The sequence below is a fragment of the Anastrepha obliqua genome, chromosome 2 (genome assembly GCF_027943255.1).
Source record: "Anastrepha obliqua isolate idAnaObli1 chromosome 2, idAnaObli1_1.0, whole genome shotgun sequence".
In the NCBI taxonomy this organism is placed as follows: Eukaryota; Metazoa; Arthropoda; class Insecta; order Diptera; family Tephritidae; genus Anastrepha; species Anastrepha obliqua.
Window position 1 is genome coordinate 118,720,903 of NC_072893.1, and position 144,179 is coordinate 118,865,081.

General features: G+C 37.5%; 1 protein-coding gene across 1 annotated transcript; it reads left to right on the plus strand.

The window, feature by feature from the left end:
• The first annotated feature begins 11,234 nt into the window (after positions 1 to 11,234).
• On the plus strand, positions 11,235 to 75,022 carry LOC129238387 (visual system homeobox 1-like). Its single transcript, XM_054873412.1, has 2 exons — positions 11,235 to 11,331; positions 74,769 to 75,022. Exons 1-2 carry the CDS (start codon positions 11,235 to 11,237, stop codon positions 75,020 to 75,022), a joined length of 351 nt encoding a protein of 116 aa, XP_054729387.1.
• Positions 75,023 to 144,179: the final 69,157 nt, after the last annotated feature.

The following is a 144,179-nucleotide window of genomic DNA, read 5'->3' on the forward strand; positions in this document are numbered from 1 at the left end:
CCTCCCTTAATCCTTTCACAGGTAGTGGTCCCCATTATGGTATCAAAACGGCACGTAAGTGCTACTAGTAGTGTACCTGGGGTACTCTTGCCATCTTACCTACCTAGCTACCTAAACAAATGTCGTCCTCATTGTCTAGATCTTCATAGATTACTTTATTTTTCAGCTTAGCTCCATCCGTGTAAAAATTGATTTCCCCTCTTCTTCATGTCTTTTGAGTTTGCCACTCTCTGCTTGACGGAATGTTAGTATCGAAGAGCCCGTCGAAGGTGGGTAGTCGATTTCTTGATTATAACTGCTCATACCATAGTTTGTAGTGTTGAAGCGTGGCCAAACAGCCGGGTCTTCAATAGCACCATGCTATAAATCTGAGCGCTGAAGCTGCGGCCACGTGTTTACCAACCAGATTTCGAGTAGGCAAGTTTACTGGCATCTCGAGCGTTTTATTTCGGTAGTCCTGAAAGCGCCGGTGATGCAAAAAATGCAGTTTTTTGGTTCTTGGTCAACCGTTTTCTAGAGCTTGGCTTTTGAGTTGATGGCCAACACAAGAGTATGCCATATAGTAAAATAGGTCCAACTACGCAAGTGTCGGGCTTACCGAAGTGTAATACGAAGTGTAATGCAATGTTGGCGTTTTGAACCCTCTGCTCAATAGTAGGTTTCCACGTACATAAGTTTCCTAAGTCTTAAGTACTTAACATTCCCCTTCAAAGGATTCTCCACACCCTTGAAAATGAGCAGACAGACTGTAGGCAGCCTATGTTTCCTTGTAAGGAGTTATTTAGATCTAATTTTGTAAAAATTTTAATTTTAGTTGCCTAATATTGAATTTATATTGATTGTAAATATTTTAGTTGCCAAATTTGGCTTATTTTTCTTTACATTTTTGTCTATTCTGTAAGGTAATTTGTGCTGTAGTTTATCAAAATAAAATAAATAAACAAACTTTCACGCTCAAAATATGTAATTCGCTGTGCAATAATAGAATTTGTGCGCTCCACTTCGCTCATTATTAACTACCCGTGCGTTGGTGTATCAGTTTTACTCTAAATAAGGTAATGATTCAATGATTTCACACATTAAAAATCAGTTGTGGTTAAATACTTACGTGCAAAAATAAGCAAAAAAACAGTAGTGAACAAAAAATTATAAAATTATTTGAAAAGTGCGTTTCGAAAATTTCATATAAATAAAACTGAATATAAATAAAAACCTCAGCAAATAAAAAATAAAAATAAAATAAAAAATTAAAAAATTAAAATATTAAAATATTAAAAAATGCCGCAGCGCTCACCATTCGCCATACAAGAGCTGCTCGGCTTGAGTAATTCAGCTGCGGCAGCAGCAGCAGTAGCCGCCGCCGCCGCCGCTGCTAACGTCGCCAAAACGCAGGACTCAAAGGGCAGCGCAAACGATCTCGACGAAAAGAACGCGTCAGCTGTAAAAACAAAAACGAATTCACCGACTGCAGCTGCAATGTTGAGCAGTAGTAGTGGAGGCACAACAACAACAACACCGCCACCGCCAGCCGCACCGGCAGTAACCGCGCGCACTCCTTCACCCAGCCAAGCAACAGCTAACAGTGGCGGTAGCAGCTCGATCGCGCCATTAAATGCCACAGCGCAGTCCACAATTATAAGCACAAGTGCGTCTGCAGCATCGGCGCCTGTGGTCAATTCGGTTGTAAACGCCAGTATTACAACGCCTTTTACCGTCGCCGCTGATCAACAACGGCTGGTTGATCATCAGCAACAGCAACAGCAGCAACAACAGCAACACCATCATCAGCATCACCACCATCAGATGACAATGGCTGCTGCTGCCGCCTCACGCATGGCCTACTTCAATGCGCACGCAGCCGTCGCGGCTGCATTTTTGCCACATAATTTGAGTAGTGGCAGCGCCACTGCTGCTAGTGTGCAACATCCTGCTAACTTGCATGCGCTACAACAACAACATCAGCATCATCACCTGCCACTGCAGCATCATTCGCATGGGCATCCGCATCATTTGTTGCATGCGCAGGGTAAGACTCCTATTTAGCGATGGAGATATAAATGCACACACACACTTTTATATATTCATATGCAAATGCACAAATATGTTGGTATGTAGATCAGTCTTAAAATCTCCAAAAATAGGCCAACGAGTAGACGCAATCTTTTCTTATTTTCTTGACGGCTAATTTTTGAAAATTTTTAAAAAATTGGGGGTAGCTGAATTTGCAGAATTAAAGCGACTTACCGGCCAACGCTCCTCTTTAGACTTTTTGCCGGCTAATTGATGTCCGTCTTATTTCCTAAATGACTTGAGTGCCCGCAAATTTAGAGCGAATTTAAAGCTGTGGAGCAGTGCTCAACTTTTAATAATAATAATAATAATGAACCCAACGGTTGGCCTCCTTGCGCCCAATAGACACAGAGTACAACATTTGACTGTTACCTGAGGTAGTCGAATAGGTCAGACGATAAGTCGACTAAGGCTACTCTTGTTTTCTTTACTTGAGGAAGACAATTGTATGGTTTCATTCGCGTATCCCTAAAGGAGTCATAATTCGAATTTTTTCGGAAAGCTATCATCTCATGAAAGCCAAAAAGTGGTAATTTTGAATCCTATGAAACTCGACTTTTACAAAGCTATGCATCGTCTGAATAGTGGTGAAGGATGAATGGAGAAATGGTCTTTTAAGGGTACCCGGTGGTCTAGAGCACGAAAATTTCACCTATTTTCACGATTTTTTTTTGCCATTAAAAATTTAAAAAACGATGTTTCAACTTTTCGGGTTTATTATTACATTTATTGAGCATACAAAAAATTTTTTTTTTTTTACTTTTGAAACAATATTTATTATTATAAAAATGCCACTGAAGATGACCCTCTCGAAAAATCGAACCCGGACGGCGTAGATGATTTCGAGACTTCTACTTATCTGTAACACAAAATTCAAGAAGATTCTTAATCAGAAAGAGTGCAGTTATGGTCGGAACTTTTGAAAAAAAGTTCGTAAAATCGGGTTTTTTTCACTAGTTTTTTAGTTTAAAAAATAGGAAATTATTTAAATAAAATTATGATTCTAGTTCCGACGATAGCGATACATGTTGTAAACAACATATCCAAATTTCAAGTGATTCGGGTGAATAGTTTTTTTGTTTTCATCCCCGCTGTGCCGAAAAAAGTCGTTTCGAGATAAATGAGTTTAAAGTTGGAGGTACAGGATCGCGCGGACCACTCTCTACCTAGTTAATGGGCTGTAAAAGCATGAAAATCTCACAGTATATTTTTAAGATACTATGCTTTCGAAATGTCGAAAAAATAAAAAATCGTTTTTTTGAAATTTCTGGACCACCGGGTCCCCTAAGGACTGAAGCATTTATAGATTATTATTTTTATTATGCGCAATTTAATGAGATGCAAATTACACTGTGCTAGAAAATCAATTTTTTTACAAAATAACTTAGTGCCGACAATGGATTCTTGGAAAGGGTGGACCAAACCAAGTATTCATGTATCATGGAGGCTCTCTTCCATTACGCCCTCTTTTAAGAGTGGCAATAAAAATGACGTTGGAAATTATAAGCCTATTTCAAAGCTATGGACTACATATTTCCAAAATGTTTGTGCATGCTGTCAATGCAAAACTGAGCTTTGTAGTTAAATCTTTAATTGGCCCAAATCAGCATGGCAATGTTGCCTACATATCTGGAATATCTAATCTGGCTGGTTTTAGTGTATAGTATATGGCATTGATTCTTTCCAGGTCGTCTGTATTTACACGGACTTTTCGGAAGCCTTCGACAAAGTTACGCGTAGAATTTTAATTAAAAACTTAGCTTGTTTTGGCTTTCATGCAGCTTTTCTGTAATGTAAAGGGGTTTCCAATAAGAGTGTTATTTTGATATTCAAAGAAAAATGCAATTTTTAAATATAAACGATCGGATGTTTAATTCATTATAAAGAGGAAGTTATGCCATTAATAGTGGAAAATAACATCAGGCAAATGACCACCACGACCACGCTTACAGCAGAATATCCTTTTCATGAAATTTTCCATAACCGCATTGCAAAGTGGCTGCCCTATGTCCTCGATAGCCTCACGAATTCCATCTTTGAGGTTTTGAATCAACCCTGGACTGTTGACGTAGACCTTTTTTTTCCCGTGGCCCCAAAGCACAAAGTCACAAGGTGTTAAATCACGAAATCTCGGTGGCCAATTGTGATCACCTCTTCGAGAGATAACACGGTCCGGAAACTTTTCCCGTAATAGATCAATGGTTTCGTTGATTGTGGGGCACGTAGCACCGTCTTGTTGAAAATAAACATTGTCCAGGTCAATATCATCCAATTCCGGCCATAAAAAACCAGTAATCATCTCTCGTTAGCCTTTTATATATTTAAATAACACCTGTTATTGGAAAACCCTTTACTTTGAGATCGCTCTTATTTGTGTTAATTATTAATGACATCAAAAGTTGTTCCTCATTTGCTAAATGTTTGCTTTATGCTGATCACCTTAAGGTTTTCTCAAGAGGATGCCAATGATATTCAAGCCGATATGGATACACTTTATTTTATTGTTTCTTTTTTTCATTTAGTTTTATTTTCCAGTAATTGAACTTTATGGTATATAAAATATATTATTTATTATTTATTGTATCATTAACCCATCCTCTTCTTATAATTTTTCCTTCGAGTTGTAAGTCGCTTTAACGGTTTTCAAATATTTCTATTTGTTCGACGTTCTGTATTAAAATTAGTTTTTGTTGAATATTTGTATTTCATAAATTGACTTTTTAAAAGTTTTTCAGCGGTATTTATTATTACATTATTTTTCTTAAAGCTATTTTCTTTCAAGTTTTAAGTCGTTGTTTAAAATAAAAACAAATTTTCTAATATAATTTCGGGTTTCTAATTAGAGTAATACGAGGGTATCAAAATATTCTCCATGAAGATCTATACACTTTTGCATGCGTTTGAACCAATTGTCGAAGCACTTTTGCCACTCTGAATGAGGTACCTCCAAAACATGCATTCTGAATGCCGCAACCGCTTCTTCAGGTGTCGAAAAACGTTGACCTCTCAGTGTGTTTTTTACGTACGGGAATAAAAAGAAGTCAAAAATGCAGTTGTTTGAGCCGATGTGTGAGAGCTCGCATTGTCCTGGTGAAGAATGATCCGTCTTTGGCGATTGGTTTTCCTAATTTCTTGGAAGACAACTGGCAAACAAATGGTTGTATACCACTCAGAATTTACTGTTCTGCGTTGTTCTAGTGGTACGGTTGCGACATGTCCAGTTTTTCCGAAAAAGCAGGCGACCATTTGCTTGGAAGTGCTTCGTGCGCGAACAACTTTTGTTGGATTTGCTCATCTTGAAACACCCATACAGTCGACTGCTGTTTACTTTCGGGCTCCTACGCATAAATCCATGATTCATCACCTGTCACGATGTCATAGACGTATTTCGAAGCCCCACGATCGTATTTTTTGAGCATTTCCTTCGACCAATCGACACGAGCCTTTTTTTGAGCGATTGACAAATTGTGTGGGATCCAACGCGAACAAATTTTTTGACAGTCAAATGTTTATGCAATATTGAATGTATGCTGGTCCCACTAATGCCGAAGATTATCTCAATCTCACGATAGGTCACATGACGATCTTGCAATATCAGTTCGCGCACAGCATCAATGGTTTTCGGAACAACTGATTTTGGACGACCTTCACGAAATTCGTCTTGGAGTGAACTACGATAACGATTGAATTCACCATACCATCGATAAACACTGGTCCTTGATGGAGCTTCATCGCCAAAAAAAGAATTAAGTTCATCCATGCAATGTTGCTGAGTTAATCCACGTCGAAAGTTGTAAAAAATAATCGCACGAAAATGTTCACGATTTAATTCGATTTTTGGACCGAGATGAATCTTTTAAGTTACTGTAAACAACACAAATAGCGCTGGTATTTCAAAACGTTCTGAGTACGTAAAAGCCAAAAAATGTCAAACTTTGCGATACAGCTGTCAGTTGCCAGATTGCAACACCAGGGTTGCCAAATCCCGACATATAAAGGGCACCCCTCGTATTTAATTGTTTTTAATTTTTTGCGGATTTTAGCTATATTTTTCGATACTCTTTCTTAAAATATTTTTTTTGGAGCATTTTCTGTTAGAATTGAAGTTTTTAGACGATTTTAATCCTGAAAACAAAATAAATTTGACTTTTTCCTTATTTTTTTATTTTTCGGATTATATTTTAGTTTATCAAAGTAAAGATATCGTTTTTTGAAATATTCGGAATGGTTTATTCAATTCTTTAAACTAAACCAAAAATACATTTTATTATATATTATAATTTTTTTTGTTTTTAAACATAGCCATTTTTCCGAAATACTGTAATTTTTGCTTCTTGGGATGCGGTTTTTCATTTATTATTTTTAAAACTTTTTTCAACTTGTAAATACTTGTTTCACGTATATTAAAAATAAATTTTTTTGAATAGTTTTGGCTTTCTTTTTCAAATACTCGTAATATTTCATTTTTCCTACTTTTTAGCAATTTTTATATATACATTTCGATGCCTTTATATGTACATATGTATATACAGTGGCTTATTTCATGCAGACGAACTACTACAACTTCAAATGCTGTATTTTGAAAGCTAAAACTTTTTTGAAAAAATTTAAATATCAAATAATTTATACGCAATTGCAGTATAAAACAGGTACTTCATATATTTTTTTAAGCTTTAAATAAAAAATATAAAAAACAAAACCACAGAACAGCATGCAATATTAATTTTTTCTTAAATTTTTTCTTAAAATTAAGTTAAATTTAAAAATGATTCAGTTGTTTGTGTGGTATCCTTTGGCTTTATAAACAGCTTTTAACCTTTCTGGCATTGACTCCACCAGCTTTTTCGTTACTTCCGGTCCGTTTTTTTTCCACTCCTCCAAAATTACGGTTTTTAACTGATCTATAGGTATACTGAATCTTGAGGTATTCCAAGTTTCGCAGCACCTTGGAGTAGATTATCTTTTATAATATTGAAGTACATTGTTTTGACCATAATACCCTCGACGAACACTAAATTTCCTACTCCGGCTGCTGACATACATGCCCATACCATTACACTGCCACCACCATGTTTCACAGTCGGTTTTATGTTGCTTTTGTGAAGCTCTGTATTAGGTTTCCGCCAGACGTGAGACATTTCATCTGAGCCGAATAGGTTGAATTTAGACTCTTCAGAAAATTTTACCGGTTTCCAGAAATCAAAATTTTTAATTTCAAGCTCTCTGGCGAAGGCATCTCGGCTCAATTAATTTTTATTATTTATGAATGACTTTTTTCGTGCTACTCGACCATTAAAGTCATTTTCACGTAGTACCCGTCGCACTGTTTCGACGCAACATGATTTGCCCACTCCCTGCTGAATTCCGTTTAGCAGTTTTGGTGCCGATAGCATTGGGTTTTCTTTTATTTTTCGAATAATTAAACGCTCATCACGTTCGTCATAAACTTTATTTGAAGCACATCGGCCTTTATTTTGCACCCGATTTTCATGAACGAAGCGTTCAATGGTACTTTGTACTATAGCACTACTCAAACAAACTATTTCCGCAATTTTTCGCTGCGACTTTCCACTTTGCAAATGCTTGGTGACCAGGTCTCGCTGTTCAATCGTAGTACATCGGCCCATTTTTTATATCTTTTTATATTGTCCACTTGGCGATCACAAACATACTAAAAATTGCATAGAACAATAATTGTGCGCTAGTTAGAGAAACTAGAAATTCAAAATACCGTTAACCAAGCGACTAGCCGCCGCCACAACATAAGCAAGAGCTTGCCTGAAATAAGCTGTGAGCCACTGTATATAATTGGCGCGTACAGCTCTTTTGGGTGTTTGGCCGAGCTTCTCATCGTGTTTGTGGCATGCGTCTTAATGTTGTTCTACAAATGGAGGGACCTACAGTCTCAAAACCGACTTCGATGCCTTTTCTTGAGATTATTTTCTTTAGAGCTGTAAATCAATGTTTGCTGTTAAAATTTGTACTTTTCAGTTTTTTAACGGTATACAGTATTGGCCAAAACTAAAGCACCCCCCTAATGGCATTTCAAATAGTGTCAAATAACTCAATAAAACAAGATGGAATATTACTTACTTTTACACCTTGTTTCTTCTTATTATCTTGGTGATTAATAAACATAACAAAAAATTTTCAACATTTCTTATATTAAAACTTAAATTAAAAAATATTAATATTATTCAAAACTTGTCTGGACAAAACTAAAGCACCCCCCATTAAAAGCGAAAATAATTGTTTTTATTATTCAGTATTTTGTACTAAACCCATTATTTTTGATAACTTCAGAACATTTTTTTGGCATAGAAGATATTAGGTTACTAATAATTTCCGGAGAAATGTTGTACCAGGCTTCTTTAACCGCTTCAAGCAGGGCTTCCTTTGTGCTGCAATTTTCCCTATTAATTTTCGAATTTACAATCTCCCACAAATTCTCAATGGGATTGAGATCGGGAGATTAAGCTGGCCAGTCTAATACCTCTATAGCATTTTGCTGTAACCACGTTTTACAGTGCCAGAGGTATGCTTCGGATCATTATCCTGCTGGAACCTCCATCTGAGTGGCATTTCCTCCTCAGCGTGTGGTAGCATTACATCTTTAAGTTTGTGTACATGAAACGGTCCATAATTCCCTCTATTCGATGAATAGGCCCGATACCCTGGCCAGAGAAACAACCCCAGACCAATTTTTATTTGTATCACTCTGAATTTTTCTTTTAATGGTGGAGTCGTCTTGTCGTGTAGTTTTTCGTGGCCTTCCTCCACTATGGATTGCAGAAATAGAACCCGTTTGTTCAATTTTTTTTATAAGTCGCGATATTATACTTCTATTTATTGAATATTTCTCACGAATTTTGTGTCGCGATAAACCACTTTGCCAATCATTTATTATTTTATTTTTAAATTCATTTGAATACGCATTTCTGGCCATATTTGCTGATTTCCCGTATGAAATGTTTTGTCCTACTAAATCCGCACGTGTTTTGCACAAATTATTCTAACGAACTTTGAATCAGCTTTAAATACCGTTAGGAAGAGAAATTAACTTAAAAACAACAAAACAAAGCCGTAGTTAAGAAAAAAAATGTGGGGTGCTTTAGTTTTGACCATTCAGTTTTTAAATAATATGAACATTTCAATTTTTTTTTCAGTATAACCAAAACGCTGTATATTTGGTATTATATTTTGTAAATACTTAAAGTAACAAGGAAACACATGACATATGTATATGCCATATTTCAAGATGTTTGATTGAGAGATTTAGCATTATTTGAAATGCCATTAGGGGGGTGCTTTAGCTGTGGCCAACACTGTATTTATTTTTCTTTTACTTTTTTTTCACTCCGCGTAAAGCATTGTTTTATAATAAAAAACATTTTTCCTAAATTTGTGAAATAAGTTTTCAAATTGAATATTTCAAATTAAATTTTTTTTAATATTTTTTAGTGATTATTAGATTCTTTTAAAATGTCTTTTATTCATTAGTTTTTTAGAATTTCATATAATATTTTGCACAATAATACAGCAATTTTTACTTTTTGGAATGCGTATTTTCATTTAGTGTTCATATTTAAGCGGCTTTATATATTTTCAGATTATTTTTCTTAAGAATTTTTTAAATTTAAGTAATACTCTTCTTCTTCTTAATTGGCGCGTTAACCGCTTACGCGATTTTGGCCAAGTTTAACAAAGTGTGGCAGTCGTTTCTTTCTGGTGCTAACCGTCGCCAGTTGGGCCCACCAAGTGAAGCCAAGTCCTGCTCCAGCTGACAGATTACAAGCAGCAAATTAAGTATCATTCGCGCATATAGAGCTATTCAAGTCCAAATTCCTGTCAAGAAATTGAAAACTAAGTACGTTTCACGCTCTCTTACGCCCCATCAAGACATACGGTTGGCAAGTATGGACGATGAAGATGAATGATGATGAATGGACGATGAAAATATGACGGCAATACTCGAAAGGAAAATACTACGAAAAATATATGGCCCAAACAAGCTGGAAGATGGCACATGTCCTATTAGATAAATATCTGATTTTGAACACCTCATTCAACAAGGGCAATACACCATAAAATATTTATACATATATAGAAGTCCAACGAATACGCTGACTTGCACACATCGAAAGAATGCCAGAACAAAGGGCACCAAAATGAGCCTTCAACAAACAACTGCATGGGAAGCGAACTGAAGGCAGACAAAGGAAAGGTGGGTAGATGCAGTTATCGACTATCTCAAAGAGATGAACATCAAAAACTGGTGGCGCTTAGTAACGGATCGAGAAATGCAGGGGAAGATATTTGCGGACCGTCATGGTAAGGGGGAAGAAGATAAGTGAAAAAATTACGGAAATGACAGATGAGGGATGTTTATCTGTAATATTAAACTCTTGAAAGTCTTAGTATACCGCATAAATGCTGCAAGATGTCTAGAAGGTAAATCTTTAAAAAAAATTTTACAATGTAAAGGTAAGCCTGGACCGGTTTTTAAGAGGTAGGCTATGAAGAGATCTCTAAAGATCTTAAGGAGATTACTTAGAGGTGGTTTTGTAAAATTAAACCAGCAGCATTCAGGACAACTTAGCTTAGCGTTTGCCTCGTGAGATAGATAGCACGAAATAACGATATTTTTTTACTACCGCGTCTTTATTAGGATTGCATGTGAGGCTTTGGAAAAGGACTCGCTTAGACAGTGACTTTGGAGCTCTCTAGCATCTAATACGTTAAGATAAAGACACAAATCAGGTGGAGCTGAAACAGAACAAGAGAAAATAAATTTACTTAAACTTAATTCAGCTTTCTACTCGTATTACTGTACAGCTTCGGTAAAGAAAAAAACAATAGAAATTTCTAAGTTTTCTTGAAAAACTGAATCCAAATTCAAATGAAAACTTAACGAAACAACTGAAGTTCTCAGAGTGATTGTCTTGTGCGAGAATATATGAGTGGCTCAGTGCCACCCTTGCCTAACCCTCGAAATTTCATATTTGGAGTTATTATGCGACACTACTTAGAAATACTCCAAACTATCCGTGCTAAAGTTGCACATCCCTAATTTTTGAACGAGACAAGGCTGACATCTATGGGCAGTTTTGGCAATCTCAATATGTCAAAAGTTATTTGGGCCATTTCTGCCTAGCCATCAAAACATGGCGGCCGGGAGCGACATGCTGTTTTCGTTATCCGACTTTTCAGGTGACGATAGTGATAAAGACAAAGACTACTTACCTTCAGATGAGGTCTCAGGTATTATAGTTTCATTTATTCTTATTATCCACGGGAGAGAATGACGAGCAGCTCGTGGAGGATAATAAAGGGCGAAAGAGAGTCAGGCAGCCTCACAAACATACACAATATATTAGAAAACTAAAGCGTGCACGTGGTGAAGAATATCTATCTACAAAAGGACGACTCATTCCACAAAAACGGTGTGACTTATCAGAATGTGGATGTGTACTTCACTGTTCTCAACAGATTTCTGAAGACCGAAGAAGAGATATTTTTAAAGGATTTTACAGTATGGATGGGCCCATGAAACACTCTTTCCTTGCAGGTCAAATTGAGGTTACAGATATTAAAAGAAAATATACCAAAAATGAAAACAGTCGTAGGGTTAAAACAAGAATCTACAGGCTTTGAGATGAACAAGGGGAAGACAAAATTGTTTGCAAAAAATTCTTTAAAGGGACACTGGCTGTATGCGACGGAACCATTACAAATGCATTAAAGAGAAAGCAGCAATCTGGTAGGCCGAGAGGTGACTTAAGAGGAAACATAATCCACATAATAAAACTAGCTTGGCAGATGAACAAAGGGTTCGCGATTTTATACAACAATTTCCATCGTACGATAGTCATTATTGCAGGCGAGATAGTAACAGAAAATATTTAAATCCAGACCTAAACATGAAAATGATGTATGATATGTATAAAAATTGGTCCATTGACAATAAGCACCATACAGTTTCCTTACTTATTTTCCCACACATTTTTAATACAAAATTTAACCTGCATTTTCACCAACCGCAGAAAGACACTTGTCAAACATGCGACGAATTCAAGCTAAAAATAAATACTTTGCAGACAGAAGCTGAAAAGCAGACTTCCAAAGTGCAACATGACATTCATTTACGACAAGTAGATGTCATCCGGGATATGAAAAAACGAGATGCCGTTGCAGCCAGATCTATCAATAATACAAAGCAAGTAATCGTGTTCGACCTACAAAAGACATTACCTACTCCAGTTTTGACTACCGGAGTTGTATACTACAAACGTCAACTCTGGGTGTATAACCTATGCATACATGATGAAGTAAATAATGTTGGACGCATGCACGTTTGGAATGAACATATTGCATCAAGAGGCGCACAAGAAATCGCATCTTGTCTTTTGTACCACATAAAAAACTGCTTGCCGTCAACTACAGAAGAAATCACTCTTTATAGTGACAGTTGCGGGAGCCAAAACCGAAATATTAAAGTGGTTTTGGTTCTTTCTTATGTTCTACAACATTCGAAAATTGAAAAAAGTGACATGAAATTTTTTATATCGGGGCACAGTTTTTCAACATGCGACGAAAATTTTGGAATACTAGAAGAAAAAGCACCATCCCCATATTTTCCATCCCGATGATTTGTTAAATGTAATTAATTCCACTAAGAAAAAAAGTCCTAAATTCAATGTTCATCAGATGACGAAAGATTTGTTTTTTAGTACAAACACTTTGGAAGAATCTATTACACATAGGAAGGTTTCAACTAAAAAAGGGAAGGTCGAATGGCTTAAAATTAAATGGATTCAGTTGCGAAAAGGAGAGCCAAAGAAAATGTTTTATAAGTACAATTATGTTGAAAATGATCTACTTTTCAGTACACTAGACCTGACAAACAAATCTGGTAGGGGTCGCCTTTCGCTTTATTTTCCATCTCAATTAGCGGCCCTGTTTCCAAATGGATGCGCTATAACTAAAGAGAAGAAAAAGAATTTGATACATCTTTTGAAATTTGTGCCTCCAGTGCACCACGACGTTTACCAATCACTTAATATAGGGGTTGTTGAGCAAAATGAAGAATCAGAAATTGAAGAAAATGACGAATAGCAATTTTTCTCATCACTTCAAGGATGCCTAAGCATCACGTCCTATTTGCTTAGTAAGCGCCAAAAGTGCCTATACGTTTGTACCAAAGTCATGATGAGACAATAAAATATTTATTTTCTTAAGTTAACTTGTAGTATTCAAGGAATGTATTTTCAGTTTAATTAAATGTTTCAAACCTTCCTAAAAAGGCTGTTTAATTTTTAATTACCTATTAACTTTGTCACTAATTATTAGGAAATGACTAAATTGAGGCTTAGGCAAGGATGGCACTGAGCCACTCATATACGTGCAGAGTATTTGAAATCCTTGACCAAGCCGATAGAAAACCCTGGATTAGATTGGAAGGGCGATTGTGGGAAAATCTGAGGTCAATATGGAAGTCCCAGTTGAACGTAATTGTCTATTGTAAATGCTCACTGTGGCTTTGTAAGATTAAACCAGCAGCGCTCAGGGCAGCTTAGCTCAGCTTGTTCGTTGTGAGGTCGGCACCATGATTCGGCATGAACTTTTAATCGGGTTCCGTGCTTTATAAATCAAGGTTTACTCCTGTTACTATCTATAATACTTCTATCTCCCTATCTCTTGGTGCTCCTTGTCTCGACCAATTCAAAATTCTATCTCCCTATCTCTTTATTAATCAAGATACCATCCATGTGAACTCCCATACTTCTATCGCCCTATCTCTCTTATCTCTGCCGGATACTAAAAAACGTGACTCCAAATATTTGAACGTAACGATTTGACTGTAGTTCCGCACGTCAATAGCGGAAATGGTGAATCGATTTCAGCTCGTCAAAGAAGATAGTCCAGAAAGATAGTCACAGAATCTTTTGACGTGATAACGTCTTATAATTCGATTTAACAGGCTGCACGCACGAAAAAATGTGTCGTTACCTTGCTCATTACTGTTCATATGTAGTTACCTTGCTCATTGCCGTTACCTTGCTCATATTAGTGTTACCTTGCTCATTACTGTTCATATGTAGTTACCTTGCTCATATTAGTGTTACCTTGCTCATTGCCGTTACCTTGCTCATATTAGTGTTACCTTGCTCATTAGTGTTACCTTGCTCATATTAGTGTTACCTTGCTCATTGCCGTTACCTTGCTCATTGCATTGAATGAACTGCAAGCGAAAGGGCGGAACGAACGACAAAGCAAACAAAGCAAACGAACGGCAACGTTCGATATCTTGCTCTCTCCTACTTAAGTGAGCGTATATATGTATGTATGTATATGCGCAAATGTACATATATAAATTCACGTATTTGTATTTGCATATGCCTTCTTATTGATTATTATTAATTTGATTCACTTGAAGAATTTAAAGTAAAACCAAGTTTGTTAATAATACCTGTTGTTTTAATGTTATAATTATTAATTTTTTTATTATATATGAAGGAAAAAATGTATGGTATTTAATATTTACCATATACCTTATAAGATATGTTGTCTATACTAATTAATATTATAAAGAGGAAAACTTTGTTTGTTTGTAATGAATAGGCTCAAAACTACTGGACCGATTTTAAAAATTCTTCCACCATTCGAAAGCTACATCATCCACGAGTAACATGGATTATATTTTATTTTGGAAATAGGGCTCGAGATATAGGTCAAAACGTGGACCCGGGTAACCTTCGGATGTGTATGTACGATATGGGTATCAAATGGAAGCTGTTGGTGAATGCTTTAGTCCAGAGTATGTTTCATGCTGCTCCGTGACTAGGGTCTCGAGATAGAGACCAAAACGTGGACCCTAGAATGTGTTTGTACAATATGGATATCAAATTGAAGCTGTTGGTGAATGCTTTAGTACAGAGTATTTTTCATGCCGCTTCGTGACTGGGGTCTCGAGATATAGGTCAAAACGTGGACCCGGGTAACCTTTGGTTGTGTATGTACAATATGGGTATCAAATGAAAGCTGTTGATAAGTGCTTTAATACGGGGTAGTTTTCATACCTATTGATGACCAGGGTCTCGAAATATATGCCAAAACGTGGACCCGCCGTGTCTTTGAACCGAATTAAACCAAACTTACATACATTGTTAAGTAGGTATTGAAGATGATTTCCGTATAGTTTGAATACCTATTGGTAGATAGGGTCTCAAGATATAGGTGAAAACGTGGACCCGAGTAACCTTCGGACGTGTATGTACAATATGGGTATCAAATGAAAGCTGTTGGTGAATGCTTTAGTACAGAGTATTTTTCATGCCGCTCCGTGACTGGGGTCTCGAGATATAGGTCAAAACGTGGACCCGGGTAACCTTTGGTTGTGTATGTACAATATGGGTATCAAATGAAAGCTGTTGATAAGTGCTTTAATACGGGGTAATTTGTTATGTTATGTAATGTTATGTTATGTTATGTTATGTTATGTTATGTTATGTTATGTTATGTTATGTTATGTTATGTTATGTTATGTTATGTTATGTTATGTTATGTTATGTTATGTTATGTTATGTTATGTTATGTTATGTTATGTTATGTTATGTTATGTTATGTTATGTTATGTTATGTTATGTTATGTTATGTTATGTTATGTTATGTTATGTTATGTTATGTTATGTTATGTTATGTTATGTTATGTTATGTTATGTTATGTTATGTTATGTTATGTTATGTTATGTTATGTTATGTTATGTTATGTTATGTTATGTTATGTTATGTTATGTTATGTTATGTTATGTTATGTTATGTTATGTTATGTTATGTTATGTTATGTTATGTTATGTTATGTTATGTTATGTTATGTTATGTTATGTTATGTTATGTTATGTTATGTTATGTTATGTTATGTTATGTTATGTTATGTTATGTTATGTTATGTTATGTTATGTTATGTTATGTTATGTTATGTTATGTTATGTTATGTTATGTTATGTTATGTTATGTTATGTTATGTTATGTTATGTTATGTTATGTTATGTTATGTTATGTTATGTTATGTTATGTTATGTTATGTTATGTTATGTTATGTTATGTTATGTTATGTTATGTTATGTTATGTTATGTTATGTTATGTTATGTTATGTTATGTTATGTTATGTTATGTTATGTTATGTTATGTTATGTTATGTTATGTTATGTTATGTTATGTTATGTTATGTTATGTTATGTTATGTTATGTTATGTTATGTTATGTTATGTTATGTTATGTTATGTTATGTTATGTTATGTTATGTTATGTTATGTTATGTTATGTTATGTTATGTTATGTTATGTTATGTTATGTTATGTTATGTTATGTTATGTTATGTTATGTTATGTTATGTTATGTTATGTTATGTTATGTTATGTTATGTTATGTTATGTTATGTTATGTTATGTTATGTTATGTTATGTTATGTTATGTTATGTTATGTTATGTTATGTTATGCTATGTTATGTTATGTTATGTTATGTTATGTTAAAGTATATTATGTTATGTTAATGTTAACTCATTCTCTATATCCATACAAAATATCTATCAAACAAATAAAATTAAAATTTTCTTTTGAAAATGCAACCATTCAATCAGTATTTTCTTATGACGTTATCACGTTAAGCTATCGTCAGTAAACCGACTTTACAGACAACCTCTTTTTTTTTTGACCTGGCCTTCAGTTTTGTAGAACAAAAAATTCGATTAAAAAACACTTGAAATCTCAAATTTAATTCTGTATCTCTGGCCTTCTCATAAATCTGAATATTTTCCTTTATTTTCGCTTCATCTCCACTTTGATAATTGCTATTCTTACTACCTTCTCACACTTCAATTTATCTGAATTAGTATTCATATTTCCATAACTGCTTATTTGGCTTAATTATGCAGCCGTAGCAAGAAAAATAAACAAAAATGGAACGAAAAAATGTCAAGCCAGAGTTTTGCTAGCTTAATTGAAAATTAAGTTTGTTTTTCACTTTTTTTCACCCAATGAAATAAGAAGTAGTGTAACTCAGGTAGTAATTTTTTTAGACACAAAAAAAAAAGTGTATATATTTCAAGAGCGCAAAAGAGTAAGGGCAGCTCAAAAACCACAAAGTCAGTAAAATAAACACGCCGCAAAAGCTTCTTATTTTGCATAGCTGAGCGTTTAAGCAGCTCAAGACGACAGGACAACCCTACACCTAGACCCACAAACGAAAATTCAACGGCAAGCTAGTAGGCGATCAGGCGCTAACTAATGGACGAGCGAGTGAGCTGGTAGGGAAGAGTAGTGAGTTGGAAGAGTTGCAGAGCTGCAGAGTTACAAAATCTCAATGAGTATTCCACCAGTCGCCTGCTTGCCTCATTCCAACCGCAATTCTCATTAAACGCACAACAACATTTACTTACGTAAAATCAGCCGACAATGACAATGGCAATGAGCCAGTCAGTTTGTCAGCCAAGCGACTGATTCATAGAGAGGTAAAACAGTGGGTAACAGATGAAGGAAGGCATCGCGCATAAAATGTTTACTCATGTTGCTCTTCGACAAAACAACAATAACAGCAATCGTACAGTGCAACATCAAGGCAAGGCAAGGCAAGGCAAGGCAAGGCGCGTCAACAGTACTCGCTCGCGCACCACTCAACACCATCCAATTCAGACAGACAGACAGCAGCGTAATCACCATCATAAGCGGTCATCGTCAACAACCTGCTTGTTATTGTAAACGCTTTGTTGTTGTTGTTATTGTTGTGGTGTTGCTGCTTTGTTATTTAACAGCCGGTTAACTGGCCTAGCCGAACATTCAACTGTTGTTGCAAGTAATTAGCGTACGAATGGATTAATCTGATTTCAATTTCAGACGTCAGTTGCTCCCAGTTGACTTTATTCGGCGCTTCTTCGTCGTTCTTCCAAAACTGGATGCTTGTAATTGTTGTTGTTGTTTTCTTTCGTTGTTGTTGTTATTTTGCTTTTGTCATTCGAGTGTTTCTTCTACGTTCGTTAATTTGCCGTTTGGGTTATTTGCTTTTTGATTTTTTTCATTTTTAATGCGCCAAGTGTTTTGAAAATTTCTTTGTCACCTCATTCCATAAGATAAATGTGCTGAAGTGTTGTACCCCCTTCTACCCCTTCTACCATGTCACTTCGATGCATGGCTCAGCTTCGTATACTCGCTGCTGTTTTCAATCCGAGCAGCAACAAATCAGCTGTTTTATGATTTCTTCTTATTTCCTTCTCTTTATTGCATTTCATTTATCCATCTCATCTTTTTCTCTTTACTCATTTTTACCAGTTTTCTGTTGTTTTTTGTTGGTTTTTGACTTCCGTTTAATTTGTAGATTTTTCAATTTTTTGTGCGCTCTCATATTTTTCAACGCTCCGCTTTTATAATTCACGTAATGATCATTTGATTTGCTCATATTCGTTTTCATTGTTTATCTTTCGTTATTAATTTATTTAATCAGTGTGTGAATAAATTGCGCACCACGCCTTTCCGCGCCGCTGCTTCGCTGATTCAACGGTGATTTCCTGTGACCGATTTATGGAAATTATTGCTTGCAATCATTTTTGGTGATTGTCCAAAACGCTCTTTCATTTTCATTTATTTTTTGGTAAAGTTTTAAAGTGTCGCTATGATAAAGACTCGTATCGCCATATCGCCAAATTAAAATAAAGTTGGCTAACTGAATCATGTAGGCACATACAGAGTGATACATATAGTGGTTCATTTATATTGTAAAGGGTTTTTCAATAAGGGCGGGTAGATGTTGAAATGGAATAAAACAAGCTGTGTGTGAGTTATTCACAAAATAATTTTTTTATTTGAAAGGCGCATATATGCCATTAAGTGTGGAATATGACATCATTCAAATGCCCGCCTCGGCTTCTTACGGTGGAACGGATCCGAGTGGTCCAATTTTCAATGACTCTTCCGCATAGATCCGCCTGAATTTGAGCGATGGCCTGTGTTATGTTTACCTTTAGAGCATCGGTCGATTGTGGTTTATTCGCATAGACCTGAGACTTCAAGAAACCCCACAGGAAAAAGTCTAGCGGGGTCAAATCGCATGACCTTGGTGGTCAATTCACATCACCCCTGGGAGAGATAACCTTACCCTCAAATCGTTCATGCAGAATGTCAATCGTGGCGTTTGCTGTGTGGCAAGCAGCGCCGTCCTGCTGGAACCACATGCCGTCTAAGTCCATATGGTTCAATATGGGCCATAAGAAATTGGTTATCATCGTTGTGTAGCGCTCGCTGTTGACGGTGACCGCCTCACCAACGTCGTTTTCAAAAAAGTACGGACCAATGACGCCGGCCCAAAACCCACACCAAACGGTAACTTTTTGAGGATGCATTATCACCTGGTGAACCTCGTGTGGATTGGTGTCGTCGCATATACGGCAATTTTGTTTGTTAACACAGCCATTCATCCAAAAATGCGCCTCGTCACTAAAGATGATTTTTTGCCCAAAACTGGGGTTCTCTCCCAAACGATTCGAAGCCCAGTCAGCGAACAAACGGCATTGTCTATGGTCATCAACTTTGAGCTCCTGGGTCAGTTGGATCTTGTACGGGTGTAGGCCCAAGTCCCGACGCAAAATTCGCCAAGTTGAAGTCTGCGAAAGGCCAAGTTCTTGTGCACGGCGAGGAATAGACAGCCTCGGGTTCTGCTGTACACTTTCACGGACCGCGGCAATGTTCTCGGCTGATCTTGCGTTCCTTGAACGTACGGGTGTTGGCTGATTGTTTACTGACCCGCCACCAAACGTTGAAGAGTCGACTTTGAAGGGCCGGCCACCACGTCTACCGAAAAATGGTTGCGTTAATGAACACTCATTTTGATAATAAAGTTTTATCATTTGAACGTGGTGTTCAATCGTGTAACTTGCCATGATGATTTGGCATAAACAACTGAATGATAAGAAAAAGATTTGACAGATGTCACCAAAACAAAAAATGGCTGTCACAGGGCGCCAAAATCGACCTGCGCCAATTTGAAAAACTCTTTATATAGGTGCAGCTAAGCTCTCGCTGTTTTTTTTTATGAAAATACAACTTTGTTCTGAAAAAATGGTTACAAGTGAATCATTGAAAGTATTGCCCATCACTGGCTACTACTTTTTCCCATCTTTCTGGTAGATCTCGTATACCGTCGCAGTAAAACTGTTCATCTTTTGAAGCTATCCACGAATCAAGCCATTTTTTGATGTCTTCATATGAATGGAACTGCTGGTCACTTAGACCAAGTGCCATCGATCGGAACAGGTGATAATCGGGTGGGGTAGGATTTCCCATTTAAGTGTTTCCAGGTAGGTTTTAACGGGTTTGGCAATGTGAGGCCGAGCGTTGTCATGCTGTAGAATCACTTTTTCATGTCTCTCCGCGTATTGCGGCCGCTTTTCGCGCAGTGCTCGGCTCAATCGCATCAACTTAAGTCTATACCGATCCTTAGTGATGGTTTCGCTTGGTTTTAACAGTTCATTATAAATACCGCCAACTTGGTCCCACCAAATACATAGCATAACCTTCGCGTCGTGAATATTCGGCCGAGGCGACGACGTAGAAGCATGACCGGGCAGTCCCCATGACTTTCTTTTCTTTGGATTGTTGTAATGAATCCATTTTTCATCACTCGTCATGATGCGATGAAGAAAATTATTCCTTTTTGCCGCTGGAGCAGTTGATCACAGACGAGAAAACGACGTTCAACATCCCTTGGTTTTAACTCATAAGGAACCCAAGCCCCCTGTTACTGAATCATTCCCAAAGCATGCAACCGTTTGGAAATGGATTGGCGGGTAACTCCTAATACTGAAGCAAACTCTTCTTGCGCTTGACACGGATCCTCATTGAGCAATGCCCCCAATTCAGCGTCTTCGAAGGTTGTTGGCCTTCCTTCACGCGGATGGTGGTCAACTTTAAAATCACCGTCTTTGAAGCGACGGAACCAATCTCGGCACGTTGTTTCACTTAAAGCAGCATCTCCATAACTTTTTGTAGCTCTCGATGCGCTTCAGCCGCCGTTTTCTTCGAATGAAAGTGGAAAATCAACACTTCCCGCAAATGACGATTATTCGGCACAAAATCAGACATTTTCATAAAACCAAAAGTATATGATACCAAAACAAAATCACTAATGTATCGAAACAGTTTGTTTACCATGTGTCTAAGCTTGGTAGAACGTAGAATATCTCTTGCCAACAAGTACTACTTTGGACTAAATAGGCAATTGAGTAGTAAAATCCTTTCTCGACGAACAAAACTAACACTCTATAAGGCTCTCACTATGCCTATCCTAACGTATGGCGCAGAAGCGTGGACGATGACAACATCCGATGAAGCGACGCTTGGAGTGTTTGAGAGAAAGATTCTGCGAAAGATTTTTGGACCTTTACACGTTGACAACGGCGAATATCACAGGCGATGGAACGATGAGCTGTATGAGCTTTACGACGACATAGACATAGCGCAACGATCCAGCGGCTACGTTGGCTGGGTCATGTCGCCCGAATGGATACAAACGCTCCGGCTCTGAAAATATTCGATGCGGTATCAGCTGGTGGTAGCAGAGGAAGAGGAAGGCCTCCTCTACGTTGGAAAGATCAGGTGGAGAAGGACTTGGCTTCACTTGGTGTGTCCAATTCGGCCAAAATCGTGTAAGCGATTAAGAAGAAGAAGAAGCTTGGTTTATGACGTTTAGGCTACATATTATATATTGGAATTGACTAGCACACACTGCTAGCGGCATCTATTGACAAACAGCTGGAACTTAGTTGCGCACCTATAATATTTTATTTTAACAGTGACAGTGACAGCTCTTTCCCGCGGAAGTCGTGGCAGAAAGTCAGTATCATATCCTCGCGGAACGAGGGCTACAAAGCTCCTGCCACAATCGATCTTTTGCACCGCAAGTTCGGTAATAGTGCTATCAGTCGTCTCGACGATGTCAATTGGTCACCTCGGAGCTGCGGTTTGACGCCTTTAAACTTTTTTTTGTGGAGTGCCTTAAAGGACCGATGCTATGCGAATAATCTATTAACGAATCAGGTCCGCAAGATGAATATGATGCCAAGCCATTTATGAGATAGAACCGGAAACGTTCACGAAGGTCTTGAAAAACTGAGTGAACAGAATGTGTTACTGCGAGGCCAGTCGAGGCAACCATATGAATGAAAAATTTACTTTGGTTAATTTTTTTGAATTTTTCAACGAAATCTCTTTATGGAGCACCCTGTAGATGCAACTGCAAGCAACCAACTGTCTTGTACCACCACATCTCGATGTTCCATTCAAAAGTTCATAATCGACTAAAATGGAAACAGATTGGTTTTTTTGGGGATTTTTTCCCCCCGAAATAAAGGAACTCAGCTATTTTCTGATTTTACACTTTAGATGCAGCTGGAAGCTTGCGTCTACACATATCGATATGCTCAACATTCAGCAGTTCAAAATCTTTTAAAATGGGATCAAATTGGTTTTCTTGACGATTTTTATATACTTTGATTTTTTTTTTTCAGAAATAAAAGAACTCAGCTAATTGCTGATTTTTACAGCTCAAACAACTCATACCATCCGAATAGTAAATCTTAGAGGTGTTTGTGGGAATAGGTACTCCGTTCCATAATCTTTGATGATGAGACGAAAATGTGCGCCAGCGAAGTGGATGCCGAAATTGCTACGCTCCATGCGTTTAATTTTTTGTTAAAGTATTTTTGTTTTATTATTTTATTGAATTTCACTCATTTTTAACTCTCGCTTTCCGAGAGTCGCTAAGTGACTTAAGCATCAAGTCTGCATTTATTAGCCTGCCGGCACAAACAAAAGGGGTTCGTCACTACAGTTCGCCTAACTGTGCATCTGTGCATCGGTGCAGTCAGTAGCAGCCACTCAATGGACTTCACCGAAGTAACGACAATAGCTGTGGTGTGACTCGTGCACAAAAAACGTCACCTTGAATGCTTTGTATGGCACAATGGACGCGGTATGACATTTATGTTTTATGTAGTGCTTAAAGCTACTTATAAATATGTTGCATGCAACACCAACCAATAATGCATACACACACCCGTCTAAAGCCAAGTAATCGTACAAAGTTGAAACCCATCAGTCAGTGACATATCAAAGCGAAATTAAATTTGACAGACAAGCGCGCTAATTTCGTGGTTACAATGCTTCAATGCGTGTATATGTGTGTAAGTGCAATACATACACGCCATTCTGTGGTGGTGCGATGCGACGAGCAATGCAATGAAAGGCTGCACCGGGTTGTGCTGATCCTGAGTGTACGCCTTTGTTTTGAAGCTTTTAAATGTTTTGTTTGAAGAAAAAAATAAACGAAATAAAAAGAAAAATGTAAAAGAAACAAATGCAAGCCATAAAATGCTGATGCAGCGCTAATGAAAGGGGTGAAAAAATTTAAATACTTTTCTTGCTGTTATTCGGTTCAGTTGACTCTACGAACGAGTTGCAATGAGCCGTGGAATTTTGCAAAAATTTCCAACGGACAATTTGTGGGATTCTATTTTTTCGCCGAGCTAATAAAAGTCGAATCAATTATTTATTAATTAGAAGCAAAGTTAATCGTGCCCGCGCTTCAAATTTGAACGAAAACTATCGTTTGCCTAACGTATGGTTCAGAGCTCTTTTCGTTCGGTCAGTGCTGCCCATTTTAACGAAATTCGTTAATTCATTTCCTCTATAGTCTTAAAGTTAAGACCACTTCTGGTAGTCCTTCATTCGTTCCTTCAATCCCATATACGGCATGCGCCAAAGCAGCAAAGCTCACGGAAATGCTAAGCACATGAATGGCAAACATCGGTGGGTCAACACAGAGCAAAATAAGGCTAATCATGGTGCTCACGAACCCAATTCTGCTGTCAGGCTGCGAAGTATGGATAGATGCGCTAAACTGCAAAGCCAAGCGGAAAGCACTGAAAGCTGTGCAACGAACAGCGGCACTCAGTGTCGCCTCAGCCTACCGCATTATCCCTTTCGCTGCAATCAATGTGATCACTTTGCAGATACCCGTCGACCTCATGGCCCGGGAACGAATGGATGCGTGGGGCTCCAAGAAGAAGCACGTCATCACTAGCATCGCGGAACGGAGATGCCAAACCATACTGCGGCGGCAAAGCCGTTGTGACAGTGAACCGAGTGGCAGATGGACGCTGAAACTCATTCAATCAATAGGCAAATGGCTCCAAAGGAACTTCAACGAAGAGAATTACTTCTTAACTCAGTTTCTCTCGAACCACGTATACTTAGATACTTATACAGATACCTATACCGAAAGGACGAGGTTAGCGATCCCAAGTGCATTCACTGCGAAGCGCCGAGCGATGACTCGTAGCATACGTTTTTTAGTTGTGACAGATGGCTCGTAGAAAGAGATGCTCTGAGGAAGCAGATTGGCGAAATCGCGTCGAGAATCATAATCCGCAAAATGTTCTAACGCGAGGACAGTTGGAACGCGGGAACGAGATACATCGAGAACGTACTACGGAAAAAATAGACCTCGACGCAGTGCAACAAAGCGAAGCCGCGATGACTTAAGAGACACAAGATCTCGAGCCTACAGCATGAAAGCTGGCTACAAATACAGTGGACCCAGACGTGGGTGAATAAAATTGATGCCGTTCTGGGTCCGCCCGAAGTAATGCAGAAAGTAGTTGCATGAAGGGTGTCTTCCCAGAATAGGAGGAGGGACTGTTTTAGTGGCCACACCACTTGACACAGTAGACGACAGTCGATTTAAGTCGAAGGCATTTTAAACCCTACCTTAAACCCAAACAAAAAAACGACCTTACATTCGCCCATTCTGATGTTTCATTCGCCTCCCTCGAATGAAGGTTTCCACGGCTTCATGTATTCTGCCACTGTATGCGTTATTCTCGGTCCTTTCTACGGTACAGTGACCATGAGCTCCTTTCTCTTTTACTTTGTATGGCCCACATAATTTTGGCTTACGTTTAAACTCGTGCGCTTAGATGGGTAGAAGTGGCAATCGGTCTTTAAGCCAACTCCCTAAGACTGTTGCCGATCCATTGTGATACCAAAGTAGTAGTTTACCTGTTACTCCTCGTTGAACCAGTTTGTTTTAAGTGCAAGCCCATTGATCTGGCTGACCCTTACATAAGTCACTAAGTTTCCAAGGGGTTCATTCAAGAAGCACGCGGGAAAGTAACAGAGAAGATGTCTGACAGACTCTACCTCTTCCTCATTCTTTCAGTTTCTGTAATAGTCAAAATGAGGTACCTCCAATCTTTGAGCATGTTGACTTAAGAGACAATGGCTTGTGTTCAAAGCAATTGACATGGAGATGTTTTTCCTCGACCCATTAAGTAGCGCCTTTAAGTGCCTGACGTCAAAATTTGGGAATTTTTTAAGTGGTAAATGCCAGGTTATCAATCCATCTCATGTTGGCTGAAGTGACAATTGGAATACACAGTTTGTAAGTTGAAAGTGCGCTTAACCGTAGCGGTTTTCTCACTCGATCAGACAGAAAAAAACGCAGGAAGCATTTTCAGGCGAATTCGATGGCTGTTGGATGGTATGCGATTTGTACATGGGCAAAAGTTCATGGATAATGATGGCAATGTGTGACGGTGCGTTATCAGGATGCAAAATCCACGAGCTGTTTTCTCACGAAAACTTTATTTTTTTGGCGGATTTCTTCACGTAAAGGTCTGAAAAACACCTACATTTTTAATCTTTATTAACTGTTGTTCGGGCGAAAATTCGTGGTGTACAATACCGTTGTAATACATAAAAATCGTGAGCGTCGCTATCTTTTTTGAGTGAAAACGAAGTGGTTTTTTTTTGGTTTTGGTTCATTCGGAGCTCTTCACTCACTCGCCTGATTTCTGGATTGCATTTCGTACTAATAAACCACAGTCTCATCTCCAGTAATGATACATTTGATGAATGTTGGATCGAATTCAGCTTTGGAAATCATGTGTTTGGCGATATCAAAGCGGTTCCTGATTTGCATGAAATTCAGGTCCTTTGGGACCAACAATCAACTTTGTAGCAACACAGCGCAAGACCAAATCATTAACTGCAATGTCCTGAACGGATCCACAAGCAATGCTCGAGTCCTCTGCCAGCTCTCTGGTGTTTAATTAGCGATTATTGATCAACTTTTCTAATACAAATTACGACTGCAAAAGTCAAGCAATGGCAATAAAATAGCGATTGGTAGGCATCTTAAACATAAATATGGCAACATAAAAAAAAAAAAACAAAAAACAACAGCACTGAAATCAGTTGACTTAGAGAGCTTTTGAACTTTTTCGACAAGCTAATTTAGATTCGAGCTCATTGGGTGCGACTTATTGCGTTGAGTAATCTGCCCTCTTCTTAAATTTGCTGAACCGTGAAGGTATGATTGCATTGGGTGGTTTTATTGGGCTTTTCGTAAAGATGAGTAAGAGCAGACGACTTCATAAATACCCTAAACCGTTTCGGTATGATCTCGTTGGGTAAGTTGACTTCGTCAAGCAAAACATAGGAAGTGCAATTTGGAAATATTTTCTCTGCATTACGACTGATTCTTGTTGTCCTCGAGTGACCTTCCCGTAAGGCGTCTCTTAAACCGCACTCTGATTACACTGCAATACTACTTCGTTTGGCCAGTTTGCTTGATCGTAAGCGTTTAGAAATTTTATGGTTTTCATTCCGAAATTTATCGGTTACCTCCTTTTCCCTACCTCCTTTTCACTCCACGCATCCCAACATTGCTCTTGTTCTATATTTAAAGAATTATTTAGGTCGTTGCCGTTTACTTCAATTATTTGCGAAATTCGATACTCTATTATATTTTTATGTGCTTCTTTATGTTTTCTGTTTTTTGTTTTATATTTTTTTTATTTATTTTTTTACACATTCCAACTTGACGTGCATAACGCGTTATTTGCTAATTGCTGACTACGGGCACAACATCAAAAAGTGGAGTAAGTGACGAGTTAATTAAAAACTGATTAATGCTAAACAATGCTTGATGAGGGTACCTACTCGCAGCAGAGAAAGAAGAATAACAAAGCTGCCTATGCAAAAAAGAGTGGCAGAAAGCAAAAAAACGATCGTCCAACGAGCGTCACATAAGCGGTGTGAAGTGCTTGAAAAGGATTAAATATTACGTAAAGAAGTAAAAGGAAAAAGTCCTCTGAAAAAGCATTCCAACAATAGAATGCAGCGGAGCTTTGAGCTGCTCACAATCACGTTAAAAGCTTGGAAAAAAGCTGCTCACATAAATAAATTTACCATTACTTTCGCCATCTGTTGAGAAAATTTCGCAAGGCGAGGATCAGCTGTGAGTGCAGGCACAAAAATGCTCATAAAGAACCATTAATTGTAGATGTATGTATGTATATAGGTTTCAGTGTGAATATAAAGTCATCAAAGACGCAAGAAAATACCTCGAAAAATGCTTAACACTTGCGGGTGTCTATAATTGTCGACAGCTTTGTTCCGGTAGACCACCCAAAAGCAAGCGTTGCAGTGGCACCAGAGAGCAAATGGGCCTACAATGCTGACGCGAGTGTCATCCATTTGTTGTTGTGGCTGTTGACGCTTGAAGCTGCCAATTGACGTCAACCTTTCGGGTCGCCACTTTACACACACAAACGTGTGAATGGGTTGTGTGTGCGTGCAAGTGAGTGATTGACGGACTGACTGACGATTGGACTGTGTAAATGTGGCTGATTGTCAGTCGGCTGTTAAGGAAAGCAATATAAGTGCAATTGGTGCAATACATGACAGGTGAAGTACACTCATACATACATACATACTTACATACATACATATATACATATGCATGTAGAAATAAATACATGGAAGCTAACAAAAAAAAAATCCAGAAAAAAACATTTGTACTTGATGTTACAAAGTAGATTTTTGGAGTATTGAAATTCAGACAAAAGAAATTTAGAAATTTTGGAAACTTAAAAAAATGAGTAAAAATTAAGAAATGAGTAAAACTATTTGACTTACTCGGCGCATGCGATAGAACCTTTCATCCAAGCTGTCGAAGCTTTCGGCGCGTCATTCAAGGCGCGTGTCTTGGCCTTGTCTTCATTGGGCACAACACACTGCCTACCCGCCAATTTATTCCGAAAGAGAATAAAAAGAGTTTTGGAGCATTCAATAGCCTTGAACACTCTCTCCCCAGGAAGTCGAGTCAGTTCGCGCTTTCGCAGCAAAACTCGTAATGCGTCTCCGTCATATCAATTGGGAGCGCAAGGCACGGCAGCAATCAATAGTAGCAGCACCGGGCGCAGCATCACCCATTAGCAACAATGCAGTATAGGCTGACCGAAATTGATGGACCGACGATATCAACCACAGACACTTGAGTCATACACTCGCAATGATGTACTATTTGACGTAGAGACACAAGAAAACGAGCCTATGGCATGAAGCTGGCTGGTGGACCCAGATGTGGGTGAATACAATTGGTCCTTTTTATGGATGCCGTTCTGGACTTTCCCGAAATAATGTAAAAGTAGTCCCGGATAGGGAGACTCCCCAGAAGGAGAGGGGGGATTGTTTTAGTGGCCACACCACTCGACGCAGTAGACGACCGTCGCTGTAAGTGCGAAGGCAATTTGATCGATTGCCTGCTTCAATCTGATCAGCTGTTTGCAGTAGAGATCCAAATTGAGTGTTTGACCCGATGCGTAGTAGATGATTTTCTTCCAATGCTATCAAAACACAGCAAAACATTCTTGGCCGTGAAGTCGGGTTTGACATGCGTTTCTGGCTATTCACCGCAAATGGAGTACAATTTTTTTCGGTTGTCGCTCTCGTACGTAACCCGTTTTGCAACATAAGTAACCCGTTTTGCAACAACCAATCATTGCAAAAGCGGGCCGACTTTGTTACGTTTCAGTAAAAATCGCAAGTGTTAAATCGGTTCGAAATATTAATTTGCGTCGTGTGGCAATCAAACACTGAGCTTCTCTTTGAGACCAGCCTGTTGAAAATGGTTCCACGCGGTTTTATGGCTCATTTCCATTGTATGCATAATGGATTAAGTGCTCACATATAGGACCGACTCCACCTTTTCTTGGTTTTATAGACATTTACAACGATTGTCCTATACCCTTGCCTTTAAATCGCTCTGTAGTATGATCTTATACAACTAGAGATATGTTTGTCTAAATACATCTACCGGCCACTTTCGGTCTGAACTTTTTACTTCACCTCATATGAGCGGTTACTCGTAATCCATTAAACACTATCTAAGACCCAGAAGAGAGGCTTTTAAGTGAACTAAATCTATGGAATGAGAAACTATGATATCAAAGATATTACCGCTTACAGCCTTTGTGGGGGTTTGGCCGAGCTCCTTCTCATATTTGTGTTATGCGTCTTGATGTTTTCCCGGAAATGAAAGGACCTAAAACTTTACGCTACCTCCGAACGACGACCTGCATGACGAGCTTTTTTTTATTTTTTGTATTTGAAAATAACTTCGTTAATAGTTTGCTCATGTTCAAAATATATTTTCATGAAATACACTCGTAGGCTTGTCATTGCCTGCCGAGAAGCAACCGCCATTAGAAACAACTTTTTCTATCAACCGGTGTTTCGTGCCCGGGGTATCAAACCTGTGCACTTCCGAGTGGTAGTCACGCATGAACCCATTCGGCTACGGTGGCCGAATTTTGATATGTAGAATAAATTACGAAGCTTTCAGAGCATTTGAGCTCTAAAATATGTAAAATGGGTAAGGTGGCTGCGCATACCGCTTTACTGCTACTCGGGGCTCAGTGAGTCTGAAATCAAATTTTTTTTGTTTACAAACTAATTTTTTCTTTCAATTCCCCTTTCTGTTATTTTCTCCGTTGACTTCAACCAAACCTAACTTTTATTTTTTGTTTACAAAAAAACGGGCAATTTTCACTCTCAGGTTAATTGTACAGTCTTGTGTGCTCTTATATTTGATGGAGAGGGAGAGGTTGAGGAGAGTTGCCGAGTGCGAGCTCACGAGCCTAACGTAAGAGCCCCTGCTTGCGCGCAAAAATGAGATTTTTAAGTTTCGTAGAAGATAAAGCGGAGGTACACAGGTTGAACGCACAGAATCTCTGCTCTCTCAGTCTTAGCATGCTGATTACAGTTATAGACAGGCACGTGCCCAGGATGAGTGTGCAAACATAAGATTTCTGCGGAATGTCTGTCTCGATGAGGAAGAGGCGGAGACGATCTCGTACCTCCTGTGCTATTGTCCTACTCTATCTGGTCGTAGGTTAACTATTTTAGGTAGACAATTTTTTAATGAATTGAAAGATCTCAGTTCTTCTAAAATTTTTTAAAAGTACACACTGGTTTTAGGAGAGATACCGAACTTACGAAGGTTTTTGGTTTCGACATATGTAAGTCAAGACCCAGTTGCCATCAATGCCTATCAATGAAGTTTTTGAGTTTCTTATACTTTTTGGTATACTCATTCGACTATACTGCCTTCTTGTTGAAACTTCTAAAATGCGCGCTGGGTTTAAAAAATACATTCTGTCAAAAATATATCGGGAATTGTTCATTTAAAAAGCGCGCGTTACAGATATGTCTGATTTTTTTTTGCTGGAATGTTGGTACAAGCAAAGAATATGTCTTAAATTTTGTGTTTTGAACGAGATTTCGTGTACCGAAACATTGAAAATGTTGCAGAAGGCCTATGGCGAGTGTGTTTTAAAAAAACACGGGTCTACGATGGGTATGAGGCTTTTGCAAAGGGCCGAGAAGTCGTGGAAGGTTTGCCCCGATCTGGCCGCCCATCAACGGATGAAAACGTCGGCAATGTCAAGGAAATGGTGCTGGAAAACCATCATTTAAGTTTGAGGGAGATAGCTCGTGACCTTAGCGTGTCTCACGAATCAATTCGCAATATTTTAAACCATCCATTGGGCATGAGACGCGTGGGTGGTCGACTCGTTCCTAGAGAGTTGAAGTTCTTTGAAAAAATTCATCGGAAGAATGTGGCTGAAGACATGCTTGAGCAAATGAATGCGGGCCAACGTTTATCCAGCGCATCATAATAGGTGATGAGACGTGGGCATATTAGTTTGACATGCAAACTAGCCAACAGGCGGCTGAATAGCGCTATCCACATGAGCCGAAACCCAAAAAACCACGTCAAAATCGGTCAAAAGTGAAAGTCATGCTACTCGTTTTCCTTGATTATCATGGTGTTGTGCACTCGGAATTCGTACCAAATAGTTCTACAGTAAATAAAAAAATTATTTGGAAGTTATGTGACGTTTGAAGGAGAATGTGCGTAGAAAACGGCCCAATTTGTGGAAAGAAAACTCATGGATCTTGCACCGTCTCACAAGGCTCATATTGTGAACACTTTTCTTTGACCAAAAACTCGACAAATATCATCGAACAACCACCGTATTCACCGGTCTTAGCCCCCTGTGACCCTTTCCTTTTCTCAAAACTTAAATTGCCTGTCCGCGGACCCCGCTTTGAGTCGATAGAGCCCATTAAGGAGAATTCGCTGAAGGAGCTGAAGAAGATCTTTTCAAATGCGTTTAAAAGGTGCCTTGATGTCTGGACTAATCATTGGCATATATGTATTGCTTCAAATGGAGCCCAATCTGATAAAAATAAATTTGGCTGATTAAACAATAATTTTGCGTTTTATTGAACAATTGCTGGTACTTTTTAGACAGAATGTATACCTGTTTTTTTTTTATTTATTGATTTCTTTCAATGTCTTTCCAAGATCTACCCACACCTGAGACGCGTTCGCGACAAGTGCCCACTCTACAGTAGTTTGGTCGACTTTCGTGCTTAAAATCTCAGCAATTGCTGCCGCTGCTTACTTTTCTCGTCTTCTCGAAAGCGCTGACTTATTTATTATGCGTAAAATGCTTCAATTTCTATAGCGCTAATCGAAATTATGCTACATAAAAACAAAAATTATTGAGCGGTAGAAATATTTTAGCCCAAAATTGTTTCAAGTGTTAATTCGTGTTTGAGAAGTGTTTTACTTGAACTGGTTTTGGTAATTGCCTGTAATTTTGGAGTTAAAATTGTTGTTTTTTTTTTGTTTTAGAAAATTAGCATTACATCAAGCAAAAAACGTCTTTGGCGGCGTTAGTAGTGCAGAGTATGTTACTCGTAATAAATACTACTTGTCTACTTACTGATTGATTAACGCAAGACTTGCAAATTGGGTAGAAGAAAACAACGTGCTCACAGAATTCCAAGCCGGATTTAAAAGAAACTATTCAACTGTAGATAACATTTATAATCTTGCGTCTATTGTGCATCTAAAGTTTCATGAAAAGAAGATTTCAAGGCGGCGTTTGAAGGGTGGTGAGGAGACCGTTGATTTATAAACTTCAACAGATGGGAATATCTAGCAAAATAACGAACCTGATAGAAAATATCTACGAGAATACTAGATCTGCGGGTTGGACGGGAAAGAAGTATCCGACTATTTTGAAACCTGCACTGGTGTGAAACAAGGATGTCTGTTGTCGCCATTATTGTTCACTTTATACCTAAATTATTTGCACGACTATTTGGAAGGTGGACTATTGGTTGAGGGCATGAATATAAGTCTTCTCCTTTACGCCGATGATATTGTTCTCCTAGCGGATAACCCTAAAGTCATGCAATCCATGACTAATAACCTGGAGAAATACTGTGCTGAATGGAATATGGAAGTAAACCCAAATAAATCGAAGGTGATGGTCTTTAGAAGAGGTGGACGACTTTCCGAGGCAGAAAAAGGGTGGTGCGAAGATGAAAAAATTAAATCAATGGCAGAATATAAATATCTTGGTATCAATCTCATAGCCCAAATGACATTCGGCAAGCACTTTTCAACCAAGCATCCTTTTTAGGTGTTTGGCCGAGCTCCTCCTCCTATTTGTGGTGTGCGTCTTGATGTTGTTCCACAAATGGAGGGATCTACAGTTTCAAGCCGACTCCGAATGCACTCGGAGGTTTGCCATTGACTGCCGAGGGGCGACCGCTATTTTAGAAAAAAACTTTTTCTTCATTTTGGTCTTTCACCGAGATTCGAATCTACGTTCTCTCTGAATTCCGAATGGTATTCACGCACCAATCCATTTGGCTACGGCGGCAAGCACTTAAAAGCCAGAAATACTTCAGTAAAAGCTATTATTAATTGCACATGGAACATTTTTTTAGCGAAGCCATTCATTTCATTAAAATCAAAATGGAAGCTGTTCCAAGCGGTGTGCAGATCGATACAAACCCACGCAGCGCAATTTTGATGGTATGCCTTATTCGAAGAAGGAAATAAACTTCAACATTACTTCATTAAAAGAATAATCAAACTACCCGAGCTCACTCCGAATTATGCAATAACACTAGAAACTAATTTAGAAGATAGCCACATTTATTCTTTAGAGCTACACTTGAAGTATATCTGGAAAACCTTTCATAAATGCAATTGCAAAAGACTCCCACACAAATTCACACAAGGCATCTTAAGTAAAAATGAGTTCGAGTTCAGACTGGCTAGATCGCTGGGTGTAACTTCTTACCAAAATGAAAAAACAAGATCTGAACATGTCAGGGCAAAAAGCACAGTCAAGCGCAACGCGAATTTATAAACATTTAGACTACTCAAAAGGGGAATCATATATTAAAGAAGCTATGCGACTACCTGGTTGGTTGGTTGGTTATAGTGGTGATTCATCCAGAATCCAACTAGCGCTTTGGCACCATTTTGTTGTCACAACCTCGTTACCAACTTGTTTAACAGTTATTTACAGCAAGACTATATCCAGTCTGTGCGGTTTAGGAACCTTATTAGGTTGTTGACGTCTAAGCCAGACAGTTTTTCGAGACTCTCGAGCACCGGGCTGCCCAAGGTTAACATTCTGTCCTTTCATAGGGCAGTGCATTCACAGAGGAAGTGGAAGATTGTTTCCTTTTTCTCCGGTTGTTTGCAACTGTGACAGTATATATTGTGAGGGATGCCCATTTTGGCGGCTTGTTCTCCGATAGACCAGAAGCCAGTTATAACTGCCGTTAGTCTCCAGGCATCCCGTCGTTTCATGTTTAACAATAATGACGATTGTTTGAGGTTGTAGGTGGGCGATAACGTTCTGCTGATTTTGTATTTCGTCTGGTCTCTCCATCTACAATCTGCGTTCGAAGGTATTTTAGGGAAATTGCATTCTTGACTGCACCTAATGGTGTGAATACTGGTACTGCAAGAACGTTATTCATGGCAGATCCCCCTCTTGCCAGTTCATCGGCTTTTTCGTTACCTTCTATGTTCCGGTGTCTCGGAACCCAAATTAAGGTTACTTTATGGTTTTCACTCAAAGTGGTAAGTCTATTCCTACTTTGCTCCACCTCTTTAGAGTTTGTTGTAGCCGAGTCCAGTGCCTGGATTGCAGCTTGGCTATCCGAAAGAATAGTGATACTGCCCTTAAAAGAGAAATCCGTGTTTAGTAACCTACAAGCTTCCCCAATTGCCAGTACTTTCGCCTGGAAGACACTGCTGGTATTAGGGAGACGCAGAGATTTTTCAATTCCAAGTCTATGAGAGTATGTATATACCAGCTCCAACACCACAATCCATTTTACTGCGATGTGTATAGACTATAATGTCGAAGTTCTTTAGAAAGAGTCCATTATTCCATTCTTCCTTAGATGGAAAGAGAGTGGCAAAATTCCTATTGAAAGTTACCGTCGGGACGATGTAGTCCGCAATAATAGACTTGCATGACCATAAGTTTTTTCTTTTCAGCGACCCGCTTTATTCAACCTAAATGCACTCATGGTTGCCGTCTTCTTTATACAGCTATGGTCAGACATTTAGCGCACTTTATATTATACTGACAAATAATGCAGTTACTTCTAAGAGAGTGTAAATTTTTCTAATTTTGTTTTCAGCATGATAAGAGTTATTTATGGGTCTCTTCAAATGCTCAAAAAATAACCGTTATAATTCTTTCGTATTTGTTATTGCTTATTTTTTCTTGAGTTCTGTCTCAGTTACGTTGGGCAACTATTTAGCGCACTTACACGTGTTTTTCTCTTACATGCGATCGGTTCGGCAAATAACTATTTTTTGTGGTGAATATTTAATTAATAACGTCTATTATTTAAATTTTTGCTAAAATGGCTAGAGGAAAGTGTTGTTCAGTTGAACAAAGAGGAATAATATGGAACCTTTACCAAATGGGGACCAATCAAGTGAAGATTTCCAGAATAATGCATTGTTCAAGAAAAATGGTATACAATGCCATCAGAGATGTCAAGTCGGATGCTAATTTATTAAAACAAAAAAAAAAATTAAAGTAAAGCTCCGCCACGTAAAACTTTCCCCCGTGAGGATCTAATAATTGTAAGGAAAAGTCGATCGGATCCTTTTATGTCTCCACGAACGATAGCGGCTGAAGTAAGGGCAGAATTAGCCTTAGTTGTGTCCAGTAAGCTCGTGCGAAGGCGTCTGAATGAAAATAAAATTTGGTCGCATAAGCAGAAAAAAACCGCTCCTATCAAAAAATAGTATACAATAATATTAAAGCTTATCATTCGCGTGTAGGCACCTCTTCGAAAAGACAGATTTTTGGAAACGAGTACTTTTTACGGATGAAACTAAAATAAACCGCATCGGTCCTGATGGAAAAACGTATGTACATCGTGAAAAAAATCAGGAAACCAATCCACGGTACACAAAAAAGACGGTGAAGCGTGGTGGTGGGAATTTAAAAGTTTGGGGGTCTTTTTCGTGGCGCGGGGTTTGGCCGCTAGTCAAGATAGAAGGAAATATGGATAAGCATATGTATCTGAATATACTTAGAAATAATATGGAGTCATATTCTTTCGAGTTTATGCCAGTAAATTGGATATTTATGCACGACAACGATCCCAAACATACTGCGGGAGTGGTCAAAAACTGGCTTTCGCAGGAAAATATTACCCAGCTCGATTGGCCAGCACAAAGTCCGGATTTAAATCCAATCGAAAACTTGTGGAATGATGTGAAGGCGATGGTTGGACAAAAAAAATTTTAAAATATCGATGAACTTTGGGAAGGTGTACAGGAAGCATGGAACTCTATTCCTTTGAACAGGTGCCAAAAGTTAATAGAGAGTTTACCTCGCAGGTGTGAAGCAGTTATACAGAATAACGGCTATTCTACCAAATATTGATATGGTAAATAATAATAGTCAACAATCTTTTCTCAATCCTTACAAATATTTCATATTTTTTACAGAAATCAAAACTGCGCTAAGTCTTTGTCCAAATCCCACTATGATCAAATAAGAATTACTTCTATTTTATCATATTTTTACTAGGGAAAACTGTCTACTTTAAGTTATTTTGTCTTATAATAAAGTGTTAAATATATTTAGTTAAAAAAACTGGATTTAATTTGGTTTCATATCATTTAATCGAGCATTATATTGAACTCTTTTTAAGTGCGCTAAACATTTGACCATAGCTGTATGTAGGTCTATTGGAATAACGTGTGTCAGTGCATTGAGACCCTCTCTAGGCGACTACCTGACATTACAACAATTTTCAGAGCAAGATGTAGTTTACTAAAGCTAAATGCAACCTCGTATGGAAATACCCAGAAAATTTGCATTCTCTCCAATTTAAACGAGGAAGAAGATATGCAGCACTTCTTAGGAAGATGTCCGGTTCTGCAGGAGATCAGAACAAGATACTTAAACGCAGCGAAGCTAAATGAAACAGAAGTAATAATATAGATATACTTAATGGCCAAAATTGAAAAAAAGCAACTTGCTTTATATACTCAGCCTTACGCTATAGAGAATTTTTTAATGCAGAGTTTAATTTTTAATTAATTTCTGAGCTGTGACAGACAACATTGTTGTTGCCACAAATTTATTATTTCTTTCTTTATGTATTTATATATTTATATGAATTATTGTATTTATAAATTATGGAGATGCAAGATGCAATACAGTAGATTCTGGTTTTTATGTGGTTTTGAAATAGTGCGGTTTTTTTTTAAATTAAAAACTGCATGTTGACCTATAGGGAATTGTACATATAAACAAGATTCAAAACCAGCTAAGCAAAAACTCTTCACAGAATTCATCAAAAACGTTAACCCTACAAGTATGGAACCGCCTGCATCACCATCCAGATCAGACGTGTACATTTCCTCAAGTGACGGAAGTGATTTTACGCCAAATCCTAAACGAATGCGCAACATGCGGGGATTGTCTGATTCTATTTCTGACGATGAAAATTTATTTTTCGACTCTGACGTTTCTTAAATAAAGGTATAATTTTCAAAAAACCATTTTTTGTTTATGCGATTTTATTACATTATTTCAGATTTATGCGGTTCTTAGCACTTTTGAAACGTATCTATAGTTTTACTATAGAACTGGTAGCTTTTTTTATGCTGTTTTTTTTATGCTGTTTCTTGCGGAATGTATCTACCGCATAAAAACAGAATCTACTGTATTTATAAATAGAGAAAGAACTGCTACTTACTGTACTTACTTATGTACTGTGGTTGACAAAAAAAAATCGTATAGATATACAATCGGCTCAACTAAGCTATTTTATATGAGTTTTTTATCATAATTTTCAAAACCAATGTTATGAGCATTTATGAACACCCTTCCAAATTTTTAATAGTTCCATTTAGCATCTGATAGCTAAATAGTACGCCTTATTTACATATTTGCCTCTGGATAGAAATTTGTCGATATGTAGTACAAAAAAAGAGGTTGTCTGTAAAGTCGGTTTACTGACGATAGTTTAATGTGAGAACGTCATAAGAAAATACTGATTGAATGGTTGCAAGAAAATTTTAATTTTATTTGTTTGATAGATATTTTGTATGGATATAGAGAATGAGTTAACATTAACATAACATAACATAACATAACATAACATAACATAACATAACATAACATAACATAACATAACATAACATAACATAACATAACATAACATAACATAACATAACATAACATAACATAACATAACATAACATAACATAACATAACATAACATAACATAACATAACATAACATAACATAACATAACATAACATAACATAACATAACATAACATAACATAACATAACATAACATAACATAACATAACATAACATAACATAACATAACATAACATAACATAACATAACATAACATAACATAACATAACATAACATAACATAACATCACATAACATAACATAACATAACTTAACATAACATAACATAACATGCTGTTCAAGCAAGGTAACGTCGCATGAGCAAGATAACGACGCATTTTTTGGTGCGTGCAGCCGGCTACATAGAATTATAAGACGTTATCACGTCAAAAAATAATAATACCATTAAAACAACAGGTATTATTAACAAACTTGGTTTTATTTTAAATTCTTCAAGTAAATCAAATTAATAATAATCAATAAGAAGGCATATGCAAATACAAATACGTGAATTTATATATGTACATATGCGCATATACATACATATATACGCTCACTTAAGTAGGAGAGAGCAAGATGTCGAACGTTGCCGTTCGTTTGCTTTGTTTGCTTTGTCGTTCGTTCCGCGCTTTCGCTTGCAGATCATTCAAGGTAACGGCAATGAGCAAGGTAACGACAAATTAGCAAGTTAACGGCAATGAGCAAGGTAACACTAATGAGCAAGGTAACGGCAATGAGCAGGTAACACTAATGAACAAGGTAACGACACATTTTTTCGTGCGTGCAGCCTGTTAAATCGAATTATAAGACGTTATCACGTCAAAAAGTGGTTGAAAATAAAGGCAATAAAGATCCGAATTTTGAATTAATATAAGTTGGTTTGCTTGGAATTCAACTTGCTTTTGAAAGGTTGTTTGAAACATTGCCTAATTACACCATCAACTGAGTTACGTTTAAAGGAAATGCGGTCCGTGGAAGCACACTTTCCTCAGCGACTTCTTTTTGTCAAAAATTGCACAGTGACAATTGTGAAAATATCTTCCGCTTAACTTTTACGAGTATATGGAGACAGTTTTTCTGTACCCCGTTTCGTTGCTGGGTATGTTCTTCCGTATTTTAGATCCCGTTTTCTAATTTTATATTAAACATAAAAATGATATGCAGTTTGCTCTTGAATAGTGTTCACCATTCTGTAGGCAATAACGAAGTTCCCAGTGGCATAAGTGCATATGTATGTATATTTACACCTACAATAAAACAATTGTTGTACAAAAACAAAAAAAACTACCCCTTCTTTTCGTAAGAATTTCTCATTAATTAATCTTGAAGTGCATCACTTCAGCTAAAAATCAAGTACATCATCCATAACAAAACAGAATTTTGCACTTTCAAAAGTTCAAAAGTGCACTTCAAATTTGGTGAGCCTAATTTAAATAAAAAAAAAGCAAAAACAAAACAAAAAACATATTGATATGCACACATTCTGACATTTCACACCTCACACAATGGCAACAATTTGGCCAAGAAGCACTCGTTCGCGTGTGTTGCGTCATTTTACCCTTATTCCGTGTTTGTTGTTGCAAAATCGCCAAGATTAGGTTGATGATGGTTGGCGACTACCAAGCAAACACACGCAAGACAAAAGCTAAATTATTGTCATGGCGATTCAACGAGCGAACTGAGAAATATAGAAGCGTTTTTTGAACCCGCTCTAGCCCTTTGATATGACATTCGTGATCTAAAGCTAAAAGAAGCGTCGAGTTCTGTCAACACAATACGAAAACACATAAAACACATCTTTGAGGGTCCGACAGAAACTGGGAGAGCTTGGCTGGGAAGTTTCTATATGTTCGCTATATTTGGTAGTCCTGGTCTTACACCCTTAGACTGATATTTGTTGCAGTCTCTGGAGTTCCTCCTTCTTCTTCTTCTCCCTTAATGTATTAAGTTTGTTTTATTATATTTTATTTTGTTTGATTTAATTTTTCAGTTTATCTTAATTTACTTCTATGTATTTGGTTGGTTGGTTGGTTTAAGGGTGAGCCCGCATGGGAGTGCCACATAGACCGCAAGTTGGGTCCGTTGTGTTGCCCTAGAGCTCATTATATTATATGATTTCCCCACCTAACCGAGAATTTTTACTATAGATTTTGGTTCAAGATATTAATTCGTTTTGAGAATTTAATGAGAGATTCGATTTCCAGATTGTCAATTGTTGGAGAGCCTAAAAGAGCGAGTCGACTTCTGGCTAGACCGGGACAACTGCACAGCAAATGCCTGCTCGATACTTCCTCATCTTCGTCCTCGCAGTATATGCACAGGTCGTTTTGAGGAACCCCGAGCCGACGTGCGTGAGTGCCCAAAAGGCAGTGGCCGGTGATAAGAGATATTATATGCCTTAGTTCGTGTTTCGAAAGATTTATAAGGGTTTGTTTCTGTTTCAGATTGTAGGATGGACAGATTTGCAAGTAGTTTCCACTCGCCACCTCCGATTGTTTTATTTTACATTTCACAAATTTTAACCTATTTATTTTATTTTAGTTTGTATTCCTTACCTTTTTTATTTGTAGATACTTTTTTTTTGAGTTTTTTGTTTTATTAAGTTTATTTTATTCTTCTTTATTTTGTTTGATTTTATTTAGTTTATTCTGCTTTTATTCTATTTAGTTGTATATTATTTCTGTTCATACATTCTTATAATTTTTTTCATTTATTCTATTGGTTTATTTTATTTTATTTGTTTTTACGTTTTTGATTAAATTTGGAATAATTTTTTTAAGCCTAGTTTCATTTCATTTTAATTTATTTTTTTACCTATTTTCATTTTTATTTTGTGCTGTTTATTTTCTTTTACTTGTTTATCCATTTTTTATGGTTTTTTTATTTCATTTCATTTAATTTTTTTTGTTTTATTTTTTTTTTCTTAATTTTGTTTGATTTTATTTTTTAATACTTATTTTCATTGTATTTTTGTTGATGCATTTTTAAAATTTTATAGTTTTTAGTTTTATTTTAACGGTTTCTAAATTTTATTTTATTTTCATTTATTTTGTTTATTTATAAAAAAATTGGATTTTGTTTAATTTTATTTTTTACCCTATTTCGATTTTGTTCATTTATTTTCTTTTATATTTTATATTTTCTCTAAATTTTTATTTAAGTTTATTTTATCATTTTTTTTAATTTTTTTTGTTTGATTTTATTTTAGTTTACTTTATTTAGTTTATTTTATTGTTTTTTTTTTTAGTTTGTTGTATTGTTTTTTATAACTTTTTATTCTATTTTAGTTCATTCTATCAGGTTCCATTTATTTTATAATTTTTTTTATAATACGAAATATTTTTGGTTCTGTTTTTCATAAGTTTTAACCTATTTTAATTTAATTTTAATTTTATTTCATATTTTTTGTTTGACTTTAGTTTACTTTATTTTTTAATTTGTTTTACTTTATGATTTTTATACTATAATTAGTATTATATTTTTCTATTTTTTAATTATTTTAATTATGTTTCATTTAATTTTTCATTAATTTATTACTTTTATTTATTTCTATTTTGTCTTTCCACAAAAATTATTTCACAGAATTTGTTTAAAATAATTTTATTTCATTATATTATATTATATTTTATTTTATATTATTTTATTTTATTTTATTTTATTTTATTTTATTTTATTTTATTTTATTTTATTTTATTTTATTTTATTTTATTTTATTTTATTTTATTTTATTTTATTTTATTTTATTTTATTTTATTTTATTTTATTTTATTTTATTTTATTTTATTTTATTTTATTTTATTTTATTTTATTTTATTTTATTTTATTTTATTTTATTTTATTTTATTTTATTTTATTTTATTTTATTTTATTTTATTTTATTTTATTTTATTTTATTTTATTTTATTTTATTTTATTTTATTTTATTTTATTTTATTTTATTTGAGATTAATCCATCTTGGCTATTGCCGGAGATTACACATCCCGGATAAAATTTTCAAGGGATTGTGCTCTGCTGGAGCGTATTCCAAGTTCTACGCCCATGCGATTACTATTGTTTAAATATTTCTACGAACTATTGCACATGTGTCCAGTATGGTCGACTTCTGCATGTCTTCTAAGAGTTGTTGGCAGTCATACTTCTTCATGTTTTTTATTAAATGCTTAGGTACTAATCCAGTGGACGATATAATTATTGGAATTATATTCACTTCCCTCGCTTTGTACATCTGTTTCAGTTCTATGGCCAAAGCAGCATACTTCGATACTTTGGTGGAGTATGTGCTTTGGATGTTGCGATTAAGGGGCACCGCTATATCGATTACTTCGATCGTTTTATTTATCTTGTTGAACAAGATAATGTCAGGTTTGTTGGCAGCTGCTGTTTGATCTGTGGAAATAAATCTGTCCCAGTACAGTTTAAAATTTGCGTTTTCCAATATTGCCTTTGGTTCATATTTAAAATACAAGACTTCTGCTTGAAAGAAACTGTGTTTTATCGCAAGTTGTTGGTGGAGGATCTTTGCTATATTGTTATGTCTCATGACATATTCACGGGGGCAGGTAGGCTACATCCAGCAATTACATTGTCGATTGTTTCACCGTAAATGCCGCACCTTCGGCACCTATCTTCTATTGCCTCACCATGTATCGACCTTCGGAAACTCCGTGTTGGAATAACTCGGTCTTGGATAGCGATTGCGAAACCTTCTGTTTCAGAAAATAGCTTTCCTCTTTTCAACCATAAATTGGATGATTGTGCGTCTATCTATTCCATTTCGAGATCATGGGGATGGGCACCGTGTATCGTTTTTGCCTTCCATGCTGCAATCATTTCTGCTGGGGATTTAACCCCCTCAGGTACTGGGAAATCCTGCTCCATCAGACTTAGCGGGGTAAAGCCGTTATCTGCCATAGCTATAGCTTTAAATAGATGAGACTCGCTGCTTAGAAAATATGTACGTAATTTCAAAGTTTGCGAGAAGTGTAGACGCGCTATATTAATGATTCCTCTCCCACCAACGTTTCGAGGAAGCGATATTCTTTCCACAGCGCTTTGAGGGTAATGGCTTTGGAACTTTGTGAAAGTGGTGCGTATCAGCGTTTCAATCCGAAGGATGTCTGTCTGAGACCATTTTATTACTCCAAACGAGTATGTCAAAAGAGGTATGGCCCAGGTATTAATTGATTTGCATTTATTTCCACTGTTTAGACTAGTTTTTAATAGAGCTTTCAGTCGTGCCTCAAATTTGTTAATGAGGTTTTGCTTTACTAGCGTGTGGTTGATTTCTTTAAGTTGCAGAAATCCTAAATATTTATAAGATTCATTGCTATACAAAAGTTGTTATTTTATTTTATTTTATTTTACTTTATTTTATTTTATTTTATTTTATTTTATTTTATTTTATTTTATTTTATTTTATTTTATTTTATTTTATTTTATTTTATTTTATTTTATTTTATTTTATTTTATTTTAATTTAATTTAATTTTATTTTGTTCTATTTACTATTTTGCATTTTACATTTAGCTCGTTGCCAAATTTTCAATTAACCAGAATTGAGAAACACAAATTGAGTGATGCGACCATGGCTATTAGGATAGCTACTCAAATATCAAAGGAATAAATTGCCGAAGTAAACATCTAAGCATTAGATATTTTAATTTTTAACTCTCGCACTAAGTCATTTTAAAAGTTGTTCAAAGTTAATTTGATATCCTGTTAATTTGTTGAAAAATGCACATCTTAAAAAGCGGAATATACACAAAGCCATTCATTTCCGCACATAACAACGCAAATGCGTGTAGACGAGCATAGCTGCAAACATGCCCTTTAGGAAAAACCTGAAATTAGGTAGGTTTGTAAGTGAAATGGTTGAAGTGGCAGTCTGGCACTCCTCAAGTAGCAATGAAGCGTCGTTTTGATACCATTATGAGACCTCCAACAGGCAGATATCTACAGCCAGCCAGAGCTGTTGATATAATGGAGGAGATTGATTAGGATTAGGTTGTCACACTGCCCCAGGCTGTCGAACCTGAACCTGAATAAGTGAAATTTTTGGTTGAAAACACAATTTCACTAAACCCATCGTGGGTAGTGGTGTCTGTTCAGAGCGTTTAACAGTTTACGAGACAAAAACTACAGGTGAAATTTCGTTGTTGGCGCACTATACGACCGAAGCATGACTTCGTCTTTAGAAAGTAGAAGGTCGATTATTGCGCTCTCGTTTGCTATCAATGTATTAAGTTGGACTTTGACTGCCCATTTCTGCTTCAAAGTATTCATTTAAATTAGTTGAATACAAATTATGCGCTATTCGTGATTTTATTGAGATCTCCATTTCTTACTTTCTAGATTTCTCAGTTTCAAAGAAGGCATTTTCTGTACTATTGAACTCCAGCTTTTAGTTTAGTTAGATGTAAATTTTGTAATATTTAAATGTAAATTTAAATATGAATATATTTTTATTACTCTTTAGTTTTAGTAGTCAGCTTGAAATCCTGTTTTATTGACTTCTTGAAATAAATAAACAATTAAAAACCAGCAGTTAAAGTTAGAAAGTCATTAGTAGCGCACCAGACTTGTATAAATTGACTTCCCTGCAGGGTAAGTTTTTAAAAGAGAAAGTGTACGCTTAATGGCCTGTTAACAAATTGGCAATTTACACAAATGTGCCGCTCTTTTTCTTGTGTTTTCTTTGAAATATAAACATATCTGTATTTGACTGACAAATTGTCAATAAACTTATTAAACATTTTGCCATTTATTTAGGCATAACTGAACAGAAGAGATGCGCGTACACAAATAAGTTGCTCAAAAGCGCCTAAGTAATTTCGTTATTGGATAAGTAACCGAAAAGTTGTTCTTTGGACAAATAGAAAAATATTTTTAAAACATAATAACAACCATACACACATCCATATATATAGGTATATGTGTATACATGCATTTATGTATTTATTGCAAAGGCAAATTTACGCTTGCTTTTCTCTTTACAGGTTTTTCGCAAATGAAGACATTTGGTATACCGGGTGGCTGTTTAACAGGTAACGCTCATATTATATGTCGAAATATAATTTATGAAAAGCTTGATTTAATGACCAAAAAGTGTATGAAGGTATTTTAGTGTCCTTTAGTGATATGTGCGCTATACATTTTGAATATATGGATTTTACAAAAATAACATTTAGCCAGATTTTAATCCATGCATTAATAAATGCAATTTGTATGACAGTATCATTTTTTCCAATAGTTACGGGTACATAAATTTAATTATTATTTAAAGTATTAGACATTTCACACTTACTGCGAAGCGTTTTATAGCTTTAAAGCTTCGCCTAAATGAATTCAAATTTAATGAAATCAAATCAAATTTATTTATCATAATTTCTGGCCTAAATAATTTCAACTCGAAAGTATTTTTTCTTTCTTAGTTAGTTTTCAAGCTTCATCCCAAGTTTAACCGCATATGCCAATGTAGTGCATGAATTATTGAGTTCTTTTCTTCTTACTGATTTGAGTTCATTGGCCCTGAATGACTTGTTAAAAGCCTTCACTTTTTCCTCCATCCAATACCGAGAAAGTATTAAAAGTTATAAAATACCCGAAATATACTGACTCGCAATTGCATTTCCCCATTGCTCATAAGTTATTTATGTTTGAATAAATTTGGGTCAAGATTTAATATTTTCCAAAAATTTTTTCATATATGTAGCTTGGTCCATACACTTTTAAAAAATTTTCTCATTCCCATTATTAATATCTGTTTCGATCAAGAGACGAAGATTTTCTAAAGCTCGTCTGTGCCGAATTTTTTTGTTCAATACAGGTTTGAAAAATTGTCTCGTTGCCAACTAAATCAAATGTATGTATTTTTTATCTATACAAACTTTTGAAGATTTTCTTTGGCTTTTCTTGCTTGAATGCATTTTTGTCTTCAGAACTTCTGAAGAGTTTTTTTGGCTTTTCTGTTTCGAAGGTATTTTCGTTTATTTGTTTGGCCGCTTCGTTATTCCGTTGGAGATGTTTTTTTTTGGACCCTCCAAGGTAGGCAGTTCTTAAGCCTTTGAATTCTTGCTAGTTTTGTGCCAGCAAATTTTAGTAATTAGATTTTTTGATAAAATTTTATGAATACAATTCTTGAATATATTTGTAAATTCAACTAGTCTTGATAACTTTATTGTTTTCATAGATTTTTGATTGTTGATTTATAAGTAATATCTGGTTTCGGAGCTATCGCCTCGTGGATTACGGGTAATATAAGTTCTTTGCACGATAAGGATTTACGAAAAAAATCGATATTTCTAAATATTATGCTGTAACTCCTGCCTTTTCGATTATTCCTTCTAAGACTCCAGTTTGGATGTATGCTTGGGAGTGTCGCTTTTTGCAGGCATTGAAGGTGGATTTATAGATGCTTGTTTACGAATGCAAACTTAAAATTTTTTTTGGCGATGTTAACTGGAATATTTTCTTGATTGATTCATTGATTTGTTTGAACATTTTATTTTGCTATCATTTCTTTAGTGCTGTACAAATCTTTTTGCAGGCATTTCCTCAAATGTTCGCGTAAAATATTCGTATCGTTTATTCCGTTTGAAGAACTTCGCTTCGAAATCCACCTGAATCCTCTCGTAAATTCTTGTGAAATTTATGACTCATATTTATTTTGCCTTCAGAAATACTGTAAACTTTATTTATTATTATTAAATTTTTGTTTTAAGTGAAATGGCTTTACTATTTTTCTATTTTGTTTAGTTTCATATTTTTTTATTTTAAGTTTATATTTCATTACTTTATTTTACTTTACTTTACTTTACTTCGTTTCATTTTATTTTATTTAATACAATTTTTTTTAATTTTTTGTTTTTTATTCTATTCAATTTAATCTAAATTTTTCTTTTGTTTTTTAATTTTTTTTTTATTATAATTTATTTCTTTTCATTTATTTATTTTTATTATTTATTTTCTTATCCTTTACTTTATTCTATCGAATTTTACTTTGTTTTATTTCATTTGATTTTATTTTATTTAAAGAAAAGCTTTAATTTTAGTTTTTATTGCTTTTTATTATTTTATTTTGCTTTATTTTATTTTATTCTATTAAATTAAATTTTTGATTTTATTATTTCATTTTTTTTTATTTTATTTGATTTAACATTATTTTATTTATTAAAAAAGTGTTATTTTAATTTTTTATTTTTTTATTATTTTTTTTTTATTTTACTTTAATCTATCTAATTTTATTTGATTTCATTTTATTTATAAAAAACTTTTATTTTAATTTTTTATTTTTTTTTAATTTAGTTTTATTTTATTTCATTTAATTTTCCTCTAGTTTAATTTAAATTTTTTATTTTTTGTTTTATTATTTTATTGTACTTTACTTTATTCTATTTAATTTAATTTTATTTCATATCGTTTAAAAAAAAAAAAATTAATAAATAATTTGTACGTACACTTCTGTTACATATTTGCGGAGTCCGTCTTCATCCACAAATGGAGAGTCGTACAGTTCTAAGCAGAATCCAAACGGGAGATATTTTGTATGAGGAACTTTTTCATGGCAGAGATAAACTCAAATACAATCAAATTTCACCTTTTGTTAAATTCTACTCTTTAAGAGGTAGTTTCCGTATTTACAGCCCAACCACTCTTGATTTCGCTAAGAAAAAATGCATTCCTAAGACTTTTAAGCGCATTTTCGGGAACTATCCTCATCATTTCTACCACTTCACTTCATTCTATTTTATTTGCATTTCATTTCATATCTTAAAAGCAAAAGCGTCAAAGTTGGTGTGAAACTCATGGACATTGTCAGCTTCTGCTTTTGTCTATTCTATAAACCAAAGTCGACTCCTATGCGTCTCCTAGTGCATACGCTTTATGCCGAACTTACCTTTATTGTATGAACATACGTTGATAAAATCTTTCGCCTGTGGCAGTTTGATACACCTTTACCTTTTAACCACAGCCAACTCTCAGTTCTCATTGTAAAGGGTGTTTTTTTTAGAGGTTAGGTTTTCAAGTTGGCACTACTTTTTTCGTAGATGGTCTTTTTGACAGCTGTCACTTGATTTATGCTCAGTTTGGTTTGCCATTTCATAATGAATAGACTTACACCTGAACAACGTTTGCAAATCGTGCAAATTTATTACGAAAATAATGGTTCGGTTCGCGCGACGCATCACAAGAAAATTTTGTTCAGCGATGAAGCTCACTTTTGGTTGAATGGGTATGTCAATAAGCAAAATTGTCGCATTTGGAGTGAACATAATCCACAAGCCATTGCTGAGACGCCGTTACATCCTCAAAAAGTCACTGTTTGGTGTGCTCTATGGGCAAACGGAATCATTGGTCCATATTTCTTTAAAAATGAAGCCGGCCATAATGTTACAGTCAATGGAGAGCGCTATAGAGCCATGATTAATGACTTTTTCGTGCCTGAATTGGACGATGTTGATGTGGACGACTTTTGGTTCCAACAAGACGGCGCTACATGCCATACAGCCAACGCAACAATCGATTTATTGAAGGAAACTTTTGGTGAGCGCATTATCTCGCGCCGTGGACCTGTGGCGTGGTCTCCAAGGTCGTGCGATATAACACCGCTGGACTATTTCTTGTGGGGCTATGTGAAGTCGCTTGTCTACGCAGATAAGCCCGAGACGATTGACGTCTTGGAAGAGAATATTCGGCGCTGACATACGGCCCCAATTGCTGCAAAAAGTGGTCGAAAATTGGGCCTCTCGGCTGGAATTTATTCGAGCCAGCCGCGGCGGCCACTTGCCCGAAATCATTTTTAAAACATAATGGCAAACCCTTATCTTTATAATAAAGCTAAATTCTTGGCCATAACATTAAATTATATACGTTTTATTTCATCTTGAAAACCTAACCTCTAAAAAAAACACCCTTTATGTCGCACGTTGCGCTTTAATTTGCGCACTCAATGGAAAATTGTTAATTAGATTCTTCTTAGCGGTGCTCGGCAAGTTGGTTATCTGGGTAGCCACTTCGGTAACTCTCACTTGGATCGCTGCTCATTTTCTTGGTGGGGAGTGCTCAAAAGGATTCGTACTTCATACTTAGTCGGTTGTGTCTGGCTACCTGAGTAGGAGGGTTAAGTCAAATTTCTCGATCAACTGAAAAAATGATGACGATTGTTATAGTTTCAGTACGACACATTTTCTGAAAAAATTCCCGCAAATATTCCAATCTAATATGTGCACAGTCGATATGCGAACGCCCAACCTCGCCAAAATTATACTAAGGACTTAGAATACGAAAATTACAAGCTTTATTTTATCACACTCTAGAAAAGACTGCAAAATATTGGTTGGAGTACTGACGGGGTAGTGTCTCACTCCACATCACGCAGCCAAAATTTGATTAGTCCAGGGCCATGCGGGTAATACAAGCAACGAAGCGAATGCTAGTGGTACCTTCGAGCTCTTACTTTCCCACGGCCCTGCTCTTTGTAGGATTCGACAACATAAGTTCAAAATATTTTTCACTCTTGAAGGATATTGCTGACAGAAGGCTGAAGGGTTTGTTAAAATAACGGGAAGACGAGCATGAAGAATTACATAAAAGCAATTGTAACACAATGAACCCTAGAGATATATTTTTACAGATCATTCAGCACTACCTAACCTAGCCAATCTAATAATTTGATTTTTAATCAATTTTTGTTTTGATCGAAGTCGCGATAATGTGAAAAAACTACGCTTTGGTGGAAGTTTAATTTTGCTCTAAGATTCTCGTGATAAACATTAGATAAGAAAATCGGAGAAGCCTCAAAACAAAAATACGCTTTTTCTCATCACTTTCAGTTAAGGTGAAAGGAAATCTATCCGTTGGTTGATCCGGGCAAAATTATGAGCATAGGAGGTCGACCGGAGTTCGGCAGACGGCTGAGCTGCTCAAGGCCGACCGCGAGCGCATGTCCACATAAATGCGTGAGCCATCCAAAATACGCGCAATCCTTAAATTTACGCCAGGTACTGCAGAAACAGCCTTCTTAATATCATCTGTTAGTTTCCATTGATCATAGAATATGAAACCATTGTCGAATTTACAGCAGCTTGTAAGCAAGATAGTTAGAAAGATTTAGAAAGAAATAAACTCTTGAAAAGGACACATTTCATGCTTTGTGTTCCGTCCTTTTGTATGTCGTAGAAGTCTAGGCGATGGTAGCACAGGCCGATAAAATTTGATGGACCTTCAGAGCCAAGAACAAGACTACACTTTTCCCAAAGTTCTTAAGAGTGAAGCTAACACTCATATAATGAAAGAGATAGGAAAGAATAGAGACAGCGATAAAGGTAGTTAGTCCTGTGAGAATTTTCCAAATTCTTTGGCCAATCTGTAAATATCCCCCAGTTTTAGAGAACGAATATTACTCATATTTACGACATCGGAACCCAAAACTCCGAGCTCTAGCAAAGACAGGACCCTCACAGAGAAAGTGCTCAGTGCTATCCACCTCCACCAAGCAATACAGGCACATCGAGTCCTCAATGATTCCAATGGTGGTCATATGTTGACCCCATGGATTATGTCCTGACCGACCATCAACCGAACGTCTTTCCTTCCAAGTTTTAGTAGAATGCTTGACAGTTTTCTGTTCGGGGTTGTCACAAAACACTTCGCAGTTCTGTAGCGTTCTAGACCGGACCATCGCTCTTTATGTAACTTGCATACATAATCGCTGACCTAGTTCATGATTCCTGCGGAACTGATTCCGATTATTGGCTATGGTCCTTGTGGGGGAACCGCTGATCCACTGTTGACTAATTCATCGGCAATTTCGTTTCCTTGAACACCGGAGTGTGCTGGAACACATATAAGTGCAAGCCTGTTTTGTATTGCGACAGAATTAAGCTTCTTCCTACATTCTTAAAGTGCAGCCTGATCGGCACTGAAAACTCCAATCTACTTCCCGCTCTTTCTCCTTTTGATTATCCATTCGGCTACTTTCCGGATGGCAAAAATTTCCGTTTGGAAAACAGTTGTCATTTTCCCCATAGCATAGTGATACTTACTACTATCGTTTAAGTACCATCCGGCTCCAGACCCTGTTTCATTCTTGGACCCATCGGTAAAGCAAATATCCGTGAAAGCATCCTGAATGCATTCTGGATGGGTCTATTGCTCACGCAAGTTTCCTTCCAAATGCAACTATGGGTATCAGGTCATCTTTAGGTGAGTTCTTAGCATAGAACACATTCTAAAGGACTGTCCCATCTCGAGTTCCAGCAGCAATCCAACAACTCTAAACAACTCTAGAACCAAGGAAGGTACGATGAAGTTACTAAGAGACGCCTTCAAAAAGCACAACCTGCTGCATGAAATATGAACACGCTTGCGAAGCAAAATGTTCCAGTAACCGAGCCTCCAAAATATATTAATAATAATAATAATAATTTCACTTTAAAAAACTCACTACCAAAATTTTCAACATCGAATAAATTTGAAAAATATATTTTTTTTTTTCAAAATTTTTTCAGTTTACTTCATTCCACTCAAGATTACCAATTTTCAGGGAATTTCACGATAATCTCCAAAATACTTCGATCACTTGACATAGAATTGCTCTAATAGTAAGCTGATACCGACCTCTCTAGCGGAAGTATCTAGATTTATATCCAGCCAAAAAAATTTTACTTCAGCAACATTCCCCAAAAAATTATTGGGAGTGCCTTAGAATGTTACAGCAACAGCAACGTGCGCGGTTTCAGTTTCGATACCCACTGTAGTTATGAAGCAACAAATAATAGCAGGCCCAGATTATGTCAAAACTAAGTGCTTCTTGCCATACAGATCGTGAAACAATGGATTTTAGGCGTCATCGTTTCGGTGAGCAAATTATCTCTCGTCTCGAACCAGTGGATTGGCCACCAAGAACATGTGATATCACACCTTTAAACTTCTATTTGTGGCGGTATGTAAAGTCTAAATGCTTTGTGGATTAACCAGCTTCGATTCGGATGGCTGAATTACCGCAACATTTGAAAGGGATTATTTGTACAAAATAAATGTGATGCATGGCTCAACACAAATATAATAAAGGTTGTCTAATCAATTTGAATTTTCCTTGTTTTGTTTGAACTTACATTCCGATACTTTTAAATTGATCACCTTTTGCAATTAAATTTATGAGGCTTGACCACATTTCTATTTCAATACTCCTGAATTCCAAGTGTTACTTTTCTGTATTCCTTTACTTCTCGCTGTTGTTGTAGTATTCTCTTCAAACTCTAACGACATCCTTCATATACATATTTAGTGGAACTGACTTTTGAAATCCTCTACACTTCCTTCCTACTTCCTTAAGAGTATCCTGCGCATGGTCATGTCGCTATGCCACTTTGCCTTTCTTTTTCGCTCTTTCACCTAGGTTATTTTAAGCAAAGTTAGTGCACAGCGGAAGATATTCTTTCGAAATCCATTTCACCAGCTGACTGCATCCTTCATTTGGCGTCGAGTGCATTAAAGCCAAAAGCATAGAACTGACTGGCAAGTGGGGTAATTAGATTTGCCACGAAAGCCATGGAAATGAATGTGGCTAAGTATGTATGCGCATACATTGAGAAGGAAGAAGGAGAGCAGATGAAGTGAAAGTAAAGTGTTCTCAAAGGCTATTGCACATTTTTTAATTGGCTTTTTGTTCTTTACAAAGTCTTGAATGGCTAAGGAAAATCTGAAGCTTCTCGCCCACTGAAGTTTACATTATTGTGAGCTTTTGTAAGGCTGTGTAAAAGAAGTAGCACTTGTGGAAAAGTGGGCTTGCAATAACTTCACCAGGTGCATCGCCACCTCTTTTGTTGCTTTTTAACTTTATGTATTTTCTTTCGTACTTTCATTGCATATCCTTATTTATTTGCTTAGCGTAACTGATGACATTATTAAGTTTGCCAAATGTTTGAGCGACAAAATAATTGAATTTCACACATAATAGGAATTTTATATTTACACATGACGCTTGCCAATGTTTGCGCGGTGGAACTGGTATGTCCTCTCAAGCGTTTGACACGCCCATTACATGCTTTAATATATACATATGTGGCGTGTTATAATTACGTACACATACAGACATGCATACATGTGTGTGCTCTTTAATGTTCTTGCTATTTTACGCCTTTGTGAGGCAATCAATGTGGGCATTGCTCAGAAGAAAAGCTGCAAGAAAAAAGGGTTGATTTTAAGGATGTGTTCGACATAGGAATGTGCAAATGTTATCGAGGTGAAATAATGAAAATGTAATTAATAATGTTTTTTGGGGCTATTTTATATTGATTTTCCTGCACGATTCATTTATTTTCATTTTGGTTTTTATATCAACTTTTTATATTAATTACTTTTTCTTTAATAATTGTCTTGCTTTTTATTTATTTTTCTTTTGCAACTGGAAGGTATCTCATTATACTATTTTCGTTTTTTCCTAAATTACCATTATCCAAAAAAATTACCAAAAAGCTTCTCATAAAAATATCTGCCGTTCGGAGTCGGCTTGAAACTGTACGTCCCTCAGTTTGTGGAACAACATCAAGACGCACACCACAAATAGGAGGAGGAGTTCGGCCAAACCCTAACAGAAGTGTACGCGCCAATTATTTATTTATTTTATTTATTATCCTGTGCCATATCCGCACCTTAATCTATGTATATAACTATCGTCAACAAAATGCTAATCCACATCACTGCGTTTATCTTTATTCTTATCCTTATTCATAATTAAGCCCAACTCGAGTATCGCTTTTTGATTTTTAATTTTTTATCCCTCATTAACGTTGCCCTGTTCTTTCTTTACCCACTCTTACCCTTACTTGCGTCCTTATCCATGTGTGTATTTTTATTATTATCCCTATTCATAAAACTGTCCAGCTAGAGCTTGTCTGTTTGATTATTAATTCTTTATCCATAATTGTCGTTATCCTTTTGTATCCATATAATTATCCTCATTTGAATTCCTATACCAACTTGCATCATTATCCATGTGTGTATCTTTATCCTTATCCGTATTCACAACCGTGTTTGATTTTTTATTTCTTATCCATCGCTTCCCATCATATAATTACCCTTATTTCCATTATTTTTTCTACTTGTATCCTTATCCATGTGCGTATCTTTGTCCTTATCCGTATTCATAACTACGCCCAACTCGAACCTCTCTGCTTGATCGTTAATTTTGTATCCACAATTACCGTTATCCATTCCTATCTTAATCGAAATAATTATCCTCATTTGATTTCTTATTCTTACTTGCATCCATATACATATGTGTATATGTATCCTTATCCGCATTCCCTCTGTTAATTTACTTTAATATTTAATTAATTAAATTAAATTAATTTTTTATCCATCATTACCGTTATCCTTTTCTATTTTTACCCACTCTTATCCCTACTTACATCCTTATCCGTGTACATAACTATGCCCAGCTGGAGTCCTTCTTTTTGAATTTTAATTTTTATCCATCATTGCCGTTATTCTTTTCTATCCACATAATCATCCTCATTTGAATGTTTATTCTTTCTTGCGCCTTTATCCATGTGTGCATCTTTTTCATATTCATATTCATAGCTATGTTTGATTTTATCCATCTTTACCGTTATCCTTTCTTATCTTCATCCGTATTCGAATTCTTATTCCTACTTACATCCTTATCCATGTGCGCATCTTTATCCTTATACGTATCCTCATCCTTATTCGCACCTCTGTTGTAAGCAAACTGCCGTCATATCTCTTTTTACGCCAGCAAATCAGCTGATTCCTTCAAATTTGCTGAGAGCCGATTAACGGTTTGTTATTGGCCACAATTCTATTCAGTGCATCGCGACTAGCAGCTGTAAGCTTACTTTTATGCATCCTTATTTTGGTCGTTGGCCTAACCTATGCCCACTTTTGTTTATGTCCTCCTCGCTCTTTTCTTTTTCGTATACATATTTTTTTAATTTTGTTTAATCAAATTTGTTAATTAATTTTTATTTTCTTAATATTGTTTCTCGTCTTTTATTTTATTACTTTTATTTATTTTTATCTAATTTTATACTTCAAGTTTTTAATTTTTTTAATTTAATTTTTTTTTATCTTAATCTTTTTTTAATTTTTTATTTTACTTTTATCTAATTTTACTTTTTTATATTTTTATATTTTTTTATTTTTATCTGCTTTAATTTTTTACTTTCATTTTTTGATGTTTTATTTTATTTATATTTGGTTTGTTTTGTTTTCTTTTATCTAATATAATTTTTTATATTTCAATTTTTATTTTACAACTTTTATTTTAATTTATCTAATATTATTTTTTCGTTTTTTAATTATATTTGTTTTATTTAATTTTATCTTGTTCATACTTTTTTCATTTTTATTTATTTAATTTAATTTTATCTAATTTTATTTTTTACCTAATTTTATTATATTATTTGTATTTAGTTTATTTTCTTTTATTTTATCTAAGTTTTTTTGTTATTTTATTTTTTGAAGTTTTTATTGTACTTGTTATATCTTAATTTTTTTTTTCATTTTTAGTTCATAGTTTTTTGTTTTTTTTTTTTGTCGGGACAACTAGCAAGTGCTGCACTCAGACATTAACTGAGTCCATTGTACTACACTTGGATTCCCTTTTAATTTTCTTTAAATCTACCCGATCTCCGAAGAAATCTGAGTAGATCTTGTGGTGCCAAGGAGCCAAGATGGTCGCTTCTTAACACATCAGTGCCAAAGACCTCAAACCTGATTCGAGCGAAGGCGGGGCAGACACACAGGAAGTGGTCCGCCGTCTCATCCTCCTCTTCACAAGCTGAGCAGAGTGCACTGTCTGAGATGCCCAACCTTTCCATGTGCTTTGCCCACAGAAAGTGGCCCGTCATCGGTCCAACCAGCCGTCTACACTCCCCTCTGCCTAATGACAGAAGCGTTTGCGACAGTCGATCGGACATGACAGGTAACATCAGTTTTGTCCATCTGCAGCCTCTCTCAGCCTGCCAAGCTCGCTTGTGGGTGGTAGTTACCCATTTGCTAACCGTGGCCGTGATGGCCGCAGAGGGGAGTGGCAAAGCGGGCTCTGGGCCAAAGAAGTTGGCCTCAGAGCCCATCTTAGCTAAGGAGTCAGAAGTCTCGTTACCCGCGATACCCACGTGTCCCGGGATCCATGTTAGCATCAGGCTACTATGTCTACCGACATAGTTCAGCCTGGATTTACAGGACTTCACTACCCCTGATGTGGTTGGAGGGCTGTATAAGGCCATAAGCGCAGTTTGGCTGTCGCTGCAGACACATATAGATCTGCCTCTCCATCGTTTTTCCACAACAAAGTTCATTGCTTCTTGAACTGCATACACCTCCGCTTGAAACACAGATGCATGCATTCCAAGAGTTCATAGTTTATTTAGTTTATATTTTATTTCTTTTATTTTTTCTATGCTCTAGTTTTTTCATTTTTTAATTTACTTACATTTTATTTGCTTTATTTTATCAATAATTAAATTTTATTTTTTTATTTCATAATTATATATACTTTGTATTATAATTTAATTGGTAAAGTTTTTTATTTTAATTATATTTTATTTGTTTTATTTCTTTTATTTTATCTAATTTCATTTTTTTTCATACCTTAATTTTTTACATTTTTGATATATTAAACTTTGCTCATTTTTTATTTTATTTAAATAAATTTTATTAGATTTTTATACTTAAATTTTTTAGTTTTTTATTTTATTTATATTTTGTTTGTTTAATTTTAATTTTAATTTCATTTTCTTTTTTATTTTTAATTACTTTTTTATTTTTTCAATTTATATTCACATCTACATATCAACCCCATGCATTTTATCGCTTTATTTTGAAGAATATCGATTTCAATGATTTTGACATCTCTCAATTCTCAATTACCTTTAACACACCGCATATGTGAACGCAGCAACACAATAAACACATGTGTAAATATGTACATGCATATGTATGTTTCTTTATGTGTGCGTTCTACCAGAGGGTGGTTACTGATCTCGGTGTAACCAAAGGGTTAAATTGCCTGTGCATTCCCTTACCATTTAAAGGACAATTCGCCTTCCATACATAGTCACATATGTGTGTATGCACGTAACATTCATATACATTTTAAAAGCTTTCTCCATATTTTTGTTGTTTTTTTTTCACCTTTTTATTGTTTTTGGTTTGGTATGCGACTGATATATGCGCGTGTTAATTGCATCACAGACACTCTGCTCCTTTACCATTTGTAAATGTGTTTATCGCAGCATTCATGTGTGTGTATGTATGTACGTGCCGCAAATATTTATTACCGTTACAAATTGTAACTAAATGAAAATTTTCATTACGTATTTGTTTTTAGTTTATTTGTTGTGTGAGTGCGTGCTGGAGAGTTTTTTCTTTATAAGTTGTTGGTATTTTCAAGCGAAGCACCTAAAAGTAGGCCAAGCCAACATTTTAAAGTTGCTCGCTCTTTAAAAGCTGGTTTACAAGTGGAAAAGTCGTAGTTATATTAAAAATGAATGGCACTCAAAGGTCGCATAACGATAATGCAGATAGATCTGTGGCTGATTTCAAGCTCGCCAGGTAGTAAATGAGGGCAAGCGTTGGTGTGGGGAATCGAGTAAACAACCAATAACACGAAGTATGAACGGCTATGATTTGGCTTATCCAACCAAACCGTCTGCGTTTGACAATTAGCTCGATGGGAAGTTCAATGGTCGATTCCAATAGGTCCGATTTGGAAAGGAGGAGCGGCTACCAGATCCTTAAGAAATCGAATCTAATTAACAAGAAATGTTAAACGACAATATTTGAATCCTCAGCTTATGAAACTCGTACAGGTTTCATGACGTCAAATGAAGTGGAGGAACTGGGAAGATTAGAGAGGAAAATTTTAAGAAAAATATGTGGACTTTTTGTCGCTTTCAAAGCTGCGTTCGACAGCATGAAAAGGAGTGCCTATATGTCGCGATGTCTGAGTTGGTATCCCCGCAAAACGAGTACGGCTATGCAAGATAGCGCTGCTCAATACCAGCAGCACCATCAGAATTGGGAAGGACATCTCCGAGCCGTTTGATACCAAGTGAGGTTTCAGGCAAGTTGACTCGCTGTCGTGTGACTTCCTTAACCTGATGTTGGAGAGGATCGCACGAACCGCAGAAACTTGTGTCTGAGCACAATATTTTATAAGAGCGTACAATTGTTGGCGTATGCCGATGATATTGACAACATCGGCCTTAACAACCGCGCTGTTAGTTCTGCCTTCTCCAAACTGGATAAAGAGGCGAAGCGAATGGGTTTGGTGGTGAACGAGGGCAAAACGAAGTACCTCCTGTCTTCAAACAAACAGTCGGCGCACTCGCGTACCGGCACCCACGTCACTGTAGACAGTTATAATTTCGAGGTTGTAAAGGACTTCGTATATTTAGGAACCAGCATTAACACCGATAACAATGTCAGCCTTGAAATTCAACGTAGAATCTCTCTTGCCAACAAGTGCTACTTTGGACCAAGTAGGCAACTGACGTTGAAAATATCCGATGAGGCGTCCATTGGAGTGTTTAAGAGAATTGCGGAAGATTTTTGGACGTTTGTACGTTGGTAACGGCGAGTATCGCCGGCGATGGAACACTGAGATGTATGACTTCGTTGGCTGGAAACCGGTTGACTCCGAAGGAAAACAAACGGCTCTGAAAGTATTCGATTCTGTACCATCTGGTGGTAGCAGAGAAAGAGGAAGGCCTCTTTAGCGTTGAAAAGATCAGTTGGAGAAGGACTTGGCTTCACTTTGCGTTTCCAACTGGCGGCGGTTAGCAAGAGAAAGAAGCACCTGGCGGGCTTTGTTAAACTGCCAATCAAAAAGAAGGAGAAGATTTTATATAAATAAATAAATTTCTAATATTCCTCAAAAATATATATTCCGAATTATAAAGAACGCCCCTAACGCATATATAGTCATTTTACACAATTTTCACAAGAGGTAATTTTGCGCCAGTGAATGTCAGCTTCAAAGTAGAAAGCATCGTTGCATTCACCCATTTGACATGTGCCAAAATGGCGTACGAACATTTTTCATGCACTTTTGAGCAAATTAGATTTCCTAATTAAATTTTCAACCAAAAAAGAAGCAACAAAAATGTGCACGTCCGTTGGCGAGAAAAGTGCAAGAAAAATAATGGAAAAAGCTGAAGCTGAATTTGTTGGGATGAAAGCAGGATTAAAGCATAAAAGCTGAAATCACAGGCACTTTGCGACAAGTCTTGCTGCTGTGAGTGTAGTGACAATTGTATGCGTGTGTGTGTGTGTGCGTGTGTTTGTGGTATTAATATTCTTGCACTACAGTGCATTTATGACCGTTATTCTTTCATTTATGGCTATGCGTGTGTGTGCATTAGAATGCCTCGTTGCCGCCACTGAGTGGCAACGTTAAGCTGTATTGCCATTTTGACAGCTTTGACGCTAGCGCAGTTAGCTGCATACAATCACATGCCAACTTATTGTGCTACACACATACTTACATATACTCACATGTACATAGCACATATTTGCATGCGCCAACCAACACACACCCGAGCGCATATTTTAGACATCTCGCAGCAGTGGCAGCGTTTATTTGCTTGCCTTTTGGTTGGTTGCCTGGTTGGTTGGTTGGCTGGCTGAGTGGCCGTTAATACCAGCTCGCTTCAGCTAACATGTATGCGTATGCCTGCATGAATATGTGCTTGTGTGTGCGTATTTTTGCGGCTTTCATGTGTGTGCGTGTGTGTGTGTGGGTGAATTTTAGTACCGCTTGCTCTGCAAAACATCCCACACATCCATTTATGCACTCATACATTTACGCTTCCCTGAGCTGCTTAAAGTAATTAACTAGGAAAATTTTAATTGCTAATATGTGGCGGTGTATGCTCATGCATACATGTGAGCGATTGTATGTGTGTGTGCATGTGCTTGTGCTCGGCTGTATGAGCTTTCCTTCATCAGCTCGTTAGCTGGCTTGCGGTTTTGCTCTGTTTGCTCGGCGGCGTTGAGCTGTGTGACCTCAGCGTTATAATTTTCAGTGCGTACATACATACACACATATGCTGGATTACGTATGTGAATATATACACATATGTTTATATGTACATATGAATCGAAACACCTTTGCCGCTGTACTCATGCCCTGCTCTTCCACAGACCTTTTTGTACCCATAAAAATATAATAATAATAAAAACACCAAAAAAATAAAAAAAATATGTCGCTGCAAATTTTCATACATACGATTGTGTGGGCCTTCACATTCAACTTCATAATTATGTATGTATACGTTGTTGTGCCCATATCAGCACATACGTGTGTGTATGTGGGTATGCCATGTAAATTAACTCGTTTTATTTAAAATTGTTAATTAGAGGAATATACATTTTAATTCACACACTCGGGCATGCCTTTTACAACTACAATAAATGCGTACTTTTTCCCCCTATCTGCGCCTTTATGTATGCATTTCACACTTTTTCACATGCAACCATTCGCATCAGTGTTGTATGTTTATGTGCACGCCATGCAACTCTGCATTTGTTTGATAATTTTAATTAGAGGAAATAAATATAAATATAATGCAGCTTTGTAAGTAGTTGAATATGTGAAAAAGTATTTGAAGGAGATTGAAATTACGCCATTGAAGTGTTGACAAAGTGAAAGCGTAGTGTTGATATTGTTTTTATTGCCTGCCCTGCTACGAAATGAAAGTCCACAATAGATATTTGAATATAGAATGAAATAAAAATATAATGCAATGAAATTAATTAAAATTAAATAACTTTATGTAACACATGGGCTTTTGTGCTCTAAATTAGTTTTATTAATCAACCTAATCTCCAGTAAGAACAACGCAATCATACTAGCGCCGCTCTAACATTTCGGTGCCATTTTTGTAGATCGATTTACCTTTTGCCTCGAAGTTGACCTCAGTTACAGCGAAAACCTCTTCAGTCGAACAAAATTTCTTAGCGGCGAGTATTTTTTTTAGGTCTGCGAACATCCAGTAGTCGCTGAGAACCTGGCGAATGCGATGGATGTGTGAGCGATTCGAAGTTCAGTTCATGAAATTTTGCCATTTTATTGATTGACTTGTGACATGGTGCATAGGCTTAAAAAAAAAACACAATTTTTTCTTTCCCATATACAGACGTTTCTGTCCAATTTTGGCCTTCAAATGCTCCAAAAACGCTATATAATATTTACTGTTGATGGTATTTCCCTTCTCAAGAAATGGTCGATGAATATTATGCCACGCACATCCCGTAATACCGAGACCATAACCTTTTCAGCCGATTATTGTGCTTTCGGGTGCTTTGGATGAAGTTCACCAGTTACTGACCACCCATATGATGAGATGTTTTGATTCTGCAGTGAAGTGATGGTTCCATGTTTCATCCGTTTCCACATATCGATGCAAAAATTCCGGTTTATTACGTTTAAGTATGGCCAAAAACTACTCAGATTCATCAACACGTGCTTGTTTTTGGCCCAGTGAACAAATGCAGCACCCACTTGAACAGAGCTTTCTCATAGTCAAACGCTCATGCAATATAAAGCCATTCTTTTGATATCTTTATGATCTTAGCTAACTCACTCAACTTCACCTTTCGATCATTCAAGACGATTTTGTGGATTTTTTTGATGTTTTTTTAATGTCTGTCAGTTGAATGCGCGAAGTTTGAATGCTGAAAAAATTGACTATCTAAATTTAGTTTTTGATAATTTGAGCATTGACTTAATATGTTTTACAGAGACATGGTTTAAAGACTATATTGATAATAATGTATATTCCCTGTGCGACTAAACTATTATTAGATGTGATAGGACTACGAAGACTCGAGGACGTGGCATTGCTTTATATTTTAAAAATAATTTTAAATGGGAAGAGATCTGTAGATCAGATCATTTTCAAGAAGTCGAATACATTTTTGTTGAATTTTATGATAACAATACCAAATGTCTTGTTGCATGCATTTACAACCCTAGCAATAGAAATGACCTCTCAGTGATATTTGATAAATTAGCGCAATTCCACATCTCCTATGAACATATTATTGTGTGTGGTGATTTAAATGTAGACCTTCTTTGTGATAATTTTTCTTCCAGGAGTTTGATAGATAGTTTCCAATCATTAGGAATTTCCTTAATCAATGAATATGCTACTCGCTTTGCACCCCACTGCAAACCAAGTCTTTTGGATGTATTTTGCGTCAGTGACAGAGATTACGTCAGTCATATTGATCAGCTTCCTATGGCTAGAGTTTCCGACCACGAGTTGATATTCTTATCTTACAACATCCAGTTCAACAGATACAATCAAGTAAAGGAGATATTCTTTAGAGACTTTAAGCTTATTCAGCACGATCTCTTAAATAAGGAGGCTGCCGAGCTTAACTGGAATATGTGTCGGTTATTCACAACAGTGGATGAAAAACTGCAACATTTCAATGCTTTAGTCAGCTATCTATTTGATAGGTTTGTTCCGTTGCGTAAAGTTAAAGTCCACGGAAATAGGAAACCATGGTTTACGCGTGAGATATTGTATTTAATGAGAGAGCGTAGTAAAGCATATAAGAAATGGAAAAATGATATTATAGAAACACTCACTTGTGGCAAAAATATCGTGTAGCAAGAAATAAAGTAACTGCCATCACTAGAGATGCCAAAAGGGCATATCTACAATGGAAGCTCAATGATAGTTTACCTCCGAAAGTCCTATGGAAAAATCTTAAAACCTTAGGTGTCTCAGGGGAGAATAAGCCCGTGAGCAGTTTGGACCCAGAAATCTTAAATACTCACTTTCTAGCATCTAACACGGCTCCACTCGACATACCTGTAAAAGTTCCTCTACGAGGGCATGTTGATGACGGTGAGTTTGAATTTGTGTCTGCAACAGAGATGGATTTGATACAGTTTGTACATTCTGTCAAATCTAATGCTATAGGGACCGACGGCATTTGTCTTAAATTTCTTAAAATTATTCTACCAGTTGTAATACCATCACTTACGCACATAATTAACTTTTCAATCACCTCATCTACATTTCCATATCTTTGGAAGATAGCAAATATAATACCTGTGCCAAAAATAAAATGCTCTACCGCGCCTCAGCACTTCAGACCAATAAGCATTTTACCTGCCCTATCGAAAGTATTTGAAAAATTTTTGGCGCGACAAATTACCTGCTACTTGGGCAAGAATAATCTGCTGAGTAATTTCCAGTCGGGTTTCAGAGGTCTGCATAGTTGCTCCACTGCTATGCCTAAAATTTTTGAAGACGTTCGCTCTGCTTATGATAAAAACTACCTAACAGTGCTAGTATTACCCGATTTTTCAAAAGCATTTGATACTATTGATCACAGCATTTTACTCCAAAAATTGTGCTATCACTATAAGTTTGGAGCATTTTCTCTGCAACTAATAAAAAGTTACCTTTCGAATCGGCTACAACAAGTTAAGTGTGGTGATAACTACTCAAGTCTAAAACCAATTACGTCAGGTGTGCCGTAGGGCTCTATTTTAGGTCCAATTTTATTTTGCATTTTCATTAATGGCATTGTTGAGTGTTGCCAAAATTCGTCGATTCATCTCTATGCTGATGACACCCAGATCTACTTGTCAAGGCTAATAGGTCTTATTGAAGATTTGATAGCAAGGCTTAATGAAGACCTCACTCGTATTTCTAACTGGTCCAAATCTAACAACTTGAAATTAAATGAGTCAAAGACGAAGGCGATTGCTATTTCTCATTCAAAGTATGACCTTAGCTCTTTGCCGCCAATATTACTTAATGAAGTAAATATTAACTTTGATGACATAGTAACTAACCTGGGTTTCAGAATAAATTCAAGATTATCATGCGTTGACCATGTAAACTTTGTTGTAAACAAGGTATATAATATTCTTAGAAAGCTATATTGTACTGCCTACTTACTGCCACGGCAAACTAAATTAAAACTTGTTAGATCACTCATTGTTCCTCATGTATCATACGCTGAATTAGTATATTGCAGGCTTGATAATAATTCGAAACATAAATTGCAAATCGCTTTAAATAATGCAGCGCATTTCGTGTTTGAAAAAAGGAAATATGACCATATATCTATCTACTCAAAACAGATTATCGATCATAACCTCGACTCGTATCTCAAAATACGCTCTCTTTTGTTCCTGCATAAATTAATATACACACAAAAACCATTGTACGAGTACCTGTATAAAAATATTAAATAATGCCAGTGCACCCGAACATTGAATCTAATTGTTCCGACTTACACTTACTTGGAATCAGAACGCATGTTCTTTGTTAGTGCCATAAAACTATGGAATTCTATACCAACTACAATAAAGCTTATAAAACAAGCAAGGTGTTTTAAAACTGCAGTTTCTAACTACTTCTAACCTTTAATCCCCCTTTCCTTCTCCCATTCCCACCATCTTTCTCTTCTTCTCACTTACTACTCTAAGTTTTAGTCTATAAGTTTAATAGTTAAAATATTATAGTTTTAAATCTAAGTAGCATTTCTATGTATACCATCCTCGTATTCTAGAATTATAAGAAGATGTACTACCACAAGACTCTGTCTTACTAATATATGTACAAAACAAATCAAATAAATTGAAATTGAAAATAACAAAAGGCCCAATAACTCACGAACTAATGAATAGAATATCATGAAATTTTAACAGCTACTTTCTTAAGGTTAGTACTAACTGGAAAGAAGAGGTGAATGCAATATATATATATATATATAATTGTCGCGTACACCCTTTTTGGGTGTTTGGCCCAGCTCCTCCTCCTATTTGTGGTTGTTTCACAAATGGAGGGGCCTACAGTTTCAAGCCGACTCCGAACGACAGATATTTTTTGTGAGGAGCTTTTTCATGGCAGAAATACACTCGGAGGTTTACCATTGCCTGCCGAGGGGCGACCGCTATTAGAAAAATGTTTTTCTTAATTTTGGTGTTTCACCTAGATTCGAACCAACGTTCTCTCTGTGAATTCCAAATGGTAAGCACGCACCAACCCATTCGGCTATGGCGGCCGCCTTATCGAACCGCAAAACTTATTGAACAACATAATATGTGAAGTTTCATTTCAATCTGTCAATTCATTTTACGCTTACAAGCCATTTAGTATTTATTTTATTTAGCCACACTATTTTCTACAATGGAGAAAATGAAGTATCGCGCAGTGATTGAATTTTTATTTTTGGAATGCAAGCCAAAAAAACAGAAAAGGAAGGAAAAGCAAAGGAAATTTATGGACGAATGTAGTGAAAGTGTATAAGCGCTTAGGTTAGTTTAGGTTTAGCAGCCATATTGCACATAGGGCCAGAGATACCACTTAGACCACGAAACGGGTCCATTGTAAGCCGCAGGCCCATCCAGATTGAACCATCCTGAGCTTTGGGCAAAGCGTAAATTGTTGTTGATACCTAAAGTCTATAGATGATCCATATTCATTAAGAAGTAGGCTCTTAAATATCGGTTCCTGCTTTTGGCTAGAGCCGGGCGTTGAATTGTTTCCAACTCCTCCTCATTCCTACAGCTACGACAGATTTCATGCATGTAGATGCCTAATCTCCTTGAGTGATTTCCTATTTCAGAATGTCCTGTGAAGACCCCTACTAAGATCCTAATTTGAAGACTACACAATTTATAATATTCTTGGAGGGCCCCCTAAGGCCCTAATTTGAAGTCCACTCAATTTTATAGTATTCTTGGATTTCAAAGGTATTGGCCCTAATGCATCTTTGATTTATAGAATTGATTAATGCGTCCATAACAAGAAGCTTACACGTCGCGAGAGACACCCCCATAAAATTATTTATATCCTTCTCTTGCAAGTTGGTCAGCCCTACAGTTTCCTGGTATAACTCTGTGACCTGGAACCCAGCATAAGATTATACGATACTGTTTAGCCATCTCATTACGAGATATTTGCAATACATCCAGAGCCAGTAGCGCAGCTTGGCTGCCTGGTAGAATGCAGATATCTTTTGATGATATTCTGTTTATCTCAAACCATCTTAAGGCTTCATGAATATCCTTTATTTCCGCTTGAAAAACACTGCAGTGATCTGGTAGTTTAAGGGATTCACTGTTAAGAAGCTCTTCGCAATATAACCCTCATCCTATACCGGCATCCATTCTAGATCCGTCCATGTAGATCATAACGAGTGTGTTGGTTGATGAAAGGGATTTTCTCTGAGAAAACAGAGAATGGGAGGGTGATAATTACAATCACTGGATATATCCGTAAAGGAGTCTATGATGGTTGAATTTCCATGCGTGACAGTCTTCTATTGTCAGCTCGCTCTGAGCCTAAAAGCGGAACAGGCCACAGTATTTGCAGAAGAGAGGGCAAGAGCTTTCCGCCAGCAATTAAAAATAAATTCGGAGGTTTGACACCGCCTGCCGAGGGGCACATTCCACACTTTTTTCCGAAGTCGAGCCTAACCGAATGGTAATCACGTACAAGCCCGACCTAGAGGGACCATCAACTTGGAACACTACATCCATAGGTAAATTAAGCGCTCTCATAGATCAGATGACTTAGAGATTGGATGCAGATCACTTACGCCGTGATGTCTACGAGTACTACGTGGAGTAGTGGCACTTCTCGATAACAAACATTCTGGGTATCGAGCACTTCTGAAGGATTCATTTGGTTTAGCAATTTATATCATCTCCTAGCTCATAGTTTTAGCATATTTAACCACCCTTTTACCTCACCAAAAGCCAGTATTATTCAGCCTTGCTAGTGTGTCCGATTTTTCTTATGATGGGCAAATTTACAGAAAACATTCGATACCAAAGGACATTTGCTAGAGCTTGAGCCACCTCCCGGTCATGCCAGTATGCATCTCTTCAGCTACACTGACGAGATCCACGACAAAACAGACTACAACTACTGCATTCACCGAGATACCATCTTCTTAAACTTCCGATCCCCTAATGCCATTGTCGGAGTCCAACCACCACCTATTGCAGACGAAGAGCTTCAGCTGCCTCGGAGACCCACATAACTTTAACTCAATTACTTTTTAGATATTGCATTTGGTTAAAGTCTTACTTATTCAGAATCGACCCCGATATACCCATCAAATGTCCAGCATGTGAAAGCACACCTCACGGCACTAACCAACTATTCACTTGCCCCATGAAGCTTACTCACCTAGCGCCCCTCTCCCTATAAAGCCAACCTGTCGAAGCAGCATATTTTCTGGGCCTACCTTTAGATGAGTTAGACGAAGATACTCGGTTACCTACACCGCACTGGCAGGGTTTAGTAAACTGCTAAAACAACAACAACGAGGTATCCAATGCGCGTAGGAGGCATGATCAGGGCTAATGAAAGGGGAAGCTTCGGGGGGCCACTTTGACATACACATTCCCCACAAAGTCTGCGTTCACCCTACAATAACTTTTTAGTGAATGAAACACACAACCAGATTTTATAATTTTTATAAATTTGTATATATTTATATGTTTATTATATGTTTAAGTTTCAAAAACAAAAATAAATTTCAAGATTCCTCATATAAGTTTTTATATAACGGTGAATAATGTCTGCAACAAGTAAATAAAGCGACCATAAAGTCTGCGTTCAGTCTTAAAGTCTAATACAAAAATATGATATGCTATATGCAAAAATTAAATCGAATATTTAGTTGGATATCCACGTTGCTTCAGGACTTCTCTCAGCCTATTTGGCATTGAAATTACTAGTTTCGCTGTTTCCTCTGCTGTTATCTTCCTCCATTCTGCCTGCATGACACTCCGCAAAACCTCTTTACTAGTAATCACTTGCTGACGAATTCTTTATTCCAATTGATCCCACAGATACTCGATGGGGTTAAGATCTGGGGACTGTGGTGGTGTTTTAAGCTGGTTTGGGGCGTTGTACAAGAGCCAATGCTTAACGATCTCGGCAGTGTGCTTCGGGTCGTTACCTTGTTGAAACCAAAATATTCTTGATAAGCCGAGATTTTTTGCACTTTGCTTTAAATTCCGTTTAAGTATGTTCAAGTAGCTCCATTTATCCATCGTCGAATCAATAAATTCTAACTGACCCACCCCATTTGCCGCCATGAAGCCCCAAACCATAACCCCGCCACCTCCGTGCTTAACCGTGCCAACAAGATTTTGTTTTTCAAGAGAAGTTCCAGGTTTTCGCGAAACAATTTGACGGCCTTTAATTCCGAATATACAAAATTTACTTTCGTCTGAAAATATTACTTTTTTCCAGAACTCGGAAGGCTTATTTATGTACTCATTAGCAAACTGAATGCGTTTACGTATGTTCACAAGAGAAATGAAGGGCTTTCTTCGGGCGACTCTACCACGGTATCCAGCTTGAACTTTTCTGGCAGTTTCAGCGCAAATACTTTTTCAAATGTTTGATTTATGTTTTCAACTAATTTTGAGGATGTAATCCGGGGGTTAACATATGCCAAGTTGATTATAGAACGCTGTTCCCGGGTCGATAATTTTTTCGGTCGCCCTGACCTGGGCTTAGATGTAAAAATTCCAGTTTGCCGAAAATTTGTTACAACTCGCTGAAAGAGGAATACGTTCTCCCAATAGATTTTCCAATATTTCGGAAACTTTTTCCGTCTTTCCACATTTTTATAATTATTTTCCTCTCAGAAACGCTTATTTCTTCTCCCTTTCCTTCCATGTTCTTTAATTATCTCCAGTTATAAATAAAATGTTCAACTAAGCTTTGTTAACAGTCAGTCGAAGTAATGCGCAATAAAAAATTAATATAAACAAGGAAAAATATCTTAAAATTAACGGTATCATTAAAATAAACAGGCTGAACGCAGACTTTTTGGTGCCACATTTACATGCTGCTGAAATTATTTTCCCGTTATCTAAAAAGTGAAGAAGTAAAGATTTAAATTTAATCATAATATTCTATTTTGTTTTTAATAAATTTAAGAAGGCTATTCGGGTGAACGCAGACTTTGTGGGGCATGTGTATACAATTCAAAAGCCTCTCGAAGTTCGCAGCGGTTGTTAAAGGCGTTTGTTCTTTATGTTAGAAGAGGTCTCATGTTATCAGCGGCTATCTATTCGTCTTACTTGTGGAGCTCATAAATTCTTCTTAGGCTTGTAACTTATGGATGTACTCCACGTTTTTCGAGCCACATATATAAAAACATGAATTTAAACCCGCGAGGTACACAAATGCCACAGAAATGTGAAAATCCACCTGCTATGGCAGCATGCACATCGGCTTCGGAGATGCAGAATTTGTGTTTATATGTAAAAAGTTTTACAACTGAAGCCCTCTCTTCCATTTGGCACAAAAGGAATTGATGATGATGATGGACTCGGCCTCACGGGTTCTCATAATGCTTTTTCACCAACAGATAACTATCAGAGGCGAATATTAACTGAATCATCATCACATAGTCGATACGTGAATTCAATTAGGCCAATATTGTTAGAGTTTTCAATTCCCTCTATTTCCTGCTTCTCTTTCTTTTCTATTATCTATCTCGTGTAGAGCAATGTGCCCTTGCTTATTCTGGGGCCGCCAACCTATCTCGGCTTATAGTAAATAGAAGGTAAATTGGCCACATTCTTGCGTCCTCACTTCCACGTTTGTGATCTCCATGTGACTTCTGCACAAAGTGGTCCGTCTAACCTAATTTTAATATAGCAAAGCTTATATCCTATGAAGTAACTCTCTGAAAAACCTGTTTGCACAATTCAAATGAGATCCCATTTCCTATGAAGGGAAGAGAAATTTACAGCCATGTCTATAGCAGCAGAGGTCAAAAGGAGTCAGACTACAGCAAGAAATTTAAAAAAATAATGACTACAACAAAGTATGCACTACTCGTACTCATCCACAAGCGCTCTTCACGCATGGGAACGTAATTCGATACGCAAAAGAATGCACTTACAACAGTTGCAACATCTTGAACGCTGTGAGCCAAGACCCACACACAGGCGTATTTTCAGCTGAAGTACAGACATTTACTTTGCCTTTTTTCTGTATATTTTTTTTGCATTTCTTTTTTTGTATATCAAATTACAAATAAAACAAAACCAAGAAAGTTGTTGAAGATGCGCTTGTGCAGTCAAAGTGCCGTTGTGATTTGCTTTTTCCGCGTTGCTGCGCCTATTCTCGTATGTGGGAATGCGTGTGTGCATGTGCGTACTCTTAAACGGCACTTCAGCGGTTCGAAGATACCTACTAAATAGCATTTGTGGCAAATTACTAAATACACGCATGGACGTAGTACTTTTAGAATCCTTTTTTTTTGTTTTTGCTAGACAGAGTTGCATTTAGGCCAAGTGTCATTGCGAAATTTTCAAGCATGCTTTGATATAACGGCATCTTTATACGCTTATTTTTCCCACTTGTGTGTAGGTATGTATTTTTGACATCGCTGATCGATTGCAGCTTGTAAAGTGGGCATTAATTGTCGACGCACAATCGTTAAATGCCGATTTGACAACTGCATTGACGGCACGAGTACACTCGACACGACTCTCTGGCAATGTTTTCCCTATGCAAAGTCCTCTACATCTGCTTTGCTTATTTTTTGTCATCTTTGTTGTGTGGCAACAAAGTAGCGGTTTTCTGAGAATTTTCCAGTATTGCGCTGTATTTCATTACACTCAAAAATAAATAAATAAAACTTATTAAGTTTCAAGGAATGGTTTAAGGGGCTACTTAGAATCGTTTCGCTTTTATAGGTAGATTTGGTGGTGCAAGTTAAATAAATTTCAAAGGAGGTTAGATTAGGTTAACCGGGCTGGCATTAGGCCAGTCATAGACTGCCCCTACTGACTGATGGTCCTTAGGGATACCAGGTGGAGACTGATACCAAAATAACTTGTGTAAAAAAATAGTATTATAGAACTCTTGCCTGAGTGACATTAACGCGATGAGATATGAAGATCGCTGAACTCGCTCTGATTACTAAAAATTGGGTATGAGTGCATTTGAGTACCGTCCTCACAATACGAAGGGTGCCTTTTATATTTCGGGACTAGAGAACAAAAACAAATTTTAATCATCGAAAATCACTTTATTGTTTTTCAAAATATTCTCCATGAAGATCTATACACTTTTGCATGCGTCTGAACCAATTGTCGAAGCACTTTTGCCACTCTGAATGAGGTACCTCCAAAACATGCATTCTGAATGCCGCAACCGCTTCTTCAGGTGTCGCAAAACGCTGACCTCTCAGTGCGTTTTTTACGTACGGGAATAAAAAGAAGTCATTCGGTGCCAAGTCAGGACTATACGGCGGATGACCCATTAATTCGATGTTTTGGGTGCTCAAAAATGCAGTTGTTTAAGCCGATGTGTGAGAGCTCGCATTGTCCTGGTGAAGAGTGATCCGTTTCGGCGATTGGTTTTCCTAATTTCTTGGAAGACAAATGGTTGTGTACCACTCAGAATTTACTGTTCCGCGTTGTTCTAGTGGTACGGTTGCGACATGTCCAGTTTTTCCGAAAAAACAGGCGACCAGCTTGGAAGGGCTTCGTGCGCGAACAACTTTTGTTGGATTTGGCTCACCCATACAGTCTCTTGAAACACCCATACAGTCGACTGCTGTTTACTTTCGGGCTCATACGCGTAAATTCATGATTCATCACCTGTCCCGATATCATAGACGTGTTTCGAAGCCCCGCGATCGTATTTTTTGAGCATTTCTTCGACCAATCGACACGAGCCCTTTTTTGAGCGATTGACAAATTGTGTGGGATCCAACGCGAACAAATTTTTTTGACAGTCAAATGTTTATGCAATATTGAATGCATGCTGGTCCCACTAATGCCTAAGATTGTCTCAATCTCACGATAGGTGCAATATCAGTTCGCGCACAACATCAATGGTTTTCGGAACAACAACTGATTTTGGACGACCTTCACGAAATTCGTCTTGGAGTGAACTACGACTACGATTGAATTCACCATACCATCGATAAACACTGGTCCTTGATGGAGCTTCATCGCCAAAAAATGAATTAAGTTCATCCATGCAATGTTGCTGAGTTAGTCCCCGTCGAAAGTTGTAAAAAATAATCGCACGAAAATTTTCACGATTTAATTCCATTTTGAGACCGAGATGAATCTTTTAAATTACTGTAAACAACACAAATAGCGCTGGTATTTCAAAACGTTCTGAGTACGTAAAAGCCAAAAATGTCAAACTTTGCGATACAGCTGTCAGTTGCCAGATTGCAACACCAGGGTTGCCAAATCCCGAAATATAATAGATCAGGTTAGGATGGCTATTCCACACTTAAACCTCATAAGACTACCAGTCTGTTGGGGTGCACGAGAGAAGCTATAAGAGTAAGGAGTGGGGAAAAAAGGAAAAAAGGAAAAAAATGTAGCGATTTTTTTACCATAACCCTTGAAGGCTGCAAGAAACCCTTGAAAACAAGATGTTTCTTTGTTTTGATCTTAGTCTCGCAAAAGCAGGATAACTGAGGAGAGTACGCTGAGATGATTACTCCTCAACGTTCGCTAATCAGTTGTCACAGTGAGTTTTTGTTTTTGTCGAGACAGACTAGCAAGTACAGCACTCAGATACAATTAAGTCCATTGTACTGCACTCGGGATCCCCTTTTTAATTTTTTTTAAATCTACTCGACCTCTAAAGAAATCAGAGTAGATCTTGTGATGCCAAGGAGCCAAGGCGATCGCTTCTTCATACATCAGTGCCAAAGACGTTAAGCCTGATTTAAGCGAAGGCCGGGCAGACGCACAGAAAGTGGACCGCCGCCTCATTCTCCTCTCCATATGCTGGGCAGAGTGCATTGCCTGAGATGCCCACCTTTTCTATGTGCTTTGCCCATAGAAAGTGGCCCGTCATCAGTCCAACTAGCTGTCTACAGTCCCTTCTGCTTAATGACAGGAAGATCTGCGACTGTCGGCCGGGCATCATCAACATAACATCAGTTTTGTCCATCTGCAACCTCTCTCAGCCTGCTAAGCTCACTTGTGGGTTGGAGTAACCCGTTTGCTAACCGTGGCTTTGATGGCTGTTACAAAGGGAGTGGCAGAACGAGCTCCGGGCCCAACTTTCTTGGCCTAAGAGCCCATTCTGGCTAAAAAGTCAGAGATCTCGTTATCCACGATGCACACGGGTCCCGGAATCCATATTAACATCAGGATATTATGTTATGGTTTGGAAGCCGCATCGCACATAGAGACAACGATGCCACTTAGACCACGAAATGGGTCCGTTGTGGGTCCCACTATATTATGTTATAGTGGGTACTTAAAGTGAGACTAGCCAGCAGCCACCAGTTAAGCTCTACAGGGATCTCGAAAGTTGCAGCTTTTGTTTGTTCGGAGGAGGTTAAATCGAAAATGTTAGAAACATCATCAGAGGTGCCGTCACACCAGTGGTATGTAGGGCATACTGCCACTAACCCTATAACATTCCTCCTCTCTCGGCTGATTCCACACTGGGACTGCTAAAAGCATTTCATCAAGGTGGAGCCGTGTTTATGCTTTTTATAGACACCAGGTACCTGGGTCCATGTCCCGCTCTTAATTGCGTATTGGAATTATACGTTAACTATAGCCTCCATTGGTTTGTGACCAATGGGGCATCGGAAAATTCCAATGTCGTTACTCGATATCGACTTGTCGTCTGTTTGCTTTCGCCTTGAGGCTTTACATCACACGTTCGTGCTTGTCGTCTGTTCGTAAATACAATCACCCCCCGCTTCTTTGAGCGACGCATCTGTTAGATGTTCTAGATCAGTCGCATTCACTTTGCGCTCCCATTCTAAGTTTCGGAGTTTTATGACTATACTTGCTGCAAACTGTTTTACTCCTTCCCATTTCTCTTTCGAGTTCAGCATTTGCGTTACAAGGTTATCTGGTATGGGGACGACGCCGAGGACATTTGCGAGCTTGAAAAGCTCTTCATAAAATCTGGCGCAGTGAAAACAACACGTGTTATGCACTCTCATCTTCGCGGTGGCACACAGCCATCATATCCGCTGAGAATTTGGATTAAATAGTCATCTGTTTCGCCGTGTTTTCTGCTTATCCATTCATCTAGTTTGAGGATCCATTTAAACTTCCACCGACCTTTGGAGTGATCCCATCTATTTTACTACTTTGCTATCGTACGTTCGCGCTCGGCTATCTTATCTTCAGGTATCGCTTTGTGTTCACGTGCGTGATACGATCGGTTGAGTTCCTCTGCTGCAAGTGCTCTGAAAGTTACAGCTTGAATAGTCTGATAAACTAATACACCTGACACTGAACTACTTCAAATCCAGGTGCAGGAGGATCTTGCAAATATTACGAGGCTAGTGTCTTTTGACACTATAGCTCTTTGAGAGCATGTGGGCCCTTCATACATCTCGATCGCTTGCGACTTTTTTTCCCAAGTTTATTGATGTCCTCCTCTAGTTCGTCGACCGATCTTGTACTAAAGGACAATTAGAACTTTCATGTTGCAGTTAAGGTTTTTAAGCATCAGGCCTTCACGACCTAATGTGAAGTACGAGAATCAATTGCGATTGGTGTGAGACATGCATACTAGACCTATCTTTAGGTCGAACTTATTTTCTACTTTGGGGTTTACGAGTTACTTACTTGTCTTAGAGAAAGGGGAAATGTGCATATATCCCAGTTCGGTTGTTAAAACAGGAATTCAGTTGATCTCTTTTAAATCATTACCCAGACCATCAAATTTTGCTTTCTCTTTCTAGGACCTCTAACCAGCAAAGATTTCACCATCGATGGCCTAAATGGTTTTGGTAGTAAGAAAAAGAAGAAGAAACGTCGTCATAGTCGTACGATTTTTACATCGTACCAGTTGGAAAAACTCGAAGAGGCCTTCAAAGAAGCACACTATCCGGATGTGTATGCACGTGAAATGCTCTCGCTAAAGACCGAGCTACCTGAGGATCGGATACAGGTGAGTGCAAAAAAATTTAAAATACGTATTTTAAGGAGGGCGTGAGTTATAAAGCCAAATACCAGAAGTAATTTATGTGTATTTTTTTACAAAATGAATCGTGGGTAAAAGTGCAGCTCTAAAATATACTAAGTTCCGGCATTGGACACATTTAAGCGTGCAGAGAATAAAAGCTTACTGTGAAACGACTGAAATGAAAAGAAAATGCAGTAAAAATTGAGTGCAATAAAAAGTTAAATGAATTGAAGAGCTCTGCTCTTCAATGAGTATAAAGAAAGATAGAACCAAAGTACATAGAACCAGTTTAGAGAAGATGTAGCGAATACTCCAATTTGCCTCTCGAAAGCATGAATGTGGTTTGCACTTCGACTTGATGGTCTTTTGGCCCTCTACTCATCAGAATACCTCATACAAACCCAATTCCCTTAATAAATCTAAGATATACGAGTAACTGGGTTGCGTTGAGCGTGTGTGCCTTTCTTACGGCCACATTTGGCCGAGATCTCTCGACCTTCTTCGTTACTTTCAAAGAGAAGGTGTGCTGGCGTCTCTGGCGACTGGTTGCGGAAACGATGGGAGTCAGTAGACCATATCCAAAATCTGCGCAGATGGCTACGCAATCTGTAGTGACCTGTGAGAATGTCCGTGAGTATTCTCAGAACTCTTATGAGTACTGCTATACCAACATACCAGCATACCAGTGTGCACGACTTGTAGCCTCACAGCTACACCTACGTACTAAACACCTCTCCACTATCTACCACTCTCCCCGCGGAACTGTCCAAAAAGGAATTACCTCACGGTGTTTTGGAGGTATTATGAGTTATCTGAACCTCCTTTGATTATGCCTCACCGACGTAGCCCCTTAGTTTGATGCCATCTCGCGTCTCTTAGCTGTGTATTTGTTAGTTTCTCCTTGATGGTGTGTTTTCAAAGAAGGGCTCAGATCCTATTTTTCCTATTTTTAATGAGGCGGCAGCCTTCCTAGTCAACGCATCCGTGACTGCGCCTGTCGTATCCCCATAGTTTGGGGCAAGCTCGGGTCTCTTAGCTCTTTATTTGTTAGCTTCTCCTTCTGTGTTGTCCCATAGCAAAAAAGGGCTCGTGCCCTATTAATAAGATAGGCCGCAGCCTCTCTAGCCAATGCGTTTGCGACTTCGCTTGTCGTATCCCCTTAGTTTGGTGCCAGCTCACGTCTCTTAACCTTAGCTCTTTCGATTCTAAGCTTCTTCTTGATGGTGTCTTATCTCATAGCAAGAAGGGGCTCGGGCGCTATTAATAACGTGGCCGCAGCCTCTCTACCCAATGCTTCCGATACTTCGTTACCAGATATGCCTCTATGTCCGGGGATCCATATGAGTCGGTTGCAATTTTGCATTCCTAGCAAGAGTTTGCCGTCTTTGTAACAACTTTCGCACTAAGAACCAGCGGTGATGTTTAATCCCACTAATCGGGCAGTTCTCCGCTAGAATTTGGTCTGCTTTTTCTTACGCCAGCCATAATGTTTGAAGCTGCTGCCGTCCTCTGTGTTTTTAATCTCTTTTTTTTTTGGTAGTTCCTTTTAAGGGGAAGTTTCTTTTAAGGGTGGTAGTTCCTTCCAAGCCTAGCAGGCGATCGAGTTATAGGCCTTTTTGCAGGAACACATTTTGAAAATGTAAAATTTGCTTGAATTCAGACTCCCAATCATGTAAACTCCCACCATGCATTTTTTCAAGACTACTAGAGTTTGAGCGTCTGCAACTGTAGCTCGCTCAGCACATGACACAATGACGATTTTGAGGAACATTTGGCCAGTCCGTTTGTATTCTCTATTGGATTGAAGGACTTTCATTGTTCAGCGGGATCGCCCTCATCTGATGGCCTCAGCGTGCTTTCTGTGTGGGTTACTTAAGAGGGTTGGTCTTCGTATACAAGCCGCCGACCTATCAGGTCCTCAAATATAATATTCGTCAAGATATAATATTCGTCAAGGTGATGCAAAATAAGTGCCGAAAATTATATCAACTCTGTGGGCGGTCGTATTTTATATATGATTTTAGAAAAATGAAAAAGGATATTTATTGTTTCAAACAGAAATATGCCGTTGGAGAAAATATTATATTTTTAAAATTGTTTACTCCACTTTGTTTATTACGCTCTGTCTAAAGCGAATTTCGGCTTTATTTGCTGAGCTTTTTTGTTTTTTTTTTCTAATAAAATAATTTTTAATTTTTATTTCGTTGACTACTCTGGTATGTGCGGAACAAAAATACCAAAAGCTGGTAATTCAATACTTTTCTTTAAATGGGAAAAAATCCAACTTACGGGGATATTAATTTGCTTCACGAACAAAGCAATCCTTTGCTCACAGCCAAGTTACATATACGAGTACTTGAGCTGACAAATACATATGTATACACATATGCATATACACATACATACATATACACATATACACACATATATCTACATTTAAAATGCGAGCTTCCTTCGTATAAGAAATTAATAAATAAATACGCGCCGTAAAAAAAATTGTGCTCAGGTATGAATTTATTTCTTTGCGCTCGCGCATCCTTTTGTTTATACTTCGGCCTCAACTCAAGCTATTTACTTGTGCTTGTATTCTTGAACAAACAATTTCACACTTCCCTTCTTAATTTTTATTTTATTTATTTTTTATTTATGTATATACTCAAAAGCACTGTTTAATGCTGCTTCACGCCTTTGTGCCTGTCAGTAGCCGATTGAGTTGATTTTGAAGCCTTGCTTGTTTGGATTTTTCTACGCTGACCTTTCACACCTCTTTCACATCCTGTTGCCATTGCAAAAGTGCAAGCATATTTGTTTTTGAAAATGCTTTTACATATACACATACACATACATATATATAACCTTTCTTTATTTTATATTTATCCTAATTTTTTCGACTGCCCCTTGGCTGCATACTCATTTACACACCCCAATTTAGTTGAATATTTGCATTTGTTGTGATCTTACGTTCCTGCATTGGTTCCCGTGTTCGGTCAAATAAAAGTGTGTGGCCTAGTGAAATTTTTTTGAAGATGGAAATGTGTTTGTAAATACTTGTGGTGCGTTGACTTGTGAGTGATAAAGAAAATCTGTTTCAAAAATGCTTTAAAAAAGAGTTGTAATAATAACAGTGCAACAAATTTCGATTTTTTGAGCGGAGCAGAAAAGTGAGCATAAAATTCTAAAAGCACATCATGAGTACATCATTTTTGTAGAACAAAGTTATTGTCCAGCATGTCTGGGGTTTGTTTTACGATGGGTCAAAGTTTCCAAATTTTGATGATAGAAATCTTTAAATTACTTGTAAAAAGTGTTGTAAATTAATTTATGAGAGAAAAATGTTTGTCAATACCCTGCAGTAGAATTTCACGAGGATTATTTTTGTGGAATATTTTAACACTCTAGCTACACTTCTAAGGGGTCAATTCGACCCTTTTCTCAAGAAAAGTACAAAAAATCATTTTAAAAGGGAATGAGAATAAAATGGGTAGGCGAAAGAGCATTTGAGAAACGAAATATTCAACAAAAATATTTATTAGAAACTTTTAGAGCAAGTTGCGGAAGACACAAAAACCGTTAATCACCTCCTCATCTATACTAATATTATAAAGAGGAAAACTTTGTTTGTTTGTTTGTTACAAATAGGCTCAAAAACTACTCGACCGATTTTAAAAATTCTTTCACCATTCGAAAGCTACATTATCCACGAGTAACATGGATTATATTTTATTTTGGAAATAGGGCTCGAGATATAGGTCAAAACGTGGACCCGGGTAACCTTCGGACGTGTATGTACAATATGGGTATCAAATGAAAGCTGTTGGTGAATGCTTTAGTTCAGAGTATTTTTCATGCCGCTCCGTGACTGGGGTCCCGAGGTAGAGACCAAAACGTGGACCCTAGAATGAGTTTGTACAATATGAACATCAAATTGAAGCTGTTGGTGAATGCTTTAGTACAGAGTATTTTTCATGCCACTCCGTGACTGGGGTCTCGAGATATAGGTCAAAACGTGGACCCGGGTAACCTTTGGTTGTGTATGTACAATATGGGTATGAAATGAAAGCTGTTGGTGAATGCTTTAGTTCAGCGTATTTCCTTCCGCTCCGTGACTAGGGTCTCGAGATAGAGACCAAAACGTGGACCCTAGAATGTGTTTGTACAATATGGGTATCAAATGAAAGCTGTTGATAAGTGCTTTAATACGGGGTAATTTTCATACCTATTGATGACTAGGGTCTCGAAATATATGCCAAAACGTCGACCCGCCGCGTCTTTGCACCGAATTAAACCAAACTTACGCACATTGTTAAGTAAGTATTGAAACTGGGTTTCGTAAAGTTTGGTTGTAATTCGGAGCACTGGCAACGGGTACAGCGTTCTTTTGAACCAGCCATAATGTCGCTTACTTTTTTAACGCTTGGGGCGGAACTGAACTGTCAAATTGACAGTGTGAGTTACAATGTGTCAATATTTCTTTCTGATTTGGATGCCATAAAGAGAAGACGTAAGGGCAAAGTGTTAAAATTTGAATAACTTCTTACGAAATTTGAGAATTTAATGTGAAAATATAAATGGATAATGGTTAAAAAAGCTCCAATGCTTAATAAAACATATAAATTGAAACGAAAAATTCATGGATGATCATATGCGTTGATTTGAAATTTAAAAACAATCTTCTTTTTTCCTGATTTTCAATTTATATTTTATATTTACTCAAAAACAAAAAGAAAAACAAAAAATATTGTTTATGCCAAAGCGCTTGAATAAAGAATAAAGAAATAAATAATATGAAAATCATATATTTTCTGTTCTAAACCATATCTATTCTATTTTAGTGTGCCCAGGGAAGGGGGCCGGGTTTGCTAGTATACAATATTTAGATACAAAAATGGCTTAAATTAGGCAGAGAGTAGTCACCAACCTGAAAAGGATCAGATAAGAATTGGCTAAAGCTTCTGAGTTCAATATGAGGATTGCCTTTTATATTAGTTTGCGCCCAGTAATGATAATGCAGCGATTTCAGAATAAGTTCGAGTCCTTTTCTCCAATACTTCTGACACTTTTCCTTTTTTAACGAGTACAGGTATCGAATATATGGCGGTATCGAAATAACACTAGCCGTTGATACTTGTAATACCTCCACCAAGCTCTATACTCTCACCATAAGGTGTAGCCTGTGAAGGCTTTCAACTTCCTTATTCTCAGTTTAAAAGGTAATTTGTCATCTCTCTGCCCAGCCTTTTTCAGAAAGTACTAAGTTAGCATGGAACCAATGAGCATCGTGGAAAGTGTTCATAACATTTTTAATCAACCAAATACAGTTCTATATCTCACGGTTTATGCGTTGCTCAAGTCATATTACACCGCGATTTAAAGGCATGTTACGGTTTAAGCAGAATTCTTTACCAGTTTTGAGCATAGAGAGGATAGTTATGAGTTACAGAATATAATTAAAAAAAAAGGTAAATTCGATACATCCTTCAATACCACTGCGACCAAGGAGAAAGGTCGTAGCAGGCGGACAAGAAATGTGTGCTCTTTATGGTGCTAATGCAGCATCGAATGCGCATCACAGCGGTCGTTTTCATGAATCTGTCAATAAGGTAATCAATTGTATAGTCGCCATTGCTGTCTACAATCTCTTCCCATCTCTCGACCAATTTGTTGATGCCGTTCCGCCAAAAATCGCCTGAAGTTGTTGAGCCTGTTTTTAAGGACCTCTTTGTTATCGAAGGTAACGCCCTTCATTGTTGTTTTACAGGGTAATCGGTCGGTGCAAGGTCCGGAGAATTTAGTTGAAGGACCTCCCATTCGAGCTCTTGGAGTGCGGCTGTGATCACTGGCGTTGTCGCGAAGGCGTATGGTTTGACCATATCGATCAGATCTTTTCAGGCCTATAGCCTCATTCACGCGGTGTAGCTGGGCAATGTAGAGCTCCTTGGTGACTGTGGCATTCTGTTCAAGCAGTTCCTAGTACACTATGCCCTCACAGTCCCACGAAACACGTATCCTGAACTTCTTTGGATGAAGATCCGACTTGACTCTCGGCTTTGGCGTATCTTCTGGTGCTACCCAATCCTTTCTTTGCTTCGCATTGATGTATCTTCACCATTTCTTATCTCACGTGACGATCCGGTACAAAAAGCGCTGTTTCTGACCGCGTGTTGCTGAGAAGCAATTTGAAGGCAACTTTCTTTGTTTTTTTGTTCGTTTAACTCGTGAGGCGCCCAGGTCAATGAAGGTGATTTTATGTAAAAAAAATACTGATTAAATTATGAAAATTTAAATAAATTTTTTGGAGTACGAAGACACTACAAACTAAAGAATTCTATCTTCAGACGAATCAAATTTTCTTGACTCAACAACTACAATATTATTGAATTTCATTCCCCTTTCATTTTCCTTTTGATTTCCTTTGTGAGAAATATTGAAGCCAATCTGTTTTTATCAACAGAACCACGAATGACCTCACAAACAAACATCAAGAACTTCGGGACATTTAACAGAACAGCAAATGACAGCAAGAACGGAAAGGTACAACTATGGGCAAGGAACAGATTGAGTAATATGCACCGACTGGTACTGGATCGGAGAAATGAAGAGATTACAGAGCGGATCGAATAAAATTTCGCTGTACCCTTTTAAAATTGGATTCCCATCCACAAATGCAAATTCGAGCTTAGAACGAATTAGGGAGTTATATAAAACTTTTCTAGTATAGGGGTCCTCCTCGCATAGCGCTGCAGGAATGCCAAATTAGCATAAACCTTTGGCAAAATCTAACTAAAATGATTTAAGCATGCAAAATCTGAGTCAAATGGCACGCTTTGTTGATCAGCAAACTCTTTAACATTAGAAGGAACAGCATTTGATAAAATGCTGAGGAATAAGAGGAAGAGGAATTTCTGTATTTTTCCAAATTTCTCTTACATTTTTTTAATTAATTTTTTTTAATACTTTTTTCACAAATTACAATTCGTACTTTGAGTGGCTGAAGTGGTTTGCACTCGTTTAGGGGTGTGACTGGTGATTACATGGACATGGACTGAGCTGAGATGTGGCATGCGCATACCTCGTAAAGACACGTTTACATACGAGTTTATACCTACAAACATTTATGTCATACATACAGACTTGTGCAAACAATGCAAACCGCTGCAGGCACACACATACATACATACATAGCTACTCACGCTTGCATCGATATGCATGAAATTCCGCCCATATTTAATAGGCAATTTCACAGCCATTGATGGCATTGAAGCCGTAAAACAAAACAAAAATCATACGACGGTCTCTGAAGTAGGCACTTAGCTAGAGTGAGAGCGTTGGTGTAGTGGAAGAAAGAGAAGCGTAAAAAGGGCGGAGAGCACATAAAAAATGGGAAAAGCAGGCAATATTTTTTCGTGTATGAGCAGTAAATGGTTAATCAGGTTGGTAGCGGAGCACTTGCCCGCTTTTGTGTCCTTAATGGATTTTCGCATTGTTTCATGGATAAAATTGGAATATGTACGTATGTATGTGCGTATTGTTATAAGTAGAGTGTGGGAGAAATGAGCTCGTTATTTCATTAAGGAAATTCTTTCGGTGCTTCCGAGCCGACAAATTGCATTTCCATAGCTTCCTGGCAGGAGAAGGAAGTGGTCTGGTTGGTTGAGATGTATTTTTGGAGAGTAAAGAAACGGGCTATGTAGCCGAATGGGTTGGTTCGTGACTACCATTCGGAAACTCAGAGATAAGGTAGGTTCGAATCTCGGTGAGAGATCAAAAAATGAAGAAAACGTTTTTTATAAAATAGCGGTCGCACCTCGGCAGGCAATGGCTAACCTCCGAGTGTATTTCTGGCATGGAAAAGCTCCTCATAAAAATCCATTTGCCGTTCGGAGTGGGCTCGAAACTGTAGGTACCTCCATTTGTGGAACAACATCAAGCCACGAATAATTGAATTACTTCCTCTCTCAAATGCTGAGCGCACAGGGCTACTTCCAGTATTATCCGCATATGTTTGGTCTCTCCGCCTCACCAGACTGTCCTCTAGCTGGCCAGAGAATGTTGAAGACGCGCGACACTTACTCTTCTACTGTTCAAGATTCGCGAGAGAACGCGAAGAGTTAGCCACGATCCTTGGAAGACAGCCAAATAAGACATATGTAACTGGCAGTATGAGCATTTCAAATCATTGCTGGGATGCTACATGCAAGTCTGCCAAGTAAGTATTGCGAACTCTACGCAAGCAGAATGAAGAAAATCGGCCTGTTTCAGCAGCAACAATCAGAGCTAAATAATAACGACACCCTGCGCCGCGTCTGATCACACCGAACTTTGCGACACGTACTCAATGGAACAGTGTTCCATAGGAGTTCAACTCAGACATAAGGACGACAATTAGAGACGCTTGAGTTAACGAATCACGAGGCAGGCAAGACATGACATTACCGCACGCTTTCGAAGTTCCATTTACTTCATAACGAAAGTAATTACGACTATCAGCAACGTATAGCCTCCATACGTCATAGGTACAGAGCCTGGACGCAGGTTTCTTTTGTGATTAATAGCCACAATCACAGTCCACCCTCGATGTAGGGCAAATATGGTACCGAGCTGGAAGTCAGCGGAAGAGTGGAGGTCGATTTTAGTGGGTATCTAAATTATACAGAGTATTAAGCGGAGTATCCTAAATCTGGCTCTTGATTGTAACTCAGTTTGCAGTGAATTTAAGATTAAAAAAAAGGCAGAGCTCTGTGCTGAGTTCCAAGTCTCTCTCTTAGTTGAAACGCATTTAGAAGCGCCTTTGTGGCTAAAGAAGCGAAACAAGTAGAACAGTTGACTGGCTCTCAATGCAAAGATCCTTCCAATCGCCCTTTACGCAGTTTGTGAGACAGAGCTCGGTATGGAGTTATACATCTCCTTAATTATTTGGCGCGCCGTTCCTATTGCAAGTTAAGTAACATAGCATGAGGCCGATTTACCATTTATTTATGTTTCTAATTAAACTAAACTATCGCAGGCGATCGAACGATGAGCTGTATGACAACATAGAATTAAGATCCCGCGGCTCGGTTGACTGGGTCATGTCGTCTGAATGGATACAAACGCTCCGGTTCTGAAAGTATTCGTTGTGGTACCAGCTGGTGGTAGCAGATGAAGGGGAAGAGGAAGGCCTCCTCTGCGTTGGAAAGATCAGATGGAGAAGGACCTGGCCTCACTTGGTGTTTCCAACTGGCGCCGGTTAGCACGAGAAAGAAACGATTGGAGCGCTTTGCTTTTGTTCTGTGACGACTAAAAAATTAACGAACTGACGAGTCCTAACATTCCACGTCTTTTCTTTCTTTCTTTCTTCAATCTTTCTCAACGCTTTCCTTTTTTTTATAATATATATAATTTGATGAATCTGCCACAATCTCTGTCTTGAGTCCTGTTTTCCGCCCATCTTCGCACCTCCTATAAAATGAAAGCTAGAAGTATGTAATATCTCCCATTGTCAATCAGCTGTTCTTCAGATAATCGCTCACTCCACATTTCCGTTAATAACATCTTTGCCGCTCATGTTTGGCTCAAAGAAAAAAATAGATGTCCCTCACACACAGTAAAACTTCACATGCTTCTAGCTCTGTAAATAAATTACGCGCTTTTCTATCATTTTAGCAGTGATTTAGTGAAAATTGACAGCTGACAGCTGACTAATGACAGCTGACAATTGACGACAGTGACGTTGGTTTTCGACCAAACGACAAAATACGCTATACGTCAAAGCCACTGATTTGATAGTCTCCTCAATACCCAATAAACATTAAGGTTTGAGTTAAACTTTAAGTTAAGTTCAGGTTAAATAAGTAATTTAGTTCCAACTGCAGGCTCTCCCGAATATTTAAAAAAAAAAAATTTGTTGATATAATTTTAATTATGCTTACATATGTCTCTTCAGTTGAGAAAAAGTTGATCCTCAACTTGAGTAAGCTTGAGAATAATACATTTCTCAAGGGTGTGAAAAAATTGGAACTTGTTTTAGGCATTAACTTCAAAATAATAAATTTCTGAAGAGTTTGAAGCTCCTTGTTAGGCACTAACTTGAGATTAAATATTTGCAAAATTTTAAATAAAGTTTCCTGTTACGCATTAACCTGAGAGTAATAAATTTCTGAATTCTTTTAAATAAATTGAAGCTTCCTGTTAAACATTAACTAGAGAATAATAAATTTCTCAAAGGTTTGAAGCTCCTGGTTAGGCATTAACTTGAGAATAATACATTTCTCAAGGGTGTGAAATAAATTGGAACATTTTGAGAAGAACAAATTTCCTAAAGGCTCGAAGCTGCTGGTTAGACATAAACTTGAAAATAATAAGTGTCTAAATTTTTTGAACTAAATTGGACTTATTTGATTCTCATTGGGTAGTGCTAAAGGTATTGTTGGTAGTAATACTCGTTTTGCATCCATTATATGCGCCAACAATGTCTTCATTATTTAATTACGATGACGCGGCGGTTGCCCGCAGCACAGCACCAGCTACAAATACATATGCACACACTTCACGAGTGCAACCGTAGACGGGCAGTCGAACAGCACTCAACATGCTTGCATTTATTAGGTTTTAAGTACATAGAGAAGAAAGTGTGTAAAAATCAGCAGAATCAAGGAAAGTTAAGCAAAAAACAAAAAAATCTATGCGTTTGCGAATTTATAATTAAGCATTTTAATGGCTGACGTTTCCCTCTACTCTACCTCCTGCTAGCACATGCCCACATGTGTGTGTGTGTGTGAGTGTGCTTTGGCTGACAGGACATCACAGCGCGATTGCCAGCCATAAATTGCAAAATTACCACCCTTAAGGAATGTTCGAGTGCCAGTAGTCAGGCGACAGGCGGTAGCCAACTTCACACTCCGCTCAATCTGCATGCCGGCGAGTCCTTCAAATCGCCTGCCTGCGTTCACTAGACAACTGCTTGCGTACATATTTCTTTACACCCTCATACATACGAGTAGTTATATGGATGCATGTACGTTAGCTGAACTGCTATGGCGTCGTCATGTATTCTTCTCTATAATTTGCCAGTAATGTGCTGGGATATACTGCATGTATGTATAGGAATATTACCTGCCTTCGTACATAGGTATGTACGAGTGTGTATGAATAAGTTTGGTATGCGTGGCATTTGTATTGGCAGCGCTAATGATGTGCCATGCTGATGCTAGCGGATGTACAGCAAATTTATGGTGTTAAACTGCCTATAAGGGAACTTGACACCTTAGCTTTTTATAGACTTTTTAGAAGAAAGCATTTAAACTCTTATAATCAATATTTTAATTTAATTAAATTTGCGAAATTAAAAAAAAAACATAACAAAAATGAAAACCTGTTGCTTAGAGCCTTCATAGCATCTTTTCGTTAAGTCGAAGGTTAAAAATAAGTATACAAAAAGTTAGAGTTAGTCCTCTTTGGCAGACAACGAGCGTACAAGGAAAAAGTGAATTTTTGAAAAAAAAAACTACAAATTTTGTTTTCAAAATTTCAATAGTAAGAGCAAACATTTGAAAACCTACAAAAGCTAGAAGGCCATCATAATGAAATAGTCCAAAATCTACTACCAAATGAAGGTCACAGACGATTGAGAAAAAAAAGACTCCTTCAAGTCTGTACAATCTTAATTATCTCAACTCGTTCGAAGGTCCGTCCACGAATGCAACGGAATATCGGCCATTGCGGCTTTCAGTATGGCCTCATCGTCATGAGAGATAAAGGTATTATAGTTTCAAGGCAGACTGTTCTAGATAGTTCCACTAGGTCTTTACGGCTCCCTCCATCCAATTGCATCACAACAAAAAAAAAATCAATTCGCACACAATTGTCGTGAGGGACAACGGAAGCATTAAGGGACACTGGGAACTAGGCCTTTCCGGCTTCTAAATAAATAAAATAAATAATTGGCGGGTACACTTCTGTTAGGTGTTTGGCCGAGCTCCTCCTCCTATTTGTGGTGTGCGTCTTGATGTTGTTCCACAAATGGAGGGGCCTACAGTTTCAAGCCGACTCCGAACGGCAGATATTTTTATGAGGAGCTTTTTCATGGCAGAAATACACTCGGAGGTTTACCATTGCCTGCCGAGGGCCGACCGCTATTAGAAAAATGTTTTTATTAATTTTGCTTTCATCGAGATTCGAACCAACGACCTCTCTGTGAATTCCGAATGGTAATCACGAACCAACCCATTCGGCTACGGCGGCTTCTAGCTACGGAAAATCAGAGACTGGAAACCCGTTCTTTCTGGTTCGCTCCATTCATTTACTTCCTTCACATTCACATCCGATTTAATCATATACATAAGTATATGTACATATACTCGTAGAAGTATATTTCATTTGAACAAATAATTTGTTTCTTATAAAGGGTGGTTAAATTTTAAGGGCCGATGTTGAATGTGAACCACACCTAAACGTCAAGTTTTTCTGCATTTCATTTGACATTTTCAATTTTAGACTAACTCAATTTGAAACCATGGAAAGATAACAGTCGAGCAACGCATTAAAGTTATTCAGGCTTATAATGAAAACGGGCGTTCAAATCAAAATGCATATCGCGCACTTCATTTTCAGGTATGAGACACATTTTCACCTCAGTGGATTCGTCAATAAGCAGAATTTCCGCATTTGGGCGAATGATAATCCAAGACTGATTGCCGAAAAACCAATGCACCCACAAAGGGGCACTGTTTGGTGCGGTTTATGGGCCGGCGGCATCATTGGACCGGTCAAGCAGTTACTGTCAATAGTGTTCGCTATCGGGAGATGATAACAAACTTTTTATGGCTCGAATTGGAAGATATGGGTGTGGATGATATGTGCTTTCAACAGGGCGGTGCCACTTGTCACACAGCTAACGAAACAATGGATCTTTTGCGTGAAAAATTTGATGGCCGAATAATCTCACGTCGCGCCGATGTCAATTGGCCGCCAAGATCATGTGATATGACACCGTTGGACTTCTTTCTTTGGGGTTATTTCAAAGAAAAGGTGTACGTCGATAAGCTAGCAACAATTCAAGAGCTAAAGGATGAGATAATTCGGCACATTAACGCCATAGAACCTCAAGTATGCCTCAGCGTCATAGGATATTTGGACCATCGGATGGAGATGTGCCGCCGAGGCCGCGGCGGCCATTTGCCGATATTTTGTTCCATACGTAATTGATCTATATCAATATTATCATAATAAAGAGAAATGACAATAATTTCCTAAAAAAATTGTATTTTATTCAAAATCAACACCGGCCCTTAAAACTTAACCACCCTTTACAAGAAAGATTCAATAAATTATAAATAAAAAAAATCAGAAACATTTTTTTTTGTTAAATTTGATGATTTTTTTTTTTTGATAAATTTAATAAATGCAGAGTAGCGAACACTTCGAAATCTTATAAAAAAAAAAAACACTCCAATCGGTTGATTATTTTTTGATTTGTTGCAGTTTGAAAATTATTTTTATGGTTTTTGTGCAAATTTTAGCTTAGATGCCCGACTCTTTTGTAAGTTTACGCACTTTGGATCAGAAATAAACTTTCCAGGAGAGATTTGCTTCAAAATGCAAAAAACTCGGTGCAAATCGGAGCAGTCTGTGCAGAGTTATTAGCGAACATATGAGCATATTTCGGGACTTTATTATACACAAATATTTTGGAGTATTTTTCCAGCTTGATTTCTGTGATTTAATTATAATCTATTATTAAATTATCACAGTAATATGGACTAAGTAAGCAATTGAGTAGTAAAGTCCTTTCTCGACGAACAAAACTAACACTCCATAAGGCTCTCATCATGGCCGTCCTAACGTATGGCGCAGAAGCTTGGACGATGACTACATCCGATGAGGGCTCTCTCGGAGAGTTTGAGAGAAATATTCTGCGGAAAATTTTTGGACCTTTGCACGTTGGAGGTCGCAGGCGATGGAGCAATGAGCTGTATGAGCTTTATGACAACATAGACATAGCGCAGCGAATAAAAATCCAGGGGCTTCGTTGGCTAGGCCATGCCGTCCGACTCTGAAAGTATTCGATGCGGTATCAGCTGGTGGCAACAGAGGAAGCGAAAGGCCTCCTCTGCGTTAGAAAGATCAAGTGAAGAAGGACTTAGCTTCACTTGGTGTGTTCAACTGGCTCCGGTTAGCATGAGAAAGAAACGACTGGCACGCTTTGTTAAACTCGGCCAAATCGCATAAGGGGTTATACCGCCAATCAAGTAGAAGAAGTTTTATTCGATTTAAATAAAATTTTTTGGATTACTTTTCAATTCCTTGGCAATTGAAATGAATGCTCACATGCCGGCCCAACTCGATGAATTCCATGAATTTATCGACATTTTCGACGATTGGCCTACCAGAGCGTGCCTCATCTCTGACGGCAATTCTAACAGAAGAAAATCATGGAGACAAATTATATGCTTTTGCATTCGATGCTCTATTAGGTCCATATGCGGCAAAAAGTTTTTTCACCGCCTATTTGCTAATGCTACTGAATAATGTACCGAACCTTCTTTTTTTAACCTAATTTTGGAATACTCAACTTGCTTTTTAAGCACAAATCTGTCCAAGAACTTCTTTTGAAGCATAATGCGATCTTTAAACCGCCGGTGCGCCAGTGCGATGTTTATATACTTCGTGAGATTTGACACACTAAAGACTTCTATCGCAGAATGGATGAGTTGACTCTTGAAGTGTTCGAGAGGAGTGTTCTCCGGAAGATATGTAAGCTATATAGAGTAGACTTGGTTGATCAACAATGATCGCGCCTCCCTAAATCCTACTCGTTATGTACTGTTCCTCGAATTGGTGATATCCGTCGATGAAAGGCACAGAAGGAGGTAATAAGGGTGACAGTTGTGATATGCAAGAAGGAAATATTATATCAAGTAATCAAAAAAATTCATGTTCGAGTTCATCACAAAATTAGCAATACTTTTCGTATAGTAGAAATCCATCTCCAAACTTCATCGCTAGGAGTTGATGTATGGACACTTCTCTGAAAGCTTAGGCATTTCAAAAACAACAACAAAAAACAATAAAAAAAAACCATACAAAAACTTCAGGTGGTAGAAGAAACTCGGAGTCGAATCCCACAACCAGCTCCCTTGGGTCAGGTGGGCCGAAATCGCCTCCTCGCAATTTTTTGCGGAGGACAGCCCCGAGAGTTGAAGTCTTTAGACTTTTAGACTTTAGACAGAACCGACGCGAAAGGCAGCGAGCAAGGGGCGCCTGAAGGAAAGTCGGGGGTTAAGAGTGGAAGTCCACTTTCGATAGTTAGCGGATCACAGGGGGACCTGTCTGCGATTCCTAGTTTTGTGCTACTGGATTTGGTACCCAGCATCAATAAAAGGTTTTCCAATAATCTTCCTGGGGAATGTCTCTTCGAGGACCCTCTACTAGGCTTAAACGGCAGGCAGGGCAAAGTAGGCGATCCTTCTCTGACCTTCATGTGACTAGGGATGGAAGTGAGTAACGTCCACCATCTATACAATTTTTATGAAGGTAGTGACCCTCCTCCAAGATGTGAAAGTACTGGATGGCATTATGATATGGTCAAGAGGATGATAGTCTGCGCTGACGAATAGTCAGCTTCAAGCAGTTCAAATTGAATGCAAAAGGTGGCGAGCTGCATAAAAATATGTGGAGCGCTTGGAAGGGCCACTCTTAGCGAGCGAACAGCTCAAAAGTGGTTTTAGATCCTTTCGACTTACCTGAGTTTGAAATGCAGGTGCTCTTTCGCACTAAAACAGCGCGTGGGATCATCCCACTGGAGGTGAATTCCTCGTTCAGCTGGCGACTTTTGTCCCATCCTCCATGCTTTTCTGACACTGATCCGTTAGCATGTCATCTGTTTTGAACAAGCATAGGCAAGATCAGCTTTTCAATGCCTCGAGAAGTAATTGAAATAGCGGTAGCACAGTTTTTTGAGACCCGAGGACAAGGTTTTCTTTTTCAAAGCAGCCGTGCCAAATATCTTGGCGATTATTTATTTGAAGGACTGAGAAATTTGCAAACTGTCTCACTGGAGGGATTAGCTACCTGCTTAAAAAGATTTAAGTGACTTAAGCAACTTAGTTAGGAATGGAAATCAAATGCAGGTATAACAATGGGCCTTAGGACCACCAAGTGTCTTGTCTTAGACAACCTGGCTAATCAAACTTAACCTACATCAACTCTGGGCGCTGCTTGATGGAGCTGCTTGGTAAGCGAATTGGTTTACTCTTAAATGTTTTTGGACGCAACTCCAGAGTTAAGAAGGAGCTGTAGAGCTTTAAACACTATTTGTGCCACTTGCTCTGCTCAGGTAAAAGCACGGCGTCTCCATCTACCAAGTATTTCTTTGAACTCCTAGCAGACTTGGAGTCAATAAACATTCCGAAAATCATGAGAAATTAAAGGGATGTAAATAGAGCCTGTTTATGTGATACCGCAGTTGATTGGTCTAAGTGTACTTCTTGAAAGCCAATGAAACCTATTGTAATTTGCCATTCTCAGTAGGAAGATAGAACTTTGTCCAGCTATATAGTTTTTATTTTACTTTTTATTTTATAAAACCTTCAAAACCTCACTAGGAGGAGTTTCTGACCGTCTTTAGGAATTAATTTTAATTCAAAAAATCAATTAAAAAAAAATAGTACTAGTACTTAACACAGATTTCCCAAATATGCCATACAAAAGATACATTTAGGTCCATAAATAAATTTTCAAATTAACAAAATATTTGATACAAAACTCAAAAAATTTCACATATTTTAACCAATAATTTCAACCAATAATCGGGGTAAAAAAACTATCATACAAAATTTGTTAAATGAATTTAAACTACGAAATTCGGTAATTGTTTCGATTTTTGCATAGCTTACACGCCCAAATGTAGGCAACACACAAATTTACAAATTTATAAATTCGCCATATTTAAGTGTTAAAATGCAAAAACGAGCAACAACAAAAGCGAAAAACAAAAATACTTTCCCACAAGTGGGCGGGTGGCTGTACGGCGGAGACTACGGAGACACCAGCGTCGAGTGCGAAAGCTCAAGGGCTGACCAGGTTTCCGGAGAGATCGAGAGTGGAGGCAACCAAAATGGAAAACCAGCCAACACAAGCGAACATAATTAACCAGACACACCACAAACAACCGCAAGTGCACTTGGCACACACACACACATACTCTACGTAGGGCAGGCAGCAAATGTCAGTGTATGTATGAACAGATGCGTGTATGTGTGGTGGCACATGTGGAGCGTCTGTGTGGTGCGGTGCTGAGCGTCGCTTATAAGCTTTGTACGGAATCGTTGATTGTGCTGATGTTGGCATGGAAAATTAACAATTTTTCAATTAAAATCAATACGAGCTGTACGCCAGTGGGGAAGCTTTCTGTGGTTTAGGGGTAAGCAAGGAAATGGGGAAGCAGGGCAAAATTCATTGCTTGCTAGTTACTAGTAAATGTGGAATATTTCTGTTGTGTGTTTGTGTTGTATTGTAAGTGGCGCAAAACAACTCGAAGTGAGTGTTGCTCTGGGTGGATATGTACGTGGGCACATACAAGTATTTCAGCAGGCAAAGCAAAATGTTAATACGCTTGGGTTTCGTTCATTTGTAGATGTACTATATGTACACCTGTGTTTGCAATTATAGCAGTTTTGCAATATTGCAAAGTTCGGATTTTTTTTTATAAAAATATAGTTATAACAACAGAAACCTTATTAACAAAAATTCAGAAACAATTTCGTTGAAATTTCGAGCTTTTTTAATCAGAATCTTTAAAAAAAAGTTTCGCATTTTTATACCCCATTCAATTTTGGTATACAAAATTTAAATTTTCAGTCTTTGTATAAAGAAAGAAAACAAATTGTGTTAAAATTTCAAATTGTTTAATAAAGAATTAAAAAAAAAATTCAAATTTTTTTATCAGAAACTTTCAAACGAAATTCGCAGTTTTATAGCCCATTGAATTTTGGTATAATAAATTTAAATTTTCAAACTTTTACGACAAGTTGTTTTTGCAAAACTTTAAAAAATGTATACAAATTCTCGTTAAGGTCAAAATTTTTAATCAGAATCTTTAAAAAAAAATTAGCAGTTTTATAGCCCATTGAATTTGGTATAATAAATGTAAATTTCGAAACTTTGTAAAAAAATTTAAGGAACTCCATAAAGCTTTCGACAAATGTTCAAACATTTTAATCAGATTATTTAAAAAAAATCGTAGTTCTAAGTCCCATTGAATGTTGGTATGATAAATTTAAACTCTTAAATATATTAGCTTAACTTAAAACTAAAAAAAAATTTCGTTAAATTTTCAAAACTTGTAATCAGAAGCTCTAAAACAAAGTTCACAGTTTTACTGCCTATTGAATTCTGTATAATAAATATAAATTTTCGAATTTTCGAAATTTCTTTAAAACTGACCATTGAATTCTGTATAATAAATTTGAATTTTTAAACTTTTCCAACAAAACTTTTTTATAAAATTTTAAAGAATTCCAAAAAAATTTGCACAAAGTTTCAAACTTTTTAATTAGAACATTTTTAAATCCCATGTTGGTATAATACTTTCAAATATTTATCACAAACTTTTTTAACAAACTTAAAAAAAATTCCAAAAAAATATATTTAAAATTTCAAACTTTATTAATTCGAATCTTTTAAACGTACTCGCAGTTTTATAGCCCATTGAATTTTGGTATGGAAAATTAAATTTTTAAACTTTGTACAAAATTTAAAAAACTTCAAGCAAAACCTTAATCAGAATCTTTAAGAAGAAAGTTTTGCATTTGTATAGTCTATTAAATTTTGGTATAATAAATTTAAATTTTTGAATTCTTAACAAAAAATTTTTTTACAAAATTTTAAAAAATTCAACAAAATTTTCGTTGCTTTTTAATTTTTTGTTTTTTTGTTTTTTCGTTATTTTTTTTTTTTTTTTAATTTTAATTTTGTACAAAGAATTTACAAAAATTCAAAATAACTTTTACAAAAATTTCAAACTTTTTAATTAGATTAGTTAAACAAAATCTCATTGCATGTTAGTCTAATAAATTTATTAATATACAAAACTTTTTTTTACAAAATTATTTTTAATTTTTTACAAAATTAAAAAAAATACCAAAAAAAATTTCGTTCAAATTTTAATTTTTCTTTTCGCCGTAGCCGAATGGGTTGGTGCGTGATCACCATTCGGAATTCACTGAGAGGTCGTTGGTTCGAATCTCGGTGAAAGCAAAATTAATAAAAATATTTTTCTAATAGCGGTCGCCCCTCGGCAGGCAATGGTAAACCTCCGAGTGTATTTCTGCCATGAAAAAGCTCCTCATAAAAATATCTGTCGTTCGGAGTCGGCTTGAAACTGTAGGACCCTCCATTTGTGGAACAACACCAAGACGCACACCACAAATAGGAGGAGGAGCTCGGCCAAACACCTAACAGAAGTGTACGCGCCAATTATTTATTTTTTTTTTTAAATTATATTTACATTTCCAAAATTTTACAAGACTCATTGAATGTTCATATTCTCAATTTACAACAAATTTTTTTTTACAAAACTAAGAAAAAAAATTTTCGCTCAAATTTAATTTTTTTCTTTTCGCATTTTTATAGCCCATATATATTTATACTTTATTTAAACTTTCAAAATTTTACAACAAACCGTTTTTTTACAAAATTTTGAAAAATAAAAAAAACCTTCGTGCAAATTTCCAATCTTTTTAATCAGAATCTTTAAAATCAAATTCGCAGTCTTACAACTCGCTGAATTTCGGTATAGTACGCCACAAGTTTGAAGTAGCTCAAACACTTTGGATTTCAAGCCACTTTAAATTGGCACAATATTGTATCGAAATCGAATGAGCCTTAAAACGGCATACCCAGAATTTTTCTAAAAAATCTAATTAAAAATTTGAAGTTCAAAATTTGTTGAATTTTTTTTTAATTTTTTGTACAGCTTAAAGCTTTATAGCTATATGGTTTTTTTGTGCTGTAAGCTATATTTTTGTAAAAAAAATATATAAAAAAATTAGTAAAAAATAGGAAATATGACGCGCTGCTATTATTGTGAACGTAGATGTATGCAATGCAAATGGCTTTGTACATAAGTATAAATGTAAGTATACAAGTATATAAGTGCATAAGTGCATAAGTATATAAGGGAATAAGTAACTTACTTTCATGTGACTTTGCCGTTCTAGCCCTTCTGCACGACCACATTTCCGACCTTTTTTCGATGTCAAGTCGTCAAATAGCAGATGGCTAAGAGCCGTGAGGACCGTGAAAAAGTGTGTGGAGTGCGACATTTATTTCCTTACAAGAAAATTTTTCATAGTTTCCTTCTAATTTAGGTAAAAACTTAGACCTCTTCTTTGTCCTTCTCACGGCAGTCGGTTCTAAGTTACCGGAACGACCCGGATTTATATCCGGCCAAGAACTGTCACTCCAGCAGCATGCCCCGAAAATGTATGGGAAATGCTTATGCTGCTGCAAGAACAACAACAACAAGAACCTGTTCTTTGTTACCAGTGTCTACAAATTGTTACAGTTACTTTATGGGGTTGAGAGTGGGACCACCGTCAGACGAGTGAAATCTTTATTTCTGGTCTCGAATTGAACGAAAAGGGATTAGTAATGATTTTTTTTAATAAAATATTAAATAATCATACTCTATAAAGACCGAAATATATTATACAAGGTGGCGCAAAATTAATCACCCTATCGGAAGATTTATACTTTTTTAAAATGGCGGCATACGACAATCAGATTTGACACTCGGGAGCTAAACAGCTGCAGTTATACAAACGGGAAAGCAAAGAAGAGTGCAATGGTCAAAATAAAGATTTCCATCACTCAAAATCATGTTTTTTATTTATTGAAATTAGATGATTAATTTTGCGCTACCTTGTATATGTAGATGAAAGAGAGAGAAAAAGAGTGGGAGAAGGACAGAGAGAGAGAGGGACAAACAACAGGACAACAACAAAATCTACGAAAAATAACCTTTCTAGGTTTCTGAAGATTTATCCAACTTTCGCTTTTTCAAATGAATTTAGTTAAAATTTAGAGTCTTATAAGTAACTTCTTAAAAGTAGACTTAAACTGATGCTTTCCATTTCAATTCAACCGGGCTATTCGGGTCATGTTCTTCGATTTCGATGTTTTTTTTTTTTTGTAAGTATTTTATTTGCAATCTATCTTAAAATAATGATATTCAGCAAATTAGGTCTTATTATCTAATAGCAGCGGTAGTATTTGCACAAATGCAAAACTACTTATAAAATTACGATATTTGTTCTAATATTTGATCTTAAATGTATTAAATTTCAATTGTACTAATGAGTTGCTTATCTTCATATAGGAACTTATGTATTTTGTTTTTTATTTAGTGTTGATTAAATAATTTAATTCAGGAAAATTAGAGAAATGGCAAGTCTAAGATATGATTACGCTTCAGTCGTATTGTTTCATTACTTGAGTCTAATAAGCATATAGCATTCGTATTTACATGGTTTGACAGCCGTGCAAGATATCTGTTAGAAAAGTTTGGAATTTCACTCTTTACAAATGGGATATCTAAGTCCTTATGTATTGCTTCATTTGTGACGAACCAAGGGGCGTTAACAAGTGCACGCAAAGTTTTTGATTGGTAGCGTTGCAGGATTTCTATATTCGATTTGCTAGCAGTTCCCCAAAGCTGTGTACCGTAGGTCCATACAGGCTTTAAAATAGCTTTATATAGTCTTATTTTGTTTTCAAAACTAAGCTGAGATTTACGACCAAGCAGCCAGTGCATTCGCTTGGTTTTATTTTTAAGCTGCTCTTGTTTGGCCTTAAGGGGGTCTTCTGGTCTCGAGGCCCTGAAATGAAGGGTTTTTTTGGGGATTGATTGTGACAAATCCTGTGAATATTTAAAAAAAAAATTTTTTTTATTTTAAAGGTACATGTCTTGGCTTTTAAAAAATGGTTTTGACTTTGAAAAAAATTAACACCCGCGACCTTGAAATGGCGCTGAAGACGTCCACCTCCAAACGAAACAAGTCTCCATTTTGGTCACGGTTTTTCCACCTGGGTAATCAGAAAGCAAAAATTAGATATGCGTTGTCTTCAGAGTTGCCCTGGTTAAGTTTTCCCGTGACAGATTTTTTTGTTTAAATTTTTTTCAAAAGTTATGCAACAATTTGCAAAAAAAATTTTTTTTTGCTAATTTTTTGAACTTTAAAAGGTTATAAAAATGGAATGAAAAAAAATTTCAAAAATCGTACACGGAGAAACTTAGCGGTAAGTTTTCCGAACCTTTTAAGACCAAAACCATTGAAATCGGAGTATAACTACTATGAAAAGTGTGACCAAAATGCTTAAAAAACACGATTTTCGGGGAAACGCGTTTAAAGATAAAGTTTATGATAAAACGGCCGGAGGAGGGTACACTTCGGTGCCCAGAAAAATGTGAAAAAATGCGATTTTCAAAAAATCCTTTCTGTGGCGTATTCTCGCATACACATACAACAAAATTATGCAAAAAAAAAAATCGATTTTTTTTTCGCTGGAGACCAGAAGACCCCCTTAATATGGGATTTCCAAGTAAGGCGTCGATTTTTAGTTTTGCAAAAAACAAAAAGTGCGAAACAGGGTTTTTACTCAAAAATTCATTACTCATAAACAACTCATTTTAGCTACTAGGCATTCAGCTCAATTAAAGTTTGAGATGTCCTTTTGATTTGGAAAAAAAAAAAATATACACTTTTTGAAATATTGAATTTCGAAAAAAATTCAATTTTTTTTCTTTTTTGCTAAATAAAAAAATGTCAACTACTTTTTTGCAATTGTTTCTACATGAAGTCGCTCGTGTAAGTAATTACGATCATTTTGAACCCAGAATTATGAAAATCGGTTCATTTTTGACTAAGTTATGGGCACTTAAAAAAATTTTTTTCTTATATAATTAAAAAAAATCGAGAAACCGAAAACCGAAAAACAAAATTGCCGATAACTCTTGAAAAAAATTTTTTTCGGGCGAACAAAAAAATACGTGTCTCATTATTTTGACCAGAGAGCAACATATTTGAGTTACATCGAAATCGAAGAACATGACCCGAATAGCCCGGTTGAATTGAAATGGAAAGCATCAACTAAGAAAAAGCAAGGCCTAAGGAAGAAGAGTAGGCATTAAATTGAGCTACCGCACGCCTAAAAGAAGCATTCATCCCATAAACAGTTTTAGCAATTCCCACAAAAAACAATTCATTACAACGGAAAATGCGCGAGGAAACATTAAAATACATTTTTTGAGCAGGTACGGACAATCTATTGAGCCCGCACAAATAGCAAAGACGAAACAGATCGACAACAGAACGCGCCTAGACTCTAAAGCCATGAGATTTCTTAGTAAGCAACGAGAGCGGTGGGTTGGCATGGAATCAACGAATTTCACCGAACGCAAAGCAAAGCGCACTCTGTGAAGCACTTACAGGTCACTTTGCCTGTAATAAACCCTTTAACACAATAGGGTTATCTAGTTCAAGATTATGCAGGTTCTGCTGTGATGAAGAGGAGTCTATGGAACTCTTAATCATTAACTGTGAGGGATTAGGACACAGGAGGCACAGAATCCTGCGCTCGTACCTACTACAGGAGGATGACCTACAATTGGCTCCCTCCTAAGGAGCTGGTTTAATTCCTCGGTATACTAACTAATTATAATTAAGTATTTAGGGGAGCACAATAGATCAATCTTATTGCAGTGCATAAAGGCCTTAGCCTAACCCGTACAACCATTACAATTACTAAAGCGCACGAAAACTCTCCGAAGAGACTCTACACGGAACAGACTCAGACTGTGTGACTGTTTGGGGACAAACAAATACAACGTATTTTAAGCCGAACTCAACTAAGTGCGAAAACAACACTTTGAGAATATGCAGACCAGAAAACGAAAAACTATTTCTGGAATAACGACCAACATTACGCACGATTTAGAAATAACAAAATTTATGTGAGTGATGAAATTCATCCTGAAGTTAAAAGAGACAGGCTGGTCTCTAAATTACCTAATTGTTTCTTGCGGCGTGCTTGAGATGCAGTAAGATGCTGGTCTTACTTCGGTTTACATTTCAGAAACCAGCAACTACGAATATACAAAACTGTCATAAGACCTAAACTCTCTTACGGGTGCGAAGTCTGGGTGCTGAAATCCCATGGAACCGATCAGTTAAATTGTTTGGAAAGAAAGATTCGAAGAAAAATGTATGGACCTGTACGACTTGGAGACGGTACTTACCGCATTTGGTACCACGGCGAGGTACACACTTTTACACTTACCAGGGGTACAAATTAGTAAGTAATCAGGTACTGGTACAAATTAGTAAATAATCAGGTACGAATAAGCAGCGATAGAGCTATAAAAAAGATCTCCGAAACTAATCCACAAGGCGATAGAAGAAGAGGCCGGTCGAGAAAACGATGGATATATGACACTGAAGGCGACTTTGGAGCTATGTGCGTATCTGAAATCCAGCGAAAAGCTGATGACCGATTGACGTGGAGGCGAATTGTAACGGAAGCAAAGGTTTATCACGAACAGTGATGCTATGATGATGAAGATATTGGAATAATATTGAAAACATTCCCATAAGAATAGTATAGTGACATTTACTGATTTTGAGGAGCAAAGAAGTACGCACACACCTATTATACTCGTACCATATAAGTTGCCTGATTCTCGCATAGAATGGATGGATCTTCTAGTCATTTAATTTCATAATAGATCTTCAAGCCATCCACGTATATAGTAGAAGAAAATTACACTTACTGGAAAAACAGGAAGAAATATCCTTAAAGAGGAGCGCAAATAGTAACGAGCCTGGAACTCTGGGGGACACCAGAGGATGGAGGAATGAACTAGAAATTGAGAGTGAATGAAAAAACACTCAAGCTTAGCCATCAATATTGGGTGAGACATGTGCAAAAGCTCTGTGAGGTCTTCGGACCACAAACTGCAGTCCAATGGATTCACATCTGGACTTCCATACATCCAATCTTCTGCGGCTATGAACCCAGGAATACTTCTTTTTACCCACTGGTGGGTGGTTTTTGCATTATGGGCTGGAGCGGCATCTTGCTGGAAGATTCCACGCCATCCCTTGAAGAGCCTACTGCTCAACTGCTTCACCACGCCTTCTAAGACATCCTTTTGGTGCACTCGTGCCACGGTCTTAACCCCTTTTTCGCCAGTACAAGATACTCCCCACCAAACCATTACAAAGTATTAAAAACTTCTTCGACAGTAAAAATTTTCTCATTTGCGCAGAGAATATTTTCGTCACCGAAGAAGCTGCTTGCATCTGTCCTGTCTAATTTTCTTCAAGCGCGTTGTCAAAATATGACCAGTTGAGCGATGGAAGGCTTTCATGAGGAAATCATCTCTAATTAGACTTCAAATGGATCTGGTCGTTGTATTCATTTCCCTAGACATGATTTTCTGATTTCTGAGATGATTTCTGCAATGCGAATTTCCTTAGCTCCCCACTCCATTGTTAACAAGCGAAATTCGCCACGAAATTGGGTATAGTTCTGAGTAGACAATGGATGCGATCAAAAGCAGAAAATAACGGAACTTTTTTCTGCGAATTTTTACTCGGCGTATGCATTGAAAAATTTGTCACGGAATTTATGGCAAGTTTAACTAAGTTCACTCTAACCAATTAATAGAAAATGGAGAATGGAGTTAAACTAAAAAAATTGGTTCACTAACACTAATAAAACAAAGTATAGCCCCATTTATTTTTAAAACATTAAAAAAAAATTTTTTTTCTTACTTCCATCCTAACCAAGATTCAATGTGCAGAGTTTCCAGAACAACTGAAAGTGGAACCCCATAAATCCTTCAATAAACATTTCATGAATCTGCACGCTCTTTCCGCCCTTGCGCCTCGAGGCAAGCAGAAGTGGGATTGCGGTTTTCAGTAGTAAACAGAAAACAAGCATTTGATATGCAAATTTCGTGGCAAAATTTTACGAAATCTACCCACCCAACGCTCGAGTCTATGCAATCGGAAGCACAACCTTTATGTAGGTTCTAAGGCGCACCAAAGGTTGGCGGAAATGAGTGTAGAAACCATGTACAGTTATGAGCAGCAAACTGAGTGGCTGTGAATGCAATAAATGACAGGAAATTGGGGAAATGCCGGGATATGCGCCTAAATGTATGCAATATAAACGGCATATCGTGCGCTCAGTACTACAGCTACGTGCAAGTGTGAGTTTATTTGCTGCTGAGTGGCATGAAATTTGCAAAATTGCCAAATTGGCGCCTCTGAAATAGAGAAAGAAAAAAGAAAAAAAAAACAAACAAACAAATATGCAGATGCAGTTGTTGCGCAGCAAACGACGAATCAAGCAAGCAAGCGGGCGAGGGCTTAGAAAAGTTTGGTTGTTTTTTCTGTTAATTCTTGTTTTGCAAGTGTATGTTTTTGTTGTTGTTTTTGTGCTTAAGTGTTAGTCATGCTACTAATTGGACTTGGAAGTGCACCGCCACCGTCACCACCAAGCTTTCACCAAAGTAGGAGCTAACTATTTTCTCTACACCGCCTTCATTTTTACTTCTACTACTACAACTAGAAGTCTTACTTGTATGTGTATGGCATGCCCAATGTAATAGTTGTGGCGGTGGGAGTTTCTAGGCATTGGGCATGTGAGCTTGTCTCTACTACGTCTACGTCTGCACATTGAATGCTAGTCGTTCTCTACTCGGAATGATTTTGCGGGCGAGCACTTGAGGTGTGAGAGTTGGTGTTGTTAAGGGGATAATTGGGGATTTTCGAATTGACAATGTGAATTCGAAAGTACCAGTTGTTGTTTCATTTTTGCTCTAGCACTGCCACCACAAATGGTAAAGTGATGAAAAAAGTATAGGGAATTAGTCGTATTAGCCAGGCAAACTCGCAGTGAATAGAAATTGGAATATTTCTCTGGAGCATTTGGTGAGATAGAAGGAGGAGAAAAATAGTAAAAGTGAGGAAGAGATGAGAGCGCTACTAATGGAAATTGTAGTGGAATATAAAAACGAGCTGCAAGACATAGTAGACTAAGACTAGTGGGATTATAGTGAGTCTTCAGTAGTAAGTGAGCCGCTCAGTGGACTACAGCCTTATGGAGAGTGGCAACCAGCGTAACCTAACCTAACCTAGTAAGCTAATGAATTTTGATTTTAGAAAGACATTCTCATGGATCCTAAGATGAATTGGAAAGTAAATATCAAATTCATGTGCCACAGGAATGATGGTTCATATCGTCATATGAATTCAAAAAAGCCCTAAGTTACAAAAAATTCAAAATCGACTTTTTAGTTGATTATCATGTACCGTAATCCAACAACTAATAATGACGTTGGTATAAACAAAATTCGAAAAGCCCTAAGTGCAAGCGTAACAAATTTGCCAACCAAAACTGTAACTTACGCCTTTAGAGAAATAATAAACAACAAACACAAGAAGGTATAGCATGTCATGCCATTAAGTGTGTTCTTATTTATCAGTTTTTTATTTATCAGTTACTGACGAAAAGTATTGACGATAAGGTTTTTTGCATCTCTGTATTAACAGTTAGTTTTTCTTTTGTATGTTTCTAAGAGGCTTTACTGAGTTGGAGTTTATTTAATTAAAACTAAAAATCTCTAAAAATGATTAACGAAACTAATTCAGATAAGTCAGTGTTAAAAAAAAAACGGTGAATAAAACATATTTAAATTACAATAACCGAATGACCGGCAAAATTTATAAAGGTCTTAAGAAGGGAATTGTGTGTGAAAAGAATCCTCGAAAAATGGGCTTAAGATGTCAGTCTAAATATTGTGAAAAAAGCACATTGCGTCATTGCTCCCAATATGATGAAAATATACGCCAAGAAATATTTGATGGATTTTGGAACATGTCGTGGAAAGAAAAAAAGATTTATGTAATAAGTCAAGCAGAATTAGAAGAAAAAGCACGAAACCGTAACACATTTTCGAGGCGATCGCTATCTAAACGGTATTATTTGAAAGCAAAAGCAACTCGTATCCACGTTTGCCGGCAAATGTTTATGTCAACTCTTGGAATAAATGAAAAAATGATAAGAAATTGGGTAGATTCGAACATTTTAAAACACACGCAATTGGATATTGCTCCGCCAAAAGGAATGTCGAAAAATGCTAAAAAATACGAAAAGCGCCATAACTTTTTAAAGAAATGGTTGAACAGTATTCCAAAACTTGAATCCCTTTACCAAAAACAATACAGTACAAAAAATTATTTACAAACAGATATTAAATCATACAACCAACTTTATAAACTATATTGTGAAGAATGCGATGGTAATAATGACGATGAAATTTTACCAGTATCGTATCCAAAATGTATGCTTACCATAAAACAACATAATATTTCATTGTTTAAACCAAGGAACGATATGTGTGATATTTGTGTATCATTTGAGGCAAAAAACATAACTGAGGATCAATATAATAGTCATAGATCACAATTCAATGAAATGAGAAAAGAAAAAGAAAACGATATCGAAAGTGCCAAGTCTGGACTGTGCTTATTATTATGCAAGGATATGCAAGCAGTGAAACTGATTCCCCAAACAAATGCTAGTGCCTCATATTATAAAATGAAATTACAGGTGCATAATTTCACTATTTATAATATCATCACTCACGAGTCTGATAATTACATTTGGGATGAGTCTGAAGGGAATCTTGTAGCGTCTACTACCGCCACATGTATTGTTAAATACTTAGAGAAGTGTTTACTTCAGTCACCAGATACGAGTATTAACCATGTCATAATATATTCTGATGGCTGCTTTTATCAAAATCGCAATGTCATATTGTCAAACGCATTGCTATCTTTATGCATTGAAAAAAACATAACGATAGAGCATAAATATTTAATAGTTGGGCACACTCAAATGGAGTGCGATTCAACACATTCGCTTATCCAAAGAAAAATTAACAATAAAAAAATTAATCTTCCGTCTGAATTTGTTCAGTATGTTAAGGATTCTCGAAAGACTCCATTTCCACTGAACACTCATCACCTTACTCATTTCATATTTTCGGGATTACGACTCTCTTCCTAAGCGATACTGTTCTATTCGTCCAGGAAACATCATCAAAATCAACTTTCACGATCTACTTTTACAATAAAATGTGTTTTACAGGCAAAAAAATTGGTGATCCTACCGTTAACAAAATTCGAGTACTGGCATATGATCCGCTTGGAATTATTTATTTTAAAACGAACATCAAAGACGAATATACTCTTCTTCCACACCGATGTGCCAAAAATTTTCATGACTCCCAACTTGCTCCATTACATACCAAAAGATTAAACATTTCTAAAAAAAGTGGGAACATCTTAACGATCTGAAGTTCTTTATACCAGCAGATTGTCATGATTTTTATACTAATTTGCCCTATGAAAATGAATAGCAAGATTTATGTAAAGTTTTCGTCTTTTTACGAATTTAATTTCTTTTTGAGAATTATTTTTTGTTTTGTTGGTTTGTTATCAAAATAAAAAATATATAATAATAAATTTGATAATATCCATTATAATATATTATATATAATGTATTATTATATTATAATCAATTTAATGCAAGAAATAAGAAAAGTATTTTGAAAATTACCAAAAAACAAACTTTCTACTTGAGTTACGCCCTTTTCGATTTCAGAAAAAACTAAAAAGTAACTTAAGTCTTTTTTGATTTCATGTGACGATATGAAGATTCTAATTCCGACCGACTGCCGCTTATCCTCCTGTCATTTAGCAGAAGGGACTATAGGCAGCTGGTTGGCCCACTTTCTATGGGCGAAGCACATGGCCGGCACTCTCCCCAGCATGTGGAGAGGATGTTGAGACGGCGAACCACTTTCTGTGCGTCTGCCCGCCCTTCGCTCGAATCGGGCTTGGGGTGGCGCCAGTGCTACGGCGCTGATGTGTTAAGAAGCGACCACCTTCTCTCCTTGGCACCACAAGTTCTGCTCAGACTTCGTCGCAGGTGGGGTAGATTTAAAGAAGATTAAAAAGGGAACTCGAGTGAAGGACAATGGACTTAATTGTGTCTGTGTGCTGTACTTGCTAGTTGTCCCAACAAAAATAAAAAAAAATATTCTAACAAGATTTGAAAATGATTCCAGACCCCAGTGACAGATTTCTGGATCATAAGAAGCGTTTAGGTATTTATTGTGCATCGAGTTCTCTTGAAGATGAATAGTCCATAAACAAGACCGAGCTCAGAGTCTGATTTATGAACGGATCAGAGTTTTTAAAGCTGGGAAGACTGAAACTCGTAAGTTACGGATGAGAATATCAAAAATCGCTACCTATGGGCAGCTAGTATAGCATTTTTAAAGCTGAGATCCACGCAAAATAAATTTATGGTAAAAATATCTACGCAGAGGGATGCCTAGATAAACCCTATTATATCGTTCTCCAAGCAGTTTTACTAGCTCTGCAGCTCTATATAAAATACTTCCAAGCGGTTTGACGATTGCGTAAATATCCTGAAGACCTTAGGTATCAAAAATACGCTCGTATTGCGCTGGATTCCCGGGCATAAGGACAACAATCGATGTGCCAGAGGTGCTGTGGGTTTTCGCGTCTTGGAATCCTTTTGTGAACTTTGAAAAGTCCAAAGGGAAGCCATGAGCAACTGAGCGGATAAACAATTTGCTGTGCCCAGCAAAAGGAAGAAAACTTAATGCAATCAAAAATGAAGAAGTTGTGGGTACAGATTATAGAGCATCGGTATGGAGTATCAGTACCCAGTTACTTAATCGGAGTTAGCCCTCGAAAGATATTCTTCCTGGCTCTACATTCTAAATAACATTTGATTTGAGCTTTCCCTCAGGTCTTCTGTCTCATATTTCGAATAAAATAGAAAGGTAGCTTGGTTAAGTAAGTCTTCGGCGGCTGAGTGCGATACATTCGCAGAGAATGCACTTTAGTGCTTTGTCATGCGCGACCTGGCAAACTATCGCCCGTTTTGTTAAATTGTTTAAGTCTTTGATAGAAGTCCCAGCATAAACATCTGTGTGCCATTACTCAAGGAGACTTCTGAGGTTCTCTCTGTCTAAATTTAAGTGCCTGCTCGATAGCTTTGCTGATAGCCTAATAAATCCTTTAGTCGGTCTTTATCTCATTTAAGAATGTCGTATTTCTATAGTCACCGAATAGTCGCCAAACCTCCAGCTTGATTTTTGGCAACCCAATGTATTTTCGTATCTCTTTACTATGAAAGATCAGTAACGATCTGAGATGAAAATCGTATTTGACCTTCCTAACAGTAAGCCAAATTGCGCTATTCTTTGATACCTTTTTTGGGTGTTTGGACGAGTTCCTCCTCCTATTTGTGACGGGCATCTTGATGTTGTTCCACAAATGGAGGGGCCTAAAGAGTAAAAGCGATGATTTTTATGAGGTAATTTTTCATGGCAGAAATACACTCGGAGGTTTGCTGAGTGACGAACGCTGTTAGAAAAAACTTTTTCTATCAGTAGAAAATAGTTTTCTATTCATCCACGGAAATTCGAACCTACATACTTCTGAACGGTACTCATGCACCAACCCATTCATCTACGACGGCCGCCATTTTCATCAGACTATACTTTTGTTTTTTTGTCTAGTGCTCTCTAACAAGGCACAACTTTTTAACGACGTGCTTCCAACACAACTTAGAATCGCGAGTCGTATCCCAGAATTTTGCTCTGTGGGCACATCCAATGTAAAAAAGATTCTAGGCTAGTAGTATTTTAGTCTCAGCCCTCTGGCGCGGTTTGACTTTGGGTGATTGTGGATTCCAAAGTCAAACCGTTGTCATTATGATTAGCTCGTTTTCGTGGTTGGCAGTGAGTAAAGTTTTAGGCAGCAATTCAAATGCACTAACGAGCTCAGAATATTCTTCTTGTTTCGCTTTTTCCCTCATGTCTCCTTTCTTCTGTATTTTCATATCTAAATCAGTTCGGATAAGATCTACACCTCTAGGGCTAATACATCGGAATATCTCTTACCTTCACTAGCCTCACCCACCATTTACAAACATTCCTCTCCCTCGTCAGTCAACTCTGACAATGAGATGATACCTAAGTTCTGCAAACCTTCCAAGCAGTGGACCTTCAGAAATCTGAAGTGTTGAATGAAATCTGTTTCTTCCTCACGCGAGATATTGTCACTTGCATAGATCTCGACTTAAAAAGCATGGCGGTAGTCTGGAAATTCATAAGGAGTTTTTGGAAAAAGACGGCAGATCCAGTTAAAAAGACTTCTTTTGTACAGTCTGTGAATATTGGAGTAGATTTCTTCGTGGTTCGACCTCGAACTCATAGCCAGTAGTGTGAGTCTCGTCATTGCTAGGTTCAGATTGCCAATCTCTTCTGGTAGATTCCCAGTTGCTTATGCCATATTCTCTGTCTCCTCCGTTGTTGTCAAAGTCAATCTAAATGATATGATAGTCTGAGTTTGTTTACTGCATTCCGCTGCTGCCTAAGACGGGCACAAGAATTTTGCCCGTCATCTGCGGCTGTTAGAGGTTCCACATCACAGGGCGCTCGTAGCTGAAATGTATATACTTTTATTTTTTCTCAGCAATATCATTTTATACGTTGTTGAGGGGAATATCGAGAAGGACTGAAGGCGTTGAGCGCACTTATCCCGTTAGGTTAGGTCGAAATGGTCGCCCACAGAGAGTACACACTTGGACGAAAATAAAAAAATCGTAACACAAAGTGAAAGAAGTAAAAGAAGATAAGACGAGAAGGAGGAAGAAAGGAAGGTGGGAAGGGGAGGGAGGAAGGATGGCGAACCAAAGACATGAGGATCGAAATACCAAATCACTAACGGAAATGGAAGCAACCAGTCCGCTTGTCTCGTTCATAGAACGAATGCTAATTGGGCGGACGATAAAAAATCAGTTTACAAGGTCCAAAGGCTCGCATCTATTCTTATAACAGGTGCAATGGCAACCACACCATCGAAAGCTTTATATGCGACATTAACCCTCCTTATGAAGCTAAAGGCTGATCACTTTGAGTAAGTGGTCAAACACGGACTACGGTCACGGTAAAATCCTGGATGGCACGTGGGAGCTTCGTCGACTGAGGACAATGCAGTCCCGTCTACACTTGCCATTACAACATTCACAATCCTCCTACCCTCGAGGGAAGAGTGAGAATGTTCACGACCCTTCTACCCTCAAGGGAAGAGTGGAAACGGGATGAGGTAAGACAGGGCAAGTTCAGCCATGTATACACAGCTAAAGATTTCCTTCTGTTTTCGGCTTCCCAACTATGGTGGTGTGTTTCAGACTGAACTGATGGCAATAATGAAAGTCGTGACACTGGTACAGTGTGATGCAATCCTCCTCATTCTTGCAGCTTCTGCAACAGTCGAAATGAGGTACATTCAATCCTTGAGCATGTCGACCTATGAGACAGTGGCAAGGCGTTTTTCCTTGACCGATGAAGTAGCGCGTTTGCGCACCCAACGTGCCATACAACTGACGCAAAAGTGAATCGAAGTAATGCCGAGTCTCACAGCTTGCATACCTCGCGACCAGTGTCCTGCAAAGGCATCCACTAAGCATTTCTCCCATTACTTGGCTTCAATTGTGGTTCGTTTACCACCTTCAGCTGTTGCAGAACTTACCAATAATTTGGAAGAACTCGCATTTTTTAATTTTTTTCAAATTAACTCAACATCTAATTATCTTTAAGAAAGCCCACTTTCTAACCCTATAATATTACACACCTGATCATTTTGCTCCACAAGATCATTTTCCCTCAGCCGCCTATCAAACTACATATTAACCTTTGACTTGACAGTGTGGTTTGAATGCTTAAAAATGTTTAGCAGCTCGTTAATCACACATTAGCTGGAACGGCTGAGCTTTCCGCTCCACAATGCACCACGATTTCCTGCTTTCCCAGAAATAATTAACACTTACTTCAAGAGTGCCTATAGTGCGCACAGTTTTAATTGTGGGCCCCCTAACAAGGCAGCCATCAGCAAAATAAAGGAGGGAGGGAAAATTCCAAAAAACAAAAAAATGGAGTCAAAGAGGCTACGACGAGTTAATGTGGGCCCACAAATTATGCTATCAACATGTTGCACGCCTTCTCTCCCAAACATAAAAGCGAACAAAAAGAAAATGAGCGCTCAGCTCAAATTACCAACAACAATTATCTAATGTAACAAGTCCAACAACAATTATGTAGTTCGAAGAATCCGAAGAACTACTTAAAATGCAATTACTTTTTCGTAATGTTTTTTTTTTTGTAAAGACTTTCCAAAATCTATACCGAAATTTTGGTGCATAGGTGTGGGTATGTGATTACACCGCCGAAATACTCGGAAAATCTAAATTAAAAAAAAAAAAATTCTGAGTGAGCGTCTCCGGAAAAAACAACAATATTGAAATTTTACAACAATAACATGAAGAGAAACGAAAGAGTTACTGATTTGTGATGAAACGTGGATGCCTATCAACACCATTTTAGGCATGTGTGCATACACTTGGTTGCAAAAGTATGCCTACAGACTGCAAAATGGTTTCAGGAAATACTTTCCTTGAATGAACGAAAGAAAATAAGATTTGCACTTCGATCTGACGGCCCTTAGTGCTTTCTCCTTCTCATAAATTTCCATCGAAACCCAGCTCTGTGAATAAACCTAAGATGGAGCTGGGACATGGTGAACAGATCTTAGCGGTCTGGCCAATATCAGACCATTGACCGGCTCTCAGCGAATTTGACAGAATCAGCTGATAGGCTGACGAAAGAGGGGGCTGATGGGCTTACAAAAAACCTAAAATTGTGTTAGTAATATACGAAAAAAACCTCAAATATCACTTCGTTGCCAGTCTGAAGAACGACTGATTCGGCGAGTTTGCGAATACTTGTGAAACGAGCTGACAGAAATCGGCTACGGAGAGCTAATTGCCAAACCTGGAATGATCATCCGTGGAGCTGGACTGGGCTAGGCGCATATGCCTTTCATCCGGCCATATCCAGCCGAGATATATCATCCTTCTTCGCGCTATAGCATCAAATTCGATAAGAAGTTCTGTAGGAGTTCCCGGAGATTGATCGCAGAAACGTCATGAGTCAGTGAACCATATCCCAGACATGACTGCGTAAACTGCAGTGGTCTGAGCATTCGCAGTTTGTCCTTAGAGAATTTTGAGGCAGATTATAAGAAGAGAGAGAGAGAGCAGTGTTGAATACCTTTGAGCCTCTTACTTACAGATCAGTTATTGTAAATCCATTTTATCAAAAAAAGTTCAGGTGTTTACTTGATAATTTAAAAACCCATTTCAAACGATTGCCAAAAGGCAGAAATACGGGCTTCTGAGAAAGTAAATTCGTCGAAAAGGCCGGGTTTGTAGATTTGCGGCCAAAACTCAAGTCAGTCAGCCACCTCAATTCAAATGTGCGCCAGTCGTTATTATGGGAGAAATATTCAGAGGGAGTGCCAAAACTGGTTGCCGGAAAAGGAAAAACCACCTGGGCAATACGTCATAGTACGTCGTTCTCCTGTGTGGCCTGGCACCCATTTTTTCTTTTATTTTCGCCAGAACAAAGCCGCAACGGCAGGCAAAGAAAACAGCACTCAATCCACATATAGTCTAATTCAGACCGCATAGCGTCCATTTCTGCGATCATCTTGTCCAAAAGGTATCGGTGACAATTGCTCCGAAAGCCTACCCCCATCTCATCCCTTTTGAAGTGAGCTTGTCGCATTCAGTTTAAGGCATTCGCTATAACATCGCTAGGAATCCTACTGAAGTGTTAAACTCTGGCGAGATATAAATCCTCGTTGAAGATCCGAATACAGCGAGAACGAACTGGGTAAACAAATTAGAAAATTACCAGTCAACAATCACCCGAGCTGTCTTTAGTGTCATCTGATCAGTGGAAGCAAATACGTATCTAGAATGATTGAGCATACCACGAGCTCGGCCCACACCTGCAGCCCTTTATTGTCCTGAAGTCATTACTGATAGCAATTTTCTGATAGTGGCTTCGATGGCCGAAGCAAGTAAATGAAGTCCGTTGTATTCACCAACTAACTTAAGCCCATCTTACACTTCCGAACCAGTTTTGAGGCATAAAATGCCTTTGGAACAACTTGGTTTTTAATCTAGCTACTTAACTTAAATAGCTACCCATGCGAGGGGCCCGTTTAGGCAAAGAATCAAATTCGTCCATTGTGATACCATACAGAGTAAGAAGAACGAATAGGAAGAAAAAAGAAGCAGGGGTCTTGGATTGGAAAAAAAGTGTAGAAAAAAGAGATAGCTCAAATATCTGAATCTTAGCCCGACGAGAGATGAGAAGAAGGTGCTCAACTGATTCCACGGCATCCTCCACACAGCTTCTGCAGAAAGGAGTTGAAGCAATTGGAAGCATATGGATGCCTATCAGACAATTCCCAGTAAAGATACCCGCCAAACTTGTGAGCTGCAGCTTAGTTAGCCTTAGAAACTCCCTCGAGCGCTCACACCTATCCGTATCCAGAAGGATCTCGCGACTTCTCCGATTTGCGCAATAACCCAGCGCTCGCTGAGTTGCCGCCATACCCATCTTTGCAGGAGTAGACCACAGTTTCCAATCCTCTCATTTCACAGTGAAACTATCTACAGGGCCCCCTGTCTAGCCAGCTCATCAGCCTCGCAGTTCCCTCTATGCCACTGTAACCAAATTAGTCTAATATCGAAAAGTTCGGAAGCAGTCGTGAGAGAAGTCAGACATTTTCCGACTAATTTTGAACGCACAAACAATGAGATCAGAGTCCTATTTGGCGCCTGGCTGTCGGAATAGATAGAGGTTAGAATTTATCTGTAAAGATTATCACAAAAGGAGTCGAATTTGACTCCCAAGTAATTCAGGATTGCGGTATACTCGTATCTAAGCTTTGCAGCAAAGACAGAGATATTGCGACAAATGGCCGGACCCATACTGTTCACTCCGGTTTGGCCGGGAACGACCGAGAATGCTCACAAGCATAGACAAGACAACGGTGGACACGATTTGGCTTTCTGTTTGAGTTTCGTAGTGGTTTTGGTAAAGGAGCTGAAAATCTGGCCGTCTTAATCTGGCCGTCAAGCGAGTTTTACCCTCTTTTACACGGTCTGTTGAACCTTTTTTCATTTACGCATACTTTGAATTAATAATCGAATAGTAGCCATTTTCCAGAAAAGAAAGATCCAGCAGCTACGTTGACTGGGTCATGTCGTCCGAATGGATACAAACGCTCCGGCTTTGAAAGTATTTGATGCGGTACTAGATGGTGGTAACAGACGAAGAGGAAGACCTCCTCTGCGTTGGAAAGATCAGGTGGAGAAGGACTTGGCTTCACTTGGTGTGTCCAATTGGCGCCGGTTAGCACGAGAAAGAAACGACTGGCGCGCTTTGTTAAACTCGGCTAGAATCGCGTAATCGCGCCAATCAAGAAGAAGAAGTAGCCATTCTCATATAACAGAAATTTTGAAAAAAAAATAATAATAAGAAACCGGTAACTTTTAAGAAACTTCTTGCTTGCCTTTCGTATGCACACTTTTGCTGCTGAGTGTACGAGTTTGCCTTTCTATTATTCACATTGTACTTTAGTTGCTGTTGTTGTTGTTTGAATGCATTTATTGTTGTTGTAGCTGTCATCCAGCAGACAAGTGCGCGTCGAAAGTATTTAAATGCCCACCTCAGCTACTAATTACTACCAGGAAAAGCCCTTGAAATTGACGTTTCCATTTTGTGTTGCCTTAAGCGCGTTGCGACGCTGCTGCTTGATTTTTTTCGTCTTATTTTTATTGTTGTTGTTGCACACTACACAATGCAACACCTCGTACTCATAATAGCAGCAGCAACAATTACAACTTTCAGTACCTTTGTGAGAGTTGTTGTATTGCTGCATTCATTGGCTGCGTGGGTAAGCAGCGTAGAGTGAAAATGATCACATATCCGCGTGTGTGTGTGTGTGAGTTTGCCTGCGTATGCGCTGATGTGGGGTAACAATGCTGCGAACTTAAGAACTGTTGTTGAAAACATCATGACGTGGCGAAAATCCTCAGAACATCAAGTGACGAAAGCAACAGCAACAACAAAAATTGAACTGGCTTAATAAGAACTGTTGCACACAAATTCTTTTTTTATAGAATTTAAAATGCGCACAAAGCTGCCATCAAACATGCTTGCGATAAGTCTATCAAATTGCGGAATAACAGAAAGTAATTGCCTGAACAGGCCCACTGTGCATGCAGGAAAGTGCTTGCCGAAAGCAGTGAAGAAAAGCAAACTTTGTATCCAATGTTGGAATATAGCCGAAAGTTGTTGTGTGGGATATTAAATAAGAGGTTAGGGGTAGTCAGAGGCCCGAAAAAATTATGACTTTCAATAATTTTTTTTTTTTGCTAGTCAGCTGCTTTATTTTACAAAAATAAAAACACAGTATTAATGCATCATGTTTCGACTTGACTTTAGCAAAATTTCAAACACAAAAAAAAATTAATAACTGTAAAAGTTATCGCTGTTTGTGTGGAGCCCGTTTCTCCAGAAGTCCCTTGCGGTGATCATCACAAGTCCTTGGAGATTCATCTAAAATCAGTCGGACAGTAGAAATTAGTTTTATTAATAGATAATCTTGTGACTGATCGGAGCTTTTTTTCAAAACTAACAATATGGCGGGTTCAGGAAATACTTCTCAGATTTTTTAGAAAAAAACCGACAATTAACTGTTAAAAAAATCCAAATTTAAAAAAAAAAACTCTCGTTCACGCACGAGTCTTTTATGTTTTTCAAAAGCAGTATAAATTTTATTGAAATTTACCAAACAGTTTTTAAGTTACAAAAGACATAGTTTTGAGAAAAATGCTTTTAAAGTTTTGCTTAGGCTCCGGAGCGCCCGAGTGCCCTTTGTCAATTGTTGAATAACTCGATAAGTATTTGTCGGATTCACTTCAAATTTTCACACAATATTTTTAAGATATTATAAAGGGTTTTCAGATAAGAGGTGTTATTCCCGTAAAAGATCAATGGTTTCGTTGCTTGTGTGGCACATTGAAAATAAACATTGTCCAGATCAATACCATCCCATTCAGGCCATAAAAAATCGTTAATCATCTCTTGATAGCGCAATCCATTCTCTCTAACTGTTGCTCTAGCTTCATTTTCGAAAAAGTAAGATTCAATGACTCCGCCGGACCATAAACCGCACCAAACAGTCTCACGTTGAGGATAGAGAGGCTTTTCTGAGCCCCAGATCCAACAATTTTACTTGTTGACGAAGTCACCGAGGTGGAAATGGGCCTCATGACTCAAGATGATTTTTCGATGGAATTCCGGATCATTTTCAAGCATTTCAACGACCCAATCAGCAAAGACACGACGTTGTTGATGATCGGCCGGTTTGAGTTCTTGTGTTAACTGAACTTTATAAGCCTTAAGACCCAAATCTGTATGCAAAATACATTGTAATGACGTTTGTGAAATGCCTAATTCCAAAGCACGATGAGGAATGGACAAACCTGGGTTTTCTTCAACACTTTCGGCCACAACAGCAATACATATTTTCGGCTGTTCTTGACCGACGCGCACGGGTTTTATTCTTCACATCACTAACTTGTCCCAACAGCTCGAATTTTTTCACCAATTTCTGTATTGCGGTCCGACAAGGTGCTTCACAATGACCCAAAAATGTTCGAGTTTTACAAACCGTCTCTGCAAATTTTCATTTATTTTCAATTTTTTCATTTCTATAGAGAATTTTAATAATTTCAATGCGTTGTTTAAGCGTGTATCGTTCCATTTTTATTAATGGCGTAGTTTCTACTTGTCAAATATCAAAAAACGACAGCTTCAAAATCTACCGAAATAGCGGCCTATTCAAAATAACACCTGCTATTGGAAAACCCTTTATTTTAAGAAAATGCAAAAAACAAAACAATTTTTTGAAAATTCTGACTACCTCTAACCCCATAAATAAATAAACAGGATGTAGTGACCCTAATGGAAGATTTGTAATAGCATCTGGATCAAAAAAATCTCGGAATATATTCAGAACATTCAAAATGCAAGTTTATTTCTCAAGAGACGATATTATCGCATTCAAAGTACGCCACATCAACTGCGACGCGCTTATGCCAGCGTTTGATCCAGGTCTCGAAACATCTCTGGAACTCTACATATTTTCGGTATAGCCATCGACGGCTCTGATTCCAATTTTCCATTACTTCCTTTCGACTGTTAAAACGCGTTCCCCGTAGTGGTTTTCTGGTTCGATCAAACAGACAAAAATCGAAAAAGTCGCAGGCAGGTGAATTCGATGATTCCAGGTCAAAATCCCGAAAACACATGCCCGAATGGACATTCACCCGAAACCCAATCACCCGAAAATAATTTACCCGAATAAATTTGCCCGAATACGAATACCCGAATCTTATTAATTTTCCCGAAAAATGCCCGAAAAATGCCCGAAAAAATAAAAATAAATTTTATATAAAAATGTTAATAAATAATTAAAAAAAGAGGGAAAAAATATAACAAAAATAGAAATAAACAAAACTTTGTACTTGTGCTGGAGGGCATTCCGGATGATCTTCCGCGACTCGTTTTAAATTAACCTTCACTAATTCCGCTTTCGCTGTATCCTGATTGGGCGGATGTTCATGAGGAGATTTTTTAGGGCCTTTTAAAACTATTAACTCAGAAACTGTCTGCAATGTAATTGCCCGCGCTTTGCATTCTTTTCTTCGAACCAATTGACAGTCCCAATAGAATTGATTATTTTTCGACGGTTTGGATCTGACATAAATGTATCCTCCGATTATTAATTTTTTTCCGACAAGTTGTCCCACTTCCTCAATTTCTTCCATTTTTATGAATAATTAAGAACGAATGACTGACTGATGAATTTGACACAAGAATTTTGACAACATTTGTTATGAATAAATAAAGGAATAGCACTCTTTTGTTCTTTTCTTGCATGTACTTCAAGTGTATACTAATTCTTAATTATTTTAAATTTTTTTTTCTTTTCGGGTAAAAGGATTCGGGCAAATGGGTTCGGGCGAAGACGTTCGGGCAAAAAAATTCGGGAAACTGTCAATTCGGGGAAATATACATTCGGGCGTGTGGATTCGGGCGGGTGTTTTCGGGCGTTTGGGCGTAAACGGAATTCGATGTCTATTGGGTAGTATTCGTTTCGGTCTTGGTCAAAAAAATTACGGATAATGATGGCCACGAGTTGTTTTCTCACAAATATTTTCTTTTTTTGCGAATTTCTTCACGTAATCGTCTCAAACAAACAATACAGCTTTCTTTTTTGACTCGTAAACCCACATCTAGTAGCCAGTAATGATGCATTTTATGAATTTTATATAAACATAATGTAAAAATTCTTGGCAGGTTCAATTTTTGTAATTATTTCATTGCTCTTTGCGCCGTGTTAGCTAAAACAGCTGGCCCTGAAAAGCTACAGACTTGGTGTACTCGGAATCAGCTGCTTCTGAACGAGAATAAGTGTTTTATTTGTAAATTTATCAAATTAGGCACGAGTTAGCGTACTTCGTGGTCTTCTCTAAATAGCGTGATTGAAATTAAGGATTCCAGAGCATATTTTGACACAAAACTAAGCTTCATTACGAATATCACTTGCATTGCTCCGGAATCGTATGTAATGCTAGCTTTTGTAATGTAATTTCATAGAACGAATATTCCTCACTTTTTCGCTCCGTTCGTTCCACTTTGGACCATTTACGCTCTTACGAATAGCTGGAATATATCAGCTAATAAATTTAAACCCCCTTCAAAGTATATTTGCTTTTCTTGCCTTTTATAGTTCACCTTCTAAATAATTCAATTAACTTTCCCACCCTCTTGGGGGGCGGCTCTCGATAAGACTACGATTACAAATACGCTTCACAGAAAGCTCAACGTATGGCGCTTACAGCGGCGCGGCGGCACTCTTAGAACCACTGCTCTGTTGCTCTGAATACTCTTTTTATCTTATTTCTCCTAGATTTGATTGGTACACAGAATGTAAGTAAAACTGCTGCTCAACTTCCTCCAACTAATCAATGGCGCGATTTAGTTGTTGGATACTCGGTCATATCACTCGGTCTAAGACCAACCAATCCTGTTGACTATTGTTTGAATGAACCATACTTTAATTGGTTATAGTGCTAGAATTCGCGCTCGTCGTAAGTGGGTTGATAAGATACCTGCTCGGAAAAACTGCTTACAGTTCTTTGCTGATGGCTCAAAGCGTGACGGTTAAGTTAGCTTTGGAATCTACTGTAAGCATCTACATTTCGGCTCATCGTCCTAATAACTGTAGCACATTTCAGGCTGAAATTCTCGCTATAAATGGGATAGCTTTCTGGTTAGGCAAAAATGGGACTATCTTTAGAGAAATCTATATATATTCTGATAGTCAAGTGGCGATTAAATCTCTTGATGGAGTTGTCACTAATTCCATTATTGCTCGCATATGTCGGCCGCCTCTTAACGAGATGGTAGAATGTTTCCGCAACCATTTGATATGGGTGCCAGAGCAAAGTGATATACAAATCAACAGTAAGACAAACAAATTAGCGAGAGAGGGCACTACAACTGCGCTCTGAAGATAGTACGTATACCCCTCTTAACATACAAACTGCGTGCTGCAAGTGGCTTTGTCACTAAAGCATCACACGAGATGGGTTGATAGTGTGACATGTAATGCTACAAAAAATATTCGGTCAAAATGGGACGTCAGGCACTCAAAGGTGCTACTTAACCGGTCAAGGAAAAACGTGTCTGCCTTCGTTGTTTTGATCACAGGCCAATGTTTCCTAGGACGACGTGCCCAAAGATTGAATGTACCTCATTTCGACCATTGAAGAAGCTGCAAGAAGAAGGATCAGGAAGAGTCTGTCAGACATCTCTTTTTTCAATGTCCTGCTTGGCATGCCTGTAGGCTTATATACGAGTACTTTAGCTCATCGTTCTGGAATGATACTGATGATCTTAGGGATAAGGGTCATAGTATGGACATAGAGGGAGCCTTCGACAGCGCAAATTACAAATCCATGGAAACGCACTCGAGAAAAGAGGTGCAAACCCAATATTAAGACATTGGATAAGCCAAATGCTTAATCAGAGGATTATTAAAGCCTCGTTAGGCCAAGCTGAACTTAATGTCACAACAGTAAAGGGATGTCCGCAAGGAGGAGTTCTTTCTCCATTGCTATGGTCCCTACTAGTTGATGACTTGGTGCAGCATCTAAACAATAAGGGATTTATAACCATGAAAGGACACTAACAGACTTAATGCAAAATGCCTTGAACGCAACATGGGAATGGTGTAAAAAGGAGGGGCTGTCGATCAACTCTAACAAAACCACAATAATCCCCTTCTCAAGAAAAAGAAAGTTAGAGTTTCCTACATTGAAAATAAATGAAACAGTGATAGAACTAAAGGAAGAGGTCAAGTATGTGGGTTTAACCTTAGATAAAAAACTCACTTGGGAATCACATATAAATAATATAACAAAAAAAGACACGAAATCCTTGTGGACAACCAAACAATTACTAGGGAGATCCTGGGGCCTCAGCCCTAGTATGGCCCTCTGGATATACACCCAAATGGTTAGACCAATCATACTGTATGGGGCACTAGTATGGTGGAGCAAATCTATCCAACAAACAGCGATAACCAAACTGGGAAAAGTACAAAGGCTTGTTTGCCTATGCATCACAGGGGCTATGAGAACTACCCCAACAGCTGGCATGGAAGCACTCCTTAATCTCCCACCACTTCATATAGCAATCCAAGAGGAAGCAGCTACGCAAGCACTCGTACTACACGTGAAAGAAAATTTCAAATTAGACAACCTCACCGGTCACCTAAGTATCCTAAATAAGTCAAAAACACCATAAGCATGGCTCAAGTCTCAGACCACATTGACCCAACCCTCTGTTTCACAAAAGGATACACAGTTACCTTTCCTGAGAGGATGAGTGGAAAACAAACCCAAAATGGATGAATGATGATTCACAAAAATGGTACACTGATGGATCAAAAACACCTTATGGTGTAGGAGCAGGAGTAGTGGGGCCCAGAATCCACAAATCATTCACTCTCACCAGGGGCACCACCATCTTCCACGCGGAACTATACGCAATAATGGAAGCAGCAAACATCATGCAACGTAGAAACCACAAGAGAGTAAAGATCAAAATACTAAAAGCTTTAGATAGCTATACCTACAACTCAAAAACTCTCCTAGAATGCCACAAGGCACTCAATAACCTGGCATCCAAAAACAATGTCTCATTAATTTGGGTACCGGAACATGAGGGATATGACGGCAACGAAAAGGCAGACTTTTAAGCCAAAAAAGGGGCAGATGCAAACTTTATCGGACCTAGTCCCATGTTCGGATTCAACAAAAACAGCTTGAAACAAAAAGTAAAACACTGGGCCAAAACTCTATTAAATCAGCATTGAAACAACGTAGAGGGTCTTAGACACTCCAAAAAGTTCCTATGTTTCAACGCTAAAAGAGCTAACATGGCCCTCACGTTAAACAAAAAGAGCATTCGCACTCTCACAGGCGGCCTCACGGGTCACTTCACCTGCAACAAACACTTACATAAATTAGGCATAACTGACACCAGCATCTGCAGATTTTGCTGCGAAGATGAGGAGTCTATAGAAGATCTCATTATCGAATGTCCGGGGTTGACGCATAGAAGGAAAAGGTTTTTAAACAAGTTCATGCTTACAGATGAAGAACTTCAATCACTCCCTCAGAAGGAGCTGGTATAATTCATAAGCACACTTAACAGTCAATAGACAGCATAGGGTGCACAATAGATCAATATGGTCGCAGTGCTAAAGGGCCATACCTTAACCCTTTACAACCATTAACCATTAACCAAGGGTCAGCCAGATAAATGGATTTGCACTTAAAACAAAATAGTTGAACGAGACGTAACAGGTAAACTGCTACTGTGTCATCACAATAGATCGGCAACGGTCGAAGTTCGCCTACCATTTACGCCTATCCACTTACCTACCTAAACTCCTTTGGATACATATAAAAATCTCTATTTGTGCTTAGTGAATTTTTCGACACACAGAAAATGAGTAAAATCAGATAAAACTTCACTGGGACTACTTTTGAGGTTATATTAGGATTCAACAAGTCAAAGAGCTACCGAAAAAAGGAAAGCAGCGGTTCTGGAAGATCCCGAAGTTTTAGTACTCAGAGCACTTTCAAAATGTTTGTCCAAGCAGACTTTTCAGAAGTATCGGGACAGAGTTCATTTGCATTACAATGGGTCAGACGGCTAAGCGACTCCAACATTCTAACTATTGTGAAAAGCTAATCCTTTGCTAACCTATCTATAGTTAATCTAACCTTAGCTAAGTAAACTTATTCAAAATTGAAACTCTTCACGACACACTAAGCGTGGTACTGCATTTCCCAAAAAGGGCCCGCTAAACAAACTTTTACGGAATCTCATGAGCGTTTAAGCATATTCAATGCTCTATCTAAGAATTTTGTAAGCTAATTTGAAAATTTACAGAAACGTCTCACTGTGCCTGCGACTCCCAATGAAGTTGCTTCCTCCCAGTTTCTCCTGTCTGACAAAGTTAGCGGCCTTTGTGGGCCAAGTTACTGACGATGATGATGGTGATGATGATTGGAAATTTAGCAAGTCATCATTGCCAACAGATTAAGGTACTTGACAATTATGAAGAACAATAACAACAACAACCAAAGTATGCATGAGAAAGAAAAAATTAATAAAAAATAATAATTTTCTACGAATTGATACCAATTTGAAGTGAGGCAAGTAGCAGAGCGCTTGGCCGCTGCGTTTGTCCGGATTTTGTATGTAATTGTAAGTAACTGCAATACATAAAAGCAACAAGAAAGCTGTTGAACAACTGCAATGGAAGTGAGATGATTTAAAGAAAGAAAAATACGAAAAAAATCCTTCCATAAATAAGTAGTTTGCATCGGCTCATGAAGGCTTGGGAAACTGGAGTACTCCGAGCATACGCGTTTGCCCATATGTGTGCATGTGTGTGTATGTAAGTACTAAATAGTATTTTGTTTGATCTGTCGTCGGCACGTTTGGACGAGCAAGACAATCGTTTTCAGTTTCACGTCGGTCTGTCATTCGACTGGCGCACAGACAGCATTGCGTCAAGTGGCAAAATCAAACATCAAGCCCGCTTTCCTCATCCCTAAAACAAATTTAGCTCGACAAACTATCTCGTCTGCCTATGTCTGCGCCTCCTTGTCTGATGGTGTGCGAGCGTTGCAAGATGACTGCACAATAATTAAAATCTGTTACCCACTTGTACTTCACATACAAACATGCATTTATCCCCACGTTGCCATGCCACAGTCGTTGACATACCTCAAGTGGGCATTTATCGCTCCCTACCCTTTCGTTGTTCCTCACTGCCAATCACTCCCTATTTTTGTGCCCGACATCATCGTTTCTTATAGTCGCTCATTCCATTGAAATTCATCGTAGAAAATTAGTTTCACAGAATTGGCACTTTTGTGACGAAGCCACACACCAACTTCATGTGTTTTCGGTTTATTGCTTTATCAGCAATTTTTTGTAAACCATTTCGTGTTTGTTTAACTTTTTCTGATTTTCTTATTAACTCGTTGAGGTAATTTTGATTATGGCTAAGTAAAGCATAATGATTTAGGCGAGTGTTATCTTTGTGGGTATGGAAGATGGTTAGGTAAGTGTAGACGGGCTGCTCTGATGTAGGGTTCACGTAGCCATCGCGTCTGATTTTGATGAACGGGAAAAATTTATGAAGTAATAATCTATGCCTCATTAAGCCTTGGCGATCTTTTGGCGAATGCCGCGCGATGGAGGCTTAAGTGGCGATTTAACCCGCATATCATGAGGGCGAACTCACTACAAACTAAGAGGGATGTTCCATATAGGGGTTGGCTAGCCATCCATCCCCGGAACGGCGGAATTGCAATTGGTCATTCAATCACCATGAGGAGATCATCGTATCTACGATAGTCCCCCTGTTGTTCCTAACCCCGCATCCCTTCATGTCCTCTCCCTAGCCCCCCTAATCCAGGGTGTTATGCGTCATCGTCCCCACTGAATGGTTTGCAGCTAGGGGTATCCCGCTGTATTATAACGGGTCACCTCAGGAGGTAGAATTCCCTTGTTAGAGTAGAGGACACTGACATGGTCGACGTTTCCCCTCTCCCCCCCTAAAAATGTTAGTCCGCCACGCTCGCCACGTGAAGTAGCGCGAGTGATTATGAAATGCTAAAATGAGCAAACAAACCACAGCCTCGGATAAAGGCACAATCAAGACAAGACCCAATTCTTCGAGAAAGTCAGGCCTTTCGGCAGGAAAGACCACTCAATCGAGTGATGTGAAGCCAGTGGCTAAGCCAGTTCCTAGCTCTCCGTCTTCCGTCCCTTCAAGGGAATTCGAACCTTCAAAGAAATATCACTGGTTTACGCTCTGGCTTAGGAGAGATAAGGACAAGCTGCCCCCACACGGCATCACAATGGGCTATGAGCCTGAGTGTGTCCCACAGTGGACAACCATTTCAACCAACCTAGCCACTACTACCAGCGAGACTCTACCTAAACTATCCATATTTCTGTAATAGTGGTTCCTCAGAGATCTGTAGCACAAATTCGAAGGGCCGCACATACTTACAAAAGTGCTGAATGTACTCCATCTCCTCTTCATCTCTGCAGCTCCTATATGAGCTATTATGTGGAACTCCAAACTGAGCAACCATAGGGCCAATAGTCCAGTATACATTTACTATATCCGTGAGTATCCGTATTTTCGGTTCTGAGGGTCACAATAAATTGGTATTCTTCGTTCATCGACAGTGAACGCGTTAATACCGACCTCATCTTGCAAAAATAGGAAACCCTTAAAGACTTCTATGCATAGACTCAAATTCCCAAGCTCTGCCGGGCTCATTTTTTACGAACTGATCTACTTGCTTCTTTTTTTAAAATACCACTGGGGTACCGGTACAAACAGACGTAGTAGAACTTGTGAGAAAAGTAAGTCCAGAGGCGCGAGTATACTTGAACATAAGTTATCGAGTTCTGTCCTCATTTTAAGAAACACCACAATATATTTGTGCCCAGTAGAGTTGAACGCTGTACTGTCGAAGAGATTACAAAAATGTTCGATATTCTTGAATAAATTTTGAGGAGTCCAGAATAAAATTTGGCGAAGCGATGTCCATCCTACCTACGAGCTTCCTTTGTTGGGAGTTTGCTTGAGCTGCTCCTTCTCCTATTTATGCCGCCTCCGAGCAGCGGAAAGTTTTTAATGAGGAGCTTTTTCATGGCAGAATCACACTTGGAGAGTTGCCATTGCCTGCCGAGGAGTGCCGCTATTAGAAAACACTTTTGGTGTTTCATGCACGGAGATTCAAATCAAAGTCACGCACTTCTGAATCATAGTCACGCAGCAACCCATTAAGCTACGATGGCTGCTATAGTCTTACATTATTTTCAATAAGCTCCGCGTTCTTTGTTCATCGAGCGAATGTCCATATTAACCTACCTCATCTTTTGAAAGCAGGAAACTCATAAATATTTCTGTACTTGGACATAGCACTTCTGGACCGCACTCTTTTTTTTACTTCCTACTTTTCCCTTTTTTAAAACACCGCTATATACCGTGACCCAAGACCGATGAATGCAGTACTAGCGAAGATTGTGTAGAGATCTACCTCAACGTGTGAGAATAGGAGACCAGAAGGTGGACTCGATTTCCCTAGCACAGTCCTTATTAATCGAAATATCACTATACTCTGGTACTCTGGGTCCCAGAGAGATGATGTACTGTTGCAGAGATCTTTAATATTCTTGAATAAATTTTGAGCAGACAAGTTTTGAAGAAGCGATGTCCACCCTGCTTACCAGCTACGTCCCATGGAAGTTGCTTAAATATCGGTTTGGCAAAATGCTGCAACAGTCTGAAAGTCTGCTCTCAATGACTGTTACTGGAACAAAGCGGCAGATTTTTTACCACCGCACATTTTTAAATCATTTGTGAATATTGAAATCTCGGGGTAATGCCTTATTTTACGGTTGCTAGGATTTGAACTTAAAGCTATGCAGACGCATCTTTCTTAGTAAGAATTTGATGTGGTGTTCAATGTCAACGTCGAGTCATCCGAGGTATTTTCTTACTATCTTTTCTCTCAACCGAGGTATTTTCTTACTTTGTTCCTTACACGATTTGTATGTGGCTCATTTTCGGCATTTTGGCTCATGCTGATACCAAAAGAGTTTGTACGAGGGGTGCCTTTTATATGTCTGGATTTGGCAACCCTGGTGTTGCAATCTGGCAACTGACAGCTGTATCGCAAAGTTTGACATTTTTTGGGTTTTACGTACTCAGAAGGTTTTGAAATACCAGCGCTATTTGTGTTGTTTACAGTAACTTAAAAGATTCATCTTGGTCCGAAAATAGAATTAAATCGTGAACATTTTCGTGCGAATATTTTTTACAACTTTCGACGTGGATTAACTCAGCAACAATGCATGGACGAACTTAATTCATTTTTTGGCGATGAAGCTCCATCAAGGACCAGTGTTTATCGATGGTATGGTGAATTCAATCGTGGTCGTAGTTCACTCCAAGACGAATTTCGCGAAGGTCGTCCAAAATCAGTTGTTGTTCCGAAAACCATTAATGCTGTGCGCGAACTGATATTGCAAGATCGTCATGTGACCTATCGTGAGATTGAGACAATCTTAGGCATTAGTGGGACTGGCATACATTCAATATTGCATAAACATTTGACTGTCAAAAAAATTTGTTCGCGTTGGATCCCACACAATTTGTCAATCGCTCAAAAAAAGGCTCGTGTCGATTGGTCGAAGGAAATTCTCAAAAAATACGATCGCGGGGTTTCGAAACACGTCTATGACATTGTGACAGGTAATGAATCATGGACTTACGCGTATGAGTCCGAAAGTAAACAGCAGTCGACTGTATGAGTGTTTCAAGATGAGCCAAATCCAACAAAAGTTGTTCGCGCACGAAGCACTTCCAAGCAAATGGTCGCCTGTTTTTTCGGGAAAACTGGACATGTCGCAACCGTACCACTAGAACAACGCAGAACAGTAAATTCTGAGTGGTACACAACCATTTGCTTGCCAGTTGTCTTCCAACAAATTAGGAAAACCAATTGCCAAAGACGGATCACTCTTCACCAGGACAATGCGAGGTCTCACACATCGACTCAAACAACTGCATTTTTGAGCACCCAAAACATCGAATTAATGGGTCATCCGCCGTATAGTCCTGACTTGGCACCGAATGACTTCTTTTTATTTCCGTACGTAAAAAACAAACTGAGAGGTCAACGTTTTTCGACACCTGAAGAAGCGGTTGGGGCATTCAGAATGCATGTTTTGGAGGTACCTCATTCAGAGTGGCAAAAGTGCTTCGACAATTGGTTCAAACGCATGCAAAAGTGTATAGATCTTCATGGAGAATATTTTGAAAAACAATAAAGTGATTTTCGATGATTAAAATTTGTTTTTGTTCTCTAATCCCGACATATAAAAAGCACCCCTCGTATGTATTTAAGTATGCCTACTTTTCAATCCGTTTAAATGGTACTATAATCCGAATTATTTGATTAGCTCTGCGAGCTCACACTTGCCTCCTCGTGAAGGGGAAACCCAAAATTTGGATTACATGTCTCGCTTAGGGTGTTTTAGAAGGGCGCACTTTCGTTTATGTGTGGTTAATAAATAATTCGACAGTTGCGGGTCGGACTCATTATTCGCATTTGAAATGTAAAAGTTATAGAAAAAAATCCTCTGGCTCTGAAGTCATCATAAAGCTTTCGAGATAGCAACACGCCTTAGGGTCAAATTCCCACTTTCGAATGTTTCGCCTGGCCTACAACCACAGCCATACATCCAACGCTTAACAGCTCTCTGAAAAATGTAATCTAAATGCGATTTCTTGAATGAATAATAATTTCCATTTCAAAAACGATTTTCGCTGAGAAGTCAATAGCAATTAGAATACAAATAAATCTACAGATGATCTGTATAACAACAAAGCACCACAACAACAGCTGACGTACTTATACATGTTTGCGGTTTAGCTAACAACACCAAAGACGCACAATCACCCCGCAACCGATGAGCCGATAACAGCGTCTAGGCCTAAAAGTTACCTAAGGGTTGTTCTCAGCAAATCTTATGCCTCTGTGCGTTGCAATTACTGCGTATTTTGCATGAGGGTCTTTGCGAAGGCTGAAATAGAAAAAAGGGTATTCCTTTCGCCAAAAAGTTCAGCTTTAAATGTTATTTGGTCTGTGAGTTTGTTGAAGGCTATAAAACTAATGATGTTTTTGTGCTGCTAATTGTTGTTGTTTTTGTTGTCTTTGCTATTGTTACTATTATTAATGATAACGCACATAATCATGCAGCGAAAAAGGGTGTTAGCAATAATATTTGCAGTGGTAGCAACGCTCTTGCGTGTGGACTTTGGGTGCAACTCGACACTGACTTGCTGGTCGTGAAGGCCGCAGCATTTAGTGGTGTTGGTATTTAGCGTGTTTGTGCTTGTTAGTCACACGCATGACACGTGTAAACATGCGCCAACGGTGTCACAATTATCCACTACTTCCTGGCTGGTCTTCTTCCACTTGCCAGCCATCCGCCTGGCATAGTGACGCCCTGCTGCGCTGCGAGAAACGAAATGTCTGTGGGTATGTATGTTTGTACTTACATTTAATATCTAATAAATAAGTGTGTATTTGTTTGTTGCCCTCTTCTTGCCAATTTGTTACTAATTTGTTAGTCTTTGTTATTCAGTTTGTTTGGCATTTTTTATGTTATCCTCGTTTGCTCCAGCGCATTTCGTGGCTGATTTGGCTTGGCTTTGGTTGACCACCCACGGTGTGTGAACGTGACCTTAGCAAGCTTTTAGGTTGATGAGCTGTAATTTATAACTCTCAAGCAAAGACTTGCGTATGCATCTACTTGGAATATTACCGTTGTACTGTTGTACTGTAATAAAGGTTTTGCATAGCTTTCTATCATTTTGAAGAAATAAAATGGATGAAAAATATTAGGATCCCGGTTTTTATTATAGTTTTTCATCTTGAGTTGTTTTCTAAGGAAAATATGTATGATACATACGAGGGTGCATTGATAAGTCTTTAGAATTGCGACATCTATCGGTCATTAATTTACTTAATTATTGTGATCGTTAAAAGTGAACTGTCAAAAGCGAGCTGTCAAAATTTCATAACATATGGTCAAACGGTACTTTTTTGAGAACTATTTTTGCAAAACACAATTGTATTTTTATTAAAAATGAAAAAAAGTGACTTCGTGCTGTTATAAAGTACTTTCATTTGAAAGGTTTAAACCCGAAACAAATTATTGAGGAATTGCAGACAGTATTAGGGTAATATGCACCCTCAAATGCAACAGTTTACAATTGGGTAAACGAGTTTAAACGTGGTCGGATAAGCACCAAAGATGAGCCACGCTCTGGGAGGCGAAAAGAGGTAACGACTCCAGAAACGGTGGAAAAAGTGTACAAACTTGTCACACAAGATCGAAGAATTAAATTGAGAGAGATTGCTGACTTTGTGAACATTAGTTATGAACGTGTGCATAACATAATACATGATGAATTGGGTATGAAAAAGCTTTCAGCAAGATGGGTGCCGCGTTTGCTAACTCCTCTGCAAAAAATGAACCGAATGTCGGTTGGTTTAGACATGTTTAACAGAAATCCATCGGAATTTTTGCGTCGTTTCATAACGATGGATGAAACGTGGATCCACCACTATACACCAGAGTCTAAAGAACAGTTCAAACAATAGGTAGAAACGTGCTCAAGTGCTCCAAAGAAGGCAAAGGTCGTTGCATCAGCTGGTAAGGTTATGACATCTATTTTTTGGGATGCACAAGGTATAATTTTCATAGATTATCTTGAAAAGGGTAAAACCATCACAGCTGAATATTATTCATCTTTGTTGGATACATTGGACCAAAATATTAAGCAAAAACGGCCACATTTGAAGAAGAAGAAAATCCTCTTTCATCATGATAACGCTCCTTCACATTCATCTTGGAAAACGCAAGAAAAAATAAATGAGTTAGGCTATGAATTGCTCCCTCATCCGCCATATTCACCAGATTTAGCTCCCAGTGACTTTTTCCTTTTTCCAAATATGAAAAAATGGCTCGGCGGAAAAAGATTTGTGTCAAATAGTGAAGTTATAGCTGAAACAAATGCTTATTTTGAAGGTTTTGAAAAAACTTATTTTAGAGCAGGAATAAATATGTTAGAAAAAATGTATTGACTTAAAAGATTAAGTTGAAAAATAGATTATGTTGAAAAATAAATCAAAAAATAAATCAATTTTTTGTTAAAAAACCAGTTTAGTTAGTTTTTCATTCTAAAGACTTATCAATCCACCCTCGTATATCGATAGAATTGCGGCAATGTAAGTATTAAATAACATTTGATAACAAAATTAACAGAACAGAAAAAAACATAAAATAATACCAACAACATAGCACAGCACAGCAGAACATAACGTAGGATAATATTATGTAATGCAATATCTTACATAACATAACGCATAGTGACATAGCTTTGCATAATATAGCATAAAAAACAAAGCACAACATGACATAGCATAAAATAATACAAAATTGCAAGAAAAAAGATAGCATAAGCAATAACAAACTACAAAAACTGCAACATAACATAAACAACATAGCGGAGCATAACAGAACATAACATAATATAATTATATGAAATATAGCATCTCACATAACATAACGCATAATCGCATAGCTTGGCATAATACAGCACAACATAGCATAACAAAACATAACATAGCATAGCATAAAATAATATAAAATTGCAAGATAAAAGATTACGTAACATGCTTAGCCTTAACATAATATAAAATTGCGATTACATAATTTAGTAAAATACTAGTTAATATGACTTCAGAACATAACATAGTAGAACATAATAAATACATAATGTAATGTATAACATAATACGAGTATAACACAATTAACAGAAGAGAACAAAACATAATATAACATCATGTAATAAGCAATAACAAACTACAAAAACTGAACATAACATTAATGACATAGCACAGCATATCAGAGCATAACCGAACATAATATTATGTAATGCAGCATCTCACATAACACAACATATTATGCAATTATGATTGGCATAATACAGCATAACATAGCATAACAAAACATATCATAGCATAACAAAAATGCCAGTTGCTGCTTTAGGATTTGGCAATCTAGAATATAATAGACAAAATTTGAGGTTTGCACTTCTCTACACCTCACAGTACCTCATTCAAATACCGTTCCCTTATTATACCTAAGATAGAGCTGGGTTGGGCTAAGCTGGTAGCTTTTCTTCTGGCCGCAATTAGCCGAGATGTCTCAACCTTCTCCGCACTAGCAAGGAGTATTTCTAATATTGCAGTCTCCGGGATCGGTCGCGCAAACGATAAGAATCAGTGGACCATATCCCAATCCCGACTGCGGAATCAGCAATGGCCCGTGAAAATGCCCACGAGCATGCTCAGTTTATTGAGTTATGAGTTTCCTAAACCTCTTTGATTGCATTGTAGTGGTAAACAGATATTTCCGGGGGAAATCCCTGCATAGCAAACGTGTCTGATTTCTGATTCAGTGACTAAATAAATCTGATTTGGCAGGAGAGTCCCAACCAGATTCCCATTATTAAGAAAGATATTCAAATAATTGTTTGAGAAAACTATTCCAGCATGAGTTACCAGCAATCTCCACCTGTGCCAGCATAACTCTTCCGCATAGTTTGAAAGACGTGGGATGGGTGCCCTCAGACAAGTCATGCTCTTTGGATACACTTTAGTAGCAATGCCGTAACCGAAAGAACGTTATAAAATTAGTTACTGGTTACCTCACTGGTTCTAACCAACGGCCTTCGCATCTGAATCTGATGGATCTGCCTACTGGAACATAATGCAGACTCTATGGCTGGAAGACAATGAGCTGTCCCGATAGATTTTGTTTGAATGCTCAACCTTGTCTGGAATAAGATATACAGTGAGTCACAGTCAAAGTGAGCCACACTTCCTAGTCAGCAGATTTAGTAGAAATTTGTTTAAAAATACCACAGATTGGAAAAAAGGTTTATGTGTTTTTATTGTTTGAATATTAGCTTCAATAATTCATCGCTTACATGAAGAACTTTCTTTGTTTATTATAAAAAAATGAACAAAAACTAAAATAGTTCACAAATCTATCTCACAGTGAAAGTGAGCCACCTTAGCTGAACTGAACTTAAATAACAAATTAATACTTTGTTGGGCCACCTTTGGCGGAAATAACGGCTTTTAGACGTCGGGGCATTGATTCTAATAACTTACAGGTATATGTGGAAGGAATTGCATACCACTCGTCTTATAAGGCATCTAAAAGACTTTGTTTTGAAGAAATGCTATGTTTCCGCAGGTTTTGGTCAAGACGGAACCATAAGTTTTCAATTATATTTATATTTGGAGACTGCGGTGGTACTTTCAATACCTGGGGGCAGTTATATAATAAATATTCCTTCGGAACAAACGACTTGTGCTAAGGAGCATTGTCCTGGTAAAAATGGAAGTCGCCTTCGATCCCTAGTTTTTCGACACTTGGCTTAAGATTTTGCTTCAAAACGTCTATATAAACGTATTTATCCATTATGCCTGGAATATGTTGAAGATTTCCAGTTCCACCACCTGCCATGCAGCCCCAAACCATGACGGAGCCACCGCCGTGCTTCATACTGGGAGTTAGGTTTTTCGGCTGAAACTCAGTGTTTTTTTTGTCGCCATACCATCTTCTTACCGTCATTGCCAAATAAGTTAAATTTACTTTCGTCTGTAAAGAGAACCTACAAAAATATTATTATAGCCTCTACGTTGCATTATACCGTTATGAACCTTTTGCCAGAAACTCATATCCTTCTAGACATATTTCAGCGCAAACTCCAACCTTTTTTTCGGTTTTTGCTGCTAATAAATGGCTTGTTTCTGGCCGTACGACCATTATAACCATGCTTTCTGAGAACTCTTCTTACAGTTTCGGGGTTAACGTGGATATTTAGCTGCTCCTCAACCATCTTCGTCAATTTTGGAGCACTAAGATGATGATTTTTCTTCACTTCCCGCAAAATAAATGCCTCGTCCCTTTCTGAAAACGCCTTGTTTTTTGCTTTCTTTCTGCTTGTTTCCTACTCTTCCTCCTCTAGTAAAGCGATGTATGATGTGCTGGACAGTTCCTCGACTTTTATTCACATATTCCGCAATTTTTCTTTGGGATTTTCCTTTTTTAAAAAGATCACTAACTGTCTAATTTCAACACTTGTTTGTCGACCCATCTTGATAATAAACAACTAAAACACTAAGAATAAGATGCAAGCGAAAATTAATATCCAAAAATACATATCCCGTTATTTTAAAAGAAACAAGGTTAGGGTTTGGTTTTGTTCTTCATTATTACTCTTACTTTGGCAGCAAACAAACAGAAAAAATACAGTTAGATTACACAAGCATGCTCACTTGATAAAGTTGACAAAAAATAATGGGTGTTTGAAAGTATTTACAAAAGTTGTTTAAACAAATATCTTCAAGGAATTGGTGGCTCACTTTGACTGTGACTCACTGTATAAGGAACGAGCTATGCAATCTTATGATTACTGAAAATGCTACTATCAAGTGTCACTTAGCATTCTTTATAGAGTCAGAAGTTGTACGGGGTATTGGGCATTAGAGATGCGATATAGAGGCTAAAAGCACATTCCTTTGGTATTCAAATATCTTACCTTATATTATGCAAATGGTGAGCCGGAATGTATTTCCTATTCACAGAGGCCTTATTTGCAGAGCTTTTGCTAGTCCTAAATCTAAATCGTTACAAAACAACCTCCTGAATAAAAGAGGAGGCCTTTTTCTAGGCCACAAAATGACTCTGGGCCTATAAATGAGCAGGCCGCTGCCATTTCGTTCCCTGTTCATCCTATGTGCCCTGGAACCCAAAGGATACGAACCTGCTTATTCTGGGCGAAAATATTCAGCTTATCACGGCATTCCATCACCAGTTTTGATGTAACCTGGAAGGAGTTATGTGTATGTTTTATGAATGTTTTTTGTTTTTTTTTTCGGCATGACACCCGTGAAGAGGAAACGCTCATGAGTACTACTATACCAGCATAGCAGTATGCACGACTTGTAGCCCCATAGCTACACCTATGTACTAAGCACCTCTCTACTATCGACCACTCTCCCCGCGGAACTGTCCAAAAAGAAATTACCTCACGAGACTGGTTAGCTCATAGGCTGCTAGTTATTTCATCCAGACTCGCTTCCAGTTATTACCCGAATTTAGTATAAAATCTATAAGATTTTCTCCGTTTAATATACCACAGGTTTCGGTAGCGTGAGCATTGGAACAAGACGTGCTCAGCGTCTTCTTCCCTCTCCGTGCAGATTGGGCAGTTTAGGGAACTGTTATGGCCGAATCTTTGAAGGTATTTTCGAAGTTCGTGTTCCCATTGTTCCTTTCTAACCACGTCGTAAGAATGGGTACTAGCCCATGCGTCCATCTACCTTCGGTGATCTCCACCAGTCTTGCCAGTGGGCGATCGAACGACGCCTTTCTTCTTCTGCAATAGTTTTACGACTTGCTCAGCCTTCGTGTTCAGATAGCCTTATACGAGTATACACTCTCTGCATTTCTTTCGCCACAATGTCTACGGGAACTAGTCCTGCTATAACGAATCTATCTACGGCTTCCGTGTAGATAGTCCGGAAAGCGCTTGGCCGATAGACGGCTGTCAGTTTTTTTGTGAAGCTATTTAAGTTCAGTGCATCAGCCCAGATCGGCATCAGCCCAGAACTGACTAGTAGGTCTGCCTTTGTTTGGTATTATTCGCGACAGACAAGACTGCACACTCGATGCCCTCTTCACAGTGTGAATCATCACTCCTAGGTATTTAATAGCGAGGTTTGAACTAATGGTTACAGTCCCAACATTTACATTTATAGTTTCCACTATCTTTCTGCTGATTCTCAGCTAATTCCAGCGTCATACACCTAAGTCTTGATCCTGCTTACTGATTCGCTGGCGATCCTCTCAATTTCGGGGATATGTTTTGCTACTTTGACCGTAGCGATGTCATCCGCGAATCCAAAGACTTTAACCTCTGCTGTGACGACATACTTCTCAACGTCTTTGTCGCTTCTAAACCTCAGTTTATGGTGCGTGAAATAGCTCTCAATTATTCTAATAATATAACTAGGCGACCCTAGTTTTGCGAGGGCTTCTAGTATACGCTGCCAGCTAGCATTTCGAACGACCAGAGTTACCACAGCGCAGTATTCTTTTTCCCCGCCTCGCCATCACTTGCCTTCAATGGCTTCTGTTGCTAAATCTACCACGCATTTAATAGCATCCACTGTTAAGCGGGATTTCCTGAAGCCAAACTGGTATGTGGATAGAATACCTTTATCCTCAGCGAAAGGCGAGAATCTGTCGCAAATAACTTTCTCCAGAATTTTCCCCATTGTGTCTAGTAAACATATTGGTCGGTAAGACTCGGGTTCGCCTGGCTTTTTGTTGCCCTTGGGTAAAAGCACAAGTGTATGCTTCTTCCACCTCTTTGGGCAAGGTGTTTTATGCCTGTATGTATGTGTGTATGATCTCTAGAAACCCAGCCGAATTTTTACAGGTTTTTACGCTTCAAAGTAGCCTCCAGCCGAAATCGACCAATTGGCTCAACAGTCGCAGTCAAGGTTCCCACGAGCTTAACTCAAAATCAACAAATTTTGTGGATTAACGCAGAAAAGGTAAAGAATTCTCAGTGAGATTGCATTTCGCGCTGACTCCATGGCTCAGAAAGTGTGAAACGATACAAAAGTAACTTCTTGTTTACCTGCTCCAATTTGAGTATTCCACAACTGTCATGTGAAAAGAAATTTTTCACACGATCGCTGTTACAATTTTATACACCTCCACCACATTTCAAGACTTTATTATAATATAAAAAAAATCCCAAAAAAATTTTTTTTTAATCAAAAAAAATTTCACTGTGTCTCAATGAGGGCGCACAATTTGTTTATATAAAAAATTAAATAATTAAAATTGAAATTATTTGAAGTCTTCACAGTGATTGAACTCAAGCACTCGAAAATTCGAGTGGCCGAAATGGGTAATGATAAAAAGTAACAACAATAATAAACAAACAAAACCCGAGTTTGTAGTTGCTGCAATCTGCTGATTTTTTTACTTAATTTTTTGTTTGTTTATTATTATTATTTTTTTTTTTTTTGAAGTAACGAAACTATTGGCATTTATTTTTTATTTCATCAATGCTGCTGTATATTTTTTTTGGTTATTTATTTTTTATGTCTCAGTTGCTTTCGTTGCTGGCAGTTACTTGTTATTTTCAGCAGATAAAATCGCTTGACGATGACTTGGATGAAGCCATTTAACGCTTTAGCTACTTTCGAGTTTTGAGTCATCTTTGAAAAAAAGCAAACAATAACAGTAAATAACAACAATGTGAGTGGTGAAAAGGCTTCATAATTTTTTTTTTTTTTTTTTTTGTTTTGAGAAATGCCAGTAGAGCCAATAATTTTTAAAGTGACTCTGATATTTGTACGTACAGCAGATCAGCGAAACAGTTTAAGTAAAAAGCGTCATAAATAATGTCGTAAATGAAATATATTTGGTATCCAACCGAGCGGAATTTAATTTTTTTCCATTTCTGTAGCTCCAAGTTTGACTGAGCGTAAAATTTGTCATACCATAGGCAACCAAGGATGATAGATTACCTGGTTTGGCCAATCTGCCATGGTGAAATACGGACTTGTGCGTGCAACTGCAGCAGCCATGTCACTGGGTACTCGGCACCAGAATTCTCATCCCGCTCATTTCACAAGTATTCACACTCTCGTCCAGTCGGTCGTTGTTCAGATGGCAACGAAGCAAAATGAGCGAAGACTGGTTTGATTTTTTTCAAATTTCATTTCTTTTTCACCAACTCAATCTCGGATTTTTGTAAGCAAACCGCTGTCATGTCCCCGGTGACGTCAACTAATCTGCTGAGTATTTCAAATTCGCTGAGAGCCGGTTAATGGTTTAATCTTGGCTGACACACCTTCTGACTTCTTCATAGACCATAACTTTATTAATTGCAGCCTTCAGAGAATAAATGGTGTTATGAGGCTGCTTATTGCTTTCACGCTCAACAACGCCCCTTACGAAATAATCCAGGTGATTTACATCTGGGAGTTAGGCGCTATGTCGCCATCAGAAATCTTTAGCCATCCAATCTTGTGCCGTTTCGTGTGAAGTGTGAATGAGCAGAGTGTTGCTGAACGGTGTGTGGGCTCTCATCGCATAAACTTTCAATTCAGAGTTCCGCAACTGTCACTAGAACCTCGATTTATGCAGCAGAATTCACACTTGAAGTCCTTAAGTAAGGAAGTTTTGGAGGCAAGCCATGTCCTCTGTTGCTCACAACACCTAAAATCACGACAATGGCTGGAAACTTCGTTGGTACGACAACAGGAACCGCCGTCGATCATTCTGATCCTTCCTGCGGTTGGTTTTTGGGTATTGCTTAAAATGTTTTTACGTCAGTAAAGGCCATAACGTCTTAGGCATTTCAGGCTGTCCCTGCCAGAAATCAAATAGATTAACGTAACCAACCCAAAACAAATGTCTTGTCGAGGCCCTATGCTCCCGAGAGCAGAAACAAAAAAAATTGTTTAAAAGGCGGTTTGACGATTCGTATTTGCTCAGACCTAAAATATCTTGTGTCTTCTGTGCGCAGCGTAGGATTTATATCGAAGATCTTTATGAACAACTCGACAGATAAAACTCTCAGCAACATTAAACTTCCTCGCAAGGGACCTCATTGATTTTCAAGGGTCCTCGTCAATGATCACTGGCAATTGATGAATAAATTCTGCAGATCGGGCGGTGTCAGAGCTTTCCTCGCGTTTTTTGCGTTTTGCAACAGATTTTTCATTGCCGCATGATGCTTCCAATTCACGGCGAAGCTTATGAACAAATGAACGGGCGCACTTAAAAAAATTAGAGAATTCTAAATCGCTCATATAAAGACGATAACTGCAGATCTCTTCATTTCTTGAGTTAAGTTGTAGTTCTTTATGTCTTATCTGAAAGAGAGCGAAAGTAGAAATAATTTTTTCGGGAAGTTATAGTCATATATATGCTTATACCTGTAAATTGCTATGCCTAAGTAGCGCTTACCTTTTTCAGTTTTTAAATATTAAAATTTTTCTTTTTGCTGCATTCTATGCTTCCTTGCCTTACCAAATGTGAGCATCACTTTTACCAACTACGGAAATTAGCTGTCAGATATTCACGATGATGCTCGATGACTTTTTCCAGAAAGCTGTGAGGCTTTATTTTTATTTGACGTAGGAGACCTTTCTTAGAAAACTATTTCCCAAAGGAATTTGTTAATATCAAAGATCATTCATTTAATATATTTTTGAATATATTCGCTTGAAAACTCGGCTTAATTTTGTATTTGAAAATAAACTTAAAATTAAAACAAAAAATTTAATCAATTTTTTTCCAAAATCAAGCATACTGCAGGGCTTACAACATTTCGCCCTTGGAAGACAAAAGCGAACAAGTATTGAATAATTAAAAGCTGAGAAAATATGTCAAATCAAGCTTTCTTTCCCTCTTCCTCATACTTTTTTTTATCTATTCACTTTCTGTTCAAGCTGACTACAGCTCCCAACTGTACAGACAATTATTTGAATCACTGTATGTCGGTATACGAGTATGGCAATCATCACACACATACATACATATGTAAGTAGGGGGATGTGTTGTGTCAAAGTAAACTCTAATTATCGCTGCCCCGAGTACAATAATTGACCAATTAGTCAATCAATCAAATCATAATTATGAAGCTCGTTTTTCCTAATTTTGGGCATAGGTTAAAAAAAATGTATTTTGTAGAAATGGATTTTCATAACCTTGTAACTGTAATTTTGCAGCTTCAGAGAGCTTTGTCGATCAAGAATTGATAAATAACAGAAATAATCAAGTCTCCCCGACTTGGCCTGCAATGCGTGGCAGACCTCTCTTTTCTCGGCTCTCAATGAATTTTAAAGAATCAGCTGATTGGCTGACACCACTGAGATCAGGATAGTGGTTTGTTCACGAGAAAACTGAGATTGTGTTGGCGGTATATGAAAAAAATCAACACAGTCTATGTACACGAGTGGGCAGAATTTTGCTGCCGGACCCGGTGACGCGGAACCGAAGTTACTCTCTTAATTTCGTTTTTCATCATAGCTGATGGCCAAAGCTGGTAATCTATCACACCAGGTGCATTCCACTGTTACGTACAGACAAGTTCAACTAATTTTACGGTTTATATTACATATAGCAATTAATTGTTTTATCAGATATATACTTTTTTTTATCTAATGTAATAGATTATATACTAGTCTTTAATAGTGCGAAGAAACATTTTCCAAAAGTCATAAAATACTGAAGAAAAATGCAAACAACCCACGTCACGTACGGGACACATCAAGTCAACCAACATTCGAAATCGTTATAGTTTTATTCAGATTTCAGCGAATATATTACAGGTGCATAAAAAGTGTCGTCGAAGGAAATTATAACTAAGAATCAAGCTTGCTACTAGCGAAAAAAAATATTAATTAAAACACATATTTATAATTCAAAAACATTTTTTTATATTTGTCACGTACAGACAAGTCGCGTCACGTACGGGACATAGTTCAACTTAAATCTATAATATATTATATGTAAAAATCAATAGCTAAATACAGTTTTGTCTTGGGAAAGGCAATGTTTTCTGCACTCCACAACTTTCTCCTCAGTTTTAATAAAATGGAAGTTGGAAACTCCAGTTATCGCTTTGGCATTGTCCCACGGCGACGCACTTTTAATCCTTTCATAAATTTCAGAGGATGGCACATAAATCACACGGGTTTTTGTGATTAATTGAGAAGCTAAATCAGAAAAGTCCTTGGCTGATTGGACAACAACATGTTCATTTTGGCTCATCATTTTCTCTCTTACCAGTCTTTTGATATTTCCGCCAACTCCGTCTATCACACCTTTTCCATGCGATGTAGCAAAATATTTCCAATAAAAGGGCCTTTTGTACTTTTCACTCAACATTGATGTTAGTTTAACCATATAACGGTTCTTAAATTCCGATAAAGGGCCGTCACTCCAAATAATTTCCGCTGAAAGTAAGTCTTCATTTTCTTTATGCATCTAGTCAAGCAACTTATTGATGAAAACAAAAACTGTATCCTTGTCTTCCGAATTTGCATCTGGGCATATAAGATATGTTTGGCAATTGCCTTTGTAAAAACTTGCAGCAGTAAATAAAAGAACACTTGTTCGTGACCAGAGTGCGCTTTGAACTTCATTCTGGTATTCACAGCCAAAAGACATCGCAAAATCAACTTGAAGGATTCGCACATTTTCATTGAGTTGGTCTTTTTGAAATTCATTGGCTTGAACTCGTTTTAAATTAACATGCTTCATCATAATATGGATAGAATCTATCAATTTTTCTTTAAGTTCACCTGAACTTGTTTCGTGGTTTACTAAACGTAGTTTATTTTCTGAGTTTTTTTCCCATTCCTTCCATACACAGATTGTACTTAAATCCATAGAAATTAATATTTTTTTGCCATCAGAACAAGTATCACATTCATTTTTCCAGCACTTCGATTCCAAAGAAGGATCACATAAAATCATAGTCCACCAGTCGTTACAATAATTTTGTTTCAAACCTTTCAATTTGACTATAAAATTTTCATGAGTTAAACATTTGCAATGGTCTGAAGGTGTGTCTTTCATTAGCAAAACGTTTTTCGGTCTTAGACTACAAAATTTTGAAAATCCAATTTCGATATTAGGAAAAAATTCTTTAAAAATGAAAAAGGCTTCTCATAGGTACAAAGTCAAATAATGTTTTTGACACTTCTTCTTAATCCCTTTTTCCCAAACAACGATGAAATCATTTGTGCCTGGGCAGGCATACGCAATATCCGGACGATAGTAAAATGCTTTCACATCGTCATAACGTGTATCGTCACCTGATGTGCTAATGGCTTTCTGCTAGAGCAATGTTCATTTTACGCGCTAGTTCTGCTTTTTTCTTTCTTGGTGATTGAGGCAGTGCTTTTAGAGACTTTTGAACAGCTTTAGATAAAGTCTGTTTCGACTTGTACGGAGATTCAGTACTTACAGGAGAATCAGTAGGATTTTTAAGTTCAACCCGCTTTTTTGCCCTTTGCAATCTCTTCTTATCCCTTTCCTTAAGTGAAATTGCTTTTAACTCATCTTCAGAAAGATTTTCTGCTTTTCGTTTACGAAGCTCACTCAATCTTTTAGTCTCATTAGCGGTAAGTTTGGATCTTTCTCTTTTTGCTTTTCTCGAAATTTTCGCATGCGGCTAGCACTGGTTGATGGTTGCTGGTCGCTCATTTTTGCGTTATTGAGATTTGCAGTACAAAAAAGGGCTTTGTTTATTACAAACGCCAGTAAAAGTTGAAGATCTCAGATAACTTATTCTTCGGCGTCACGTACAGACACTTTATTATCACGAAGAATATATTGTAAGCAAAGCGATTTCAAACAAAATTGTTTCACCAGTTTTTAGACCCCTAAAAGTTAGCTGTTAACAGAAAAATTCAATTTGTATAGTCGACTTGTTTTACAATTATTAATAGAAAAAGGAATTAAGCGTCACGTATGGGACATCGGAACTTACCTTTCCGTTATGATTAATTTCTTATCAAAAAACACTTAACCAAAAAAATGAGTATGCAGTTAAATACAGCGGACCATACACTATAACTAAGAACAGAAATCTAGTTTCTGTCTGATAAACAATAGCGGCAGCGACCTCGCAAAAAGTTGTGTAAAGACTAATGAAAAAATCCGACTTGTTGTTACTCTCAATAAATTACTAAAAATGAGACATACTCACTACAACTTTTGTAAATTATTTTAGATGAGAACATAATCTCACTATGTACGTGCAATAATATATAAAAAATGCATATTTGTAAAACAGTTCAGAGTTCCACTTTTTCATGGAATGCTCCACCAGTGGATTTTGCAAAATTACTTTAAGTGCTCGACAGTTTGTATCCATTCTCCAATTCTCTGAGTTATACCAATTTTTATTACTTTATTTTTTAGTAAATGGATAAAATGGTTAAAGAGTTTCCACATTTCCTTGTGAAACTCAACTCCATTAATGGACAAATCGATTATTGTAACCTAATTATTTTTTTCTTTATTTATTTTTTTAAGTGAAAAATGTGTAAAAAAAGCACTTGACCTTGGTATGAATATAATCATTAAGAAAATAAGTAAGTGCAATCAAATTTGTGTAAGTCATCTAACAATTTATTTCTATATTGCCTGTTTTATTATAATTTGACAAATTATTTGCAGTGAGTAGCTTAATTTTGAAAATTACACTTCCATTTAAAAAAGCACTAAATCACATTGCTAACTCAACAAACAAAAACAACATTGCATTAGAATTTAAATGCTACTACTTCCACTCTGATACGCCGCACACAAGTATACATACACAATTTTAATACATATCAATATTAAGGTGGCTCGCCCTCAGAAAAAAAATGAATAAAAAAATGTATTTATTTCCAAGCGAATCATAAAATTTGGTGCTTTTAAGACTTTTATCGAAATAAACGGTGTTTCAAAAGTGGTGTTAGTAGTGAAAATTGTCACTAGATATCAGCAGTGAATAATTCCTGGACGTAAGGTTTTTATGTCATCTTAAACGTTTTTCAACTAGACATTACGATTTCGCACAATAGAAGAACGCGTTAAAATAACTGAAATTTATTATGAAAATGGATCGACTATGTTTTAGAACAACATATCACAAAATTTTTTATGGAAATAGTCGTCCGAATGAGTTGACAATACAAAGCTTGGTGCAAAAATGTCACGAAACTGGTTCTATTGAGTATAGAAAAAGGACTGGCAGACAAAAAAATGGACGTTCTGTTGAGAATATTGGAGCTGTAGCGCAAAATGTTGCTGAACAACATCAATATCTCGACGTTGTCAACAATGAGGCAGTCATAAAACGACTGTTTGGCGAATTTTAGCTGTAGACGCTGGAAATTTTAATTAGAGATTGGGTGGATGCTCGTTTTGGATATTTAAATGCTGATAAAATTGCTAAGAGTCATATTTTGAGCAAAAATAGTGAAACCTGAAAGAATCTGAATTTATTTTAAAACAACAGTTAGGCGCGTCTGTTGAAAGACCCTTTACTTTGACTTAACACACAGATATTTCCGAGTTGCGCCGCATTAAAACTATAATTTGGTACATCTAGCGTTTAGAATTTAAATTAATTCCACTATAGATAGAAAAAACAAGCATGTTTTCTATATTTTTTGTTGTATGCATTTTTTATTGGAAAGCGTAAATCTTGCCCATAAATATAGAAGACAAAATTCTTCAAATAACTTGCTTTGCTGGATTTATTGTAGCGTAACCCAGTTTTTCAGTACTGTTTTGAGCGTTTCAGCACTTATATTGCTTAGAGCCCTGAATACAACTCATTGCAAAGTCCGTGAACACCATCATCGGCATCATAATGCAACGCGGCTAAGTAAAATCATATGTGTGTAACAATTGAGTAAAAACTTTTATGTATCTAATATCGAGTTCTCTAATTCTTATCATGTTCGAGGATTGTTTTTATAAAGGTTCGCCTTTTCGGAAAGCTTCGAAAGACTCGTAGTTTACCAAACGCAAGCGAAAACATCGAATTTTCAACCGCAGCTAAGTCCAGTTACGTAAAAAGTTACATATTGAACGTCTTGTCTTTTCATTTACAACTTCACTTATCACTGGTAATTTCCATTTTTCAACCCTCGAATAATCTCTGGTTGGTTGGTTATCCTTAACAGCTCCCCCGGGAAAAATGATTTGATGGAGCCAAATTATAGTTTCTAGGTGGCAGACTTTACGATTTTCAAATATTTCGTACTGTTTCTAAGATTTTCCAAATTGTTTCTTACTCAATTGGTAGCCTATTTTTTAAATATCCAAGAATAAAATAAATTTCTTGTATAATGCGAATTTTACTTTAGCAAAAAAATAGTAAATAGTTCAATTTCCGTACGCTAAGTGGATACCCCATGTATTTCTAACAATTTTATTATTTTAATTATGTCGGCAGATACTCGAAAAAAAAAATTGGTGCAGATCTCCTATATTTCAATTTTTCCATCGCTTGCGGCCATTCACTGTAAAAAAAATTCCAAAATACATTTATTTCTTGGCCATGGCAACTATGCTTTCCTAAAAAGAGTACAGTAATCATATTTTCTCCTTATACTAAATCAATAAGTGAATAGCGGAATTCGAACACAGTTCAGCTCACGCATAAGCCTGCGATTAGTCAAAGGAATTTATGACAATCAAAAATATATCAAATTCTAACATTCGAGTTCCCAGTTTTTTTGCTGAGGCACCTTAATGTATGGCATACCTTATATGTATGTATGTATGTGAGCACACATACGAAGGTTTAAGCAAAAACACGATCGCGCTAATTTTGCATTACGGCGGGCACACACACAATCAGAAACGCTGTGTTGCGCTGCCATGCACAAACCAGCTGAGAGAAAGCTACAGTTATCAGCCAGCCGTATCTAATTTCTCGCTCTAATTAAACACATATGATTGGCGATTGTTTTTGCTCTCCAACTAAGCTCACAAAATTCACAATAGAAAGAGCGCATCGGCATTGCCTAGTAGTATTTGTTATGTAGCAAATAAAAGTTTCTACCTAAACACAACAATGTGCAATATTTATGCACCTTGTATGTATGTAATGCTTTTCAAATGAGTGTCTTATAATAACATATTGGTACATTTATACAAAAACAAGAAACAAAAACAAAATCAGATGTTATTACTCAAAAGAGTATGACATTTCCTTTGGTTATCATTCGATGAACGGAGTTTGCTGAGGCTCTCTAAATCTCTCTTGGGGGACTTGAGTAACTTAGTCACAGTTTTCCTTAATAGGCTGATTCATCATCATCAATTCCTTTTATCTCGAATGGAAAATAAGACCTCCACAAAACGTTTCCATCGTGTGCGGTTCTTCACAATGACTTTTGGTTCCTTCAATGACTTTCCGACTAGACCTCATCTCCTTTTCAAGCGTTCTCTTCCATGTGCACCTAGGTCAGCCTTGCCGTCTGCTACCTTACAGGATCCATTCTAGCACCTGTGTGCAGACTTTAGTAGAGACTTCTCGTAAGGTATGCCCGATTCATTTCCACTTTCTGAGTTTTATCTCAGACTGGATAAGTAGTTGCTTGCCTGATCCCAAAGATCTGCGTTGGAAATTCTTCTGGGCCATTAGATGCGTCTAGGACTATAAGAAACAACACCGGCGAGTTGAAACACACTTGCCGAACGCCTGATATCTAATCGAAAGTTGAGGATACCCTGCCTGTTGAACTCTACATTTGAAACCAGTTGAGTTTTGATTTATTTGAAGATATTCGGCGTAATACCTCTTCAGCGCAGTGCCTCCCAAATGCACACTCAGTGGATGTCAACGAAGGTGATGCTATAGTAGACGAAAAGGGGATGCTTACATGCGCTAAAAGCTTGGTGAGGTTTAATTATATGTCGGTAGAGGTCTGGGGAAAACTTATCCTAAGCATTTTAATGGGATGATCCAACATAGCCGCAGAAAGGTTATTTCACGGCAATAAAACAGTAGTTTTTGTATTTCTGAACTTCCCTGTCTCAACAAAAAAAGCACTCTGACCGCTGTGGCAACGCTAGCCTGAGGTGAATCAGTGTAGAGAAAATAATGCAAACTCATCAAATTGCGGGTTTTGTTGGTTTGGTCGAGTAAAAGGTAAAAGTCATACCAATTATTATTAGGTGTGGGTTTTAAACACAAATACATGCGCACATTTGTATTAACTTGCGTTAGTGAATAAA

What these genes read in the sequence shown, in the direction of transcription:
- LOC129238387 (XM_054873412.1), top strand. Translation starts at nt 11,235, where the DNA reads ATGGCGGCCGGGAGCGACATGCTGTTTTCGTTATCCGACTTTTCAGGT. An exon ending in ACCTTCAGATGAGGTCTCAG is followed by an intron (nt 11,332 to 74,768) that starts GTATTATAGTTT and finishes TTCTCTTTCTAG; the next exon opens with GACCTCTAACCAGCAAAGAT.